Source organism: Bombina bombina, chromosome 1 (genome assembly GCF_027579735.1).
Source record: "Bombina bombina isolate aBomBom1 chromosome 1, aBomBom1.pri, whole genome shotgun sequence".
Taxonomy (NCBI): domain Eukaryota; kingdom Metazoa; phylum Chordata; class Amphibia; order Anura; family Bombinatoridae; genus Bombina; species Bombina bombina.
In genome coordinates, this window is record NC_069499.1 from 759,083,793 (window position 1) to 759,227,971 (window position 144,179).

At 38.2% G+C, this 144,179-nt stretch overlaps 1 protein-coding gene across 1 annotated transcript; it reads left to right on the plus strand.

Annotated features, from left to right (window-relative positions):
• The first annotated feature begins 11,588 nt into the window (after positions 1 to 11,588).
• LHFPL1 (LHFPL tetraspan subfamily member 1) lies at positions 11,589 to 101,992 on the plus strand. The gene is made up of 3 exons (XM_053691917.1): positions 11,589 to 12,000; positions 87,633 to 87,731; positions 101,242 to 101,992. Exons 1-3 carry the CDS (start codon positions 11,619 to 11,621, stop codon positions 101,358 to 101,360), a joined length of 600 nt encoding a protein of 199 aa, XP_053547892.1. The 5' UTR covers positions 11,589 to 11,618; the 3' UTR covers positions 101,361 to 101,992.
• Positions 101,993 to 144,179: the final 42,187 nt, after the last annotated feature.

A 144,179-nucleotide genomic window follows, 5' to 3' on the forward strand; every position in this document is an offset into this window, starting at 1 on the left:
AGCGTGTGTGTCAGGCTCACAGCGTATACTGTGCCCACTTGCCCAGTGCCACCACTCATATCTGGTGTATCAGTAGTGTAGATTTAAAAAAAAAAACACTTTTTTGACTGTGTTAAATAATAGCAGTCAGTTTCCTTCACACGTGTGCGTTTAAGTGCCTGCTTCTGCCAGGGCACAGTGACACCCCAGTGCAACTCATATCTGGTGTAACAGTAGTGTAGATTTAAAAAAAAAAAAAAAAACACTTTTTTGACTGTGTTAAATAATAGCAGTCAGTTTGCTTCACACGTGTGCGTTTCAGTGCCTGCCAGGGCACAGTGTCACCCCAGTGCAACTCATATCTGGTGTAACAGTAGTGTAGATTTAAAAAAAAACAACACTTTTTTGACTGTGTTAAATAATAGCAGTCAGTTTCCTTCACACGTGTGCGTTTCAGTGCCTGCCTGCCAGGGCACAGTGTCACCCCAGTGCAACTCATATCTGGTGTAACAGTAGTGTAGATTTAAAAAAAACAACACTTTTTTGACTGTGTTAAATAATAGCAGTCAGTTTCCTTCACACGTGTGCGTTTCAGTGCCTGCCTGCCAGGGCACAGTGTCACCCCAGTGCAACTCATATCTGGTGTAACAGTAGTGTACATACCTGATGTTTTAAAGCACGTTATTCCAAACAATTTAAGAATGTTAGGTGATTTATGCTCTTTATGGATTAAAACCAGACTCTGCATCAACTATGTAATTTTCCATGGGAGTTTTGCCATGGATCCCCCTCCGGCATGCCACAGTCCAGGTGTTAGTACCCTTGAAACAACTTTTCCATCACTATTGTGGCCAGAAAGAGTCCCTGTGGGTTTTAAAATTCGCCTGCCTATTGAAGTCTATGGCGGTTTGCCCGGTTCGCCCGTTCGCGAACAGTTGTGGAAGTTCGCGTCCGCCGTTCGCGAACGCAAAATTTTAGGTTTGCGACATCACTACTTTTTATTAGATGGTGTTATTATGAGTACATGACTAAGAGCCTATTGTAGGTTCGAAACATTGTTCCTGTAAACTTTTGGACCCAACTAATGAAAATAAAGGTCTTTTAAACAAAGATTTCTTATGGTGGCTGGAGTGCTTTGGATGTATGACTATTTGGATTGACAAGATTTGGCAAATCTTACTCCGTGCCCCACAAACAGGTGTTCTGTTCTCCTTCCCTTTTGATTTTCAGTTATTATTAGTATGAACTGTAACTTTGTAATGTTTTGTGAAACTTTTTTGTTTGCGAAACAGTTATCCAGATATCTGAAAACACGCTATCCCGATGAGTGTTAACTTCAATTGCGCTCAAGTGATCGCGTTTACGTTAAACTTGTAATACGAGCTCAAACACCTGCGATGAACCCCTTTTCTCTCGTGCATAACTGTTTGTGAGCCACTTGTAATCTGGCTATATACCTATATCAACTTTATTTCTATATTTAGTCTTCATTTTCAACTTTGACCTGAGCCTTAAAAATATTGTCCGTGTCAGTAAAATACAGGCTGGGAGGTAACCCTACTCTTTACATGTAATACTGATGGTTATGGAGCGTTGGAATAACGTGAGCTGTGTGAGGAATGTGCATTCCAATTTTAGCTGGAATGTCCCTTTAAACAAGTTATACCATTTCTGGGGAAAGTATTACAAGTAGCTAATGAATACATAAAATTATCTATTTTCTTATAACATTTTAATTTTAAAAATGTCTTTCTTTTACAAGCAACAGGATTAAATACATAGTCAAACTTGTGCATCTGTACCAGATGAGGATATAGCAGACGAGCAAATAAGAAGCAAGCAAACGTGTATATCCTGCCATCACTGACTGGAGCACAAAGTTTCCCAGGAGTTCAGCTTTAACCTCTTAAGGACATATGACAGAATTTTTCTGTCATAAAACAATTGAGCAAACTGAAAGCTGTGTCCTTAAAGGGTTAAAAACATGTTTAATCTGTTTGAATGTGTTAAACACATAGGGCCAGACTACAGTTGTCACACTATTTGGTGCTTTTCGCTCACGTGCAAACACCACCAGAAGTAATACTTTAATGTGCGCAGGTTAGCACGCGTATTACAAGGATTTCGGATATCTCTACTGTACTAACCTATTGTCCCCGTAGACTTCAATTGAGTTAAAAAATTGAAAAAAAACCTAACACATATCGCTTGTGCGCAAACCCAACTGCATTTAACCAAGTGCGCTAAACCAGAAGGTAGTTATGGATATTTTACATTCTGTCCTTCACTTAGAGGAACATTTTCTATTTATTTTCAAATAGATATTTCTGTATATATCTGATGTATTTTTTGTAATATATATATATATGGGAATTAAAGAATATAGGGCTCTATATGTGTTGTGGCATTTGCATGCATGCTTTGTTTTATTGAAAGGAATAAATATCATGGCTTTTTGAGTTAACCGAGGTGTGTCAGTTGTTTTTGTGTCTGGATACAAATGTTTCAGCCTTTAATCTGCATATCAGATCAATCAGGAGTATATTCATGCTGAGTGCTGTATTCCCCTACTTTATACATAGTATACTCATATAGCTCTGCTATGTAAAATATTTTTCTCTTTAAAAATATACTGAATTTATATATATATATATATATATATATATATGTATATATATATCTATATACAAAACACGGAAGGGGACTGCACTCCTAGACCAGACCGGGGAGTGCAGTCCCCTTCCATGTTTTGTATATTACTGGGGTGATTACATAAGCCTATGCACCCTTCCCTTTTTCTCAGTTTGTTTTGATTTGAGAGTTGCATTGTGTGGCTGTTTTAGGGTACGAGGTATTGGAAAGGACCTTGACGTGGTACCTGGGCTTGTCCCATTTGGTCAGATGCGGTAACTAACCTTTCCATTTTTGCTTTTAAATCTTAGCTGTGAGCTTATATATATATATGTAGGAATATCTATTTAAATATACAAAGAGCATTTCCCCCTATGTGAAAAACATTGGAATGTAAAATATTTACAGTACACATTATTAAATCTTAAAATTGAATAAATATTATTTCTCATGTTTTCAGGTATGTGAGTGGAAAGGTTTTTGAAGTATATATATATATATATATATATATATATATATATATATATATATATATGTGTGTATTCATGTGTATATATGTGTTCATATGTGTATATATGTATTTATATACATTTATAAATACACATATACATATGTATTTATACATATACAATACATACACATATTTAGACATGTATATGTATGTATATATACATTACATAGCCCTTTACGTTTAAATACCGTGTTATATACCATATAACTTTTAACACATTTAAAAAAAATAAAAAATATTTATGATTGGGTTTTTTTATTAGATAGTGTAGATATGAAATGTAACACTTTATTTTAATGTATTTATATTTAGCCCTAACCCTTTACGCAAGGACTTCAGACTCGCTAACCCAACAAATACAACTTAAAGGGACATGAAACCCAAATTTTTTCTTTCATGATTTAGAACGAGCATGCCATTTTAAACAACTTTCTAATTTACATCTATTATTTATTTTGCTTAATTCTCTTGATATCCTTTACTGAAAAGAATATCTAGATAGGCTTAGTAGTTGCTGATTGGTGGCTGCACATAGATGCCTTGTGTGATTGGCTCACCTATGTGCATGGCTATTTCTTCAGCAAAGGATATCTAAAGAATGAAGCATATTAGATAATAGAAGTAAATTGGAATGTTGTTTAAAATTGTATTCTCTACCTGAATCATGAAGGGAAATTTTTGGGTTTAGTTTCCCTTTAATACAGGCGCAATATTTCAATATCACTCACTAATGTTAGCACACCGCTTGTAATCTAACACAGAGTAATATAAGGGCGTTATTACTTAGAAAATGAATGCTCGACCAGAATATATTTAATTTTACATTAAAATGTCCTATTACAATGCTTGTGACACAATTTTAAGTGCTATATAAATAACGAAAACTGTAATCATACTCATGACTAAAGAAACTGTGTGCAAGATTTAGCAAAATGATTTTTTGCTAAACTTCTTCCTAATGATGCTGTCATATAACAAATCTTCTCATTTTCCTGCCCTAGATGAACTAATCTACATACTTTTGGCTTAGTACAGTGCCATATACACAAACCTAATCCTTGCTATGAAAATCTTTTCAGTGCTGCTGATAGAGTCGTTTCACTCAGAGTAAGGGGTAGATTTATCAAAGTGTGAGCGGACATGGTACGATGTAGCGTATAATGTCCGCTGCACATCGATAAATGCCGGCAGCATACGCTGTCAGCATTTATCATTGCACCAGCAGTTCTTGTGAACTGCTGGTGCAATGCCGCCCAGTGCAGATTCGCTAGCAGGGAGTGTCAACCAACCCGATCGTATTCGATCGGGTTGATTTCTGTCCGCGGCCTCAGAGAATGCGGACCTCTTAAGACCGCTGCTTCATAACTTCTGTTTCCGGCAAGCCTGAAGGCTCGCACGGAAAAAGGGGCATCAAGCCCCTTAGTGTAGTTTTTTTTAGATCTGTAATGTTCAAACGTGTTGTATTCCTTTTTCTGTATACACAGCCTCATAGTTTTAATACTCACACTCTTTATGATCAGCCTTACAAATCAGGCTCCCAATTTATTAAAGGGATATGAAACCCAAACAAATATTTTGTAATTCAGACAGAGCATACAACTTTTAAAAAGTTTTCAATTTGCTTCTATTATTAAATTTGATTTGTTTTCATTATATTCTTTGTTGAAGAGATATCTAGGTAGGCATCTGGAGCATTAGATGACAGGAATTAGTGCTGCCATTTAGTGCTCTTGCAAATGGATAACATTCTTGCAAAACTGCTGCCATATAGTGTTCCAGACACGTGCACACTCCTGAGTTTACCTCTCCAAGAGAAATTTGATAATAAAAGTAAATTAAGGTTGTTTAAAATTTCATGCTCTATCTGAATCATCAAAGATTTTTTGGGGGTTTCATATCCCTTTAAATATTGTGCACCTAAATCATGTTTATTTATTTATGCTCATGAAATTGAAAAAAAAAAGACAAAAAAAAGGCAAGATTAGTTGGCAACAGATCAATAATTCTTTTATGCAGAATTAAACATTTAAATTAAACAGAATAAGAGATTTCTTTTTATTCTTATTATACAGCAGATACTGTTTTCCTCCTATTCTTATCTGTAGCTTCTTTGTTCACCATCACTGTGTAAATTCCCCGGAGTGAACTCTGTGCTCTCGGTAGCATCTTCCAGACTTCCCCTCCTTGTTTTTTATTGGATTCCATCACCATCAAGCCCCGCCTCTTTCTGCTCTAGGTAAGAGCGGCTCTGCCTAATATCACTCAGTCAGATCCTGAAGTGGATGTATAGGAAGTTTCTTTCATCACTTTTTATAGAACATCCTGCCGGTCTGGTAAGAACATTTTACTATGATTTTGAAATACACATTTGTCAACAAGATATATATTTTTAATTATACATTTAATTGGTGTGAATTTGAGATAGAGCAAATAAACATAATGCATTTGCTTATTTCCTCGTATCAGTCATTATACATACAAAGCTGTTCATCTGCATTGTTTCTTTTATGTTGATTTATAGCTTAAAGGGACATTATGCACTAGATTTTTCTTTGCATAAATGGTTTGTAGATGATCCATTTATATAGCCCATACAGAGTGTTTTTGTAACAATGTATAGTTATGCTTATTTTTTAATAACATTGTGCTGATTTTCAGACTCCTAACCAAGCCCCAAACTTTTAGAAGTAAACTGTTGTCTACCTACTCCAGCTTGCTCCTGTTCGTGTAATGGGTCTTTTCATATGCAGGGGAGGGGGAAGTGTCTGCTCTTTTTGCTTTCCAGCCCATTTCAGTGGGTGCCCCAGCCTAACTTCATCAACAGTGCTAAATTGGAAGCTTCTAAGTAAGTTTTTAAAAGGTTTCATACTGGATTTTTATATAAGTATAAGTGCATCTTCTTTAAAGTAGTGTCTATTACATGCAGTTATATAAAAAATGGTGTATAATGTCCCTTTAAAATAGACATTCTAATCTGTTTAAGATGTGCTAATGCACACATTATGTTTAATGAATCAAGGGGTGTCCAACCTTTTTGAATGAAGAGCCACATTTCCCCCCTCAAAGGACTAATGAACAAATATTTAAAAACCTTTTAAATGAAAGAAAAAAATCTATGTATAAAAATATAAGAAAAAGATTGACTGCACATATATGCAAACAACGTACTTGCTATTGATTTGCCTTGCATAAATGATATGCTTAGTAATATTATACACTGAGGTGTCTGATCTTGTACACACCCAGGCAGTCTCTTTTGTAATTTTCTAATTCCGGCAATTTCATTGTTACACATTTGCTGCTAGAAGCAGAATATTGTTATTATATATATACTTAAACTGTCCCCTCTGGTTCAGGCACACTGCATTAAACTTGAGATCTAGATAAAAAGCATCCAGGCTTTAGTATGTGTGGGGATAGTGTAATACTGTGCAATATTATATATTTTTCTATTTATAAATGTTATTTTAGCTATTCAAAGCACAACTTAATTGCACAATTTAACTAAGTGGTTAACAATAATTTGTGCAACATTGAAAGAAAATTAATATTGGCTAATGTTAGCTTAATATTGTCTTACATTCTAGTAGTCAGTAAAATCAGCTGGTGATGTGCCTATTACACACACTGTTTATATTTGTGTGTTTATATATATATATATATATATATATATATATATATATATATATATATATAGTCTGTGTGTATATATATATCTATATATATATATATATATATATATATATATATATATATATATATATATATATATATATATATATTATACAGTGTACATATATATATATATATATATTTGCCACGAAATGGTTTAATGGATCCCATAGTGTTGAGTTTATTCCCCATCTCCCTCTAGTCATGGGTGCAGCCATGTTGAAACCTAGCTTTCAGTGCATTCCAGTTAGGGTTGCCACCCGTCCCTTAAAATACAGAACACTTATAAGTTACACACGCTGCTGGGTGTTCAGGGAGGAATATGAATAGTACTGTCCAGAAACACAATACATGTTCCACCCTGCAGCATGTGTAACTTATAAGTGTGCAGGAAAAAATGGCTGAGGTGGAAACCCTAGTTTGCACCTGTGCAGCAAGTCTCCTTCAGATCCTTGCAGTGTAACCTAGTTTCTAAAATGGCAACACCAGTTGGGGCATGAAATTAAAATTATTGTTTAATGTCCCTTTAAAGGGACATGAAACCCATATTTTTTCTTTCGTGATTTAGAAAGAGCATGTCATTTTAAACAACTTTCTAATTTACTTCTATTATCTAATTTGCTTCAGTCTCTTGAAATCACTTGATGAAAAGCATATCTAGATATGCTCAATAGCTGCTTATTGGTTGCTGCACATAGAGGCCTCATGTGATTGGCTCACACATGAGCATTGCTATTTCTTCAACAAAGGATATCTAAAGAATTTAGCAAATTAGATAATAGAAGTAAATTGGAAAGTTGTTTAAAATTACATGCCCTATCTGAATCATGAAAGTTTAATTTTGACTAGACTGTTCCTTTAAATCATCATAGTGCTGTAAAAGTATATATATTGGGTAGGGCAAGTTAATATATAATTTACATGTAATTATTAGTATTATGTTCTATTACTTTAATGAACTAATCAGGAAGTAAATGCTGAGGAGAATAATTTTGTTTTGGGAATCAAATAAATGTCATGTTTAGATAATAATAAGGGTTTATAGGAACTTGTTAACAAGCATAATTTTTAATAAGGAATTTTATATACTTTACTTTATAGAAAAGTAATTAATAGTGCGGCATAAAGTAGATTTATATGTTGGTGTGACACTTTAAATGGGATATTACTAAGACATGCAGGTTTAAATCTCGTGGTTTGAATTTAGGGACATAATTAGCCAGTTGTGTAGTTTAAGTGAAGGCCCTGGGTGTGTGTAGCTTACTCTAATGTATTGTTTGGTGCTGCCACCACACCTATGCTGATTAGGGTCCCTGCACAGTTTGTCCAGGTGTGGTTTTAGTAACTTCTGTATAATTCTCATACCTTGTTTTTGGGCCAACAAAAAAATTCTAATTTTAATTCTAATTGCAAACATGTTACATCTTGTTTAGTGGCACCAATAAAAAACAAAAACCTACAAATACTGAAAATGGGCAAATTTGTATTAATTTGAAACAAATTATTCAGAATATCCTTAAATGGATATTATTTCATGATTCAGATAGAGTGTACAATTTTAAACAACTTTTATCTAATATGCTTAATTCTCTTGGTATCCTTTGTTTAAAAGCATACCTAGGTAGGCACAAGAGCTAGGAAACTAGCTGCTGATTGGTTGCTGCACATATATACCTCTTATCATTGGCTTACTGACGTGTTGTGCGTTGCTGCTCCTTCAACAAAGGATAACAAGAGAGTTAAGCAAAATTGATAATAGAAGTCAATTTGTACAATCTATCTGAATCATAACAGAAAAAAATGTGGGTTTCAAGTCCCTTTAAAAATAACTAGATTGTTTTCTGATTATTTAAAAAAAAAAAAAAAAATTAATTATTTTTAAAGGTATTTGTTATAAACAACTCAAAGTAAGCTTAAAATGACTCATAGATGCTAATGCAAGATAATGTTTAATTTTGATTTGTCTATCCCTTTAATAGCATTAAACTCTAAGCTGTATGAAAAAGGCCTATAGTATAATGTTATGCAATGTATTGCAGCCCCCTCTGGTAAACAAGGGGTTAACATGCACAGTCACATTCATTGTTTGTACTTTGTAAACTATGGGTAGGTGCATTTGCAGCAGTACAATGTTCATACCTCTTAGCACTATAGGTCATATGTTGCTGGAACTTCATCTTGCAGAAATAACTCTGCTTTTATTAATTTGCAACATATATGGTTATATGTAGGGTGACCATATTGCCACTTTAAAAAGAGACACATGAAAAATGCATATGTCAGGTCTTTTTCAGGGCTTTTTAAAGAAATGTTTTGTATAAGAACCCTGACATGTATTTTTCATATGTTCATTTTTAAAGCTGCAATATACAGTGGATATAAAAAGTCTACACACCCCTGTTAAAATGTCAGGTTTCTGTGATGTAAAAAAATGAGACAAAGATAAATCATTTCAGAACTTTTTCCACCTTTAATGTGACCTATAAACTGTACAACTCAATTGAAAAACAAACTGAAATCTTTTAGGTAAAGGAAAATAAAAATAAAAAAATAAAATAATATGGTTGCATAAGTGTGAACATCCTTTTATAACTGGGGATGTAGCTATGTGAGCAAGAACTATTGTTTTTAGGATTCAGCCAATCAATATTAAAATCTCCAAAGACCAAAATTCCACTTTTTGGGTTTTGAGCTATAGTTTTACTAAGGAGATGGGCTATTTCCGAAAGGGAATGCACAGGGGAGCTAGGTGGGCGGTAGATTCCTGCAACAATGATTGGTTTACTGCACGGGATCTCAATTGTGTCAGAAAGGAAATCAAAGGTGGCAGGAGAGCTAAATTGGTGTAAGGGGGTGTACTTTTATGGATTTGTCAACATAAATTACAATGCCGCCTCCTCTTTTTGCTCTGTCATTTCTATGGCATGTATTGCAATGGCAGAGTGCAAATTCAGGTATTTTTGCGGTTAGCCACTATTCAGAGATAACAATGATTTTGGGCTTGTAATGTGAATACCATGCTTACAGTGCATCAATTTTTAGTAGTAAGCTGCAGATATTACAGTGCACAAAGGAGAGACCTTTTTTAGCTGGAAGGCTAGGAATGGAATTTGTTGGGGGGCCAGGGTTAGACTCTACATCATTTGCAAGAGCAAGTAACATAAGTAATAGGAATTTGGTCATAATTTTTGTTTGGCCATAAAGTGAATGGGATACTTTATAATTTTGTGAGGTGGGGTTAGGGGGATTATTTTTTATAACTCTCCACCAGCACTCAGCAGATAAGTTATGGCAATAGAGCAGGCCATTTTGTATGATAATTTGTTTTCCAGTTTGAGGTGTGTGCTTATGGCGGTAGTGATGTGAGCGAAATTGGAGTGAGAAAAGGGTTATCACAAATAACAGTATGGTCATATTTGGATTCATGATAGTGGTATGAGGTGTGTAGATGAAAATAAAACACAAATAGTAAAAATTAAAAAAGAAATAAAAAGTATATAATATTGATGTGTGATATATAGCTACTTGTAGGGAGAGAGGGTATGTATTCTATAGAGTTAAGTGAATGGAAGGATGTGCTGATCAGTGTTTGCAGCTGTCATTTCAGGAGAATGTAAGGTGTGTGGAAGACTATATATAAATGAGGAAATGATCCTGGGGTGGGTGGGAAGGAAACTGTCTTCCAGAAGGCTACCTGTTAGTTTGCAGAGGGCAGATTGAACAGCTGAGTGTAAAATCTTTGTATGTAGTTTGTATGTAGTTCTGGGGCAGGAATATATTTCAAATCAAGCAGAAGGAGAGAGATATATTAGGGTCATGATGGGCCTGCAAAAAGAGTTTTAAAGGAATGGGGAGGGTGTATTTATGGACATTTGAGCTAAGGGTAGTTCAAGCAAAAACAAAAGATTAAAATATTACAGCGATAAGACTGAAGTATACAAGGGTGTGTGTGTGTGTGTGTGTATATATATATATATATATATATATATATATATATATATATATATATATATATAGATAGATAGATAGATAGATCCAAGTTGTATAGTATATGCACTCTCACCAGCCAAATTCAACTTGCCAGGGTGCTCTAATCAGGTATATAGAATATGCAGAAAAAATAAGCACTCTCTGGACTTCGGACATCAGTGACAAACCAAATGTTTATTGTGACGTTTCGGGACAGCAAACGTCCCTTCCTTCAGAGGAAAGGACGTTTGCTGTCCCGAAACATCACAATAAACATTTGGTTTGTCATTGATGTCCCCGAAGTCCAGAGAGTGCTTATTTTTTTCTGCATATTCTATATATATATATATATATATAAATATATATAAATACAGAAAGCAAGGTTTTACTGATAAGAGAGAAGTATCATTATCGACATTTTTGGAATTTAAATTTTTTTGGAATGAAACCTACATGTACCACTAAAGAGCAATCTAACCAGCATCCTTGTTTTCTTCCCAGGCAGGAAACATCTTTACTTTTAGTGGCTGCAATAAACAAGTTTTATAGAACATTGCCCAGGAGATGAGATAATGGGATCTACAGATCATGAGTCTCTGATACTATGAATTTGGCAGCTTGTGGAAAAGAAAGAGGATTTTAGAAAAGTCTATTTTGTTAAGAATTTGGTGTGTCCTAATGTCAAAAATACTGTTTAAAGAGGGGAAAAAGAAGAAAATAGATCATAAGAGAATATTGTTGGATTATTGTATTCACACTTTTCTTAATTGCAAGTTCTATGACGGTATGGTTTCATATTGCTCTGTGCGCTTGTAAAACACAAAGATTTATTACTGGCAAACGGCTGGCATGAACAATGGCAAGCAGTCTAACAGTATCTGGTGCCCTCTGGGCACTGCTGTCTTTTCTCTCAGCGGCTGTAAGCTGCACCAGCTTCTTCATGCCATATTGGCTTTTTGGCACCCAGATGGGTAAACCTGTTTCCTTCAGCACCTTTCGTAGATGTACCTATCCTGCTCACACTGAGGAGAGGAGTGTGGTGATGGTGGAGCAATGTGGTCGGTATGCCAACTTCACTGCTATCCCCAGTCTATCTTGGCAAATTTGTACTGTGGTGACAGGCACTGGTTGTGCTTTGCTTCTGCTGGTGTCACTAACTGCAGTTCTGGGCTGTTGTATTGAAGACCTCATCTCCAGAATGACTGGTCGGTTGCTAGGGGCAATGCAGTTTGTTGGAGGTAAGTACATCATTGTCTTAGATGTTGATAAGAAACTACTTCTAAAAATACTAATAAGCCATAAATATTTCCATAATACATTTCATAATATGAATCACTTTAAGAGAAAGGTTGTCACTAGGGGCCTGAGAGTCAAAAGCTTTCAGACATGAAGAGAGGGACATGGAGAGACCATGTAAAATTGTTGTGGTCTTCCCTGAAGTGAAGCAATCGTCTCTCAAGGGAAGAGTTTTATCTTTATTAAATTGTTTGAGGATTTGGAACTTAACAGTAAGACTTCTTAGATAATCTCACCAGAGGGGAGAGTTTTAGATCATCATGCCCTTGGTCCTATGTTGTTTTGTATAACTGATTTACTAAAGCTCTCCCATCTATCCATTCTTGAAATTGCAGACACTTATGAAATTGGTGCATGGCACCTTCTAGTGAATATTGCCCAAACAAGTTTCGCAGTAAGGCCCCTAAATCTTCAAATGGGCATAAGATGTTCTAGTCTAAGTTCTGCTCTGCTGCAGTGGGACTGTTAAAGGGACACTCAAGTCAAAATAAACTTTACAGATAGAGTATGCAGTTTTAAGACACTTTCCAATTGACTTACATGATCAAATTCTGCACAGTTTTTTTTTTTTATATACACACTCTGGCCTCTGGCAAGTTGAAGTCCACTGCTGGAATTCAGCATTGCACACGAGCGCTATTTTACGCTCACGTGCAATCCCACCCCTGCCCACACACAGCCAATCACGCGCGGGCAAGAGCTGTCAATCTCTCCGGTCAGACCTAAGAGATGGCGAAAGGTTAGGGAAGCAGCGTTCTGATAACTGCTGCTTCATAAATACGGACTGCAGGTTCTCTTGTGAGAACCTGCACTCGTAGGCAGGTGAAGGGGTTGATAAATCGACCCAATAAAAGAAGCATATATTTGTTATGGATCTGATCAGAGCTATGAGTTAATAGTGACTGGCAAACAGAGTGTAGATCTGCAATAGGATTTTAAAGACTGGTAAATAGGACATAGGCCTGTTCAAAGTCTCATGGTGGCTGTAAATGTTTAGCTGTTTAATACATTCTTATGCTAATAATATTTTATTATACTTAAAAAGAGGAACATGCCAGGGACATAACTAAACCTCACTTGACCCCATGGTAAAGGCTGTGGCAGGGCCCACAATTTTAACAGGACCTTTTCTGGCTGTTTACAATACCCAGATGCTAAGCTTGCAGCCATATTGAAGAAACAGAAACTGCTTTTCTGTGGCTGAGAGTCATCTTGCCTCCCTCCCTAGTTAACCTGTGCAACATGATATTCGCTTATGAAGTCTTTCTGTGCACGTATTGTGACATTTTTTGTGTGTGAAACATCACTATGTTGGCCATCTTGGAAACATTGCCACCATATTGTTAAGGTATGTCCATAGACTTTCCTTTAAGTATAAGTATTACTACTTGGAAAAAAGGTTAACACAATAGAGTGTAAATAGGGGCGCTATCACTTTAAAGTAGATACTCAGGTGCTTGGTGTGAATAGATACTCAAAGTGTCTATTAAACACAAAGTGTGAAAAGGGGCACTATCACTTTAAGATTAACCAATCTGCAATGACTGGGGAAACAAATATTTGGTATAAATTGTTACTCAGAATTGCAATAAGTGATATGTAGATATGTAATGTGTAAATACAAATTGCAATAATGCATATATAAAATATAACCTATATAGATATACTACTTCAAGGTGCAAAAAATAGAAAAAAAGAATATATATTTGTTAAGTAGAAAGTCCAATTAAAATGTGTGTTTTAGGAAACACACACAGAGTTTAACAGGCTGCTCTCCTCACGGTAATGGCCATCCACTTCAAAACAGATCTATAGAAAAGGGAGAAGGCGCCAACATAGTGTGATTCTGCAAATATATGCTAGATATACAATTTTGAATCAAATACACTCACATGTATTCAAGCACTGTAATGTAGTGCAAACTAAGCAGACCGGATCCTTTGAGTTGTCTGGTGAACTCTCTCCAGGTATATATGACAGGAACAACTGCAAAGGAGTGTGTTTCACTCTGATGTGTGCTCTATAAATATAAGAGACAATCCCCACATAGCATAATACTGTATGAATAAAAATATTTTGCTAATAGGTGGATAAATTACACTCACTTGTGGTCACTAGATTACAGTGCTAGACCACAAGTGAGTGTAATTTATCCACCTATTAGCAAAATATTTTTATTCATACAGTATTATGCTATGTGGGGATTGTCTCTTATATTTATAGAGCACTGTATATATACCTGGAGAGAGTACACCGGACAACTCAGAGGATCCGGTCTGCTTAGTTTGCACTACATTGCAGTGCTTGAATACATGTGAGTGTATGTGATTCAAAATTGTATATCGAGCATATTTTTGCAGAATCATGCTATGTTGGCGCCTTCTCCCTTTTCTATAGATAAGTATTACTACTGATTGCAGGACTTCCCAACTGTCCCTATTTGAGAGGGACAGTCCACGATTTTAAGCTCTGTCCCTCTGAGACAACCATATCTCCCTCTTTACAGAATTTCCCTTAACCCCACCCACAGAACACCCACAACCCAGCCCACTAACCATTCATAATCACACCCCTCCCAACAGGGTTCCACCCACAAAATGGTGATGGCTCCTATCAACCTCCTGTGTCCCTCATTCTCAACCACAAATGTTAGGAGGTATACAGATGACCACCTCGAGGTGCAGGCCTAGTCTCAATTAAGACTTCTTAGGCCCTCATAGTTACACTCCTGGAACATGCTCTGACTTCACTTGGCCCCACCTATAACACTCTCCAATGTTATCCATGATGCACCCACAGCCCCACCCCTCCTGTCATGGCCCCAAGCACAAAACACTAATGGGTCTCTGCAAACAAGTTCCCTCACCTCCCTATTCACAAAAGATTCCAAGAAATGTTGTTAGGTATGGGGAAGCCATCTAAGCTCATGCTACCATCTAACAGAAAGAGGTGAAGAACAGGTAACACATTCTTTAACAGAAAGCAGATGTGGCCAGGAATCTGTAGGCATAGGCAACACCTTTTAAATTAAATAAGAAAGGAGTAGGACATCTCCCTACTAAAGGCAACACTGTCTCCATTCACGCATACAGGAAAACTACACATAATACTTCCCATCTCGTACCAGGCATTAACACTTAAAGTGATTGTAAACTTAAGTATACTAAATAAAGTAGGAGATGCGGGCGAATGAATGGCCCAATGTTTACCATCTCTAAATGGTAAATATTTTAGAAATAAAGTGTCTTAAAAAAAATTAATCAAATGAAAGTGCCCCTATTTTTTATAGTAATTTTATGTACTAGCCAGCAAATACTTAACGTTTACAATCACTTTCAGGGCAATCTAAGCCCATACAGGTCTCTATACTAACACATTTGCATGTGCCTGTGGCCATGTAAAAGTGCTGATTTTAAAGTTAAAATAAAACTTTATACTGGAGTGTTTGTTAAGTTAAATACCAGGGTTCTGTATCATAGTTTGCTGCTAATGTTTCTGTGTCCTTTAACCCCTTAATGACCACAGCACTTTTCCATTTTCTGTCCGTTTGGGACCAAGGCTATTTTTACATTTCTGCGGTGTTTGTGTTTAGCTGTAATTTTCCTCTTACTCATTTACTGTACCCACACATATTATATACTGTTTTTCTCGCCATTAAATGGACATTTTAAAGATATCATTATTTTCATCATATCTTATAATTTACTATAAAAAAAAAAATATGAGGAAAAAATTGAAAAAAACACACTTTTTCTAACTTTGACCTCCAAAATCTGTTACACATCTACAACCACCAAAAAAGACCCATGCTAAATAGTTTCTACATTTTATCCTGAGTTTAGAAATACCAAATGTTTACATGTTCTTTGCTTTTTTTGTAACTTATAGGGCCATAAATACAAGTAGCACTTTGCTATTTCCAAACCATTTTTTTTCAAAATTAGTGCTAGTTACATTAGAACACTAATATCTTTCAGGAATCTCTGAATATCCATTGACATGTATATATTTTTTTTTAGTAGACAACCCAAAGTATTGATCTAGGCCCATTTTGGTATATTTCATGCCACCATTTTACCGCCAAATGCGATCAAATACAAAAAATCATTCACTTTTTTACAAATTTTTTACAAACTTTTGGTTTCTCACTGAAATTATTTGCAAACCGCTTGTGCAATTATGGCATAAATGGTTGTAAATTCTTCTCTGGGATCCCCTTTGTTCAGAAATAGCAGACATATATGGCTTTAGCATTGCTTTTTGGTAATTAGAAGGCCGCTAAATGCCACTGCGCACCACACGTGTATTATGCCCAGCAATGAAGGGGTTAATTAGGGAGCATGTAGGGAGCATTTTGGGGTAATTTTAGCTTTAGTGTAGTGTAGTAGACAACCCCAACTATTGTTCTAGGCCCATTTTGGTATATTTCATGCCACCATTTCACCGCCAAATGCAATCAAATAAAAAAATTTTAGGTTTCTCACTGAAATCATTTACAAACAGCTTATGCAATTATGGCACAAATGGTTGTAAATGTTTCTCTGGGATCCCCTTTGTTCAGAAATAGCAGACATATATGGCTTTGGCGATGCTTTTTGGTAATTAGAAGGCCGCTAAATGCTGCTGCGCATCACGCGTGTATTATGTCTAGCAGTGAAGGGGTTAATTATGTAGCTTGTAGGGAACTTGCAGGGTTAATTTTAGCTTTAGTGTAGAGCTCAGCCTCCCACCTGAAACATCAGACCCCCTGATGCCTCCCAAATAGCTCTCTTCCCTCCCCCACCCCACAATTGTCCCCGCCATCTTAAGTACTGGCAGAAACTCTGCCAGTACTAAAATAAAAGGTATATTTGGGCTTTTTTGAGTTTTTTTTTAAGCATATTTACATATGCTGCTGTGTAGGATCCCCCCTTAGCCCCCAACCTCACAGATCCCCCACCAAACAGCTCTCTAACCCTCCCCCTCTGCCTTAATGGGCGCCATCTTGGGTACTGGCAGCTGTCTGCCAGTACCCAGTTTAGAAAAAAAATGTGCTTTTTTTTAAGAAAAAATCCCTTTTTCTGTAGTGTAGCTCCCCCCACACCCAAGAACAACCCCCCACCCCTCCAAGATCCCTTTGACTGAAGTTTATTTTTTTTTAATTTTTCCCTTTTCCCCCACAGTTACAATCTCATTTTCTGTAGTATAGCGGTTCCCACCCGCTCCCGCCCCGTGCACGCGCCCGCCCGCCACCCTCTGTGCATGCGCGCGCGCCCGTGCGCGCCCCCGTCAGCTCCGGCCCCGATCCCGCCCCCCTCCACCTTATACGGCCCATCGATGGCCGCCCACCCGCCTCCCAAGTCAGCTCCCACCCACCAACGATACCGGCCATCGATGTCCGGTGCAGAGAGGGCCACAGAGTGGCTCTCTCTGCATCGGATGGCCATGCAGGGTTATTGCAGGATGCCTCCATATCGAGGCATCACTGCAATAACCGGAAAGCAGCTGGAAGCGAGCAGGATCGCTTCCAGCTGCTTTCCACACCGAGGACGTGCAGGGTACGTTCTCAGGCATTAACTGCCTTTTTTTTGAGGACGTACCCTGCACGTCCTTGGTCGTTAAGGGGTTAACTAGATTCTTTGGGGCCGAATTATCAAGCTCCAAATGGAGCTTGATGCACCTGCTTCCGCGTGAGCCTTCAGGCTCGCTGGAAACAGTAGTTATGAAGCAGCGCTCCATAACTTGTCCGCTGCCTCTGAGGCTGCGGTCTTCAATACGCCTGATCCTATATGATCGGGCTGATTGACACCCCCTGATCTGCAGGGTGCGGCATTGCACAAGCAGTTCACAAGAACTGCTTGTGCAATGATAAATGCCGACAATGTATACTGTCGGCATTTATCAATGTGCATAGGACATGTCCGTCCGCACTTTAGTAAATCGGCCCCTTTAAGGATGATTTAATACAACAGAATTGCATAATCAACAAATACATAATAAACAGAGAATGCAATTACAATTTCAAATGACTAGTAGATTTTTATCTGACAGATTTCAATGTTACTTTCATTTTCCCTGGCTCCTATATCATGTGACGGCCCTCAGCCAATCACAACATGCATATGATGTATATACTGTGAACTTATGCACAAGCTCAGTAGGTCCTGATGTCTTGAAAAGAGTGCAAATAAAAAGATTGTTTCCAATTTTATAATGGAAGTAAATTGGACCTTTTTTAATTGCATGTTTTATCTATGTTAAGAAAGGTTACTTTTTAAGTCCCTTTAAGCGCCCCTTTAAGGCATGTGTATTTCCCCCTTTAACAATACTAAGTGATGTCAGACAGGATGCTTTTCTCCATCAGAAAACTATTATTGGTAATGACTTTTTCCATCATCACTACCTTCCTGTGGATCAATATGTTTATAAATACAGGATAAATCTCAGGCAAATGTCTAGTAGATATCTGCATATGGGCCCATCCCGTCCTTATCTGGGTCACGCAGTAAACAGATCCTGTATCCTTTATTTTGAACATGCCTTGACCTGTTCTTTGTGTTCCTACCTCTGCACCTGTCTGCATATTTTCATTGTTAGGGTATCTGTATATTAGATTCATTCCTATAGCTAATCATAACAGTAAGCCGACAGTAAGTACACACCTTGATATATAAATATGTAATCATGCATAGTAAAATAACTGTGCAATATACTTTATGACCCCATTTTCATGTAAAGTAACTGAAAATTGTGAATTTTCTATTTCTTAGAATAGGAAAAGAACACTGCCATCTTCTCAAGGCAAACCCTGCATGTAATCGTACCTAACTGACCTCAGCTGCAATAGTGTGTTTTTTTCTAACATAATGACTTTGTTTTGTGCTACTCAAGATTGGCTCATTCGTATAAGGCAAATGGCTATAGAAAAAGAATTGAAGCAAACAAGTTATTTTGATTTTTAACATGTACAAACATGACTGATATGTTGTTCTATAGCAAGTCAAAAATGTCTTCTAATTACAAGGTGCAGTTTAGTGTGTGTTAAGTCCTTTTAAAGGGACACTCACGTCAAAATTAAACTTTAATGATTCAGATAGAGCAGCAATTTAAACAACTTTCTAATCTACTTCAATTAACAAAATGTGCACAGTCTTTTTATATTTAAACTTTTTGAGTCACCAGCTCCTACTGAGCATGTGCAAGAATTGACAGAATATACCTATATGCATTTGTGATTGGCTGATGGCTTTCAAATGATGCAGGAGGAGTGAAAATATACATAACTTTGAAATTTCTCAGAAAAAAAATCTATTACTCATTTGAAGTTCAGACTAAGAGGCCGATTTATCAAGCTACATATGGAGCTTGTGGGCCCGTGTTTCTGGCGAGTCTTCAGACTCGCCAGAAACAACAGTTATGAAGCAGCGGTCTAAAGACTGCTGCTTCATAGCCCTGCCCGCCTGCTCTGAGCAGGCGGACAGGTATCACCACAATTCAACCCGATCGAGTACGATCGGGTTGATTGACACCTCCCTGCTGGTGCCCATTGGCCGCGAATCTGCAGGGGGCGGCGTTGCACCAGCAGCTCTTGTGAGCTGCTGGTGCAATGCTGAATACGGAGAGCGTATTGCTCTCCACATTCAGCGAGGTCTTGCGGACATGATCCGCACTGTCGGATCAGGTCCGCAAGACCTTTGATAATTCGGCCTCTTAGTGCTATTGCATTGTATTTTATTTTGCATTTGTTGACTATGCAAATCTACTGTATTTATTGGTCCTTTAAGTCAATCAAGGGTTGCACATAGAAAATCCTATACTCAGGGAATAGTCACAAAATAATATGAATTGTATACCTGTGACGACCAGGGTTATCCAACCCTGTGCTAGTCACTTGTTTGGCACAGAAAGGGCTATCAGACCCCTTCTACTGTCACTAATATGTCACAATCTAGCCACACCAGGCAAGCTTGTGATTTAGTTCAGTGGGTGCAAGGGTTAACAATACTCTTTAGTCTGTACTAGACGTACAAGAAATGCCCGAAACTCCCCTTTAATGCCACCCACACTAAACTAACTATAATATCTAGGAGGTGGTGTTGGTATTTTACTTTCCTCTCGTTGCACCTTTCAACAAATACAGCCCTTCTCTTCCCTCACAGTTTCTTAATTCGAAACACACATGATTCGCTTATTCTCTCCCCTCTCTATACGCATTGCAGTCATATACCGCCCCCTGGCTCCGCAGCTCTATTTCTAGATCACTTTGCGGCCTGACTACCTTACTTCCTTTCCTGTGATACCCCTGCCCTCATTCTCGGTGACTTCAACCTCCCTGTTGATAATCCCTCTGCCTCCTCTGCAAAACAACTTCTGCAACTCACTTCCTCTCTCGGCCTATCACAATGGACTGAATCTCCCACTCACAAAGATGGTCACTCCCTTGATCTGATTTTCAGTTATCGATGCTCAAACTCAAACTTCACAAACTCACCTTTTCCTCTTTCTGATCACCACCTCCTCACTTGTACCATCAACTTCCTCCCTACAACTCTCCCTCCCTACAACTCTCCCTCAAGGCATTAGATCAGCAGCAGTTCGCTAGATCTCTCGAACCTCTTCTCTCTTCCATCCCCTCCTTTTCCTGTCCTGATGAATTCATCTGCCACTATAACTCCACCCTTACATCGGTCCTTTGATTACCTGGCCCCACCGAAAAACATACACTCATCCTCAGCCCTGGCATACTCCTCTGACACGGTACCTACGCAGATGTTCCCGTACTGCTAAGCGACACTGGAGGAAATTCTGCTGACTTTCTTAACTATAAGTTCATCTTGAACTCCTACTATTATGCCCTTAATCTATATAAGCAACATTACTTCTCTACTCTTATCTCTACTCTTTCTTCAAACCCAAAACATCTGTTCCCACATTCAATACTCTTCTCCGCCCACCCCCACCTCCCACCACAACTTTTCTCTCAGCCCAACATTTTGTCCCCACATAGCCATAAATTTAGCTCTTTTGCCCCTGTTACAGAGGATGAAGTTTCTGCCCTTATACTATCCTCTCACCTCACTACCTGTCCCCTCGACCCCATACCCTCACAACTACTCCTCTCTTCTACCCTTACCCCTATACTCACACACATATTCAACCTCTCCCTCAGCACTGGTATAGTTCCCACATCTCTTAAATATGCATTAGTCACACCTATCCTCAAAAAAACTTCTCTCGATCCAACCTCCCCATCCAACTACCGCCCTATTTCCCTACTACCTCTTGCCTTAAAAAGCTAGTATATGCTTGTCTATCCTGTTTCCTTACATTAAACTCCCTCCTTGACCCATTGCAATCTGGATTTCGCCCCCTTCACTCAACAGAGACAGCAATTGTTAAGGTTACCAACGACCTACTTACAGCAAAATCAAAAGGCCACTTCTCTCTACTTATCCTTCTTCATCTGTCTGCAGCCTTTGATACTGTCGACCACCCTCTTTTGCTCCATACCCTTTAATCCTTTGGTATCTGTGACACAGCTCTCTCTTGGTTCTCTTCCTATCTGTCTAACCGTACCTTTAGTGTAGCCTTCTCTGGGGTATCCTCTGCCCCGTTTCCTCTTTCTGTTGGGGTACTGCAAAGCTCTGTCCTCTGCCCCCTTCTCTCCTCAATCTACATGTCCTCACTAGGTTCCTCATAAAGTCCCACAGGTTTCATATTCATTTGATTGCTGACGATACCCAAATCTACCTCTCTGCACCAGAATTATCTCCTTCCTTGCTAACCCGTGTCACTAACTGTCTCTCTCATATCTCATATTGGATGTCCTCTCACTACCTCAAGCTGAATCTCTCCAAAACTGAGCTCCTTATTTTCCCCCCTTCTTCCAAAATCTCCATCCCCCATGTCTCTATAACTGATGACAAATCCATCATTACCCCAACCTCACATCCCCGATGTCTTGGGGTCACACTTGACTCAGATCTTTCTTTCACTCCTCACATTCAGTCCTTGGCTAAAGCCGACTGCTTCCACCTTAAAAACATCGCTAAAATTAGACATTTACTTACACAAGACACAACAAAGATTTTAATTCACTCTCTCATCCTTTTCCGCCTCGACTACTGCAACTCTATCCTCTCTGGTCTCCCTAGCTGCTGCCTAGCTCCTTTACAATCCATAATGAATGCCTCTGCCAGGCTCATCTTCCTTGCACGTTGCTCTTCATCTGCCGCACCTCTCTGCTAATCCCTTTACTGGCTTCCTTTTGCCTCCAGGATTAAACACAAAATTCTCACTCTGACACACAAAGCCCTCAATTACACTGCTCCCGCTACATCTCAGACCTTGTCTCCAGATACTCTCCCTCCCGTCACCCTTTGCTCCACTCATGATCTCCTACTCTCCTGCTCTCTTGTTACCTCCTCACATTCCCGTCTACAAGATTTCTCAAGACTGGCTCCCATCTTATGGAACTCTCTGCCTTGCTCCACAAGAATCTCCCCTAGTTTTAAAAGCTTCAAGTGCTCCCTGAAGACTCTACTATTCAGGGACGTTTACAACCTACACTAACCTTCTTATCTCCACTGCTATCCCCTAAAACCCCATAGCATGTAAGCCTATGAGCCCAGCTGTTTGTAGCTCACCTTCATAAGAGCCGACTACAACAGTGCAACTCTCGGCAGGACCCTCTCTCCCCATTTGATCCCTGTAATCATTTTTTATATACCACCCATGTTCATAGTGCTGGGGAACCTGTTGGTGCTCTACAAATACCTGATGATGATGATGATGATAATAATAACTGCCACCACTTAAGATTATATGATATGATATGGGAAATCTTAAGGAAACCCCAGATTTAGACATTAACTCTCAGAATAGAATTTAGCAGAAAATAACCTAAAATATACAGTTCTAATACTCCAGTCTTTGGTTCAAATATTAGACAAAGGCCAAAGCTTAATAAATGAATTATTTATTATGCCAAAATGTATTATGCACAATGCATTATTAATGAAAGGTTGTTACAAGTAAAATTATACTCAAGCAAACAGATAAAAACAGATAAAAAGAAGAAAATAGAAACCGTATACTGTACTAATCTTTGGAATCTTGTGCCAGGGAGATGGCATGAAGCAATGGGTCCTTACTCCATTTGTCACAGCTTCCCTTGTAAGAATGACAATTTTACATGTTAAAACACAAAACTTTATACAATTTTTAGGAGATCAGGTTGCTTGCCCAACCCTCTTTGCAGGGGCTGAGAAGCCCCTTATCTTTTACGACCGTCAATAAACTCTAAGTCTTTGCCTGAAATTATAGCACACATTATCATTTCTGCTAGATACATCCATTTTCATATAGACAGAAAGGCAATCTCTTATTTACATTGTGAGAATCAATTTGATACCAAATATGACATGGTTGCCATATTTCCCTTCATTTAATGTCATAACCTGTTTTAAACACATATCTTACATTGTACCAATGTCCTTTTATTGACCTCATCAGGATCTGGGGAGAGGGCACTGCTTATTGTCTCTGGAACCAACACTTTTATGGGCTTGCTGCCTTAAAGGGACTATAAATGTTAACCCGCAATAACAATAATTCTGTTTATAAATATCTTTATTATATGTTTACCTCAGTTAGCAGAGTATAAGCGCTACGGAAGCGTTTTAAAATAATTAAAAATAATTACTGTTTTTTAAATCCACTATCCGCCCATGCAGCTCGAGATTTTCTTTTCATGGACAGTGCTGCAGGGTGGTTATGTCAATAATTCACTTTTAAACGCCAATTTTCGGATCCGGAGCGCGCATTTACACATCCTTTGCGAATGCGCAGTTGAACCACTCAGCTTGACAATATAAGCAGTGAATCCCGATGCTAACCACATTGTGATTCACTGCTTATATGCTACTAAGTACAACTAAGTAATCAAGTCACTTATTACCCCCTAGACTATAACGAGCAGATAAATAGACATGTGCGTTTCGATTCGTTCCAAATCCAAAATTCGTAAGAATTTGTTAAATTCGGAGATTCAGATCAATTCGAATTTCCGAATTATGGTAGTACCGAATAAATCCGAATTAGTTCGGATTTATTCGGTAAATTTGGATGGCCATGGATTACACTAGTATTGTACAGTATATTAGGTTATATCACTCTGCTATGGGTTACACCTAATATACAGTACATAATACTAGTCTAATACACAGCACATCCCACCTAACACATACCGAATTTCCGAATTACCGAACCGAATCCAGCCGAATTTATTCGACTCCAAAACGAATCCGAAATGAATTTATTCAAATTTTTCCGAATTCGAATAGATCCAAACCGAAATTCGAAAAATTCCGAATCGAATCGAACCGAAACAAATTTTTCGACCATGCACAAGTCTACAGATAAACATAAAATACTGTAATTGGTAAGTCAATTTTTTGAAACATATAATAAGACATCATTTGCTTTTTAATTAAAATATTTGATATGCTCATTCGTCAATAGGAGTGACTCACCGCTCATTCAGAAACACAGAATCTCAATGCACGATGAATCTTTGAGATTCCGTGTATATGACTGTTGACTGCATGAAATGCGCATGCGCACGTGGATAGGGAACGCGCGGTGTCAAAATTGCGAAAGACGGACGTTCGCTCCACTGTTGGCTACAGGAGCGATGACGGTAAGTATTAAAAAAAAAAGTTGGTATTCGTAGGCAGACAGAAGATGCGTTTTTAGGTAAGTATAAAATACATTTTTAAACGCTTCCACTGCGTTTTTGCTTTGCAAAGTTGGACTAATCAATTTACCAGAAGCTATAATTTAAGTGATTTGAAAATAGATTTTAAGGTTTACTGTCCCTTTAATGACTATACAATAACCGTTATTCAAGTGGAACTCTGAAACCATTTATAATGGGGTCTGGTTTTATCACAAAAACCAAACAACATAAACACAGGACATAGTTCTTCTTGAAAAAACAAATGTTTTTTAGCTCACAGGCTAACGAGAATTAACCCCTTGGCAGCTTAATCATGAGGTATTCTTGACAATACCTGTTTCATGCTGAAGCACGCCAGACAGTATTAACAGAATATATATATATATATATATATATATATATATATATATATATATATACTAGTCTTAAAGCCTGTGTATACAGACCAAAATCACCTTTCCCACCAAGAACCTTTCCCTACCCTGTGATCCCCATTCCCTCATCCGCCTCCCTGCTGCTCTCAACATTTTTTTTTCTGTAGCATAGCGGTCCCACCTGCTCCCACCCCCCTCCATCAATGGGCGGCCAACCCACCGACCCACCCACCCACCTCCCTCCTAACCCTCCCACGCCACCAACGATCAGCACCACGAATGAAGGTTCCTTTAAGTGATGTCATCCAAGATGGCGTCCCTTAGATTCTGATTGGCTGATAGAATTCTATCAGCCAATCGGAATTAAGGTTGAAAAAATCCTATTGGCTGATGCAATCAGTCAATAGGATTGAACTTCAATCCTATTGGCTGATGCAATCAGCCAATAGGATTGAGCTTGCATTCTATTGGCTGATTGTAATTTGTTTTTTATTTTGTGTAATTTAGTGTTTGTTTTGTTTTTTTTAATTTAGGTAATTGTATTTAATTTATTTAATTTAATTTAATTTAGGTAATTTATTTAATTGTAGTGTAAGGTTAGGTGTTAGTGTAAGGCAGGTTAGGTTATATTTTACAGGTAAATTTGTACTTATTTTAGGTAGTTAGTAAATAGTTAATAACTATTTAATAACTATTCTACCTAGTTAAAATTAATACAAATTTGCCTGTAAAATAAAAATAAACCCTAAGCTAGACACAATGTAACTATCAGTTATATTGTAGCTAGCTTAGGGTTTATTTTACAGGTAAGTATTTATTTTTAAATATGAATTATTTAGTTATTAATAGTAGGTTTGATTTAGATTTAATTTTATTATATTTAAGTTAGGAGGTGTTAGGGTTAGACTTAGATTTAGGGGTTAATAAATTTAGTATAGTGGCAGCGACGTTGGGGGCGGCAGATTAGGTGTTAGTAAATGTAGGTAGGTGGCGGCGATGTTAGGGATGGCAGATTAGGGGGTTAATACTATTTAACTAGTGTTTGCGATACAGGAGGGCGGCGGCTTAGGGGTTAATATGTTTATTATAGTGGCGGCGATATCCGGAGCAGCAGATTAGGGTTTAATCAGTATAATGTAGTTGTCGGCGATGTCGGGGGCAGCAGATTAGGGGTTAATAAGTGTAAGATTAGGGGTGTTTAGACTCGAGGTTTATGTTAGGGTGTTAGGTGTAAACATAAATTTAGTTTCCCCATAGGAATCAATGGGTCTGCGTTACTGAGCTTTTCGCTGCTTTTTTGCAGGTGTTAGACTTTTTCTCAGCCGGCTCTCTCCATTGATGTCTATGGGGAAATCGTACACAAGCACGTACAACGCTGGCCCCTCTAATAAAAATATCTATGCATCTCTACATTGTATTTCTTTGAATTTCAATAAAATTAAAAAAAAAAAATCTTTGTTTTTTTTTGGTGGTGTCACCCCCTGGAGGGTGTCACCCTGGTGCGGCCCGCACCCCCCTAGTGATGCCACTGGAGTGCGGTATGGAGCACAAGTTTGCTCTATGCTCACTTCTTGCATAATAACGCCAGGTTTAGGAAAACGTATAATACCAGCGCTGTAGGTAAGTGAGCGGTGACAATAATGTGCAAGTTAGCAACGCACCCCTCTTACCGCAAAACTCATAATCTGGCCGTATGTCTTTTATAATATAATTGAGAAAAATGTGATCACTGCTTTCTTTTACTTTACCTACAGCATAATGCTTTATTATCAGACTAAACGAAGTAGAAACCATATTATTGAGATAAATTCAGCATATTAAAATGTAAGAGGGTAACTTATCTATGTTTCTGTGAACATTTAAATGAACATTTTAGTATCATTACATTTCCGCATTCATTAGAGCATGTTGTATTGACCCAGCTTTTCTATGTGTTTATTAACCTCCACAAATGAAAACATGCAATAATCTTACTAGAATGACCCTTTAAAGGGAAGATATAATTATTGAGTATCTATACAACGTTTCATGAAGTATCAAAATTACCAGTAGGTCTCTATCAAGCTGTTTTTTTAAGCATATTAAAGGAAAATAAATTATGCAACATTTCATCTATTTCAAACTATGAGCAGATTTTTCCTTAGCTGTATTCTATTACATTTTAAACTCCAATTCATGGATAGAATGTTATATTTTTGTTTGTAAATGTGGCTTAATGTGATTGGTGTATTTTTACTACTAATATGAAAATATCAGAGGTTGAAACATAAACATACTGAATGCAATGCACACGTTGTCTATATTTTTGTACACGGTTGGAACTGTACTGTAAGCTTCATGAAGGGTCAGATTAAGTTGAACTAGTTTTTATTGAACACCCGTCATATTACATAATAAAACCAAAGCAGTTACAGTATCTATACAATAATCAGGTTTCATAACATCTTTTTGTTTTCTCATAAGTAAACAATTATTAGAAGTGATTAAAAAAAAAAAGAATTTTATAAACAAGAGAACTGGATCATTTCAGGTGAAGCTCCAAAACGTTCGTATGAATCGTCCTTTTGCCAGTTAAAGTCAATAACTTCCATACATATGTTGAGTATTCATATCCCATTACTCCACGGTCCTCTTCTAAAGTTACTCATGAATATTATACATTGTGTTTATTTAGTCCTGGTATTTGGGAAATGTGTATTTGTATATAACAAGTGTTCTAACTTTCAAAATATTTATAACTTAATTTAGATGAGATAAAAACTAATGGTGCAAAGGATATGCCTGAAATTATGTTATTGTATCTTCATTGCATATGTCAGCTTTACGATCAAGTACCATGATATAAAGTTGTTAAAAGCCATGATCTATGGAGATGCTGGAGATTGAACCCGGGCTTCATACATGTTAAGCACGCACTCTACCACTGAGCATTTTGACTAGACTGTCCCTTTAAGTGTAACTACCCAATTTAAAATTGTATTTAAATTTTAAACGACCTACAGAAAAATTATCACTAAAAAAATCTTATTGCAGAAAGTGAAAAAAAGTTATGCCTCTGGGCATTTGATTAGATTTTATAAACGATTGTGATCAACCCCAGAGTTATAAAAAAAACACTAATGGAAAATCTTCATGCTATAAAAATGAGAACACTTTATTTTAGCATTAGAATGTGCGTTGAATTGGCCACCAGCGCTTGCTGCTAAATTCCCTATCCGATCTGTGTTTTATCTGGATTAAAGGTTTAGCTGATTTTTATGCTAATTATTAAGTGATAGTTATAGCCTTTCAAACGTGGTTAAGTTGTCAGCACTTATAAGTCCCTTGTGGTGAAAACAACAGTGTTTATTCTGACATCCCTCAAATGGTTACCTGCTGGAGTGGCTCAGACCTTTTAGGTGCGGTTATAATAGAAATGATCCTACATTACAAGTAAAAGCTTTAACATTAAGACACCAATCATGACAAATGAACTCTGGGCAGACAACAAGCATTTGTAAAGCTCTGCATCTAATAGGATTCCTGGAACAAACCCAAGCATGCTTACTGCAATGCCAATAGTAAAGATCAGACCTCTCTAATTCTATTTAAGGAATAGTGTTTTATTTTGTTTTGCCCCAAAAATGAGCTATGATTGTACACATTTATTAGACACAAAAGTTAAAATTAAAGGGACAGTCTAGTCAAAATTAATCATTCATAATTCAAATAGGGGATGCAATTTTAAACAACTTTTAAACTTACTTTTATTATCAAATATGCTTTGTTCTCTTGGTATTGTTTGTTGAAAGCTAAACCTAGGTACGGTCATATGCTTATTATAGCTGTACTAGAGCACAGGGGAAATAATCAGCTGATGGGTGAGAGCAGGTTAGTTGCCATGGTTACTGATCAGCTGATTATTTCACCTGTGCTCTAGTTCAGTTATAATCAAAACCTGGCCTGTTGGGGGTACTTGAGGACCACATTTGAGAAACACTGATAAGAGGGCAGTCTGCAGAGGCTTAGATACAAGGTAATTACAGAGGTAAAAAGTGTATATATATATATATAACAGTGTTTGTGTATACAAAAAAGGGATAATCTATCCTTTTTAACAATAAACATTTAAGTAGAGTGTCCCTTTAAACTTTCATGCACAATTTAAAAAAAAAAACAACTCTTCCTCTTGGTATATTTAAATGCGGCTACTTTCAATGAGTGCACACCTTGGGCAAGAGTACATACGTGGCGTCTGGCGCAAAAGCCGGCGTCGCCTATTTTTAGTCGGATCTAGTGATCACATATACGGTGCTGCATACAAGTTACTTGTATATTTTAACCTTTGTCTGCAATTTTTACTCTCATAAACTAACATAAGACCGGCGTTGCAAGTTGGTATCACATATTCAACACAAGGACTTACGTGCCGAGAATGGAGAAATTTGACTCCATTTTCACCTCGCCACTTATAGGCAGGCGCAGCAAGCCTTGCACTGAGTATATAAGTACTGTAACTCCCTAGAAGCCTTAACAAACACCTAAAACATGTGCCTCTAAATCACCATCCCCCACCGCAATAACTAATAAAATTATTAACCAACCCCCACATCGCAAACTACCTAATAAAAGTATTAACCACTACTCCGCCATTCAACCACAACGCAAAGTACCTAAATACACTATTGACCCCTAATCCGACCAACACCCCACAACACAAACTACCTAATTTACCTATTAACCCCTAATCCGCCAACCCGTCACAACGCAAATTACCTAATTAACCTATTATCCCCTAAACCACCCCCACCACGCTAAGTATTAATATCATAACTAAGCCCCCTAACCTAATACCCCCTAAGTTAACCACAATTACAATACACTAACATAAAAAATAAACTGGCTACATTAAAAAATTATTACAAGTTAACAAAAATAAAAAATAAATTACTTAAAGGGACATAATACTCATATGCTAAATCACTTGAAACTGATGCAGTATAACTGTTAAAAGCTGTCAGGAAAATATCACCTGAGCATCTCTATATAAAAAAGGAAGATATTTTACCTCACAATTTCCTCAGCTCAGCAGAGTAAGTTCTGTGTAAAAAGTTATACTCAGCTGCTGCTCAGCTGCAGGTAAAAAAAAATAAAAAATGAAGAAATGAGCAGCAGCCAATCAGCATCAATAGTGCTGAGGTCATGAACTCTTTTACTGTAATCTCATGAGATTTCACTTAACTCTTATGAGATTTCATAGTAAACTTCCTTTACCTGATTGGTGAAATAAGATGTGCACGAAAGCTCGCTCCTTCCGCTGTCCCGGGACAGACATACTGGTTTGCTGCTTCGAAGTCCTTTACAATGGAATATGGCTACTGAGGAATTTTTGAGGTAAAATAGGTTCAGGTGATATTTTCTAGTCAGCTTTTTACAGCTACACTGCATCACTTTCAAGTGTTTAAACATTTGGGTATTATGGCCCTTTAATAATAAAAAAAAACCTTAACATTATCCAAAATTAAAAAACCTAAGATTACATAAAAATAAAAAACTCTAATATTAAATTAAAATAACAACCCCCCACCCACCCAACCCCCCAAAATAAAAAAAGACCTAACTAAAAAAACCTCTAATCTACCCATTGCCCCTACAGAAGCATTTGTATATGCATTGCCCTTAAAAGGACAATCACCTCTTTTAGTACCCATGAAAATAAAGAAAAGCCCTAATCTAAACCCCCCCCCAAAAAATAAAGAAAACACTAACCCCAAAATAGCTATTCACCATTTCCGAAGTCTGGGGGTAAAGGTCTTCTTCCAGGCAGCTCCATCTTCATCCAGCTCGGGATCATCTTCAATCTTCATCCCTATAGCACAGGCAGCATGGAGCAGAGGCGTATCGGCCGTGACGTGGACATCCGAAGTGTAGGGTCCTCTTCATGTGATCGTCCACCGCACACTAAAGATTGAATGCGAGGTACCCATTTTATATTGGTGTACCTTGCATTCCTATTGGCTGAAAATTTCAAATCAGCCAATAGGATGAGAGCTGCTTACATCCTATTGGCTGATTTGAACTAGATTTAAAAGTAAGTTACAGCGTGTCTTCATTAGAAGTGGTCAATTAAGTCCATCGAAAATATTGCTTAGATTCCGGACCTGATTTAAAAATATGTAAAGTTTGCCACTACTTTAAGATGTGCACTTTCCTGAACCTATCTAGATATGGTCTTGTGGAAAAGATGCCTAGATAGAAAAGGTAAACATTTGATAATACAAGAAAATTATAAAGATTTTTAAAATTGTATATTGTCTCAGAACCATGAAACTTTACTTTTGGCTTTCACTAGGGATGGTTGAATGTTATTATAGAAATTCGATTTACATAATTGAATGTTAATAAGAATGAATATTCTTAAAAATTCTAAAAAATCTAATATTATTTACAGTTTTTGAATGTCACTTTCGATTTTGAATGCTTATAATTAGATTGAATGTCCACATTCTAAATTTCAAATGTAACATTCAATTTAGCAAATACTATTTAGAAGTTGAATAGTTCATGTGATAGGGAATTTAGTAAATTGAAACATAATAGATACAAATATATCATTTCGAATGTTTCTATTTCGAATATTGCATAATTCAAATATTACATTTAAAGAGAGCATTAGAAATACTATTACATTAAATGGATGTTAGAATGTTGTACAAAAATTCGATTCGATTAAACAAATGTGTTAAAATTCATTTAATTTTTTAAATGTTGCGAAACATTCGCCCATTTCAGTTTCAGATTTATACAACTACTTCTAAGCAATAAAAAACAAAAATAGTCCTCTCTTTTTTTATATTCAAAGTCAAATATTTCCACTTTCAGTTGTCTTAGTCCAATCTCGTCACATAAAAATTTACCAAAAGCAGCAGTTAAAGAGACAGTAAACATTAAAGGGATAGGAAACCCAAACATTTTATTTTGTGATCCAGAACATACAGTTTTAAGTTTCCAATTTAATTATATTATCAAGAAGTTCCCAAGGTATTCTTTATTGAACAGATACCTAGGGTAGGTGTCTTGGAGCACTACGTAGCAGGGAATAGTGCTGCCATAAAAATATTTTGCATATATATATATATAAAATCCAATAATATGCACTCCCTGGGTTTACACACAGAGGGTTAGAGAGAGAGAGAAAGAGAGAGAGAGACACAATCACACACAGAGGGTTAGAGAGAGAGAGAGAGAGAGAGAGAAAGAGAGAGAGAGAGAGAGAGACACAATCACACACAGAGGGTTATAGAGAAAGAGACACAATCACACACAGAGGGTTAGAGAGAGAGAGACACAATCATACACAGAGGGTTAGAGAGAGAGAAAGAGAGAGACACAATCACACACAGAGGGTTATAGCGAGAGAGACACAATCACACACAGAGGGTTAGAGAGAGAGACACACAATCATACACAGAGGGTTAGAGAGAGAGAGAGAGAGAGAGAGAGAGACACAATCACACACAGAGGGTTAGAGAGAGAGAAAGAGAGAGAGAGAGAGAGACAATCATACACAGAGGGTTAGAGAGAGAGAAAGAGAGAGAAACACAATCACACACAGAGGGTTAGAGAGAGAGACACAATCACACACCAAGGGTTAGAGAGAGAGAAAGAGAGAGAGACACAATCACACACAGACGGTTAGAGAAAGAGAGAGAGACACAATCACACACAGAGCGTTAGAGAAAGAGAGTGAGACACAATCACACACAGAGGGTTAGAGAGAAAGAGATAGAGACACAATCATACACAGAGGGTTAGAGAGAGAGAGACACAATCACACACAGAGGGTTAGAGAGAGAGAAAGAGAGAGAGAGAGACACAATCATACACAGAGAGTGAGAGAGAGAGAGAGAGAGAGAGAGAGAAAGAGAGACACAATCATACACAGAGGGTTAGAGAGAGAAAGAGAGAGAGACACAATCACACTCAGAGGGTTAGAGGGAGAGACACAATCACACACAGAGGGTTAGAGAGAGAGAGAAAGAGAGAGAGACACAATCACACAGAGAGAGAGAGAAAGAGAGAGAGACACAATCACACACAGAGGGTTAGAGAGACACATAAGGGATGAGAGAGTCAGAGGGGGAGGAAGAGAGACAGAGAGAGAAAGAGACCATGGGGGAGAACAACACATAAGGAGAGAGATGGATGGATAGATAGATAGAGAGAGAGAGAGAGACACACACACAAGGGGGGGGGAGAGGGACCACTGCATTTTTAAGTAATAAAACAGCAGAGCTACAGAGAGTTCATAAAGTGAGACTTTAAATTAGTGTGAAGTACAGAGGCAAGCTGCTAAGTTAGTGGGTGTAAATTTTGAGTAAACAAAATACAAAAACAATCCTTAAACTGCTGTAAAAGAGTAAAAAAAACACTAAACCACATTCATTAAATTATAATTTTCACTAACAGAATCCCTTTCAGTAAAATCTTACTTTAATAAGATGTGGCTAAAACACTGCTCTCTCTGCCTCTTTTACTGCTCTGTAAGGATTCAGGAAGTGACAGTGGCACATTCCACTGCACTTAGAGGGGAAGAACAGAACTCTCTTTTTCACTTTAGCAAAGCTTGTAGGTTCACAGGACAGCAACAAAATATATGAAAGTTGTTTTTTTCCGTTTTTGTTTTGTTTTATATGATTTAACATCCAGCCCCAACCCTAAGTTCCACTTACTAATGCCTCTCACTGGATTGGTTCAGCCCAAATAGGACTGCCTCAAATAAGCAGTTAATGGGCCATGCAATGATCTTAACCACTTTCATCCAGTAGGTGGCGCAGAATGTTGTGTAATGGTGGGCATACCTGCTTGTGCCTCTCCATTGGACAACATGTAGCTGTGAAAAAAAAAATGCTGGGGAAAAAAATTTCAATTTTTTTTTTAAAGCCAATAAAAAAATATATATTTTTGCCCATATGAGAGGTGAAGCACTGCCTCACCTGCCTCTAGTGACTGTACATCACTGATATATATATATATATATAAAACATTGTACCAAAGCTGCTGCCATATAGGGCTCTTGGCACATGCATATTCCTGAGCTTACATCCCTGCTTTTTAACAAAAGATAGCAAGAGAACAAAGACAATTTGATAATAGAAGTAAATTAGAAAGGTGTTTAAAAATCACATGCTCTATCTGAATCATGAAAGAACATTTTGAGGTTGCATGTCCCTTTAAACACATTTTAAAAGCACATAATTGACGATATCCTCCACCTCCATCAAGTCATGGGAGCTGCCATGTTAAAATCTAGTATTCATTACATTCTAATGATCACATGTGTTTGTAAATATCAAGCAGCCCTTCTTCAGGTACTTGCGGTGAAACCAAGTTCCAATATGGCGGCACCCATAGCTAAAGGAAGGAGCATGAAATGTATTAGTGTTTTATGTCTCTTTTAAAAGTTAGATTCAAAAAGATCTGCCGTGTGAAAGCACATGTATTTCCCTATAACTAGCAACCATATGGATCAACACATGCAGGTATTTTCCTGCTTATTCAAAAAGAAATACACCGAACCTCAAACATCAGGTAAAATCTTGTTATTTGTGTGAAAGCTATACAAATGCTTGTATTATTGGAGATAAACCACATGAACGTTTGTAATGTATGATATATTTATATTTTTAGGAAAAATAGGGCTAGATTACAAGTTTTGCATTATGAGGAGTGCGGTGCTAACTTGCACGTTATTGCTACCGCTCACTTCCCTACAGCGCTGGTATTACAGGTTTTTAAAAACCTGGCGTTAACAGGCAAGAAGTGAGCGTAGAGCAAAATTGAGCTCCATACCGCACTCCAATACCAGCGCTGCTGAAAGCTGTGGTGAGCTGGTGTAACGTGCTTGTGCATGATTTCCCCATAGACATCAATGGGGAGAGCCGGCTGAAATAAAGTCTAACACCTGCAATAAAGCGGCGTAAAGCTTCGTAACGCAGCCCCATTGATTCCGATGGGGAAACTAAATTTATGTTTACACCTAACACCCTAACATGAACCCCGAGTCTAAACACCCCTAATCTTAATTTATTAACTCCTAATCTGCCGCCCCCAACATCGCTGACACCTACATTATACTTATTAACCCCTAATCTGCTGCTCCGGACATCGCCGCCACTATAATAAACATATTAACCCCTAAATTGCCACACTCCCGCCTAGCAAACACTAGTTTAAATATTATTAACCCATAATCTGCTGCCCCTAAGATCGCCGCCACCGACATACATTTATTAACCCCTAATCTGCCACCCCCAACGTCACCACCACTATACTAAATTTATTAACCCCTAAAGCTAATCCTAACCCCCCCATTTTAAATATAATTAAAGTAAATCTAAATAAAACATACTATTAGTAACTAAATAATTCCGATTTAAAACTAAATACTTACCTGCAAAATAAACCCTAAGGCCTAGATTTGGAGTTCGGCGGTAGCCGTCAAAACCAGCGTTAGAGGCTCCTAACGCTGGTTTTGGGCGCCCGCTGGTATTTGGAGTCAGTGATTAAAGGGTCTAACGCTCACTTTTCAGCCGCGACTTTTCCATACCGCAGATCCCCCTACGCCATTTGCGTAGCCTATCTTTTCAATGGGATCTTTCTAACGCTGGTATTTAGAGTCGTTTCTGAAGTGAGCGTTAGAGCTCTAACGACAAGATTCCAGCCGCCTGAAAATAGCAGGAGTTAAGAGCTTTCTGGCTAACGCCGGTTTATAAAGCTCTTAACTACTGTACCCTAAAGTACACTAACACCCATAAACTACCTATGTACCCCTAAACCGAGGTCCCCCCACACCGCCGCCACTCGATTAAAATTTTTAACCCCTAATCTGCCGACCGCCACCTACGTTATACTTATGTAACCCTAATCTGCTGCCCCTAACCCCGCCGACCCCTGTATTATATTTATTAACCCCTAACTTGCCCCCCACAACGTCGCCGCCAGCTACTTAAAATAATTAACCCCTAATCTTCCGACCGCAAATCGCCGCCACCTACGTTATCCCTATGTACCCCTAATCTGCTGCCCCTAACATCGCCGACCCCTATATTATATTTTTTAACCCCTAATCTGCCCCCCTCAACGTCGCCGACACCTGCCTACACTTATTAACCCCTAATCTGCCGAGCGGGCCTGAGCGCTACTATAATAAAGTTATTAACCCCTAACCCGCCTCACTAACCCTATCATAAATAGTATTAACCCCTAATCTGCCCTCCCTAACATTGCCGACACCTAACTTCAATTATTAACCCCTAATCTGCCGACCGGAGCTCACCGCTATTCTAATAAATGTATTAACCCCTAAAGCTAAGTCTAACCCTAACACTAACACCCCCCTAAGTTAAATATAATTTTTATCTAACGAAATAAATTAACTCTTATTAAATAAATTATTCCTATTTAAAGCTAAATACTTACCTGTAAAATAAATCCTAATATAGCTACAATATAAATTATAATAATATTATAGCTATTTTAGGATTAATATTTATTTTACAGGCAACTTTGTAATTATTTTAACCAGGTACAATAGCTATTAAATAGTTAAGAACTATTTAATAGTTACCTAGTTAAAATAATAACAAATTTACCTGTAAAATAAATCCTAACCTAAGATATAATTAAACCTAACACTACCCTATCAATAAAATAATTAAATAAACTACCTACAATTACCTACAATTAACCTAAAGCTAAGTCTAACCCTAACACTAACACCCCCCTAAGTTAAATATAATTTTTATCTAACGAAATAAATTAACTCTTATTAAATAAATTATTCCTATTTAAAGCTAAATACTTACCTGTAAAAGAAATCCTAATATAGCTACAATATAAATTATAATGATATTATAGCTATTTTAGGATTAATATTTATTTTACAGGCAACTTTGTAATTATTTTAACCAGGTACAATAGCTATTAAATAGTTAAGAACTATTTAATAGTTACCTAGTTAAAATAATAACAAATTTACCTGTAAAATAAATCCTAACCTAAGATATAATTAAACCTAACACTACCCTATCAATAAAATAATTAAATAAACTACCTACAATTACCTACAATTAACCTAACACTACACTATCAATAAATTAATTAAACACAATTCCTACAAATAAATACAATTAAATAAACTAGCTAAAGTACAAAAAATAAAAAAGAACTAAGTTACAGAAAATAAAAAAATATTTACAAACATAAGAAAAATATTACAACAATTTTAAACTAATTACACCTACTCTAAGCCCCCTACTAAAATAACAAAGCCCCCCAAAATAAAAAATTCCCTACCCTATTCTAAATTAAAAAAGTTACAAGCTCTTTTACCTTACCAGCCCTGAACAGGGCCCTTTGCGGGGCATGCCCCAAGAAGTTCAGCTCTTTTGCCTGTAAAAAAAAACATACAATACCCCCCCCCCCCAACATTACAACCCACCACCCACATACCCCTAATCTAACCCAAACCCCCCTTAAATAAACCTAACACTAAGCCCCTGAAGATCTTCCTACCTTGTCTTCACCATCCAGGTATCACCGATCCGTCCTGGCTCCAAGATCTTCATCCAACCCAAGCGGGGGTTGGCGATCCATAATCCGGTGCTCCAAAATCTTCCTCCTATCTGGCAAGAAGAGGACATCCGGACCGGCAAACATCTTCTCCAAGCGGCATCTTCGATCTTCTTCCATCCGGAGCGAAGCGGCAGGATCCTGAAGACCTCCAGCGCGGAACATCCATCCGGACCGACGACTGAACGACGAATGACTGTTCCTTTAAGGGACGTCATCCAAGATGGCGTCCCTCGAATTCCGATTGGCTGATAGGATTCTATCAGCCAATCGGAATTAAGGTAGGAATTTTCTGATTGGCTGATGGAATCAGCCAATCAGAATCTAGTTCAATCCGATTGGCCGATCCAATCAGCCAATCAGATTGAGCTCGCATTCTATTGGCTGATCGGAACAGCCAATAGAATGCGAGCTCAATCTGATTGGCTGATTGGATCGGCCAATCGGATTGAACTAGATTCTGATTGGCTGATTCCATCAGCCAATCAGAAAATTCCTACCTTAATTCCGATTGGCTGATAGAATCCTATCAGCCAATCGGAATTCGAGGGACGCCATCTTGGATGACGTCCCTTAAAGGAACAGTCATTCGTCGTTCAGTCGTCGGTCCGGATGGATGTTCCGCGCTGGAGGTCTTCAGGATCCTGCCGCTTCGCTCCGGATGGAAGAAGATCGAAGATGCCGCTTGGAGAAGATGTTTGCCGGTCCGGATGTCCTCTTCTTGCCGGATAGGAGGAAGACTTTGGAGCACCGGATTATGGATCGCCAACCCCCGCTTGGGTTGGATGAAGATCTTGGAGCCAGGACGGATCGGTGATACCTGGATGGTGAAGACAAGGTAGGAAGATCTTCAGGGGCTTAGTGTTAGGTTTATTTAAGGGGGGTTTGGGTTAGATTAGGGGTATGTGGGTGGTGGGTTGTAATGTTGGGGGGGGGTATTGTATGTTTTTTTTTACAGGCAAAAGAGCTGAACTTCTTGGGGTATGCCCCGCAAAGGGCCCTGTTCAGGGCTGGTAAGGTAAAAGAGCTTGTAACTTTTTTAATTTAGAATAGGGTAGGGAATTTTTTATTTTGGGGGGCTTTGTTATTTTATTAGGGGGCTTAGAGTAGGTGTAATTAGTTTAAAATTGTTGTAATATTTTTCTTATGTTTGTAAATATTTTTTTATTTTTTGTAACTTAGTTCTTTTTTATTTTTTGTACTTTAGATAGTTTATTTAATTGTATTTATTTGTAGCAATTGTGTTTAATTTATTTATTGATAGTGTAGTGTTAGGTTAATTGTAGGTAATTGTAGGTAGTTTATTTAATTATTTTATTGATAGAGTAGTGTTAAGTTTAATTATATCTTAGGTTAGGATTTATTTTACATGTAATTTTGTAATTATTTTAACTAGGTAACTATTAAATAGTTCTTAACTATTTAATAGCTATTGTACCTGGTTAAAATAATTACAAAGTTGCCTGTAAAATAAATATTAATCCTAAAATAGCTATAATATAATTATAATTTATATTGTAGCTATATTAGGATTTCTTTTACAGGTAAGTATTTAGCTTTAAATAGGAATAATTTATTTAATAAGAGTTAATTTATTTCGTTAGATGTAAATTATATTTAAGTTAGGGGGGTGTTAGTGTTAGGGTTAGACTTAGCTTTAGGGGTTAATACATTTATTAGAATAGCGGTGTGGTCCGCTCGGCAGATTAGGGGTTAATAAGTGTAGGCAGGTGTCGACGACGTTGAGGGGGGCAGATTAGGGGTTAATAAATATAATATAGGGGTCGGCGATGTTAGGGCAGCAGATTAGGGGTACATAGGGAGAACGTAGGTTGCGGCGGTTTACGGAGCGGCAGATTAGGGGTTAAAAAAAATATGCAGGGGTCAGCGATAGCGGGGGCGGCAGATTAGGGGTTAATAAGTGTAAGGTTAGGGGTGTTTAGACTCGGGGTACATGTTAGGGTGTTAGGTGCAGACGTAGGAAGTGTTTCCCCATAGGAAACAATGGGGCTGCATTAGGAGCTGAACGCTGCTTTTTTGCAGGTGTTAGGTTTTTTTTCAGCTCAAACAGTCCCGTTGTTTCCTATGGGGGAATCGTGCACGAGCACGTTTTTGAGGCCGGCCGCGTCCGTAAGCAACTCTGGTATCGAGAGTTGCATTTGCGGTAAAAATGCTCTACGCTCCTTTTTTGGAGCCTAACGCAGCATTTGTTTGAACTCTCGATACCAGAGTTAAATTTATGGTGCGGCCAGAAAAAAGCCCGCGGAGCGTTAACAGCCCTTTTACCGCCGAACTCCAAATCTAGGCCTAAGCTAGCTACAATATAACTAATAGTTACATTGTATCTAGCTTAGGTCTTATTTTTATTTCACAGGCAAGTTTGTATTTATTTTAACAAGGTAGACTAGTTAGTAAATAGTTATTAACTATTTACTAACTACCTAGCTAAAATAAATACAAATTTATCTGTAAAATAAAACCGAACCTGTCTTACAATAAAACCTAACCTTACACTACAATTAAATACAATCAGCCAATAGGAATTTTTCAATTAAAGGTCAATAGGATTGAGCTTGCATTCTATTGGCTGATCCAATCACCTTTAATTCTGATTAGCTGATAGAATTCTATCAGCCAATCGGAATTCAAGGGACGCCATCTTGGATGACATCACTTAAAGGAACCTTCATTCGTCGTTGTTCGTCGGAAGAAGAGAATGCTCTGCACCGGATGTCTTGAAGATGGACCCGCTCCGCGCTAGATGGATGAAGATAGAAGATGCCGTCTGGATGAAGACTTCTGCCCGTTTGGAGGACCACTTCTGCCGGATTGGATAGAGACTTCTCCCGGCTTCGTTGAGGACTTCTTGCGGCTTGGATGAAGACTTCTCCCGGCTTTGTTGAGGATGGATGTCCGGTCTTCAAAACTGTAAGTGGTATCTTCGGGGGTTAGTGTTAGTTTTTTTTTAAGGGCTTATTGGGTGGGTTTTATTTATAGATTAGGGGTTTGGGCAATTGAAAAAGAGCAAAATTACCTTTTAAGGGCAATGCCCATCCAAATGCCCCTTTCAGGGCAATGGGGAGCTTAGTTTTTTTTAGATTAGGTTTTTATTTGGGGGTGTTGGTTGTGTGGGTGGTGGGATTTACTGTTGGGGGTTGTTTGTATTTTTTTTTACAGGTAAAAGAGCTGATTTATTTGGGGCAATGCTCCGCAAAAACGCCCTTTTAAGGGCTATTGGTAGTTTAGGCTAGGGTTTTTTTTTATTTTGGTTTTTTTTTTTTTTTTTGATAGGGCTTAATTAGTTTAAATATGTGATCATTTCTTTTTTTATTTTGTGTAATTTAGTGTTTTATTTTGTAATTTAGGTAATTGTATTTAATTTAGGTAATGTATTTAATTGTAGTGTAAGGTTAGGTTTTATTGTAAGACAGGTTAGGTTTTATTTTACTGTTAAATTTGTATTTATTTTAGCTAGGTAGTTAGTAAATAGTTAATAACTATTTAGTAACTATTCTACCTAGTTAAAATAAATTCAAACTTGCCTGTAAAATAAAAATAAATCCTAAGATAGCTACAATGTAACTATTAGTTATATTGTAGCTAGCTTAGGGTTTATTTTACAGGTAAGTATTTAGTTTTAAATAGGATTTTTTTAGTTATTAATAGTATGTTTTATTTAGATTTATTTTAATTATATTTAAGTTAGGGGGCGTTAGGGTTAGATTTAGGTTTAGGGGTTAATAAATTTAGTTTAGTGGCAGCGATGTTGGGGCGGCAGATTAGGGGTTAATAAATGTAGGTAGGTGGCGGCGATGTTAGGGGCGGCAGATTAGAGGTTAATAATATTTAACTAGTGTTTGCGAGGCGGGAGTGCGGGGGTTTAGGGGTTAATATGTTTATTCTAGTGGCGGAGATGTCCGGAGAGGCAGATTAGGGGTTAATAATTGTATTTTAGTGTTTGCAATGCGGGAGGGCCTCGGTTTAGGGGTTAATAGGTAATTAGGTGTTAGTGTACTTTTTAGCACTTTAGTTATGAGTTTTATGTTACGGCATTGTAGCATAAAACTCATAACTACTGATTTTAGATTGCGTTACGAATCTTGGCGGTATAGAGAGTACCGCTCACTTTTTGGCCTCCCAGGCAGACTCGTAATACCGACGCAAAGGAAGTCCCATTGAAAAAAGACTTTACGGAAATTGCGTAAGTTAATTTGCGTTAAGGCCAAAAAAGTGTGCAGTGCCCCTAAACCCGCAAGACTCGTAATACCAGCGGTAGTGAAAAAGCAGCGTTATGAGCCTTAACGCTGCTTTTTTACTCATACCACAAAACTCATAATCTAGCCAATAGTTATTTATATATTTAGGGAAAAATATATGTGAAATTGCTTTCTTTTATACATTAGTTATATGTAATTACTTTTACAGGGTACTTAGATAAATAGATTGTGCCATAACACACACGTAGATACTTTTTGTGTGTGACACTTTCCTGACTCTTTTTGCCCTAATACTTCAAGGAACAGTAAAGTCATAATTAGACATTCATGATTTAGACAGAGCATACAATTTTGAACAAATTTCTAATATACTTCTATTATTTAATTTGCTTCCTTCTCTTGTTATCCTTTTCTGAAAAGTTTATCTAGATATGCTCAGGAGCAGCAAAGAACATAGGTTCTACCTGCTGATTGGTGGCTGCATATATAAATACCGATTGTCATTGGCTCACTATATGTGTTCAGTTAGAAACTAGTAGTGCATTGCTGCTCATTCAACAAATGATACCAGGAGAATTAAGCAAATTTTATAATAGAAGTAAACTGGAAAGTTGTTTATAATTGTATGTTCTGTCTAAATCATGAAAGAAAATGTTGGGTTTTGTGTCGCTTTAAAATGGAGGTTGCCAGCACCAAGATGGAGAACTTAAACTGCTATTGGTTTTCCACCTGTACCTGCACCTATCTTTAAAATTCTCTAAATCAGAAGCCAGTTGGTAAAGCTCTGCATCTTTATACTGGGCCCTGCCATCTTAGTATGGACCTATTGTTGCATTCTGTGACAGAAGCAGTGCACTTTCAGAGATCGGCTTTTTGACATCTGTACATTGCACTTTGGATTAGCTCTCACAATAGAAAGGAGACTTGTTTAACCCTTTGGCTGCTGAGCCATTTCCCACCTGGGTGCTAATATATTCTTTTCTTTTTTTCTTTTTGAATTTTTTTTTTAACTTTTTTTTTACAGACTCCCAAGACACACTGTTACACTGTTGGAAAGGTTAGGCGATTACCTTTCCAACAGTGGGTCTTGGGGGTCTGTAGCTGCTTAGATGCCTGAGATACAGGCTTCTAAGCAGCATGCCCCCTCCTCCTATACTTAACATTGTTAAGTATAAATTAAGTTGCGCGGTGACGTCATCACGTAATTGCGCGTGACGTCACCGCACATCACGTGAAGCCCCGGCGATGCCTGTCACTCTACAGGCAAGATCGCTGGGGTAGGAGCAGTAAGGAGCCCCCAGATCTCCCTCAAGGTGGGAGAGTGCTCATGACGGCTCTGAGCCGTCATTAGCACCAGAGTGAGAAACTCTGTGACGGCTCAGAGCCATCATTAGCACTGAAAGGGTTAAAGTTTTTACATATAGAATTTATAACAAATATCAAAAGCCCTCAGAAATATTATAGAGTAATACAGCACTGTAAAAATGCATAGCTCCTGCTCTGTATTGTGCACATTAAACTGAAGTGCACACAATGGCAAGCAGACAACATTGCCACTGATCTATGAATGTGCACCACTTCTGTCATACTGTACAAGCTAACTTAAATTCCAAGATAGCAGCACTTAGTATGAAGATGCAGATTATCACTAACGAGCACTTTTGAAGGATTAAAATAAGAGAATAGGGGGTAATGGACAGGCAGCGGCCTTGATAAGACGCAAAGTCAGAAGCTCTGCGTGAAATCCTAATAAACCGCAGAATATCTCTGGACAGACACAGCATCTTGGCCCGAAACTTACAGATGAGATAACATAGGCATGTTTGGATCAAAATGATACCCTATTCACTGTCTGATTGACCCCTGAGTGCTGACCTAGACTTCAGAGCCTGAGGCAGCTACCTCGCTATAAGGTTTCGGCACCCCCCCATGAAACTCAGATTATACAGTCTTAGCCTGTTACATCAGTCATTTGACTCACATATGCATCCAACAATGTTCTACTATGGCTGTGTTTCCAGAAAATGAGATTAGGGTTCTGACTTTTCCAACAAATGTATCCTTTCTGGACAGATGGGAATCGCAGATTATACAACTATTAGATGTTCACTTCCAAAGTCTTGAACAACAGCTTTGTAAAGCATTGTCTGTCACACCACAATAAGCTCAATTAACACCATGACAGCTGAACTTCACAGCAATACTCATCTATTTCAAGGTGACTCTGAAGGTCTTGATCGCTGTCACAAGGAAGTGCACAGTTCTGCTGAAATGGTGTTACTGCCGATTCCTGGGCCAGAGATATGCTCCTAATAGGCACAAAAGAGAAGTCTCACAGCTTTGCATATATGTAAATCTATCTGGAGAGTGGCAGTGTTACCCTGAAAGGCAACTGACAGAAGCAATTGCCACTGATTTCTCATTTCCTTCAGAGACAAAATCACTGATAATGTCTTCTGGACTTTACTATTCAAACATCTGTGGGAAATTCTTCTTGGTAAGGCCCTTACCAGTAGAGACGTGATTCTCATATATATAATGATGAGCCCACATCACTTTGAGTCACCAATTAGAGCCAGCGTAGGTTAAGCACAGAGCCAGATAATGTTAATTTATGTTTTGGCATGTTATATCGTTTCTCTTTGTTGATAACATGCTTTACTGATCATATTTAATACCTAGACAATAGCCCCTTGTTTGGTATGCTTTTGCACTTCTCTTCTACTATTCCGTTTGGGTGTAGCATTTACTTGAAAAAAAAAACCTCTATTGCACAAAAAAAAAAAAAAAACCTCTATTGCACAAAATAATAAAAAAAAACCTCTATTGCACAAAATAAAAAAAACATCTATTGCACAAAATAAAAAAAAACCCTCTATTGCTCAAAAAAAAAACCTCTATTGCACAAAATAAAAAAAACCCTCTATTGCACAAAATAAAAAAAAAACCTCTATTGCACAAAATAAAAAAAACCTCTATTGCACAAAATAAAAAAAACCTCTATTGCACAAAATAAAAAAAACCCCTCTATTGCACAAAATGAAGCTAATCCAGTGAGGGGACATAGGGGCCGAATTATCAAGCTCTGTATGAAGCTTGATGCCCCTTGTTTCGGCTCACCAGAAACAGAAGTTATGAAGCAGCGGTCTAAAGACCGCTGCTCCATAACTTGTCCACCTGCTCTGAGGCGGTGGACAGAAATCAACCCAATTGAATACAATCGGGTTGATTGATACCCCCTGCTAGCGGACGGTTGGCCGCGAATCTGCAGGGGGCGGTATTGCACAAGCAGTTCTGTTGAACTGCTTGTGCAATGATAAATGACGACAGCGTATGCTGTCGGCATTTATCGATGTGCAGCGGACATGATACGCTACATCGTATCAGGTCCGCACGCACTTTGATAATTATGCCCCATAGTTTGCTAGAGAGTTGCTAGCGGGCAGGACATTTCAGCAGATCCATACATCTGTATCTATATATAGATGTGTATCTATGTGTCCCTATATAAATATAAAAACAGAAATAAAATCCCTTGGATCACGTACATTACAGTATACATTAGATTCACAGTGACATCTAAATACTTGAATTAACATTAGTTACATACTCTATCAGAGCTATGTCACAGATTTCCAAATCTTATATTTTTTTATAAATATGCAGGTACTATTTTATGTACATTTCACTCAAGGGTCCAAAAGCAGCTTTAAGACCTCCACTACTTTAAAGTGATATGAAACCCAAAATCTTTATTTCATGATTCAGATGGAGGATGCAATTTTAATCAACTTTCCAATTTAATTTTATTATCAGTTTTCTTTATTCTCTTGGTATCCTTTGTTGAAAAGTAGGGACAAAAGCTTAGGAGCCTGACCATTTCTGGAGCACTACAATATATGGAAGCACTATTTTCTGCCATGCAGTGCTCTAGATGCCTACCTAGGTATTTCTTCAACACAGAATATCATGTGAACTAAGTACATTTGATAATAGAAATATATTAAAAACTCATTTTTAAAATGGTATGCTCTGTCTGAATCACATAAATGTGTGGCTTTCATATCCCTTTAAGTCTATGTATCATCTCCTAGATCCAAGAGTGGCCTATTCTTCCATAGTAGGTACATTTATGGTTATCTTTACCATTTGATTGTGTATTTTACAGTTTATGCTTGTCAGATTCTTGGATTTTTTATGTATGCTTACATTATACCTAGATAAAAAGAATAATAACAAAACATTAGAGAATAGCTTTGAAGAGAGCTTGTGCACAGGAATAAAAATAACACATTAATAGTAGTAACCCAGCTATTGTAGTTGTTCCCAGAAGTTTAATATCTCTTTAAAGAGACAGTAAACATAAAAAATAATGTTACATAATTCTGCACATAGTGCAGAATTACAGGTGTAATCAAAATTATTCAACCTCCATTCCAAATCATGTTTAGTGTTAAAACTTACAGACTTTCAGCTGTTTGCAATGAACAAATCAAACAAAAGCAATTGAAATAGCTCAACACAACACATGTGTCAAGTGGTTTCCCCAAATTCAACTGAAAATGCAACTTTTAATGAATTCTACAGTCTCAGAATTATTTAACCCCCTGAGTTGAATCCCTCACAACAACATAAATATGCAAAAACAGGTGTTGTCTCAAGCACACCTGATGCAACTAATCAAGGGCTTCATTAGTTCCACCAGGTGTGCTTGAGCTAGAACACATGAAATACCTGAACTGGCTAGGGGTTTGTTTAGTGTCACATTTGATTGCATGTTAGAAATATGGCTAAGTCAAAGAATGGTCCAAAAAGTTAAAGGGACACTGAATCCACATTTTTTTCTTTCATAATTCAGATAGAGCATGCAATTTTAAGCAACTTTCTAATTTACCCCTATTATAAAATTTTCTTCATTTTCTTGGTATCTTCATTTGAAAAGCAAGAATGTAAGTTTAGATGCTGGCCCATTTTTGGTGAACAACCTAGGTTGTTCGTGCTAATTGGTGGATAAATTCACCCACTAATAAACAAGTGCTGTCCATGGTTTCTGAACCAAAAATTGTCTGGCTCCTTAGCTTAGATGCCTTCATTTTCAAATAAAGATAGCAAGAGAACAAAGAAAAATTGATAATAGGAGTAAATTAGAAAGTTGCTTAAAATTGCATGCTCTGTCTGAATCACGAAAGTGGGTTCAGTGTCCCTTTGAGAGAAGAGATCATCACCCTTCATAAACAAGGAACATGATACAAAAAGATAGTGAAGGCACTGAATGTTCCTAGAGACACCTTTGGAAGCATAGTTTGCAAGTTCAAAGTTAAAGGAACAGTGGTTACACTACCTGGACGGGGCAGAAAAAGGAAGCTATCAATGGCTGCAACCAGATGTCTGAGAAGGCAGGTTGAGAAAAACCCTTGAGTGACTGCAAAAGACCTGCCACAAGACTTGGTGGCAAAAGGCACTGCGGTTTTAGTTTGCACAGTAAGGCGAGTATTAAACGCAGAAGGTTTCCATGCCAGTACTCCAAGACGTACACCACTAGTGACCCAAAAGCACAATATGCTCAAAATCATATAAATAACCTGCAGAAGTTTTGGGATTCTATTCTGGGGAGCAATGGAACAAAACTGGAACTTTTCTGCCCAATGGATCAGCGGTATGTCTTGAGGAAGAAGAATGAAGCATACGCTAAAAAGAACACTCTGCATACAGTTAAGCATGGTGGTGGCTCTGTGATGTTCTGGCACTGCTTTGCATTCTCTGGCACTGGAAACCTGCAGTGTGTGGAAGGCAAGATGGATTCATTCAAGTATCAGGAAATCCTAGGAGAATATGTCATGCCGTCTGTGAGGAAGCTGAAGCTTGGGCGTTATTGGACCTTCAAACAGGACAATAATCGCAAGAAAACCTCAAATTCCACCAAGGCTTGGTTGTAGAAGAAGTCCTGGATATTCTACAGTGGTCATCACAGTCACCTGACTTGAACCCAATGCTTGCGTGCCATGAAGGGGTTGAATAATTTTGAGACTGCAGAATTCATTAAAAGTTGCATTTTCAGTTGAATTTGGGGAAACAACTTGAAGAATTTGTTGTGTTGAGCTATTTCAATTGCTTTTTTTTTTGTTCATTGCAAACAGCTGAAAGTTTATAAATGTTGACAATAAACCTAATTTGCAATGGGTGTTAAATAGTTTTGATTACAACTGTATGCAACATTAACTTAGTGACAGCTTTAAAAATCAAAAGATTTTGTAATGGGGGCAGATTGTGCCCCCCTACTGTTAATGTATGTATCTGTATTGATGACAACTTCAATAAAGCTTTTTTTAAAATATATATATATAAAAAAAAAAAAAAATTCAAAAGATTTTAGAAATGTTAGCCCCCAAAGTTACAATTACCTCCTTTTTCTTTCCATGCTCTTCTCATCAGGTCCTCCTTTCAAAAGCGGTCGCAGTTGTGCCCTTCTAATCACATCGCTTCCGATCGCGCTATTGAACTAAATGTAGCTCGCTCCTGCTCTGGTCTGGAAGCAGGAATGAGCTAAATTTAGTTCAATAGCGCGATCGGGCACCCTGTGATTAGACAGCGCGCCATCGAACCGCTAAGACCTGATCAGAAGAGCCTGGAGAGAAAAGGAAGTGTAACTTTGGGGACTAAAATCTCTAAAATCTTTTGATTTTTAAAGCTGTCGCTAAGATAATGGTACATAATTCTGCACTATGTGCAGAATTATGTAACATTATTTTTTAAGCTACTTTCTCTTTAAATAAAGCTTGAGTACGTGTGGTTTTGTGTAGCTCAGGCAAGTTTTTTGAATAGCAATTTCACACAATATGTCTGACGTAATTTCAAAGGCAGTTATTGTACTTTATTGCTACTTGCACTAATAACAATTACACATCTGTAAGTGATAGTGATGTTTAAACAAAATAACCATAAAGAGTGGAAGTCAGAAATAATAACTAAACTTCTTCCAAAATTAGCTTGGTACATTTAAATAATTTACACACATTTTAATAACCATAAATTATCATTCAATCATACATATGTAATCCCTTATGTATATATCATAGCCATTAGTAAGTACAATTTTATTCTAATAGGAACTGACACTTTAAACAAGTCATTTCCTCTCTTCTAGGTAATGCTTTTCAGGGAACTCCTAGTTAAAAAATAAAATGCTCTGATTTGAGTGCTTGTTTCTAATTATGGTTTTGATCACAATTTTGCACTTGTTTTTGATAGATACTTTTTTTTAACAGTAATGTCAGTTTGCTTTTCCAGTGTTCACAATCTTTTCCTGACATTGGTACCCCCAAAGATGGAAATTGTTACCTCTCGAAAACAATACAAAAGTCATTACCTCCCTCATTAAACTCCTGATTTTTATATTTTTGTGCAGGATTAAAGGGACACTAAATCCAATTTTTTTATTTCATGATTCAGATAGAGCATGCAATTTTAAGCAACGTTCTAATTTACTCCTATTATCAATTTTTCTTCATTCTCTTGCTAACTTTAAAGGGACACTGAACCCAATTTTTTTCTTTTGTGATTCAGATAGAGCATGCAATTTTAAGCAGCTTTCTAATTTACTCCTTTTATCAATTTTTCTTTGTTCTCTTGCTATCTTTATTTGAAAAAGAAGGCATCTAAGCTTTTTGTTTGGTTCAGTACTCTGGACAGCACTTTTTTATTGGTGGATGAATTTATCCACCAATCAGCAAGAACAACCCAGGTTGTTCACCAAAAATGGGCCGGCATCTAAACTTATATTCTTGCATTTCAAATAAAGATACTAACGGCTAGATTTAGAGTTTTGTCGGTAACGACCCGCGTAGCTAACGCTGGCTTTTTTCTGGCCGCACCTTTTAAATACCTCTGGTATTGAGAGTCCACAGAATGGCTGCGTTAGGCTCCAAAAAGGAGTGTAGAGCATATTTAACGCCACTGCAACTCTCGATACCAGAGTTGCTTACGGAAGCGGCCAGCTTCAAAAACGTGCTCGTGCACGATTCCCCCATAGGAAACAATGGGGCTGTTTGAGCTGAAAAAAAACTAACACCTGCAAAAAAGCAGCGTTCAGCTCCTAACGCAGCCCCATTGTTTGCTATGGGGAAACACTTCCTGCGTCTGCACCTAACACTATAACATGTACCCCGAGTCTAAACACCCCTAACCTTACACTTATTAACCCCTAATCTGCCGCCCCCGCTATCGCTGACCCATGCATATTATTATTAACCCCTAATCTGCCGCTCCGTAAACCGCCGCTACTTACATTATCCCTATGTACCCCTAATCTGCTGCCCCTAACATCGCCGACCCCTATATTATATTTATTAACCCCTAATCTGCCCCCCATAATGTCGCCTCCACCTGCCTACACTTATTAACCCCTAATCTGCCGACCGGACTGCACCGCTATTATAATAAAGTTATTAACCCCTAATCCGCCTCACTAACCCTATAATAAATAGTATTAACCCCTAATCTGCCCTCCCTAACATCGCCGACACCTAACTTCAAACATTAACCCCTAATCTGCCGACTAGAGCTCACCGCTATTCTAATAAATGTATTAACCCCTAAAGCTAAGTCTAACCCTAACACTAACACCCCCCTAAATTAAATATAATTTACATCTAACAAATTTAATTAACTCTTATTAAATAAATTATTCCTATTTAAAGCTAAATACTTACCTGTAAAATAAATCCTAATATAGCTACAATATAAATTATATTTATATTATAGCTATTTTAGGATTTATATTTATTTTACAGGTAACTTTGTATTTATTGTAACCAGGTACAATAGCTATTAAATAGTTAAGAACTATTTAATAGCTAAAATAGTTAAAATAATTACAAATTTACCTGTAAAATAAATCCTAACCTAAGTTACAATTAAACCTAACACTACACTATCAATAAATTAATTAAATAAAATACCTATAATTATCTACAATTAAACCTAACACTACACTATCAATAAATAAATTAAATACAATTCCTACAAATAAATACAATGAAATAAACTAACTAAAGTACAAAAAATAAAAAAGAACTAAGTTACAAAAAATAAAAAAATATTTACAAACATTAGAAAAATATTACAACAATTTTAAACTAATTACACCTACTCTAAGCCCCCTAATAAAATAACAAAGACTCCCAAAATAAAAAAATGCCCTACCCTATTCTAAATTACTAAAGTTCAAAGCTCTTTTACCTTACCAGCCCTGAACAGGGCCCTTTGCGGGGCATGCCCCAAGAAGTTCAGCTCTTTTGCCTGTAAAAAAAAACATACAATACCCCCCCCCAACATTACAACCCACCACCCACATACCCCTAATCTAACCCAAACCCCCCTTAAATAAACCTAACACTAAGCCCCTGAAGATCTTCCTACCTTGAGTCGTCTTCACCCAGCCGAGCCAAATTCTTCATCCAAGCGGAGCAAGAAGAGGTCCTCCATCCGGTAGAAGTCTTCATCCAAGCGGGGCGAGAAGAGGTCCTCCATCCGGTAGAAGTCTTCATCCAAGCGGGGCAGAAGAGGTCTTCCATCCGATTGAAGTCTTCATCCAAGCGGCATCTTCTATCGTCATCCATCCGAAGCGGAGCGGCAGCATCCTGAAGACCTCCGACGCGGAACATCCATCCTGGCCGACGACTGAACGACGAATGACGGTTCCTTTAAATGACGTCATCCAAGATGGCGTCCCTCGAATTCCGATTGGCTGATAGGATTCTATCAGCCAATCGGAATTAAGGTAGGAATATTCTGATTGGCTGATGGAGTCAGCCAATCAGAATCAAGTTCAATCCGATTGGCTGATCCAATCAGCCAATCAGATTGAGCTTGCATTCTATTGGCTGATCGGAACAGCCAATAGAATGCGAGCTCAATCTGATTGGCTGATTGGATCAGCCAATCGGATTGAACTTGATTCTGATTGGCTGATTCCATCAGCCAATCAGAATATTCCTACCTTAATTCCGATTGGCTGATAGAATCCTATCAACCAATCGGAATTCGAGGGACGCCATCTTGGATGACGTCATTTAAAGGAACCGTCATTCATCGTTCAGTCGTCGGCCAGGATGGATGTTCCGTGTCGGAGGTCTTCAGGATGCTGCCGCTCCGCTCCGGATGGATGACGATAGAAGATGCCGCTTGGATGAAGACTTCAATCGGATGGAAGACCTCTTCTGCCCCGCTTGGATGAAGACTTCTACCGGATGGAGGACCTCTTCTTGCCCCGCTTGGATGAAGACTTCTACCGGATGGAGGACCTCTTCTTGCTCCGCTTGGATGAAGAAATTGGCTCGGCTGGGTGAAGACGACTCAAGGTAGGAAGATCTTCAGGGGCTAAGGGGGGTTTGGGTTAGATTAGGGGTATGTGGGTGGTGGGTTGTAATGTTGGGGGGGGGTATTGTATGTTTTTTTTACAGGCAAAAGAGCTGAACTTCTTGGGGCATGCCCCGCAAAGGGCCCTGTTCAGGGCTGGTAAGGTAAAAGAGCTTTGAACTTTAGTAATTTAGAATAGGGTAGGGCATTTTTTTTATTTTGGGGGTCTTTGTTATTTTATTAGGGGGCTTAGAGTAGGTGTAATTAGTTTAAAATTGTTGTAATATTTTTCTAATGTTTGTAAATATTTTTTTATTTTTTGTAACTTAGTTCTTTTTTATTTTTTGTACTTTAGTTAGTTTATTTCATTGTATTTATTTGTAGGAATTCTATTTAATTTATTTATTGATAGTGTAGTGTTAGGTTTAATTGTAGATAATTATAGGTATTTTATTTAATTAATTTATTGATAGTGTAGTGTTAGGTTTAATTGTAACTTAGGTTAGGATTTATTTTACAGGTAAATTTGTAATTATTTTAACTATTTTAGCTATTAAATAGTTCTTAACTATTTAATAGCTATTGTACCCAGTTAAAATAAATACAAAGTTACCTATAAAATAAATATAAATCCTAAAATAGCTATAATATAAATATAATTTATATTGTAGCTATATTAGGATTTATTTTACAGGTAAGTATTTAGTTTTAAATAGGAATAATTTATTTAAGAAGAGTTAATTTAATTTCGTTAGATTAAAATTATATTTAATTTAGGGGGGTGTTAGTGTTAGGGTTAGACTTAGCTTTAGGGGTTAATACATTTATTAGAATAGAGGTGAGCTCCAGTCGGCAGATTAGGGGTTAATAATTGAAGTTAGGTGTCGGCGATGTTAGGGAGGGCAGATTAGGGGTTAATACTATTTATTATAGGGTTATTGAGGCGGGAGTGAGGCGGATTAGGGGTTAATAACTTTATTATAGTAGCGGTGCGGTCCGCTCGGCAGATTAGGGGTTAATAAGTGTAGGCAGGTGGAGGCGACGTTGAGGTGGGCAGATTAGGGGTTAATAAATATAATATAGGGGTCGGCGGTGTTAGGGGCAGCAGATTAGGGGTACATAAATATAACGTAGGTGGCGGTCGGCAGATTAGGGGTTAATTATTGTAGGTAGCTGGCGGCGACGTTGTGGGGGGCAGATTAGGGGTTAATAAATATAATATAGGGGTCGGCGGTGTTAGGGGCAGCAGATTAGGGGTACATAAGGATAACGTAGGTGGCGGTCGGCAGATTAGGGGTTAATTATTGTAGGTAGCTGGCGGCGACGTTGTGGGGGGCAGATTAGGGGTTAATAAATATAATATAGGGGTCGGCGGTGTTAGGGGCAGCAGATTAGGGGTACATAAGGTTAACGTAGGTGGCGGTCGGCAGATTATGGGTTAAAAAAATGTAATCGAGTGGCGGCGATGTGGGGGGACCTCGGTTTAGGGGTACATAGGTAGTTTATGGGTGTTAGTGTACTTTAGAGCACAGTAGTTAAGAGCTTTATAAACCGGCGTTAGCCCAGAAAGCTCTTAACTACTGACTTTTTTCTTCGGCTGGAGTTTTGTCGTTAGAATTCTAACGCTCACTTCAGACACGACTCTAAATACCGGAGTTAGAAAGATCCCATTGAAAAGATAGGATACGCAATTGACGTAAGGGGATCTGCAGTATGGAAAAGTCGCGGCTGTAAAGTGAGCGTTAGACCCTTTAATGACTGACTCCAAATACCAGAGGGCGGTAAAAGCCAGCGTTAGGAGCCTCTAACGCTGGTTTTGACGGCTACAGCCAAACTCTAAATCTAGGCCTTAGAGAATGAAGAAAATTTGATAATAGGAGTAAATGAGAAAGTTGCTTAAAATGTCATACTCTATCTGAATCATGAAAGAAAAAAAATTGGTTTCAGTGTCCCTTTAACATCAATCAATTAAATCACAGGTTGAAGTGAGGTTAGTGATTACATCACAGGTTGAAGGGCTTGTTGATTGATCCCCTTAAATAGTTTGTATTGAATGATGCTAAGAGGAGGCTTGTGTGATTTTAACCTTTTGTGCCCCAAAACCAGAGATATGTGTGTAAAGGGATTTGAACAAGGGCATTATATGTATAGGTCCATTCAAAAAGTTTTTTTGGGTACTCTTTAATAATTTAAAAAAAATGTTTTCTGGGGTTTATCAAATTCTTTCAAGGGATATGGAACCCCAACATTTTTCTTTTGTGATTCAAACACAGCATACCATTCTAAAAAAGTTTCCATATTACTTCTATTATCAAATTTGCTTTGTTCCCATGATATTTTTTGTTGAAGAGATACCTAGTAGGTAGGCATCTTGAGCACTACATGGCAGGAAATAGTGCTGCCCTCTAGTGCTCTTGCAAACAGATAACATTCTTGTACAACTGCTGCAATCTAGTGCTCTTGCAAACAGATAACATTCTTGTACAACTGCTGCCATCTAGTGCTCTTGCAAACAGATAACATTCTTGTACAACTGCTGCCATCTAGTGCTCTTGCATATGGATAACATTCTTGTACAACTGCTGCCATCTAGTGCTCTTGCAAACAGATAACATTCTTGTACAACTGCTGCCATCTAGTGCTCTTGCAAACAGATAACTTTCTTGTACAACTGCTGCCATCTAGTGCTCTTGAAAACAAATAACTTTCTTGTACAACTGCTGCCATCTAGTGCTCTTGAAAACAGATAACATTCTTGTACAACTGCTGCCATCTAGTGCTCTTGCACACAGATAACATTCTTGTATAACTGCTGCCATCTAGTGCTCTTGCAAACAGATAACATTCTTGTACAACTGCTGCCATCTAGTGCTCTTGCAAACAGATAACATTCTTGTATAACTGCTGCCATCTAGTGCTCTTGCAAACAGATAACATTCTTCTACAACTGCTGCCATCTAGTGCTCTTGCAAACAGATAACATTCTTGTACAACTGCTGCCATCTAGTGCTCTTGCAAACAGATAACATTCTTGTATAACTCCTGCCATCTAGTGCTCTTGCATATGGATACCATTCTTGTACAACTGCTGCCATCTAGTGCTCTTGCAAACAGATAACATTCTTGTATAACTGCTGCCATCTAGTGCTCTTGCAAACAGATAACATTCTTGTACAACTGCTGCCATCTAGTGCTCTTGCAAACAGATAACATTCTTGTACAACTGCTGCCATCTAGTGCTCTTGCAAACAGATAACATTCTTGTACAACTGCTGCCATTTAGTGCTCTTGCATATGGATAACATTCTTGTACAACTGCTGCCATTTAGTGCTCTTGTAAACAGATAACATTCTTGTACAACTGCTGCCATCTAGTGCTCTTGCAAACAGATAACATTCTTGTACAACTGCTGCCATCTAGTGCTCTTGCAAACAGATAACATTCTTGTATAACTGCTGCCATCTAGTGCTCTTGCAAACAGATAACATTCTTGTACAACTGCTGTCATCTAGTGCTCTTGCAAACAGATAACATTCTTGTATAACTGCTGTCATCTAGTGCTCTTGTATATGGATAACATTCTTGTACAACTGCTGCCATCTAGTGCTCTTGCAAACAGATAACATTCTGGTATAACTGCTGCCATCTAGTGCTCTTGCAAACAGATAACATTCTTGTACAACTGCTGCCATCTAGTGCTCTTGCAAACAGATAACATTATTGTACAACTGCTGCCATCTAGTGCTCTTGCAAACAGATAACATTCTTGTATAACTGCTGCCATCTAGTGCTCTTGCATATGGATAACATTCTTGTACAACTGCTGCCATCTAGTGCTCTTGTAAACAGATAACATTCTTGTATAACTGCTGCCATCTAGTGCTCTTGCAAACAGATAACATTCTTGTACAACTGCTGCCATCTAGTGCTCTTGCAAACAGATAACATTCTTGTACCACTGCTGCCATCTAGTGCTCTTGCAAACAGATAACATTCTTGTACAACTGCTGCCATCTAGTGCTCTTGCAAACAGATAACATTCTTGTACAACTGCTGCCATCTAGTGCTCTTGCAAACAGATAACATTCTTGTATAACTGCTGCCATTTAGTGCTCTTGCATATGGATAACATTCTTGTACAACTGCTGCCATTTAGTGCTCTTGTAAACAGATAAAATTCTTGTACAACTGCTGCCATCTAATGCTCTTGCAAACAGATAACATTCTTGTACAACTGCTGCCATCTAGTGCTCTTGCAAACAGATAACATTCTTGTACAACTGCTGCCATCTAGTGCTCTTGCAAACAGATAACATTCTTGTACAACTGCTGCCATCTAGTGCTCTTGCAAACAGATAACATTCTTGTACAACTGCTGCCATCTAGTGCTCTTGCAAACAGATAACATTCTTGTATAACTGCTGCCATCTAGTGCTCTTGCAAACAGATAACATTCTTGTACAACTGCTGCCATCTAGTGCTCTTGCAAACAGATAACATTCTTGTATAACTGCTGTCATCTAGTGCTCTTGTATATGGATAACATTCTTGTACAACTGCTGCCATCTAGTGCTCTTGCATATGGATATCATTTTTGTACAACTGCTGCCATCTAGTGCTCTTGCAAACAGATAACATTCTTGTACAACTGCTGCCATCTAGTGCTCTTGCAAACAGATAACATTCTTGTACAACTGCTGCCATCTAGTGCTCTTGCATATGGATAACATTCTTGTAAAACTGCTGCCATCTAGTGCTCTTGCATATGGATAACATTCTTGTAAAACTGCTGCCATCTAGTGCTCTTGCATATGGATAACATTCTTGTAAAACTGCTGCCATCTAGTGCTCTTGCATATGGATAACATTCTTGTAAAACTGCTGCCATCTAGTGCTCTTGCATATGGATAACATTCTTGTAAAACTGCTGCCATCTAGTGCTCTTGCATATGGATAACATTCTTGTAAAACAGCTGCTATCTAGTGCTCCTGCATATGGATAACATTCTTGTAAAACTGCTGCCATCTAGTGCTCTTGCAAACAGATAACATTCTTGTACAACTGCTGCCATCTAGTGCTCTTGCAAACAGATAACATTCTTGTACAACTGCTGCCCTCTAGTGCTCTTGCAAACAGATAACATTCTTGTACAACTGCTGCCTTATAGTGCTCCAGACATGGGTCATCTCCTAAGCAAAAGAAACCAAGAGAATGAAACAAAATTATAATAGAAGTAACTTAGTGTAATACTCCTGACCAATATAAAATTGGTTTTGTTGCTCTTGTGTTTTAAGTCTCAGCAAAATGGTTATATTTACTAAGATCATAAACTGTGAGCTAATTAGTAACAAATACAGTAATGAATGACACTGGAAAAGAAACAACGTGTGTTTATTATAACACAGGTTTCCTATGAGCAGTGTTAGAATAGCAGTCTCCAGTTTCTGCTTAATGACTTGGTTAGAGGTATAATGTTCAGCAGGAATAATCACTTCAACAAGTTGTAACAGGTGTTTCAATAGTATCGCAAACAATCTTCACACACTCTCACTGGAATAAAATATTTACAAGTCCCACACATTCATTCACATCCTTTTGGAAGCATATATGAATAACTGGTTGTTCAGTCACAGGTTAGTACGAATAGTGCTTACGAGTTCTTAGAGGATTTATCGGCATATAATCTTACCACTTCAGTCTCTAAGTAAGCGATCACAGTACCTTTGTCTTGGGAGGAATATACCTGATGTGAGAAAAGATCCGGAGGTTTGTTTGTCCCACAGCGTGTGGAGAAGTGAGAAGCCGGTGAGAGTGTGACTTACTTCCGGTTGCGGTTAGGATGATCCGATACACAGCTGATGCTGGAATCTCACACAGAGCTAAATATTGCGGCTGCAAAAAATGCTGAATAGCTGAATGTGATAAAGGTTTGATTTGAATAAACCTCAAGGTGTAAAACCTAGTAAAGGTTATAACAAGCTGAATAATTCAAAGGTTAAATAAACAGAGACCTGGTCTTAAGAACTATGAATATAAAGCTAAACTCTTAACAGAGCAGGCTTAAACAAAGTACATCAATTAACAGGCAGTTTGAATATGGCAATGTGAGGTTTAAATAGGGTTTGGCTGTTGGTAGGAGGGATCAGTCCTTAAAGGTATATTACATCTCCCCCCCGTTAAGGAATCACCCCCGGTGATTCAGGGTGAGGTTTAGATGGGTAACGGAGATGAAAACGCCTAAGGAGTCTTGGAGCGTTAATCTCCGAGTGATGTTGCCAAGAATTCTCTTCTGGTCCATAACCCTTCCATTGAATCAGATATTCCAATCTCCTTCTCCTAATGCGAGAATCTAGGATTCTTTCTACCTCAAACTCTTCTTGATTGTTTAGGAGTATGGGAGGAGGAACTGTCAAATCTAATCTGTTTCGGTCTGAAGTATACGGTTTTAATAATGAGACATGAAATGTATTATGTATTTTGTAATGTTGTGGTAGCTTTAATCTCACTGCATTAAGATTGATGATTTTGTCAATTGAAAAAGGTCCTATATACTGATTAGCTAATTTTTTACTTGGTATCTGTAACCTTAGATATTTAGTAGAAAGAAGTACCTGATCACCTAACTTATAGTCTGGTGAGGGTCTGTGTCTTTGGTCATAATAATGTTTTTGTCTGTCTTTAGCTTGAACGAGGTGTGCCTTTATTTGTTCTAATCGATCTTGTAAGGTATTGAGATAAGTTGTAGCACCTGGAGAATTGACTGGAGTATTTGAAAGAGTGATTGATGTGGGGTGATAACCATATGTGGCAAAAAATGGGGACATCTTTGTTGAAGAGGATATAGAGTTATTGTATGAAAATTCTGCCAAAGGGAGGTATGTTACCCAATCATCTTGTAAATGTGTAATATAACACCTGAGGTACTGTTCTAATGTTTGATTTAATCGTTCGGTTAACCCATTGGTTTGTGGGTGGAATGCTGTGGAGTATCGTGTGTCAATCTTGAGTGACTTACAGAGTGATCTCCAGAAAGCGGAGGTGAATTGAGTACCCCTGTCAGTTATAATGGTGGATGGTAAACCATGTAGGCGAACAATAGCTCTAATGAATGCTTTTGCTGTTATAAAGGCACTAGGAAGAGCCTTTAAAGGTGTGAAGTGAGCTAATTTGGTTAATTGATCCACTACAACAAATATTGTATTATAATGTTGTGAATCTGGTAAATCAACAATGAAGTCCATGGATATGGTACTCCATGGTCTATCAGGAATCGGCAGTGACGTCAGGTAACCTATAGGTTTCCTATGCTCAGCCTTGTTTCTGGCACAGACATCACAGCCTATGACGTAGTCAGAAATAGTCTTTTCCATATGAGGCCACCAAAAGTTCCTTTTAGTTAACTCAATGGTCTTTTGGATTCCTGTATGTCCAGATAATACATTGTCATGGGTATTGTTCAATATGAGTTGTCGTTGAGACTCAGGAATGAATAATCTTCCATTATGGTAAAATAATCCTGTTGTTGAATCCTTAACGCACTCTGGTGGTATTGAAGTCTCATCTTTCAGAGCTGATAATATTTCAGTCTCTAAACCAGTGAGTGCTCCCAAAAATTTTTCTTCTGGTATAATTGGTGTTGAGATGTGTTGTGGCAAACTGGAATCAAACTGTCTTGATAAAGCGTCAGCTTTCGCATTTGCACTTCCTGGTCGGTATGTTATTAAAAAATTGAACCGATCCATAAAAAGTGCCCATCTTACTTGACGGGAAGAAAGTGTCTTGTTAGTCCTTAAGTATTCTAGGTTCTTATGATCGGTATAAATCAGAAAGGGTTCTTTAGTTCCTTCTAAGAGGTGTCGCCAATGTTCTAGTGAACGTTTTATAGCTAGTAACTCTTTGTCACCAATAGAATAATTACTTTCTGCTGGTAAGAAAGTCTTTGAATAGAAAGCAATGGGATGAATCAGTTTGGTGTCCCTGTTCTGTTGTGATAATACTGCTCCAATTCCAGAATTGGAAGCATCTACTTCCAATATGAATGCTTGATTGTAGTCTGGTAAAGTTAAAACTGGTGCTGAGGTGAAAAGCTCTTTTAGCTTAGTAAAAGCTTCTTGGGACTCTTTTGTCCAACAGAATTTATGATTGCTACTAGTTAGTTGAGATAGTGGTTTTACAACTGAGGAAAACCCTTTGATAAATTTCCTGTAAAAATTTGCAAACCCCAGAAACCTCTGGAGTGAGCGTGTGGTAGTGGGTTTTGGCCATTCTATAATAGCCTGAATCTTTTGTTGATCCATCTCAATCTTGTTGGGTTTTAGAATATAACCCAGGAATTTTATTTCTGATGTATGAAAGATACATTTTTCTAACTTAGCGTATAACTTATTTTGTCTAAGTCTAGTTAAAACCCAATGAACGTGTTTCTCATGTTCAGCCATATTTTTTGAATATATTAAGATATCATCCAAATAGATTATGACGCAAACATCTGTGAGATCGTGGAATATCTCATTTATGAAATGCTGGAAGGTTGCCGGAGCATTGCATAATCCGAAGGGCATAACGTTATATTGGAACAATCCGTATCTGGTGCGGAAAGCAGTCTTCCACTCATCACCCTTCTTGATACGGATTAGATTATAAGCTCCTTTTAAATCCAGTTTTGAAAATACAGTGGCCCCCGTAAGTCTTTCTAGTAACTCAGGGATTAAAGGGAGTGGATATCGGTTCTTTACTGTGATCTTATTTAGAGCTCTGTAGTCGATAATTGGACGTAAAGTTCCATCTTTGTTTTTTACAAAGAATATCCCAGCCGCTGCTGGAGAGGTTGAATGAGTAATGAAACCCTTTCTCAGATTATCATCCAAATAGGTACGTAAATCTTGGAGCTCATTTTGGTTCATTGGATAAATTTTGCCATGAGGTATTTGTGATCCTGGAATAATGTCAATGGGGCAGTCAAATGCTCTATGTGGAGGCAAATTTTCAGCTTCTTTCAAATCGAATACGTCTGCCAGATCCTGATATACACATGGAATACCCTGCTCCATAGTAGCTATTGAACAGTGAGGATAACAAGTCTTAGTACAATAGGTTGAGTTTAGGTTTACTGTGTTTTGTGTCCAATCTATTTCAGGATTATGAATAACTAACCATGTATAACCTAAGATGACTGAGTGCTGTGCTATAGGTATAATATCAAAAGTTACATATTCAGTGTGTGCCTTGGATGTGGTTATTAAAAGTGGTATGGTGTGATGAGTGATTGGTCCATTCTGAATGAATGTACCATCAATTAACTTCACAAAAACTGGGTTTGTTTTGCACACAGTGGGTATTTTATTCTTTTTTACATAATCAGTGTCAATATAATTTCCAGTCGCCCCAGAATCTATTAGTCCTTCAGTCTGTAGGTTGTCTTGATCCCACTGTAAGGAAAGGGGAATAGTTAGATGTTGTGTCTTATAGGTGTTATATATTTGTTTGATAGATTCTGTCTTACCCTTTCTTTGTTTTGATAGTAATGGACATTCACTAACAGAGTGCTCCTTATGTGCACAATATAAACAGAGATTTGACAATCTTCGTCTTATCTTTTCTTCTGAGGTAAGTGGACCCCTTATAGTTCCTATTTCCATAGGTATAGGGTTAGATAAAGTCTTTTCTTGTGATGTAGGTGAGGGATAAGTGCGTCTAGAGAGTGTCTCATAAACTGATTTTTCTACTTTGCGCTCTCTTAGACGTCTGTCCAGAGTAATGCAGACTTTTATGAGAGCTGATAATGTCTCAGGCATTTCTATTCGTGAGAGCTCATCTTTTAAGCTCTCAGATAATCCCAGCCTGAACTGATTTCTGAGGCTGACCTCATTCCATTTGGAGTCTGAAGCCCACATCTGAAAGTCAGTGATAAACTCTTCCACGGTTCTTTTGCCCTGTTTAAGAGCTCGCAGTTTTTGTCTCTGCGTTAATCTGTGTGTTAGTGTCCTCATATAAGATAGACATAGCAGAGAAAAAATCCTGCAATGAATCCATTACAGGATTGTTTGTTTCATACAGCCTATTGGCCCATGTTCTAGGTTCCCCCAGTAAGTAAGATATAGTAGTGCAAACTTTTATTCTCTCACTATGGTAAGTCCTAGGTCTCAAAGTAAATAACAAATTGCATGCATTTTTGAAATCTCTGAAAACTGATCGTTTACCTGAAAAAGGAGTAGGAGGCTGAATTTGAGGTTCAGGAGTAGCCTGCTCCTTAGGGGTTAAACATTCCTTTAGTAAGGCTTTTAAAGCTGTATTCTCTGCTTGCACCTCTGTTAAGCCACGTGCAAGGTAATCCAACTTTTGATGTATGTTAGAGAATTCATTCTGAATCTCTTGTGGTTCCATGGCTTAAAGAGTAAACAAACAGATATTTTAGGCCTGTTAATACTGTAATACTCCTGACCAATATAAAATTGGTTTTGTTGCTCTTGTGTTTTAAGTCTCAGCAAAATGGTTATATTTACTAAGATCATAAACTGTGAGCTAATTAGTAACAAATACAGTAATGAATGACACTGGAAAAGAAACAACGTGTGTTTATTATAACACAGGTTTCCTATGAGCAGTGTTAGAATAGCAGTCTCCAGTTTCTGCTTAATGACTTGGTTAGAGGTATAATGTTCAGCAGGAATAATCACTTCAACAAGTTGTAACAGGTGTTTCAATAGTATCGCAAACAAACTTCACACACTCTCACTGGAATAAAATATTTACAAGTCCCACACATTCATTCACATCCTTTTGGAAGCATATATGAATAACTGGTTGTTCAGTCACAGGTTAGTACGAATAGTGCTTACGAGTTCTTAGAGGATTTATCGGGATATAATCTTACCACTTCAGTCTCTAAGTAAGCGATCACAGTACCTTTGTCTTGGGAGGAATATACCTGATGAGAAAAGATCCGGAGGTTTGTTTGTCCCACAGCGTGTGGAGAAGTGAGAAGCCGGTGAGAGTGTGACTTACTTCCGGTTGCGGTTAGGATGATCCGATACACAGCTGATGCTGGAAACTCACACAGAGCTAAATATTGCGGCTGAAAAAAAGGCTGAATAGCTGAATGTGATAAAGGTTTGATTTGAATAAACCTCAAGGTGTAAAACCTAGTAAAGGTTATAACAAGCTGAATAATTCAAAGGTTAAATAAACAGAGACCTGGTCTTAAGAACTATGAATATAAAGCTAAACTCTTAACAGAGCAGGCTTAAACAAAGTACATCAATTAACAGGCAGTTTGAATATGGCAATGTGAGGTTTAAATAGGGTTTGGCTGTTGGTAGGAGGGATCAGTCCTTAAAGGTATATTACACTTAGGTGTTTAAAATCACATGATCTATCTGAATCATGAACCAAAAAATGATCAAACGATAGGCTGTGATCGACCGCCAAGTGTTTAACCACTACAAAGGATTTAATGTGTGCACCTGGCATGCTTATTTGCTGTGTCATATGGCAGATGATTGGTAAATGTGTGTATGCTGTGTTCTACTCAGGAATGGCAATGCATTGAGCTGGAAGCACACGCTTAGCTATATGTTTAACTTCTTTGTAGGAGTTAAAATATAGTGAGATTTAAACAATTGTTTAAAGGACCATTATAGTCGAAAAATGGTCACTAGTCTTAAAACAACATGCTCTAACACATCTCTATGTATTTAACTCAGTACTTCTACTATGTGTTTAACTACTTTGCCTAATTGGGACCCGCAGAGCAATGCTTACCTAGTTATCAGTGCTAGTCGCACGACCAACTTGTGTAACTAGTGCTGCTGTCGGTTTCCTCTCAGAACCTGCATTGCACTGCAGTTCCTGAGCAGTACTTCTACTATGTGTTTAATCCCTTTGCGAGAGATAAAAACAAAGAAATGCAGGGTCACTAGTCCTAAAAATTACATGTGCTTATTAATTAGAGCTTGTCATTTGGCCCTTTAATAAAAAATGGAAATAACACAAGCGATCAAAGAGCCACAGATAATCTACTCCCTATATTTATATGTTTTCCTTTTAACTTCTTAAGCGAAGGAAATAAAATCAGTTCGATAAAATAACATAGGTGTCCCCATCACAATCCTTTACAAAAGCTAATGAAATGATTTCTCTACAATAATCTGCATAGATTTTAATGTGGATTTTCTGTAGAAAATCGTTAGATACGTTTTTGCAAAGTATTGTGATCAACCACATAGTTGGAAATCGACATGGATTCCACAATGCTAAGTTTTTTGGAAGTTAGAGGCAAGAGTGACTGCTCTGCACTGCAGTACATGTAATGATGATAGCCTCAATGTATTTAATTAATATTTAATCATAAATAAACTACATTATGTGAAAAAAAAAAAATGTTTCCTGATGAACTTTTATCATATACCTCCCAACAGGATTGCATACATTTTGGCCATCCAGGGCAGGTAGGCCAGGGGACCTGGGGGCTTTGGCCCATCAGTGTTTTGTGGGTGGGGCAGAGAGGAGGAGGTTCAATACTGCAGTCATGTCATGGGTGGTAGCAGTTAGAGGGGTGTCCTCGGCAGAGCTGGCACAGGCCCTTAAAGGGACAGTCTACACTTAAATTGTTATTGTTTATAAAGATAAATAAGCCCTTTACTACGCATTCCTCAGTTTTGCACAACCAACATTGTTATAATTATATACTTTATAATGTTTAAACCTCTAAATGTCTAAGCCACTACAGACAGCATCTTATCACATGCTTTTTTATTAGCTTTTCACTGGAACACACTGCTAATCCATGTGTGTCACATAGATAACATTGTGCTCACGCCCATGGATTGTGGATTACACTGCACTTATTGGCTTAAATGCAAGTCTTTAAATAGCCATGTGATCAGGGGGCTGTCAGAAGAAGCTTAGATATAGGGTAATCACAGAAGTAAAAAGTATATTAATATAACCATGTTGGCTGTGCAAAGCTGAGAAATGGATAATAAAGGGATTATCTATTTTTTTTAAACCATAAAACATTTGGAGTAGACTGTCTCTTTAAACCCGACATGCTGCAGTTACAATACTGTGCAGTTAGCCAAACCCATGACAATTCTGCAGGATCTCAGACCGTTGTAAAGGGTGGAGCTACATGTGATGAACTGGCACTCAGAGGCGGATTATACTAAGTTTATAGCCTAGAGCAGATTTAGGGCAGTCCTAGTTTTTTTTTTTAAAAGGACATTAAACTAAAAGGTTAATAGTCCAAAACTAAATTAATTGAAGTAATGAAAATAAAACAACAATGTAAAATACATTTGTCATTTATTTGACTGATTGTGCTCTAAATCAGTGTTGTTTCTCAATTCCAATCCTCGAGGCACACTAACACCCCAGATTTTAGGATACCCGAACTAGCACAGGATAAATAATCAGATCACTTTCAGTAACTATGCTCTCACACAAGGTAATCCTTAAAATCTGGCCATTTATTGGGGCTGGAATTGAGAAAAACTGCTGTAAAAAAACCTGATAACGCTGCTTTTTCACTATAACGCAAAACTCGTAATCTAGCCGAGTGATACTACTTGCAGTGTACTGTTTTATTGTACTGACAGTTATTCTAATTTCTTGCTTTATTAGTGCATAGTTTAAACATAGGAAGCTCAATATTTTTAAAATTCTTAATACAGCTAATTTGTCCAGTCTTAAAATTACATTAAACAGAGAAATCTCCATAAAATGTTTATCTATAAGTAGTTAAAAAATACAGACCTAGATAACAAGTTATGCAGTATAGCCATAGCATACACACCATGCAAAATTGGTCCGTACTGCTCAATCTATACCACCGGTATTACAAATCACCCTAAAACATTATTTTGTTGTGCAATATGGTGCTGTAAGCCTCATACCGCACAATAACAAAGTTCAGACTTTGCATGCTCGTGCACGTTTTCCCCCATAGAGTTCAATAGAGAAAAAATGTTTGAAAAAAACTTAACACCTGTTATTGCGAAATGGTTACCGCATTTTCTCACTCCCCATTCAAGTCTATGAAGAAAAGAAAGTTTTGTAAAAAACCTAACACCCTAACATAAACCTCTAGTCTAATAACCCCTACATTGCCAACACTAAATAAAGCTATTAACCCCTAAACCCCTGCCACCCCCACATTGTGGCTCCCTAAAGCTATTAACCCCTAAACCGCCAGCCCCCACATCACGATTTCCTAAATAGACCTATTAACCTCTAATCCGCCGTCCTCCCATATTGCAACAAACTTAATTAAACTATTAACCCCTAAACCTAACACCCCCTAACTTTAAATTAAAGTTACAATATAACTACCTTAAAATAAATAAAAACTTACCTGTGAAATAAAATTAAAAAAAACTAACTTAAAAACTATAAATAAAGCTAACATTACTATTTAAAAAAATAAGATACCAAAAATAAAAATAAATAAATTCCAAACATTTAAAAATCCTAACACTACGGAAAAAAATAGCATAAATTAAACAAAATATTAAAATCTAACATTACAGAATTTTTTTTTTTTTTTATCCAAAATAAAAAATTAATCCTAATATAATACCCTGTTTAAATTAAAAAAGTAACCCCAAAATACCCCCCCCGATCTAACAATAAACTACCAATATCCCTTAAAAGGGCCTTTTGCGGGGCATTGCCCTAAAGAAATCAGCTCTTTTACACAAAAAATAAAAAGGCCCCCCTAACAGTACAACACCCAAGCCCCCAAAATAAAAAAGACCTAACTTACAAAAAAGACTGATCTACCCACTGCCCATAAAGGGGCATTTGTATGGGCGTGGAGCAAAGGTGGATTGGCGACGGCAGGGAGGTCATCCGACTAGGCGGATCCTCTTTATGCGATTGTCCACCGCACACTGAAGATTCAATGTAAGGTACCCCCTTTATAATGGGGTACGTTACATTCCTATTGGCTGAAATATTTGAATCAGCCAATAGGACGAGAGCTGCTTGAATCCTATTGGCTGATTTGAAGTATTTTCTATGCAGGGGGGGTGGCGTTTTAGGGGTTAATAGGTATTTTATGGTGGTTAGTTTACTTTGTAACATATTTTTTATGAGTTTTGTGAACCATTTTTGTTTCGCAATATCCATAACTACTGGTCTTTGATTGCGGAATGGATGATATCATTGCGGTATAGGCCATAACGATCATGGTAAAGCTTGTAATACCGATGAGCTGACCATTCTCTCTCAAAGACCATTTTTTAAGCGGTTGAGCCTTACCGCACAACTCACAATCTGGGTCATAGTGTACTCTAGTTATTCTTTTTTTTTTTTGTTTTGTCCGACTTTCATGTCAATGTTAATTTAACTTTTCAATTTGTATTTTGTTTTCTACCTTCCTTATAAAAGTCTTGAGTACATCTGGAAAATTCCATATTACTGACCCTGCAACTTGCTATGTATACACTGTTTGTTTGATAAGTTTAGGAGCTAGTTTATAGTATATCTGCCTCTAACTGGCTACAGCAAAAGAGTAGCTGCACTCAAAAACCATACTAGCTGGTGATTGGTGGCTGCATATAAATGCCTCTTGTCATTGGCTCACCAGATGTTTTCAGCTAGCTCTGAGTCGTGCATTGCTGCTCATGAGTCTACTCTTCAACAACGGATACTGACAGAACCAAGCAATTTTGATAATAAGTAAATTAGATAACTTAAATCTTATAACCAATAGACAGCACATTTTCCTTTAGAACTTAAGTTTCATTTAGAACTTAAGAATTCATAAACATAATAAAAAGGTTTATCAAATTTTAACCTCTTTGCGCTGGCATCAAAGCTTTAACATTGGAACGTGATTTCAAGGCCGGGATCGGATCATGGGAGACTACCTATGCTTCCTAGGCACCCCCCCCAGTCCGATTCCAGCTTGTGTCAAAGGGGGAGGCTGCAGGACGCCTATACTAAGGTAGGATGTTCCATGCCGTCCTATGGCGTTTAGGTCTAGCGCTGTTAGTAAAGCATGGAACTTCCTAAAGGCGTGAAGGGGTTAATTCATATGAAACAATTTAACTTTACATACAGTATAATAAATGGTAATAAAAGTAAAATATATCACAATACAATATCTCAAAAGTTTCAGTTACAAAAATGATTTATTTCCTTCAAGAAACGTTAATCCAACTAATCCAATTACAGTCGTTTTCGCCTCTGCTGCTTGACTGCAATCACTCAGCACTGGACACGTATTCTAAAGCAAACAAACACAATGCAGAAGTACAGAGATCTGTGTAGTACAGATGTGCACTAAAGTTAGTACAGGTCCTGGGAACCGAGAGCGTTAAAGGGGCATGAAACTCAAATGTTTTCTTTTGTGGTTTAGCAAGAGCATGCAATTTTAAACAACTTTCTAATTTACTTCTATTATCTATTTTGCTTCATTCTCTTGATATCATTTGCTGGAAAACATATCTAGATAGGCTTAGTAGCTGCTGATTGGTGGCTGAACATATATACCTTGTGTGATTGGCTCACCCATGTGGATTGCTATTTCTTCAGCAAAGGATATCTAAAGAATGAAGCGAATTAGATAATAGAAGTAAACTGGAATTTTGTTTAAAATTGTATTATCTACCTGATTAACCTGAATCATGAAAGAAATATTTTGGGTTTAGTGTTCCTTTAAGCTTGCTGTTAGCGCGGCTGGGGCTCTGGCAAGAAGAGAATCGGGTTAGCGGGCTCTCAAGAGCATATTAAGGTAAGCATTTGTAGCAGGGGCGTATTATGGCCTAGGCAAACAAGGCCCGTGCCTAGGGCAGCAGATTTGGGAGGGGCAGCACATCTGTCCTATCCTCTCTCTAAAAGCCAGCATACAGTACAGTGAGTAATAAAGTGCAGGCTTTTACAGAGAAGACAAGGCACATGCGCTGATTAAGGTCACTCTTTACAGGCAGTGCTCCTTTAAACCATTGTTTTATTTACAGGGGAAGCATTCTTGGTGAGAAACTTGACCGGGATATGCTTATAAGGTGAGGCTGGAGAAGAAGACCTTGTGCTGATATACTGCCTCCCCTTGTAGCTGTGGTCTGTGAGCGCAGTGCTTATTGCAGGTCTTAGCAGCTAACAGACTGGATGCATCTGTGCACTGCTTAGATCAGGGGCCCGATCCGATATGCAGCGTCGCCCGCAAAAGCCGGCGACGCCAGATTTTGCGCAATTTTGGTATCACATATACAGTGTAGCATACAAGTTATGCGCATATATTTCACCCTTCGGCTGTATTTTTTTTTTACCCATAGGCTAACATAGAACTACGCGCAATTTGGTATCCAATATACAGCGTAAGGACTTACGCGCGTAGATTTCAGAAAATCTACTCCATTCTCATCTCGCCACAAATTTCAGGCGCAGGAACCCTTGCACGGACTAAAAAAGCAACGTAACTCCCTGGAAGCCTTAACAAACACATACATTTAAGCAGCATCTCAAGGTTAAAGGGACAGTATACTATGATATTGCTTTTTTAAGGTTTATTTGTGTATTTGAAATAGTTTGAAGCCACAACAAAATCAAATGGATTGAGCTTGTAGGTACTTTATCACATTGTGGACATATACTTATTATTTACTTGGATTACCTTCATCTCCTTAGAACCCACTGGAGTGTAATTTATTCTAATGCTAATACAGCTTGGCACTGATGCCAAAATATATAAAGGGACAGTCAAGTCCAAAGAAAACCTTCTTCTTTTAAATAGGGCATGTTATTTCAAACTACTTTCAGATTTAATTAGAACACTTGCTTTGTTCTTTTGGTATTCTTAGTTGAAAGCAAAACCTAGGATGGCTCATATGATCATTTCTAACACCTTCTTGAAGGCTGCCTCTTTGCAATTGTGTCAAACCAATCACAGACACCACAACCTCTCACCTGCAGACTTAAAACACCTGATAATGCCCACCCTATCAGTAACATCACTACTATGTATACCAATGTGTAAATTTATATTGGATGTGAGATACATTGATTTACATCTTACAAGTGAATATTACTATATGTACCCTTCAGAAACAACTATTGTGGATGTGAGTTATAGTACAAGAATATGTCATAAACAGGATAATATTACCTTTTTTGGGCCATTTTCCACACAGGCCTTATTATATGTTTTAACAATATTAGTGTACTAAAACACACCTCACATGGATGTTGATGACAATTATATGGTAAATAACAGAGGACAGGATTTATGGTGAACTATAAGAATATTTATTTATTTTTTGGCTTCTTAGATCAGGGAGCTGAGGTGACTGTAGTGGATTGCCTTGTTCTCCTGGTTTGAGAAGATTCTTCTGTTTCTGCTGGTGTGCTGGCCACAGATGATACTCTGGAGGCAGTGTCCTGCTGGTGTGTAAAGTGCTCAACCAACACACCCAAGAGTTGATTTTGTTCCCGCCATCTATTGTCCATCGGCATCTGCATATCAGACAGAATTCTCATCATCTGCGACTGGTTTTGAACAATTCCATTTAATGATGCTGCCATGTCCCTCTGCAGCTCTATGCTACGCTTGAGTAACCTCTCTTGGCTCCTGTGAAACCTCTGTTGGCTTCTTTGTCTGCTCTCGCAGTTTGTTATGAGCCTCCTCTGGAGTGAAATGTATTCCTCACCCAGGGGAGAATACAGTGCATCCAGAGGCTCTTGAACAGCAGGGCTTCTAGGTGCTTGAGGTGCAGGTTCAGCTGCATCTGCTGGTGCTTGTGGGACATCTTCAGAAGCATCTGCTGGTGCTTGTGGGACATCCTCAGCTGCATCTGCTGGTGCTTGAGTAATTCCAGCTATATGCTCATCTGCAGATGCTGGAGCTCTCCCAAGGGAAGAGGATGGTGGAGCTCTCCCAAGGGAAGAGGATGGTGGAGCTCTCCCAAGGGAAGAGGATGGTGGAGCTCTCAGGGTGGATTGGTAGTCCCATTGATGACCAGTGTGTGACCACTCACCCTGTCCAGTTTGCACTTCTTGTGACATACCCTGTGTGTAAAAGCCATGACTGCCCTGATATTGTGTTGGGGGGGTAAAGACATGGACCCTTTGTTGCTGATTTGGCTCCCCCTCAAAGCCAAAAGAAGAATATTCCTCTGTCCAGGAATCTTGCCAGGAGTTATATGTCAATGGTGGTGGCATCACTTCCGGGTCCTCTACTGAAGCCATTCAACCCTGCTTATGCCTGGGAGCATAATGTTCACGTGGTTGCCTGAAGACTGGTGGTGGTGGCTGCATGCCTGTGACTGGTGGTGGTGGTGGAGGTGGCTGCATGCCTGTTTGCCTCCTGGTGACAGGAGGTTCTGTGGAGGAGTCAAATGACGAGAGGGATTAGTACAGTCATATATATGTCCATGTGGGCAAACAATGTACATTGAAACATGCTAGGGCCTATACTCATTCTCATGTCAAACTCTATAACATGCATGTGCACAATGTGATTTGTGATATGAGGGATTTTAATCTGCACAGTATACAACAGGTATGTGTTTCATACAATAGTTATGTGTACATGTCAATGATGGACAAAATGTGTTCTTTAAGTGACACTATGGTCACACAATTTACTTTAGCCTGATGTAGGCACAGAACCTGCTTTCTGAGCTAAAAGTATTGTGATGGCTATAGTGTCCATTTACTGAAAACTCTACATGTGGCTTTTGGCCTATGTTACTCTGAGACATTTTAGTATTTCACTATTCCCCCTCATATCATGAATTGCATTGTGTTAAGTAGCATTAATGTGAAATATAATTGTAGATGTTTTTGTTAGTAGGCCAAATACCATTCTCCTCATTGTGTACATGAATGTGTGACATTAAAGGATGTTATATCTCAAATACATATCATACTGGTGTGTGGGATGTTGCTCACCAGCATGATGTGCTGTGGTTGCAGCCTCTGAGTCACGAGCCCCTGGAAGTCCACGGACTGCTGTGATACTCAGGGACCTGCGTATCATCTCCTGCCAGGTGTTGTATTCTGTGTCCAGCGGTGGACCACTGCCTGTTTCCCTCTGGTGCATGGCTTCCTGCCCCACCTTCTCTTTCACCCGCCTCTTACAGTCATTCCACCTTTTTTAAGTCCCTCGACAGTCCTCCTCTGCGGGGCCACACTGTTTACAGCATCCTCTACCGCCAACCATGCTGCCTTACGCCTTCGGGCAACGCCTTTGCCCTTCTCCTAGCCAAAGAGGGCACTGTGGTTGTCCATGATGACCTGGACTAGGGCAACATTCTCATCGAATGAGAAGTTTGGACATCTCATCCTCTCATCCTCTGTGGACACCTGGTTTGCTCCCTGCGATGTCCCTGGTGTGGGTTCCTCCCTATCCTCTCCCTCCTCCCCCCTTCTGTCCCCATGTGCACCCTCTGTCCCTCTCCTTGATGTGCCTGGTCTCTGGGGCTCTCGGGCATCTCACCTCCCATCCTCCCTTCTAGCTCTCCCTCTCCCCACTCCACTTACTCCCTGACGGGGACCCCACTGCTCCTCCTGTCTTCTACAATACTCCTCTCCATGCCACTCCTCTCCCCTCCTCCCCTCCGCCCTACCTCTCCCTGCCATCCTCACACTACACACACTCACACTCACTCCCAGTTTAATCACACACAATCACAATTAAACACTCAGCCTATCACACTGTAAAATTGAAATAAAATGTATGAGGTGTTAGAAAACAAAAGTGTTGTGTATTTTGTATATGTGTGTATGCAATATGTGTGCAATATGTAAAAAAGTATACAAGCTTACCCAACCAACAATGCGACCTAACTAACTCCTCTGTTTGCGCCTCTCTCTCTCTACTCTGACTAATCCTCCACTCCACTGTAGTGTGCTGTAGCTCAACGAACCATCCAAACACACTGAAGAAAATTGCGGCTGCGCATGGGTTTATATATGACTTTTGAATAGCGTAATTACGTGGCGCATTTTTAGATGTAGTCGCTGGTGATTTTTACGAGTGTTAGCCTAATTTGCATAAAACTACTCTTTGTTGAGACTTTACGTGGACAAAATACAGGCGTAAGTTACTTGCGACGAGTAAAATGTGTATTTGCGCACTTTTCGGAAGAATGCCAGTTTGTCCTACTTACACCGGTTTAGCATCTAACGGCGCAGTATATGTAATACCCCGATGTTACGGGCGGCACGGGTTCCCTCGCTTGCGCCGAAAACTACAACGTACATCGCATTGCGCCCCAGCTTGTGATGTCTAATCATAAACTCTCAGTACTAATGTATGTTAGCTACTAATAGCTAGCTTCCTCTGCATTCATGTGATGTCTAATCATAAACTCTCAGTACTAATGTATGTTAGCTACTAATAGCTAGCTTCCTCTGCGGAGTAAATAGGAAACGGACACTTAAAAAGTTTCATTACTTGAATAATTATACTTAATGTATGTTGTTGCATGTGAAGGGCAGTGATTGCTTCAAAGTGTATTATTCTTTCCCTCCATTCCTCTCTCCCTTCTTTCCCTTTATCCCTCCCTTTATCCCTCCCTTGTTTCACTCCTTTCTTTCCCTCACCACTTTTCTCTTCTCTCTCTCTCTCTCTCCCCCCCTTCCTGCTTTCCTTTCCCCCCTTCTTTTCTCTCCCTTCTCTCAGGGAGAAATTGGTATGAGATGCATGCAATTCAACCCACCTGTATGCAAGTGTTTTGTTAGCCCATTTTCTTTTGAATTGTTATGAAAAAACAAACAAAACAAAAACATTTCACACTCTGACCCAAAAAAATATTAAGTGTAAAAAAGGCCTAAAACCTTTGAGGGGGGCAGCAGAATTTTGAGTGCCTAGGGCAGCACAAAACATAAATATGCCACTGATTTGTAGCTACAGGGGAACTTTTCACCTGTAGCTTTGAAACATTTACATTCGTTTTTAGCCACAGACTATTTGGGGAAGCAATTTTCTCTAAATATTAAAAAAAATTGATCTGAAATGTTATTTTCTGGCCTGCACATCTCTACTTTTATAGTAAAAATATACATCACTTTAATAATCTTCAAAAACCACATACATACTTAAAGGCATAGGAAAGTCAAAATGAAACTTGCATGATTCAGATAGAGCATGGCATTTTAAGACACTTTTAAATTCACTTCTATTTTCAAATGTGTTTCATTCTCTTGGTATCCCTTGTTAAAAAAGAATACGCACATATCCTACATTAGTGGGAGCTAGCTGATGATTGGTGCTTGCAAACATTTGTCTCTTGTGATTGGCTAACTAGATGTGCTCAGCTGGCTGACAGTAGTGCAATACTATTCCTTCAGCAAATAATAACCAGATAATAAAGCAAAATTCTTAATAGAAGTAAATTGGAAACTGTTTAAAATGGTATGTTCTATTCAAATAATGAGAGAACATTTGGGGGGTTTACTGTCCCTTTAAAAACTTCAGTGATTAGTATGAGCTATGTTTACAGTGAAAGTAAGTGGCTTCCTCATAATACTATCTGAGATCAAGAAACTGTCTCTTTCCCCACCTGTGGGTAAGACTCCACCCACTTCACGTTTATCACTGTTCCTCATATACTTTTTCTCCTTGTGAGTGCCAACCCGGTAGTCTCTTTCTGCTTCCAGTGGTGTAAAAGTCTGCCGCAACACCTATGCCACTCGTCCGGTATCCCCGCACAGCGCCGGCTCTAAGGGACGTCAAACACAGTTTGTGCTGCTGTAAAAACTGTGCACAGTCTGACACATTTCATATGGGAACTACCTACATCATTAGAGACTGCTGTTTAAAATTGCATGCTGTATATTTAAATCATAAAAGCTGAATTTAGAAGTTACTGTCTCTTTAACGTTGTTTTGGAAATAAACTAATTTATGTACTTGTTATTTACTTTTCTTCAATTTTAATGTATTTAAACATAAATTAATTATCACAGAACCAAATCCTGCAGAATACTCAGATTGCACCCAGGAATATCCAATTCCTCCCCAACACTCAGATACTTGAGGAACACCCTATAGGAATGCTTAAAGGGACAGTCTAGTCCAAAATAAACTTTCATGATTCAGATAGAGAATGTTATTTTAAACAATTTTCCAATTCACCAATTTTGCTCTGTTCTCTTGGAATTCTTAGTTGAAAGTTAAACCTAGGAGGTTCATATGCTAATTTCTAAGCCCTTGGAGGCTGCCTTTTCTCTCAGGGCATTTTGACAGTTTTTCACCACTAGAGGGTGTTAGTTCATGTGTGTCATATAGATAACACTGTGCTCACGCATGTGGTGTTCCAGGGAGCCAGCATGGATTGGCTAAAATGGATGTCTGTCAAAAGAACTGATATAAGGGTCAGTTTGCAGAGGCTTAGATACAAGGTAATCAAAGAGGTAAAAAGTGTTTTAATTCTGGTGTAGACTGTCCCTTTAAACCTTAATCACCGAATTGTATTTTCAAGAAATGTGTCAATACTAATCATCTAGTACAGTAATGCGTGGTGGCCCTAAGGCTGCTATTAAAATGTGTATATTTCAGCTTTAATCAGTGGGAGGCGCTAACAATTACAATTTTGGTGTCATTGGGTGTCCTATTTGATTTGCTTTAATCTATGACCGAGCAATCATCAACATGTTGCTACAGCTAGAACACACGTTACTTTGAAGTGGGGAATAAATTAATTATTGTCATCAGTGAATATTCTCAATATATATTGAGGTCAAGTCCCTGATCCTCAAATCACTTAGAGTCACAGAGGCAGCAGCACCACTGTAAAATTTCAAGTTTATTGCAAGTGAAGCAAAACAAAAAACAAGCAACGTCTCTGACCAATCAGTCCTTAATCATGCATAAACTATTATAGATGCAGCAACCCTAAATACCTCCCACAGACCCCACCTCCTTTGACATCACAAAGTTACCTTATACATAACCCTCATTCTTACAGTTAAAGTGACCGTACATTAAATATTTTATAAACACATGGTTGAATCCCACATGTTTTTTAAAGAAAGTGCTAATATAATATTTATACAAATTTCATAAGAACATAGTTAAGTCCCACTCCTTATTCATCCCCATGGGAACCCTAGTCTCCAAATGGTAGATCCAAATGCCTCTCTTTGTTATAGTTTTTTGTCCCTATCACCCCCTTGTCTATCCACTGGTATATATTCAATTTTTTGGTATCTCAGTTGACTCACTGAATGTCTATAAGTAAAAGTAATTTCCCACTACCTGTCTCAAAGCAAACCTGCTGCTCTTGGTAAAACTTTTGGCTATATAACCATAAGTAGGCAAATGTCCATCTACAACCATCATATAGTGTGCAATACTTAAATAGGATCTCTCACCTCATCCAGTCGGATGATATCCTTTGTCTGAGCTTGTCTCTCTGGTTGCGGTAAATGCTATTTCTCATTTCGGCTTGTGGAACCTCCACTCTCACCTCACCCAAACACAGTCTTGTTAGTTGAAGCCGTTCCGGCGTCCCACCTGTTCACCTATGTCACGTGCACTGCGACCACCAATGAGAGTCCTACATCCACGATCGCCAATGTTACCGGTCTTGGCAGCACTAGTCCCAGAGCTCCCGCGGGCAAGTTAGGATTGCGCTCTCGGTCAGCATACTCCTATGCCGTTGCAACATATGAAAGTTAAGGAATCCGGAGCTGCTAAAAAATCTCAATATTTATTGAATCCTTTAGAATATGGGTCACATGTAAAAACAAAAAAAACATAATGATACATACGTCAGACACTTCTAACACGTTTCAGCTCAAGCTTCCTTATTCATAGGCTGATCAGCGCTGCGGAATCTGTTGGCGCTCTACAAATACCTGATAATAATAATAATAATTGCCACTTACACCTGATGTCTGTATCTATCCTACTTGTCTATGAGACATAGTAGCACTGATTTTGCTTAGTGTATGACATTACAAAGCATCTTAGTAAAATGCCTATATGACCCTTAACCTCTGATTTACATATTATGCTGATATCTATCTTAAATTGGATAAAATCACTGCTATTAATAAGCCTATTTTCCCTTGTGATTAGAAACGTCTTACTCCATTTGGATACTATTGACCAGGTAAATCGGCTCTATTTTCATACACTGGTATCAATGGAAACAAATATTCGTTACACTAGTGGACCATTAGAGTTACATTGTATCAATCATTATATTATTGAGTTCATTAAACCTTGAAGGAGCGTTATTGTTGGCTACTCCACTAAGTATACATATGTGATTAACATTGTGTTCTCCTAGCAGTCATGCACCAGAAGTGATACTGTGGTGCTTACTATAGTGTCATAGTTTGATTAGATACTGTCTATGCTCTCTATCTATTAACACCAAAAATAGCCATCTTCCACTATCCTCTTTAAACGGTCATCTGCCATTAAAATAGGGAGGTTCTGACTTATAATGTTACACATATCTCTATACTGGTTCGTATATGTGGTCACAAAGGTAATTTCGTTCCTGTCGCATTCTTTTGATTTAGATTTACCAGATCTTAACAAGTCCTCTCTTGGGATATTTGTTACTTCCAAATAGGCTTTTCTAATTGGGACCTCTGGGTATCCTCGTGCCCGTAACTTAGACAGTAATGCCCTGCTCTCTGCTTGAAATGTTCCCTCCTTCGTGCAATTACGTTTTATTCTTATAAATTGTCCTTTTGCCACTCAATAATTCATATGGTGAGGATGGCAGCTCTTGGCATGGAGCAGGGCATTGGCAGAAATAGGTTTAGTATAAAGAGAACTTACTATTCGATTACGCTCAGTGTCCCCTTCCAGCATTACATCTAAGTATGATATTTTGGTCCTATGATGAACCACTCTAAATTGTAGGCCCACTTCATTATTATTGAGGAAATCAACAAATTGTACACTTTCTTTCTCTTTTCCAGACCATATGAACAGCAGGTCATCAATAATCCTCTTATATCCAACCAAAAGGGACGATATTTGTTTCTATCTGCATAATCGTGGGATAGCGCCCACCATCCCATAAAGAGATTGGAGTAAGAGGGGGCAAATTTAGCCCCCATCACTAACCCACATCTCTGCAGGTAGAAAACATTGTCAAATTGAAAATAATTAAGTGTGAGTAGTAGTCTTAATACCCTCAGTATATATGATTTCAACACATAGTTATAATCACTTAATAAATCCATCATATGTTCCATTGCTTTCAATCCCTCAGTGTGCAGTATAGCTGAATATAGACCGACCACATCAACTGTGAGCCAATTATATTGATCTTTCCAGTCAAGGTCCTCAGTCAAACTGAGCAGGTGTTTAGTATCTCTGAGAAAAGTGGGTAATTTCCAAACCAATGTTTGGAGTAAGGATTCAACCCAGTTGGATAGGTTCTCAAAAAGTGAACCAATTCCTGACACTATTGGTCTCCCCTTAACATCAGTGATAGACTTGTGAACTTTAGGTAAGTGGTGGAAAATAGGTATTATTGGTTCCACCACATATAAATAATCAAAAGTTGACAAGACGTTTACCCCCAGCTCTAGGTCATCATCCATCATCTTTAAGCTCCTGTTAGATTATCTGGTAAAAGCTCATACACTTCCCTATCATTAAATTGCCTAAGTGCTTCCTGGATATAACTACCTTTGTCCATGACTACAATTGAGCCACCTTTGTCAGACTGTTTGATCACTATATCCTCTCTCTCTTTGAGCTTACTCAAACACTTTTGCTCTCCTGGTGTAAGATTACTCTTATGTTTATTGATGTTATTTTTGAGCTCTACTAGTTCTTCCTCTAATCTCTTATGAAAGGATTCTAATATGTTCCCCCTAGTCTGGATGAGATAGAATATAGATTTAGGCCTGAAACCTGTATGTGCACTTTTACTTATCCCCATGTGATCACTATCTTTTTCTAGATGGTATAAATCTAAAAATCCAACTGCGTCCCCAAATCTAAAATTATCATGTACCACCGTTCTCTTCACATCATTCCAATGCTCTCTCTGATATAACAGAATCATCTTGCAAGTAATATTTCTTCAAAGTTAGTGATCAAATAAACCGATTCATGTCCACTAAGGTGTCGAAAACATTGAAATCCGTGGAGGGAAGAAAATTCAAACCTAGTTTTAGGACTGCCTGCTCATCCTCACTGATTTCTGTTAGATTAATGACCCTTAGTTCTGGTACCTGTTTGTTTTCCCTTTACTCAATTGGTAAACTTTTTTCTGTGTGTATTTCTTGTCTCCCTGACCTGCCTGGATAGCATTGCTTCCTATTCCTCCTTCTCCCCATCCTCTTGTCCTGCCCTTTGCGAAAAATCTGAATCTCTGTGTCATGTCTCCCTATGTTCAAATTGGTTTCTGCTTCTAGGGCTCTACTATATCTATTCCTTCTCTTTTGTCTGTTTCTAGGTTTTAAGATACCGTAGTGGTCAAGGGCAGGGAGGCCATAAAATTGTTACTAACTTAGAGACTTTAGAAGTTACAGGTGATTTTTTGAGTAAATTGCATAATATGGATTTACCAACAGGGAAGTTTATTTTATACAGCCTGGATGTTTCAAGTCTGTATACTTCCATTCCACATTCCAGTGGTGTAAGGGTGGTGAAAGCAATATTATCTGATTCTAAAATGTAAAATCAACAGGAAACTGATTTTATAATTGAACGGTTGGAGATTGTTTTGCATTGTAACTTCTTTCCGTTCCAGGACCAAATTCTACTTGCAATTGCAAGGAACTGCAATGGATTCCAACGTCATCCCTACATATGCCAATTTATATATAAATGCATTTGAAGAACATTTTGTTTATGAAAATTCACTTTTTATTCAATATGGCGCCACTTGGTGGCACTATATTGACAATATTTTTGGTGCATGGCTGGGCGACGTTGGAACCCTTTTGGAGTTTGTGTCAACATTAAATAGTGCTACAAGATGTATCAAATTCACTATAGAATATAGTGAGGACACTATTCATTTTTTGGTTTAGAGTGTACAGGGGACACAATTACCTAGAAATAGATTTTTACAGAAAAGAGATTGATCGAAATAATCTATTGCACTATGAGAGTTTACATCCAGAGGCCTTAAAAAATTTGTTGCCCAAAAAAGCCAATTTCTAATAGTACGTAAAATTGTTACTAACTTACAGCTAGATTACAAGTTTTGCGTTGTGGCTTGTAACTCTGAAAATATGGCATTTTCAGCGTTAAAAAAGCCCCGCCGCTATTACAAGTCTTGTCGGTATAGGTGTTCCATACACCTTTTAGCCTGTACCGCAACGTCAGTCCCGCACACGTGCAAATTACGTATTTTCATGGGATTCCCATAGCGCTGGTATTACGACTTTACGAGTTTTGCGGTGAGGCTAAAAAGTGATCGTTACAGCCTAAAACTACAAGATCTGTACCGCCATCTAAAGTCAGTAGTTATGAGTTTTACGTTACAAAGCTGTAGCATAAAACTCATAACTAAACTGCTACAAAGTACACTAAATACCCATAATCTACCTATTAACCCCTAAACCGAGGCCCTCCCGCATCGCAAACACTATATTAAATTTATTAACCACTATTCTGCCGCTCCCCGACATTGTCACCACTATACTAAAGTAATTAACCCCTAACTGCCGCCCTCCTGCATCGCAAACACTATTTAAATATTATTAACCCCTAATCTGCCATCCACCCACACCGCAGCTATAATAAACCTATTAACCCCTAAACCGCAAGCCCCCACAACGAAATATACTAAAATAAACTATTAAGCCCTAAACCGAAAGGCCCCCACAATGAAAAATACGAAAATAAACTATTAACCCCTAAACCAAACGACTGCCTAACTTTATATTAAAATTACAATTTCCCTATCTTAAATTAAAATTTACCTGTCAAATTAAAATTAAACTATTATAATTATTAAACTAAAATTAAACTAACTACCAATTAAATAAAACTTAACTACCAATAAAAAATCCTAACACTACTCTAAAAATTACAAAAAGTATCTACCTACAATAAATAAAAACTAACTAAATTACAAAAAAACAAACACTAAATTACGAAAATAAAAACATAAAACACCTAATCTAATAGCCCTATCAAAATAAAAAAAACACCAAAATAAAAAAAGCCTAGCCTACAATAAACTACCAATGACCCTTAAAAGGGCCTTTTGTGGGGCATTGCCCCAAAGATATCAGCTCTTTTACCTGTAAAAAAAATACAAACACATTCCCGCAACAGTAAAACCCACCACCCCCACAACCATTTTAAAAGGGCATTTAGCTCTTTTACTGCCCAGACCCTAAACTAAAAAAAAAACCCCACCCAAAAAACCCTTAAAAAAACCTAACACTAACACCAAGACGATCCACTTACAGTTGTTGAAGTCCCGCTTGAAGGATCCACCCAGCCGGCGAAGTCCTCATTCTTGCGGCAAGAAGTCTTTATCCAGGTGGCCTCTTCTATCTTCATCCAGGCGGCGCGGAGCGGGTCCATCCTGAAGACATCTGACGCGGAGCTCCTCTTCTTACGGTTGCCGCCGTAAACTGAATCTTCAATGCAAGTGACATCATCCAAGATGGCGTCCCTTGCATTCCTATTGGCTGAAGGATTTGAATCAGCCAGTAGGAATTAGGGCTGCTAAATCCTATTGGCTATTCAAATCAGCCAATAGGATTTAAGCAGCTCTCATTGTATTGGCTAATTCAAATTATGGGACAGCCATGCAGACCAATTTGATGCAGTGTGCGGCGTCAGGCACTGACAGGCTGAACCCCCCCCCCCCCCACCCATTCAACCTCTGCAGCAATGCTGGCAGCACTCATACGTCTATTTCCCAAAAAAACCTCTGGATATGACGCTGAGCATGTGCACTCAACTTCTTTGGTCGACCTTGGAGAAACCTGTTCTGAATGGAACCTGTCCTGTGAAACCACCGTATGGTTTTCCCACCGTGCTGCAGCTCAGTTTCAGGGTCTAAGCAATCTTCTTATAGCCTAGGCCATCTTTGTGTAGAGCAACAATTCTTTTTTTCAGATCCTCAGAGAGTTCTTTGCTATGAGGTGCCATGTTGAACTTCCAGTAACCAGTATGAGAGAGTGTGAGAGTGATAACACCAAATTTAACAAACCTGCTCCCCATTCACACCTGAGACCTTGTAACACTAACTAATCACATGACACCGGGGAAGGAACATGGCTAATTGGGTCCAATTTGGACATTTCCACTTTTGTTGCCAATGGTTTAGACATTAATGGCTGTGTGTTGAGTTATTTTGAGGGGACAGCAAATTTACACTGTTATACAGGCTGTACAATCACTACTGTACATTACAGCAAAGTATCAATTCTTTAGTGTTGACACTTAAAAAGATATAATAAATATTTACAAAAATGTGAGGGGTGTACACACTTTTGTGGGATACTTAAATGTCAGTGCTCTCAGCTCTATGTAGGAAAGACGACCAGAAGGTTCAGAGATCGTATTACAGAGCATAAGTCAAACATCAGAAATGGATATGAGAATTCACTAGTAGCATGCCACTTTAAGGAGGCTAGACAATCAGTGAGTCAACTGAGATACCAAATAATTGAATATATACCAGTGGGTAGACGAGGGGGAGATAGGGACAAAAACTATAACAAAGAGAGGCATTTTGGATCTACCATTTGGAGACTAGGGTTCCCATGGGGATGAATAAGGAGTGGGACTTAACTATGTTCTTATGACATTTTTATACATATTCTCGGCCAGATTACGAGTTTTGAGTTAGAGGCTATGCGGTGCTAACGAGCAGTTTTCTCTCACCGCTCACTTACCTGCAGCGCTGGTATTACAGGTTTTTACAAACCCGGCGTTAAAAGGCAAGAAGTGAGCGTTGAGCAAAATTGTGCTCCTTATTGCACTCCAATACCAGCGCTGCTTAAGTCAGCGGTGGGCAGTTCGTACGTGCTCGTGCACGATTTCCCCATAAGAATCAACGGGGAGAGCCTTAACATTGCCACCACCTACCTACATCTGCCGCCCCCAACGTCGCCGCCACTATACTAAATGTATTAACCCCTAAACCTAAGTCTAAACCTAACCCTAACACCCCCTAACTTAAATATAATTACAATAAATCTAAATAAAAAATAATATTATTACATAAATAAATACTTACCTTTAAAATACACCCTAAGCTAGCTACAATGTAACTAATAGTTACATTGTAGCTATCTTAGGGTTTATTTTTATTTTACAGGCAAGTTTGTATTTATTTTAACTAGGTACAATAGTTATTAAATAGTTATTAACTATTTAATAACTGCCTAGCTAAAATAAATACAAAAGTACACGTAAAATAAAACCTAACCTAAGTTACAATAACAACTATAATTAAATATAATATAATTACACTATAATTAAATACATTTACTAAATTAAAAACAAATAAATTAAATTAAATTAGCTAAAGTACAAAAACAAACAAACACTAAATTAAAGAAAATAATAAACAAATTACAAGATATTTAAACTAATTACACCTAATCTAATAGCCCTATCAAAATAAAAAACCCTAGCCTAAACTAAACTATCAATAGCCCTTAAAAGGGCCTTTTGCGGGACATTGACCCAAAGTAATCAGCTCTTTTACCTGTAAAAAAAAATACAAACACCCCCAACAGTAAAACCCACCACCCACACAACCTACCCCCCAAATAAAATACTAGCTAAAAAAACTAAGCTCCCCATTGCCCTGAAAAGGGCATTTGGATGGGCATTGCCCTTAAAAGGGCAGTTAGCTCTATTGCAGGCCCAAACCCTAACCTAAAAATAAAACCCACCCAATACACCCTTAAAAAAACCTAACACTAACCCCCTGAAGATCGACTTACTGTTCTGAAGACCGGACATCCATCCTCAAGGAAGTGACAGAAGTCTTCATCTAACCGGGCCGAAGTCCTCAACGAAGCCGGAGAAGTCTTCATCCAAGCCGGGCGAAGTGGTCCTCCAGACGTTCCAATCAGCCAATAGAATGCGAGCTCAATCCTATTGGCTGATTGCATCAACCAATAGAATTTTTTCTACCTTAGTTCCGATTGGCTGATAGAATTCTATCAGCCAATCAGAATCTAAGGGACGCCATCTTGGATGACGTCACTTAAAGGAACCTTCATTCGTCGGGTAGTCGTCGGAAGAAGAGGATGCTCCGCGTCAGATGTTTTGAAGATTGAGCCGCTCCGCGTCGGATGGATGAAGATAGAAGATGCCGTCTGGATGAAGACTTCTGCCCGTCTGGAGGACCACTTCACCCAGCTTGGATGAAAACTTCTCCCGGCTTCGTTGAGGACTTCGGCCCGGTTGGATGAAGACTTCTGCCGCTTTCTTGAGGATGGATCTTCAGGGGTTTAGTGTTGTTTTTTAAGGGTGTATTGGATGGGTTTTATTTTTAGATTAGGGGTTTGGGCCGCAAAAGAGCTAACTGCCCTTTTAAGGGCAATGCCCATCCAAATGCCCTTTTCAGGGCAATGGGGAGCTTAGGTTTTTTTAGTTAGCTTTTTATTTGGGGGGTTTGTTGTGTGGATGGTGGGTTTTACTGTTGGGGGGGTTGTTTGTATTTTTTTTACAGGTAAAAGAGCTGATTATTTGGGGCAATGCCCTGCAAAAGGCCCTTTTAAGGGCTATTGATAGTTTAGTTTAGGCTAGGGTTTTTTTTATTTTGGGGGGCTATTTTTTATTTTGATAGGGCTATTAGATTAGGTGTAAATAGTTTAAAGATCTGTAATTTGTTTTTTATTTTCTGTAATCTAGTGTTTTTTATTTTGTAATTTAGCTAATTTAATTTATTTAATTGTTTTTAATTTAGTTAATTTATTTAATTGTAGTGTAGTGTTAGCTGTTATTGTAACTTAGGTTACGTTTTATTTTACAGGTCAATTTGTATTTATTTTAGCTAGGTAGTTATTAAATAGTTAATAACTATTTAGTAACTATTCTACCTAGTTAAAATAAATAGAAACTTGCCTGTAAAATAAAAATAAACCCTTAGCTAGCTACAATGTAACTATTAGTTATATTGTAGCTAGCTTAGAGTTTATTTTACAGGTACGTATTTAGTTTTAAATAGGAATTAGTTAGGTAATGATAGTAATTTTATTTAGATTTATTTAAATTATATTTAAGTTAGGGGGTGTTAGGGTTAAGGTTAGACTTAGGTGTAGGGGTTAATAAATTTAGAATAGTGGCGGCGACGTTGGGTGCGGCAGATTAGGGGTTAATACGTGTAGGTAGGTTGCGGCGACATTGGGGGCGGCAGATTAGGGGTTAATAAAAATAATGTAGGTGTCGGCGATGTTGGGGGCAGCAGATTAGGGGTTTATAAGTATAATGTAGGTGGCGGCAATGTCCGGAGCGGCAGATTAGGGGTTAATAATATTTAACTAGTGTATGCGAGGCAGGAGTGCAGCGGTTTAGGGGTTATTATGTTTATTCTAGTGGCGGCGATGCCCGGAGCGGCATATTAGGGGTTAAAAATTTAATTTTAGTGTTTGCGATACGGGAGGGCCTCGGTTTAGGGGTTAATAGGTAGTTTATGGGTATTAGTGTACTTTTTAGCACTTTAGTTATGAGTTTTATGTTACGGCATTGTACCATAAAACTCTTAACTACTGACTTTAAAATGTGTTAGGGATCTTGGAGGTGTACCGCTCACTTTTTGGCCTCCCAGGACAAACTCGTAATACCAGCGCTATGGAAGTACCATAGAAAAAAGACTTTACGAAGTTTACGTAAGTCGTTTTGCAGTAAGTCAAAGAGGTGTGCGGTGCCCCTAAACCTGCAAGACTCGTAATAGCAGTGGTAGTGAAAAAGCAGCGTTAGGACCTGTTAACGCTGCTTTTTCAGCCTAACGCCCAACTCGTAATCTAGCCGTCTATTAGCACTTTATTTAAAAAACGTGGGATTCAACTATGAATTTGTTAAATATTTAGTGTACTGTCACTTTAACTGTAAGATTGAGGGTTATGTATAAGGTAACTTTGTGATGTCAGAGGAGGTGGGGTCTGTGGGAGGTATTTAGGTTTGCTGCATCTATAATAGTTTATGCATGATTAAGGACAGATTGGTCCGAAATGTTGCTTGTTTTGTGTTGTGCTGCACTTGCAATACATTTGAAATTTTCCAGTGGTGCTGCTGCCTCTGTGACTTTATGTATATGAAGGCTGTTGGTGTGAGGCCTGGCAGCAAGCACACTGACACTGGTTCTGAATTACATCTGTCTATCTCAAATCACTTATGCAAATTACCTAAAAGGTATTCCTTGTGACCTCATCCTCCAAATGTGCCCCATACAGGACACCACCTTTCCTGATATGGCCCCACCCACAAAATGCTGTTGGACCAATGCCCACTTGCTGGAGAGCCTCCTGCACATTTTGGAAGAGATGAAGACATATGCAAACTAGAAGAAAATTAAAGTATCCTAAAAACACTGCATTTGTAAAAAAAAAAAAAAAAAACCATTAAAAAAATGTTATTAGTGTTGGGTACTCCCATGTTAATCTCAGTCCACTCTGTGAGATTCTGCATTCCAGAGAGCTTCATTACTTTCTATTGCAGACAGCTTCTATTCTCTACAAGAATTCCATGAGGTTTGTCCCTGTGCAGTTTCACTCCATGCTGATTACTTATTGACAATCAGGCCCTAAGTGACCTCTATCTGAATGTATACAAGTTCCTAAGTTATATCACATCCTCATTAATTTTAAGACCTTAAAAGGTACCAAAACAGTTCAATATTTTCTATCACTAATTTTAAAAATGTTCAAAAATGTTTAATAGAATTACATAAAGAGCATAAGAGCTCTAATAAATGTTTACATTGTGTAATGCAGCACATTTATCTTTTTGGTATCTCTGTCCAAACTGTTCCTGGACAAAATAACCCATTTGCGCTGGTTGTATGCAATGCAAGATACATTTGAGTTTTTCTAGAATTGGTCACTATTTGATGCTACTAATGTATTTTGTAGATTAGTGTAAATTAAAAATAATACGTACAGTAGTAAATCTTTTTATCTTTGGGTCCATAATTTCTGCCTTAGGATAAAGACCTCTCCCTAAGGAACAGATTGTTTATACTTTAGATAGGAACTGATAACAAATTAGCTCGATAGAATACCTAATGAATTAGTATCTTTTTCTCACTAGACAGATGTCTTAATCTGTGGTGAATCTAGAAAACTGTGTGTAACTCACAAACCGGCTGTAATTTATAATGCACCTTTTGGCTCATGCAGAGTAAACAAACGTCTTTTTCCTTCTCCTTGTGCTTCTCTGCAGGACTTCTCATTAGCTCCGGATGTGCTCTGTATCCATTGGGGTGGAACAGCCCTGAGATCCAGCAAGCATGTGGAAATGTATCCAGTCAGTTCCAATTAGGTAACAAGTGACTAAGAGCCGTTTAGCACAGCCTGTGGGACTAGGGCTCAGTAGTGTTAACTGTGCAGCCACATCAATCTCATTAACAAATCCATGCAGCGCTCTTTTGGAAAATCTTTTACCTGCATATTGTGTTCATGATAGGTCTGAATATACATTTTGGTCTAAAACTTGTATGTACAGTATGTGAGCATTTGTCTAAGTGAATAAATTAACCACATTGGCAGACAGAATTAAAAAAAGTATATCTGATAAGTTCTGTTTAGGTCAGTGATACCTATTACAGAATCTCTGATTAAGATAATGGGTTAGATGTAATAAGCAGCGGATGCTGCTTTCTACCCCCGTAGTTTCTGGCTCGCCAGAAAAATAAGTTAAGAAGAAGCTGTCATAAGACTTTTAGGTGGGCGGACTTCAATCATCCCAATCGATACGATCGGGATGATTGACACCCCCTGCTAGTGGTCAATTGGCTGCAAATGTGTAGGGGACGGCATTGCGCAAGCATTTCACAAGAGATGCTTGTGCAATTTTAAATGCCGACAGTATATGCTGTCGGCATTTAGCGATTTCGGGCGGACATAGTTCACTACAGCGAATCATGTCCGCTCGACATATAGTAAATTGACCCCAATGTTAATACTGATAAATCAGAACACTCTTTAAATAATTGTTGTATTATAGTTAAAGGGACAGTCAACACCAACATTGTTATTGTTTAAAAAGATAGAGAACGCCTTTACTACCCATTCCCCAGATTTGCACAACCAACATTTGGCTAGATTACGAGTTTTACGGTACAGCTATACCGCTGAAAAATTGGCCATTGCGCATGGAATGGCCAGGAACGCGTATTACAAGTTGCGGCGGTATAGCTTTACCGCAAGCATTTTAGCCTGAAACTCAACGTCCATTCCGCACTCAAAAAAATGACGTTTGAGTGTGGGATTTTCATAGCGCCGGTATTACAGGTTGTGCGTTCAGGCTAAAATGCTTGCGTTACAGCTTATACCGACACTATCCATACCGCGATCTGAGAGCAGTAGTTATGGATTTTGTGTGACAAAAAATGTTTCACAAAACTCAGAACTAAACTGTTACAAAGTACACTAACACCAATAAACTGCCTATTAACCCCTAAACCGCTATCCCCAGATTCGCAAATACTGACACTAAATAAACCTATTAACCCCTAAACCACCAGACCCCACATTGTAACTACTAAACGAAACCTATTAACCCCTAAACTGCCGGCCCCCCACATCGCAAAACACTAAATTAAACTATTAAGCCCTAAACCTAACACACCCCTAACTTTAAATTAAAATTACAATATAACTATCTTAAAATAAATAAAAACTTACCTGCGAAATAAAAAAAATAATAAGTTTAAACTATAAATTAACCTAACATTACTATTCTAATAAAATAAAAAAAAACTACCAATTAAAAAATCTAAATGACAAATTTAAAAAAACCTAACACTACTAAAAAATTTTAAAAAAATCTAAAATTACAAAAAAATAAACACTAAATTACGAAAAATAAAAAACACTAAGAACACAAAAAATAATAAACAAAATGATCAAAAATAAAAACAATAGCCCTATAAAAATAAAAAAGCCCCCCCCAAAATAAAAACACCCCTAACCTACAATAAACTACCAATAGCCCTTAAAAGGACCTTTTGTAGGGCATTGCCCTAAGTTAAACAGCTGTTTTACCTTAAAAAATTACTAATTCTCACCCAACGATAAAAAACAGCCAATAGGATGAGAGCTTCTGAAATCCTATTGACTGTTCAAATCACCTAATAGGATTTTAGAAGCTCTCATCCTGTTGGCTGATTTGAATTTGAAGAATCAAATCAGCCAATAGGAATGCAAGGTACGCTATTTTGAAACGGGTACCTTGCATTCAACTTCAGTGTACGGTGGTGACCGTATGAAGAGGACGCTCCACGCAGGATGTCATCATCGGTCCAGGATAGCTCCGCTCCGTGCCGCAAGGATGAAGATAGAAGGCGCCTCCGCAATGGATGGAGATGTCGCTGCCTGGATGAAGACTTCTCGCCGCTTGGATGAAGACTTCTTGCCGCTTGGATGAAGACTTCTCGCCGCCTGGATGAAGATGGATGTCCAGACTTCAGGAACCATCAGTAGATATTCTGGGGTTAGTGTTAGCTATTTTTTTTATTTTTTGGGGTGTTAGGTTTAGGGGTTAATAGTTTAATTTAGTGTTTTGCGCTGTGGGGGGCAGCGGTTTAGGGGTTAATAATAGGTTTATTTAGGTGTCGGCGATGTCGGGGAGCGGCCGATTAGGGGTTAATAACTTTATTTAGTGGCGGTGATGTCGGAGAGCGGAGTATTAGGGATTAATAACTTTATTTAGTGGCGGCGATGTCGGGGAGTGGTGAAATAGGGTTTAATAGCTTTTATTTCGTGTCGGCAATGTTGGGGAGCGGCAGAATAGGGGTTAATAACTTTATTTAGTGTCATCGATGTTGGGGAGCAGATGATTAGGGGTTATTAACTTTATTTAGAGTCAACGATGCCGGGGAGCAAAGGATTAGGGGTTAATAGCTTTTATTAGTGTCAGTGATGTCGGGGAGTGGCGGATTAGGGGTTAATAATTTTATTTAGTGTCATCGATGTCGGGGATCAGAGGATTAGGGGTTAATAATTTTATTTAGTGTCAGCGATGTCGGGGATCAGAGGATTAGGGGTTAATAACTTTACTTAGTGTCAGCGATGTCGGGGAGCAGAGGATTAGGGGTTAATAGCTTTTATTAGTGTCAGCGATGTCAGGGAGCAGCGGAATAGGGGTGTTTAGACTAGGATCTTGTGTTAGGGTGTTTTCCCCATAGACATCAATGGGGTTGTGTTATGGCGATTTTCCATTCCGCACCTCAGGTGTTTTTTTCTAACATTTTCTCCCAATTGATGTCTATAAGGGAAAGCGTGCACAAAACTCAGCCCTTGGCTTTTGTGCGGTATGGAGATTAATGCACCAAAACGCACAGAACAAGGAGACTTTTCAGTAACTCGTAATGGCAGCGCTATGGAGAGTGCAATAACGCAATTTTTGGTGTGTTATTTTTGCACCCTGTTTAGCGCAAAACTCGTAATCTAGGTGATTGTTTCTAAGCCACTACAGACAGCCTTTTCTCACATGTTTTTTCATTTGCTTTTCACAAGACACACAAATCCATGGACGTGTAAAAGGGACATTCTAGTGCATAAAACATATGTTCTAATTCTTTGCTGACCCTAGATAACTGAAAAGGGGTATAATATAGCTTTACCATTTTGTTCAACACATACAATAGATATCTTGGTTCAATAATGGAAAACCCCATAATGTAATGAATTACAGCATGCTTTCTTTGCCTTAGAATGTTCCTTTTATTAAAAGGGCACTCAATCAAAATTAAACTTTCATTATTCAGATAGAGCATGCCATTTTAAACAACTTTCCAATGTACTTCCATTAACAAAATGTGCACAGTCTTTTTATATTTAAACTTTTTGAGTCACCAGCTCCTACTGAGCATGTCCAAGAATAAGTGTGTATGCATTTGTGATTGGCTGATGGCTGTCACATGGTACATGTATGCATTTGCGATTAGCTGATGGCTGTCACATGGTACAGGGGGAGTGGAAAAATACATAACTTTTAAAATCATCAGAAAAAAAATCTACTACTTATTTAAAGTTCAGACTAAGTGCTATTGCATTGTCTTGTTAGCTTGCATTTGTTGATTATGCAAATCTACTGTGTTGACTGGTCCTTTAACTGGACCTGACTTGAGTTTTGAGGTAGGCATATACCTGACAGGGGTTTTAACCATGAGTTTGATCTTAGTGCTGTATTAGGCATATATCTGACGGGGGTTTCAACCACGAGTCTGATCTGAGAGCTGAGGTAGGTATATACCTGAGAGGGGTTTCAGTTATGAGTCTGATCTGAGGGCTGCGTTAAGCATATACCTGGCAGGCCAGGGGTTTCAACCATGAGTTTGATCTGAGGGCTGAGGTAGGCATGAGTCTGATCTAAAGGCTGAGGTAAGCATATGCTTCAGAGGTTTCAGTCATAAGTTTGATCTGAGGACTGAGGTAAGCATATATCTCACATGGGGTGTCAATATTATGTGTCTGATCTCAGGTTTCATGTAGATATACAGACACGCCCACTGTTCACCTGGGTTCCTGACCTTCTAAACATGGACCCACCCAAAAAAATGCCAGTGGGACACTGCCTACAAGCTCTTTAACCTTCTGAATCCCAGAAAACCTTTGGGAAATGTTTGGAGGTACGTAACTGATGAACTTAACGGCCATGAGTCTAATCTGATATTGACATATGGCTTACAGGACATAGGCTACTGTAGAGGCACCTCCTGATGTTCCATTGTATTTGTGGAAGGCAGCTGAGAACTCTAATTAAACATGTACGATGAGAAAACAAATTATTCTGCTATGCTTACATGGCAATTGTATGCTCATAAATTTATTCCCACTCAAATAAAAAAAATAGTGTATACAAGTTCAGATTAATTGATTGGACTCTGCTACCCCGAAAAGTGTAGGAAACAAATAAAGGCAATTTTTTAGTGTTTCCAGACATATTCCTTTATAGGTGTCAGATGAAGCTAGCTAATGTTGAGCGTCTGACCACTAGAGGGAGCCATATGCATAATGTGTCAGATACACAAAAATGTATGTGAATAAATGAACGCCGGTTCTGTTGGTGTTAACACTGGAAAAAAAATAGCCAAACCTACAGCAAAAAAAAAAAAAAAAACATCTTTAGGAAATGTGTCATGCAGTTAAACAAATTATTAGCAACTTAAATCTAGGCATTAAAGACAGTAAAGTCAAAATTAAACTTAATTTTTAGCTAGACAATACAATTTTGCTTTATTCTCTTGGTATCCTTAGTTGAAGAGTAAATTTAGGTAGGCTGATAGAATGTATAACATTGCTATAAACAATGTTGCAAACACTGCTGCCAAATTGCTAAAGACACATGTATGGTCCTGAATTCACCTAGGATTACTCTTTAAAAAAGGATACAAAGCGATCTAAGAAAAATTGGTAATATGTTCCTGATCAACTTCATGATCTATCCCAGTGATTTTTAACCTTTTTTTTGCCGTGGCACACTTTTTTACATTAAAAAATCCTGTGGCACACCACCATCCCAAAATTTTAAAAAAATCACACATTGTAGCCTAATATAGCATATATATATACACATACACACAAACACACACATACTGTATGTATTGTGCTGTTATGCCATGCCTCCTACAAACTACCCCTGCACTGGGAGTAAAAAACAAGCAAAGTTTAAAAAATATGTCACACTGTTGTCAGTCTGCCGTGGCACACCTGAGGATCTCTCACGGCACACTAGTGTGCCACGGCACACTGGTTGAAAAACACTGATCTATCCAATCCATTTGAGTTAACTGTCCCTTTAATATACTTTTTTTTGTCATTGATTTAGTTTTTATTGTAAAAAAATGTATACAGGTGTGCATGCATAATGTGTGTATTGGTTGTGTAGTACATGTATTAACCGTTAATCTGCCATTCACCCACATCGCAATCTACCTAATAAAACTATTAACCCCAAATCCGCCATTCACCCACATCGCAATAAACCTAATTAATCTATTAACCCCTAATCCACCATTCACCCACATCGCAATAAACCTAATTAATCTAATTCAAATCAGACAATAGGATTTCAGTAGCTCTCATCCTATTGGCTGATTTGAATTTGAAGATTCAAATCAGCCAATAGCAATGCAAGTGACGCCATATTTAAATGCGTAACTTGCATTTAATATTCAGTGTATGGCGATGATCGTACGAAGAGGATCCTCCATGCTCCATGGTCGCCGGTCTTCAGTTCAGGAGGTTTGGTGGGTGGGGAGTTTTACTCTTAGAGGGGGGACTTAGTCATTTTTTTTAATGCAAAAGAGTTGTTTAACTCTTTTAAAGTGACACTGAACACAATTTTTTTCTTTCATGATTCAGATAGAGCATGCAATTTTAAACAACTTTCTAATTTACTCCTATTATCAATTTTTCTTCGTTCTCTTGCTATCTTTATTTGAAATATCTTGAATGTAAATCTTAGCAGCCAGCCCATTTTAGGTTCAGCACAGTGGACAGCGCTTGCTTATTGGAGGCTGACATTTACCCACCAATAAGCAAGCATAACCCAGGTTCTTAACCAAAAATGGCCCTGCTCCTATGCATCACATTCCTGCTTTTTAAATAAAGATAGCAAGAGAACAAATAAAAATTGATAATAGGAGTAAATTAGAAAGTTGCTTAAAATTGCATGCTCTATCTGAATCATTAAAGAAAGAATTTGCGTTTAGTGTCCCTTAAAGGGCTATTGGTAGTTTAGTATTAGATTAGGGATTTTTATTTTGGGGGTCTTTTTATTTTCATAGGGATTAGGTTTAATTTTTTTATTTTTGATAATTTAGTTTATTATTTTCTGTAGACTTTTTTTATTTTTTGTAATTTTAGATTATTTTAATTTAATCTTAGGTTCTTTTTTTTAAGTACTGTGAGGATTGTCAGGTTAGGGGTTAATACATATATTAAGGAGATCGCAATGTGGGTGAATGGCGGGTTTGGGGCTAATACATATATTAGGGAGATTGCAATGTGTGGGGAATGGCTGGTTAGGGGTTAATACATATATTAAGGAGATCATGATATAGGTGAATGGCAGATTGATGGTTAATAGTTTAATTAGGCATATTGCGTTGTGGGGGGTTGTCGGTTTAGGGGTTAATACTTTTATTATTGCGAGGTGGAGGGGATTGCTGATATAGGGGTTTTTACGTGTCAGTTTTATTTTTGGGAGGCGTGTTAGACTTTTACGGGCGATTTAACATTTTTTTTATTTTCTTAGGCGCCGGCAGTTTCAAACTTTCCGTAAGTCACTGACGACTCCAGAAATTTGTATTTATGCACATTTCTGGACATCGCTAGTTTATCTGACTTATGGCACTTTATGAACTGCGGGCGGGGTTTATGTGATTCCGCGATGTGCGAGGGGAAATTATGGGTGACGCGGGTTTCAGCAGTTATGCTGAAGCCTGCGCCGTATATGTAATCTCGCCTGTGGTGCGTGGCTGAAGTTAGCGGCCTTCTAATTTCCAAATAACAAAGCCATGCATGCCTGCTATTGCTAAACAAGGGGATCCCAGAGAAACTTTTACAACCATTTGTCATATGACTGCAGTAGTTGTGTGTAAATAGTTTCAGTGAGTAACCCAAAGGTATTTTTTTTATATGATCGTATTTTGTGGGCCAAATAGTGGCATCAAATATACCACAATGGGCCTAGATCAATACGTTGGGTTGTCTACTTTAAAAATATATATAGTTTTCATAGGTAAATACAAAAACAAGGCTCTATTTCTGTTTAAACTGAGTGATAGCAAAAATGCTAAAAATTCTCCGGTTTTATGGGCAAGTTTTTTTCTGAAATTTTCGGTTGCGTAGGGGTTAAAACTGCAAGAAGAAAAAGCCGAATACCAGAACCAGGATGCCAAGCAGGTAACAGTAGGACAAGGAAGCTCCCACTAATTAACACGTTTCACGCATGAGCACATGCGCTTCATCAGAGTTAAACTGTTCAGGTTTGTAAAGAATATCTCCCTTCCTTAGCAGTTAATTAAAAATTAAAGTGGTGTTTAATTTTCCGTTAATTGTTTTTAATACTTTAAATCAATATAAAAAAGTTTTTTAAAAAAAGGGCATGGTGGTAATGACACTGAATACATTAGTGTTAACAATGATACCACTAGCTACTGAGAAGTGAATATAAATCTATCCCAGTGACAGAGTGCAGCTGCAGTAAACACGAGCAGGCTATTATAATACATTAAAAATATATTGTGCTGTTTACCATTGAAGACATTATCTTGCTCTCTGCAAGACATTAAACTTCATCTGCATAATTTGCCTGGAGCCGGGAATTCTCTGGACCTTGTCAATGATCCCCTCAGGACCGGTTCAGTTTCTGCCACATTAACAAAACTATGGCCCCTCAGCCTATTAATGTTACAAATGTACTTGTGGTGTTAACCCCTTAGCTCTCTTACTTACTAATTATTGCAAGATATTACTGATTAATATATACATACTAGCCCCTATAATTTAAGAGGGGAAATTATTAATTTCTCCTATTACTCTCCATTCAAAATACAAAATAAAAGTTATATATTACATTTCAATATCCTATAAAGGGCTGCCATATTTGTAGATTTGTTAAAGGGCTGCCATATTTGTAGATTTGTTTTCAGCACCAGAGAAAAACATTTAAAGAGATATTAAAATTAAAGGGACAGTCTAGTCAAAATTAAACTTTCATGATTCAGATAGGGCACTGAACCCAAATTTTTTTCGTTTGTGATTCAGATAGAGCATGCAATTTTAAGCAACTTTCTAATTCACTCCTATTATCACATTTTCTTCATTCTCTTGGTATCTTTATTTGAAATGCAAGAATGTAATGAAATGTCGGCCCATATTTGGTAAACAACTTGGGTTGTTCTTGCTGATTGGTGGATAATTTTATCCACCAATAAAAAAGTGCTGTCCAGAGTACAGAACCAAAAAAGCTTAGATGCTTTCTTTTTCAAATAAAGATAGCAAGAGAATGAAGAAAAATTGATAATAGGAGTAAATTAGAAAGTTGCTTAACATTGCATGCTCTATCCGAATCACGAAATAAATAATTTGGGTTCAGTGTCCCTTTAAACAACTTTCCAATTTACTTTTATCATCAAATTTGCTTTTTTTTCTCTTGTTATTCTTTGTTGAAATTTAAACCTAAGTAGGTTCATATGATAATTTCTAAACCCTTGAAGGCTGCCTCTTATCTCAGTGCATTTTGACTAGCTAGCTAGCAAGCGCCAATTCATGTGTGCTATATAGATAACATTGTGCTCACTCCCATGGAGTTTTTTTTAGCAATAACCAGCAACTTGTAATGGCTGATTAATTATCGCGGACCCTGAGTGAGCCAATAACAAGAGGCATATTTGTGCAGTCACCAATTGGCAGCTACCTGAGCCTACCTAGTTATGCTTTTTAACAAATGATATCAAGAGAAAGAAGCATATTGAATGATAGATGTAAACTGGACAATTGTTTAAAACTGCATGCTCTAGGTGAATCATGAAAGTTATTATTATTATTATTATTATTATTATTATTATCGTATATTTGTAGAGCGCCAACAGATTCTGCAGCGCTATAAACAAAGGGGAGTACAACAAAACAATTAAAGGGATCAAATGGGTAGAGGGCCCTGCCAAGAGTTGCACTGTTGTAATCCATTCTTAGGAAGGTGATCTACAAACAGCTGGACTTTTAGGCTTACATGCTAAGGGGGTTCAGGAGATAGCAATGGAGGAGTGGAACTGGTATAAAGTAAGGTTAGCATAGGTTGTATGCATCCTTGAACAGTAGAGTCTTTAGGGAGCGCTTGAAGCTTTCAAAACTAGGGGAGAGTCTTGTGGGGTGAGACAGAGAGTTCCACAAGATGGGAGCCAGTCTGGAGAAGTCCTGTAAACGGGAGTGCAATGAGGTAACCAGAGAGGAGGAGAGTAGGAGGTCATGAGCAGAGCGAAGGGGACGGGAGGGAGAGTATCTGGAGACAAGGTCTGAGATGTAGGGGGGAGCAGTGCAGTTGAGGGCTTTGTATGTCAGAGTGAGAATTTTGTGTTTGATCCTAGAGGCAAGAGGAAGCCAGTGAAGGGATTGGCAGAGAGGAGCAGCGGATGAAGAGCGATGTGTAAGGAAGATGAGTCTGGCAGAGGCATTCATTATGGATTGTAAGGGAGCTAGGCGGCAGGTGGGGAGACCAGAGAGGACAGAGTTGCAATAATCAAGGCGGGAAATAATGAGAGAGTGGATTAAAATCTTAGTTGTATCTTGTGTAAGGAAGTGTTTTGGAATTTTGGAGATGTTTTTAAGGTGGAAGCGGCAGGCTTTAGCCAAAGACTGAATGTGAAGAGTGAAGGAAAGATCGGAGTCAAATGTGACCCTGAGACATCGGGCATGCGGGGTAGGGGTAATGATGGAGTTGTCGACAGTTATAGAGATATTGGGGGTGGAGATTTTGGAAGAAGGGGGGAAAATGAGGAGCTCAGTTTTGGAGAGATTTAGCTTGAGGTAGTGGGAGGACATCCAGGAAGAGATGTGAGAAAGACAGTTAGTGACACGGTTAGCAAGGAAGGAGATATGTCTGGTGCAGAGAAGTAGATTTGGGTGTCATCGGCATACAAATGATATTGGAAACCGTGGGACTTAATTAGGGAGCTTAGTGATGAAGTATAGATTGAGAAGAGAAGGGGACCGAGGACAGGCGCCAGAGAAGGCTACACTGAAGGTACGGTTTGATAAGTAGGAAGAGAGCCACGAAAGGGCTGTGTCACAGATGCAGAAGGATTGGAGGGTTTGGAGCAAGAGAGGGTGGTCGACAGTGTCAAAGGCTGCGGACAGATCAAGGAGGATAAGCAGAGAGAGGTGGCCTTTTGATTTTGCTGTAAGTAGGTCATTGGTTACCTTAACAATAGCTGTCTCTGTGGAGTGATAGGGATGAAATCCAGATTGCAGTGGGTCAAGAAGGGAGTTTAACGTAAGGAAATGAGATAGGCATGCATATACTAGTTTTTCGAAAAAGCTTTGAAGCAAGAGGGAGGAGAGAAATTGGGCGGTAGTTGGATGGGGAGTTAGGATCAAGGGAAGGTTTTTTGAGGATTGGTGTGACCAGTGCATGTTTCATCGATGAGGGAAATGTGCCAGTGCTGAGGGAGAGGTTGAAAATGTGTGTTAGTATAGGGGTAAGGGTAGCAGAGAGGGAGGGGAGTAGCTGTGAAGGGATAGGGTCAAGGGGACAGGTAGTGAGGTGAGAGCGCAGTATAAGTGCCGAAACTTCTTCCTCAGTAACAGGGGAGAATGAACTAAGTTTCAGGTTATGAGGGTTGTGGTTGAGTGAGAGTATTTGAGGGGGGGGGAGAGAATGGAATTATGTTGAGAGCTGATTTCATGTCTGATGGAGTCAGTTTTGTTAATGAAGTGACTGGCAAAGTCTTGAGCTGACAGAGAAGTTGTATTAGGAAGTGGGGGAGGGCGGGGGAGAGTATTGAAAGTGGAGAACAGACGTTTTGGGTTTGAAGAAAGATTATAGATAAGAGTAGAGAAGTAGTGTTGTTTGTGGAGATTAAGGGCAGAATAGTAGGAGTTCAAGATGAATTTGTAATGAAGAAAATCAGCTGAACTCCGTGATTTTCTCCAATGCCGTTCAGCAGTACGGGAACATTTGCGTAGGTATGAGTTGGGGATGAGTGTGTGATTTCCGAGCAATGGTAAGAGGGGCGAGATTGTAAAGGACGGATATAAGGGTGGAATTATAGTGGCAGATAGATTGTTCAGGGCAGGAAAAGGAGGAGAAGGATGAGAGGAGCGCTTTAAGGGAATTAGCAAGTTGTTGCTGATCTAAAGACATAATGCTTCTGTGAAGTTTGGTGTGAGGAGTAGAAGGAGGGAGAGTTGTAGGAAGGGATGATATGTTGCAAGTAAGGAGATGGTGGTCAGAAAGAGGAAAAGGGGAGTTTGAGAAGTTTGAGAGAGTGCATCAATAGCTAAAGATCAAGTCAAGAGAGTGACCGTCTTTGTGAGTGGGAGAATCAGTCCATTGTGACAGACCGAAAGAGGAAGTGAGTTGCAGAAGTTGTTTAGCAGATGAGGCAGTCGGATTGTTCAGGGGGATGTTGAAGTCGCCAAGAATGAGGGCAGGGGTGTCTGAGGAAAGGAAATAGGGTAGCCAGGCAGCCAAGTGATCTAGAAATTGAGTTGAGGAGCCAGGGGGTCGGTATATGACTGCAACACGTACAGAGAGAGGGGAGAATAAGCGAATCATGTGGGTTTCGAATGAGGGAAAAGTGAGGGAAGAGATAGGATGTATTTGTTGAAAGGTGCAACGGGAGGAAAGTAAAATACCTACACCACCTCCTTGTCTGTTACCAGACCTAGGAGTGTGGCTGAAGTGGAGACCCCCATGTGACAGAGCAGCAGTGGATGCTGTGTCTAGGGGAGAGAGCCAGAAGGTTGAGGGAGCGGGAGATGAAGAGGTCATATATAGAAGTGAGTTTGTTGCAAACAGAGCAAGAGTTCCAGAGTGCACAAGTGAAAGGGGTAGTGGCTTTAGATGCAAGAGGAATGTGAGTAAGGTGTGCAGAGTTTTGTTTTCTAAGTCTATGGTATACATGGATGTGCGTGGCTTGTCAGTGGTTGGGGACCAGGATTAGGGGAGATGTCACCAGCAGTAAGTAGAAGCAAGAGGGAGAGTGACATGAGATGAGGTACAGATTTGCAGTAGTGAGACTGCTTTTGAGATGAGCTGCAGGGGGGAGAGAGAGTGTTTAGGAAAAGGTAAAGTTCATGAGTAGAAAAGTAAGGTAAGTTTAAGAGAGATGGGCTAATGAACAGTGCAGGTGGAGAGGGGGAAGGAGTAATTGAATAGTGTAGTTTGTTATAGAGGGTAGCAAAAAGGAATATGAATATCAAAGTTTGACTTTACTGTTCCTTTAACATTTTCTATGCAGATTTTTAACATATTTAATTGCTACTCTTTTACATAGTTTATTGTTCCTTTAAAGGGACAGTTTACCCAAAAAAATTCTCCCCTTTATATTGTTATTTCGGCATTTGAAATAGCTGATTTAGCCTGTGGAATCCCCACCTACACTGAATGTTTCTATACTGAAGTCTAGGATATTGAAAAGCCTAAGTAAACACATCCAGCAGAAGAAATTATACTCCCAGTTAGGTAATGGATAGTTAAGTAATAAAATGTTAATTTTCCATTGTTCTCTCTAAGTATTGAGCTTTGATTTACAGACAAATATAAGATAAGGAAGCAAGTGTGTGTACATAAAGTGATAACATAATGAGATATGATATTACCTGAAACTCACCCCATTGTATTAGACTGTGATTTAAAAGCACAAAATCAGCTAATTCAAATACACAAATAAACCTGAAAATGCAATTTCTCATACATTTCATACTCTGCAGCTAGTATAACAAGTCATTGAAAATAAATTAAGGGAAAAACTATTTCACAGTGTACTGTCCCTTTAAGTGGGACTGAGATCTACAAAAAAATGCATATTACAGGGTTGTACCAAATTTGATAAATATAATAAATTACAAAAAAAGCAGCCCTGCAATATGCATTTTAATATACAATCTTTGTAATATTATTCCTTAATCATTAGGGGAATTGCAACAAAGTGTTGTCCTTGGTTGGTTAAATGTATTTATTTTGCTGGTCTAGTGTTGAGATGTATTTATTGCAAGCTTATTGAGTTGGAAAATGGTTTATTTCTTATACAGTGCCTGAACAGACAGATTCCAGTAATTGAAAACTAACAGCCTTTTTTTGTCTTCTCTGTTTCTAGGAACGTGCAAGCTGGGCTGGGCCTATTACTGCACGGGAGGTGGCGCAGCGGTTGCCATGCTCATCTGTACGTGGCTGTCTTGTTTCGCTGGCAAGAAGAACAAACCATCTCTTTACTGACTCCGGCAGCAACGGGTTGAGAAAGGACATTATGAGCAATTACAAATGATGCATCAACCTTACCTAGCTGCAGTTCACTGTGGAGTTAAATGCAATCACTGAACTCAGATGCAAACATTTGTATCTTACAGAAGAAAAAAAAAATCTCTTTACAAAAAATCTATAAAATGGAGATTTTCGGCTTAAAAATACTAAAACCTAGTAATGTTAATACATTTACCCATCACTGTAAGGAGGACTGATATGCTTTGATACAGAAACAAGGACCAGGAATCAATACGGTACAGCCCTTCAGGATAAATATTGGACAACCCTGGTTTAGTCTAAAAATATATTGTATGTATGGTTTGTGCAAGATGATAGCAAAGTGAGTTGAAATATAATGGCATTGGCTGATAATAAATGATCCTGTCAAGTAAATGATAAAAAAGCAGGCAGTATACAGTAAATAGCAAGCTTTGGTGATGACATGCTTTAAGGGAATCTACAAAACATCCCTGGTTGTTGGCAGGTTGTGTTATGTGTTTGTCCCGGCTGTTCTTGACAATACATTGCATGGCTGCAGTATGTTATCTCCAGTACCTAATGGGTGCTATAAGATAAATTACATGCCTACCTTCAGTGTCCTTCAAATCCAGATCACCCTTAAAAATATATTGAAAATCCTCTTCAGTATGAACTGGAAAACAGCAATGTTGTGCAAAGGTCGACATAAAAATTTCATGATGCAGATAGAGCATGCCATTTTAAACAACTTTTCAATTTACTTACGTTAACAAAATGTCTTTTTATAGTTACACTTTTTGAGTCACCAGCTCCTATTGAGAATGTGCAAGAGTTCACAGAATATACGTGTGCATTTGTGATTGGCTGATAGCTGTCACATGATGCAGGAGGGGAAATAAACATAACTCATTTGAAGTTCAGACTAAGGCCATGATATTCAAAGATTTTCTAGCTTGGAGAGAAATTGTAGTGCAGACTTCACAAAGGCTTTTCAAAAGAAAAAGGTTGGAACTCTCCACCACAGCGAGAGCTCTCTCATTTATGTATGTGAAGCAGACACAAGCCCAGTGCAATATAGCACTGCATGATATGAGAGTTTTGTTCAACTTCTGTGTTACTTTAACAAATAAGGATCATACTTTGTATATTTATGTTGTTGCTCAAAGCAATCACATGTTTGTTTTATCTGTTTTGCTTTATCAACTCTGCTATTATCTGTATATTCTTCTTGATTGCATTTGCACAATATTTTTACTCTTTGTAAATGGATATAATAATAAGGTTCTTCAACTGAGCCTGTTAACATCATTTATTGAAGATTCTTAGTCTGTGAATCAAGAAAAATCAAAATCAAACTGATAGCCACTGTGACTGAGCAGCCATTTTCTTGCTTATGTGAACATGTCCCTTTTTTGTACAATATTTTATTTTAAAGGGACACTCAAGTCAAAATTAAACTTTCATGATTCAGATAGAGTATGCAATTTTAAACAACTTTCCAATTTACTTCCATTAACAAAATGTGCACAGCCTCTTCATATTTACACTTTTTGAGTCACCAGCTCCTACTGAGCATGTGCAAGAATCCATTGAATGTACGTATATGCATTTGTGATTGGCTGATGGCTGTCACATGATACAGGGTGTGTGAAAAAAGACATAACTTTGAAATTTGTCAGAAAAAAATCTACTACTCATTTGAAGTTCAAACTCAGGGCTCGATGATCTAAACTTTGCCTGCTCAAAGCCATTTTTTCTTGGCGACTCTCGCAGGGCTGCCCCGGTTGAATGATCGAAAAAAAGGGGCAGTCCCTGTGAGCGGCGAGATGGCTCCTATTAAAAGTATTGGAGCTCGCTGGATAGGGACACTTCACTCCTTAGAGCGAAGTTAGCAGGGAGCAGGGGGAGCACATTAAAATTAAAGGGACAGTAAACCCACATATTTTTTTTCATGATTCAGAACATACAATTTTAAACAACTTTCCAACTTACTTCTGTTATCTAATTTGGTTCATTCTCTTTGTATCCTTTGCTGAGAAGCATATCAAGGTAGGCTCTGTAGCTGCTGATTGGTGGCAGCACATAGATGCCTCATGTGATTGGCTTACCCTTGAGCATTGCTATTTCTTCAAAAAAGGGGTATCTAAAGAAAGAAGCAAATTAGATAATAGAAGTAAATTAGAATGTTGTTTAAAATTGTATGTACTATTTAATCATGAAAGAAAATGTTGGGGTTTAATGTCCCTTTAAAATCCTGCAGCCAATATAACTCACATTATGCTGCTTTCTGCATAGAGCATCTTACATTCGCCTATATTTTTGTATATATGTGTTTTTCTATTAGGGTTATAATTATTTTGAGTGTTCTGAGAAAAGCTTGCCACCTTTTAGTTGGCGAGAAAAAACTGTGATATCTGCAGTGCGAAAATCTTTATAGAATTGCGCTGGGATTAGAGAGACATTGTCATATACACCCATGGAACGCCCATGTTCAGCCCATTTTATGGAGAAAAAAAAAAACAATTACACTTTGTATTTTGTATAAATAAGTACACATTTCTGTGTGATTTTTGCATATCCAGTGTACTACAATTACGATTTACGCTGTGCATATTTAATTTGATTTATTCCTGTGTAAATTACATACAAATTTTACGCTTTTTGTTAACATACGATTTTTGGTGAAGAATTTTGTTACACCTTAACAGTACAATTATTCCCTGCTTATTTTTGTGTGATTGGTTCAAATATTTGTTTTGTATGATGTTTACAATACAAATTTATTTGTGCATTTTTCATATGAAAATGCAATATACGTCCCTTAGTGAGATACCCTGTTTTCAGGGTAAAAAGTGGCTTTAGATTATTCCACCAGGGAAATAGAAGGACTGGCGAGCATTCTTCAATAATGTCGCCCGCCCAGAAAGCTTTCAATCATCGAGCCCTAAGTGCTATTGCATTGTCTTGTTGTCATGCATTTGTTGCATTTACTGGTCCTTTAAATTTAACTTGCAAAAAAGATGATCCATAAAAGATTTGTGAAACAGTATTTAAAAATGTAAGCAATATACAGATGGCCCTCGGTTTAAGCCGGTTCAATTTGCGCCGTTTCAGAATAACAACCTTTTTTTCAGTCATGTGACTGCTTTTGAAAAGCATTGAGAAGCATTGCATTGATTAAAATAGCCAGTAGGTGGAGCTGTTCGCTTGTGTTGCAGCAAAGATATGCAAAGCCAAGCACACACACAGGCTGGAATTAATTAGTCTAGCTAGACATGAGCTATCGAGCAGCTTTCATAGGAACAAGATCTTCCTGTCTATAAATCAGTCCAGATTGGAATGCATAGAAAGAACTGTTTGCAGAAAAATGCAAGTAAAGTCTGTGTTGTGTGATTATTTTATAAGGTTTATAATGCCGTTTAGCAAATGTTTTTGTTCATTTAACTTAGTTTAATTATATATTCTGTGTTGTGTGATTATTTGATACTGTTTATAATGCTGTTTAGTATTTAAAGTTTTCATTTCAAAGCTATAAAAATAATGTATTAGGTGTTACTTATGACAATTTTGAGAGGGGCCTGGAACCTAACTCCCTCGCTTCCCATTGACTTACATTATAAATTGGGTTTTAATACACAATGGTTTCGATTTACAACCATTCCTTCTGGAACCTGACCCCGGCGTAAACTGAGGGCTACCTGTATATTCAAAATACGATATTCAAGATCTCAAAATTCTAAGCTTCATGCAAGGCTGGAATCACATCTCAAAATATCCAATAACACATAATTCACCAGCACTGCAAGTCTTTAAATAAATGTAAATCTTTATTATAGACCAATTAAAATAAGTGACGTTCGGGGTTAACCCCTTAGTCATGCTATCTGTTACATACAAACATTTTCTGTCTTTTAAACACAATCTTTTTCGCGCCAAACTTTCCTTGCTTGAACCTTGGCTCCATCTAGGGGCCACTTATTTGTATTACACTTTCAAAAAACATATGTAACAAATTTAAAACAATGTACCACCCTTAAAGTCAGTGAAGCAGCTAGACAAAATTGCAATAAAAACAAAAAACAAAATTACAAATAGAAATGTACATTGTATACTTTTTTGACTACAGCAACATTTTTCTTATTAGAGTACACTTTTATATGTTTTGGGAAATACATTTTGTGGATCCACCACATCTCTCTTTGCTTCAAAAGCCTTTCTCTGTCTACACCATTTGCTCAATAATCTGCCATCTTAGCTGACTTATGCCATGTCCTTGTTCAATAAAATGCTTAGATAGTGGGGCATCAAGATGACTTCTCCTAATATTGGCGCGATGTTGGCTCATTCGCTCTCTAGCCTTTTGCGTTGTTTCCCCCAAATAGAACAAAGAACACAGACATTTAATAAGATATACCAGATATGTGCTGTCACAAGTAAAGAAGCCTTCTATATTATTCCTCTTCCCACTATGTGGATGGAAGAAGTGTGGACCTTTAATAATGGAGCTACAGCTCATACATCCCAGACAGGGATAGCTCCCCTTTCTTTTACTTCCCATATATGTTTGTTTAATACCCTTACACGGGCCTATGTCTGTCTAAATTAAATGGTCACGTATCTCAAAATATCCAACACTACCCTGACACCCCACAGAATCTGTTGTACCTCTTTTCTACTCTCAGATTATAAAATGTATACAGTAATAACCCAGTACATATGGACAATAGGGTTACCACCTTTAGTTTAGGCCAAACCAAAATACTCTTGTGCCTGCACGGCACATTTTATTTTGCAGAGTATGCAATAACGTACATAACACATACACACAAACTTGCACATAGATATTCACACTCTCTATCTCACACACACACACTCTCTCACACACAAAGACACTCACACACACACACCTCACACACACTCAAATACACTTTCACACATGGAAAGACACTTACACACACTAGCACACATTCTCGCTCACACACACTCAAATACACTCACTCTTTCACTCACAGACTCACACACAGAAAGACATGCACTCTCTCACTCACAAAGGCACTTACCTAATGTGATTTTTTGGCTGTGACTGATTCCCACCAAACCCATACATTTGCATGTCTGGACCTAACACACAAATGGAAACCTGAACTGTCCTGGCCATTCTCGGAATGGGTGGCAACCTTAATGGAGAATAAATGTTCTGCCATAAAGAAGTAGCAATATTCTTAATTTGTAAAAAAAACTTTACAATTTACTTCTGTTATGTAATTCATCTCATTTTTTTATTTTTTTTATTTTGCTCTTTTCAATGAGAGCGCACTAAGGCAGGCTCAGTACATCTAAGGCAAATTAATTTCACTTTTGATACAATCCAAAGTTTAGAAATCAACAGTATACGCAGAAGCCAAAAATACTGAATATCTGCTAAGGTAGTGATGCACACCCTTTAGATAAACAGGAAGTTTGTTGGTATGATCTACTTGTGCATAGGAAATAATGGTCTTGCGTTAATTTTTTTTATCATCAAATTTGCTTTGTTCTCTTAGTATTCTTAGTTGAAAGCTAAACCTAAATAGGCTCATATGCTAATTGTTAGTCCTTGAGATGGCACTGATTGGCTAAAATTCATGTATGTCAAAAGAACTGAAATAAGGGGGCAGTCTGCAGAGGCTTAGATACAAGGTAATCACAGAGGTAATATGTGTATTAATATAACAGTGTTGGTTATGCCAAACTGGGGAATGGGTAATAAAGGGATTATCTATTTTATTAAACACTTAAAATTCTGGAGTAGACTGTCCCTTTAAGCTCCAAGATGGTGTCACTCAATGTGAAGATGATCATGTGGTGCTTCACTAAACAGCACTTGTAAAGGCTTAAAATAGGAGAGTGGTTTTAAAAAGAGAGATAAAGGTCAGGGAGCAAATTAAATATTAGAATGAAGTCACGCTATTGTAGCTCTACCTAGCTGTTTAATGTCCCTACCAGCTGCTGATTGGTGGCTGTACTCAATGTGTTCAGCTAGATCACAGTAGTACATTGCTGCTCTTTCAACAAAGGATACCAAGAGAGTAATGTCAATTTGATATTAGAAGTAAATTGGGAAGTTGTTTAAAATGTTATGTTCTATCTAAATTGTGAAATAAGAATGTTGGGCTTCACTTCATGTCCCTTTTAGATATTTCAATAGAGTAAATCTAGTTTTATAAAATTATTAGAAATACACAGAATGGGCTCCATTTATCAAGTGTCAAGTGAACATGGTATACTATAGCGGATCATGGCCGCTGGACATTGCTAAATGCGGACAGCATCAGAAATGATTGAGAAATTGCTCCCCCCCCCCCCTGCTCGCTTGCCGCCACTATCAGGGGCTGTCAATAATCCCAATCGTATCGGAGAGGGATGATTTCAATCCGCAACCATTTAGGTGATGAAGAGGTAAAAGAGCAGTGGTCTTACGACCGCTGATACTTAACTTTAGTTTCAGGTGAGACTGAAACCATGGTCCTCTGAAGCAGCCTCCGCTACATCTTCAGACAGTTTTAACTCTTTTAGTAAAATACATTTTTTATTGTGTGCAAACATTTTCACCTATCTGCAAATACGTTTTCGTTGTCAATTTACCAGTTAATGGGATTTTCAAGAACAAAAGACACTGGTTAGATACAACAGTAATATTCCATATAGTTATTTGATTAGCTAGCTACTTTACAAACAGCCTTTTAACAAATTAGTAGCATAGAAACATAGGTTGAAAAAAGACAGAAGTCTATCGAGTTCAACCTATACATATCTAATATACTTACAAAAAAGTTCCAGTTAATCTTAAATTAATTCCATTAAAAATGTGACCCATTTAACACAACTAATCATGTCCCTGAATTCTGTTTCTAGCCAGAAATGTGTCTAAACCATTGTTTAATGTATCTAACAAATAAAAAATGAAAACTAAATACGAGTCATAATGTTTTGCCTAGTGTAACATTCTTTAATAAATATTGTTTTTTTATTATACTGGAAAATGACTTGATCAGTTTTCAGCAAGGAGCCATATACTGTATAAGGAAGCAACACTGACCTCTAGTGGCATTCATTAAGTACATTTACTATTTTTTTGTGTCACATCATTCTCAAATTGGATGTGTGGAAGTTATCAAACCATTTAGTTTTCTACTTTATTTAAAATGCCAATAAATGAAAAATTCAGATAGAACATGCATTTAAAAACAAACAAACAAAACTTCAATTTACTTTCATCATCAAATTGTCCAGATCCCTTTTATACCTATTTAACAAAGGTCTTGTGGACCTGATCCGACAGTGCGGATCAGGTCTGCAAGGCCTCGCTGAATGCGGAGAGCAATACGCTCTCCGTATTCAGCATTGCACCAGCAGCTCACAAGAGCTGCTGGTGCAACACCACCCCTGCAATCGGCCGCCAGCAGGGAGGTGTCAATCAACCCGATCGTACTTGATCGGGTTGAATTGTGGCGATTCCTGTCCATCTCATCAGAACAGGCAGACAGGGTTATGGAGCAGCGGTCTTTAGACTCGCCAGAAACACGGGCCCTCAAGCTCCAATCGGAGCTTGATAAATGGGCCTCTTAGTTTCTGAGGTACCAACTCCTACTGAGTTCAAAGTTTTATATATATACATATACAGTATATGAGACTGTGATTTGCTGATGGCTTTCACATGATACAGCGGACTGGGAAATGGAGGCATTTGTCAGAAAAAAAAAACTACTGTTCATTTGGAATTCTAAAGGGACATAAACTCAAAATATACTACGGTCATAGCTTTTTATGTGCAGGAAACATATGTGCATATACCCTGTCCACTTGCATTGAAAATCCAAGGCTGTTCAGTATAGTACATAAGACTGATAAGTAAATGCAATTGCCAGCTCTCTAAGCAGGAACAGAGTTTGAATAAGGGTGCACAGGGAATATGCACATATGCTATAGAACAATAAAACTATCTGAAACAGTCATAGGGGCCGTAATATCAAGCTCCGAATGGAGCTTGATGCCCCTGTTTCCGTGCGAGCCTTAAGGCTCGCCGGAAACAGCAGTTATGAAGCTGCAGTCTTAAGACCACTGCTCCATAACTTGTCCGCCTGCTCTGGAGCCGCGGACATCAATTCGCCCGATCCTATATGATCGGGCTGATTGACACCCCCTGCTAGCGGCCGCAAATCTGCAGGGGGCGGCATTGCACAAGCAGTTCACAAGAACTGCTTGTGCAATGATAAATGCCGACAGCGTATGCTGTCGGCATTTATCGATGTGCAGCGGACATTATACGCTACATCATATCATGTCCACTCGCACTTTCATAAATCGGTCCCATACAGTTTATTTAAAGCATTTTTCTAAAATGTGTTTATTGGAAAAAATGCTTCTTTTCCCATGAAAAAGATAGGCAATGTTGTCCCTATCAGCCAGAGAACATACACTATATTTTGAGGTATACACTATTCATATCTGGTTAGTTTATTTTTAAATAGTTTTTAATCTATGCAAAAATATAACATTTTACAAGCCGAGCTTCCATATGCATGCTACATTTTTTGGGGTATAAAGTTCCTTTAAAGCTGTTTAAATTGCTATTGAAACTGCTAGGAAATACATGTTTGTGCACAAATCACATTGAGGGATGAGTTATTCACTGGCTAATAAGGAGAACTGCCAGAGATCCATTGGTGGACAGGGACACACCTCTACAAGCATAAAGACAATATATTGGTTTATTAAGCACAGGGAAATTCATTAAAAACCTGTAATGCATCTAAAATATCCTCTCCTCAATGCCACAAGGAGTATTATGACTGTCTCATGAAGGCCCCAATATTTAAAACATGGAAAGACCGACTAGAAACTGCATGCTTGGGTTCCCCAGGCTCGCAGTCCATCAGTCTTTAGATATATTTAAAAAAATGGGGTTGACCAGCGAAGTGCCGATGAGTGGTGATACGTCGCCCATATGATATATTAGCATAGTTACCAACATTTAAAAATAAAATCCAGGGACATTTTTCAGCAGTGCAAGCAAGCAAGTTACTGAACTATTGTTCAACTGCTCCGCAAACTTAGTTCTGCAATCAAACACACCCATTTGATAGTAATTAGTATAATTTAGACTTATCCATATCTATATATACAGATTATAGCATTACACTCTTACACCTACCCCATAATATTGACAATACAAGTCTCTGGAACACAATTCTGGGCATATGGTTATTGTTTACAACACACCATCAAAATTAGGCAGACAAATATGTGAACCCGTTCAATAATAATAACAATATTCCAGTAGGAGTTTGTTATATTTAAATAATACACTATATATAAAACAGTCATTTGAAATTTAAATTCACCCTGTACTTTACTTTGTGAATTTAATGTATTTTTGAATATTAAGTGTTTGGGCACTGAAGACACCAGTTGGTTAAGTTTAGCAAACTACATTTTGTCCTTTTCACCTATTATGCATTTCTTCAGCTGCGCAACTGTACGGAGCCTTCGTTGCCTTATTTCGTGCTTCATAATGCGCCACACATTTTCAATCGGAGACAGATCAGGACTACAGGCAGTTAACTAACAAAGGTTTACCAAAGTATTCCCAAGCCCATGTCAGGATATCCATTACAGACTCATGACGGTTTTTGAGACAGTGAGATCTGAGGAATCAGAGTTCACTCAAATTCAGAAGTGGTTTTCTGCCTTGCCCTTTACGCACGAGATTTACCCGGATTGCTTAAATCTTTTAATTATATAGTGCCCTGTAGAAGGTGAAATGCCCAAAATCCTACTGATTTATCTTTGGAGAATGTTGTTCTCAAAGCGTTGGATTATTCGCTAACGCATCTGTTGGCAGATTGGTGAGCCGCGGCTCATCCTTGCTGTTGAAGGTCTAGGACTTTTTTGGAGGCTCCTTATATACTATGATTACACGATTGCCTCATCTGTTTCAAATCACCTTCTTATTTCAACTTGTCACACTGCTATTAGTCATAAATTGCCCCTGTCCCAACTTTTTTGGAATGTGTTACAGTCATCAGATTTGAAATAAGTGTATATTTTCAAAAATACATTAACATCACAAAGTAAAATATCAAATATGTGTTAATTAGTCCTAAAACCCGTGTACATGGGCATTTTCTGCAGTGCAGCGGTCCCGCATGGTCCCGCCCACCCTTTCTGCTGTCTGATCCTCATGGCCGTCACTGCTGATACTTCCTTAGGGCCAGGCATGTTTGTTTCGCACTGCAGTCTCTACTGCGCATGACTGCACCAGACAAATATAATGTGGTAATGTATTTTCAATTAAATACAGGGTGAAAAGAATTTTCAAATTACAGGAAGCCCTCAGTTTACGCCGGGGTTAGGTTCCAGAAGGAATGGTTGTAAATCAAAACCGTTGTAAATTGAAACCCAGTTTATAATGTAAGTCAATGGGAAGTGAGGGAGATAGGTTCCAGGCCCCTCTCAATATTGTCATAAGTAACATCTAATACATTATTTTTAAAGCTTTGAAATGAAGACTTTAAATGCTAAACAGCATTATAAACCTAATAAAATAATCACACAACACAGACTATATAATTAAACTAAGTTAAATGAACAAAATCATTTGCTAAACAGCATTATAAACCTAATAAAATAATCACACAACACAGACTTCACTTGCATTTTTCTGCAAACAGTTCTTTCTATGCATTCCAATCTGGACTGATTTATAGACAGGAAGTTCTTGTTCCTTTGAAATCTGCTTAATAGCTCAGGTCTGGTTAAACTGATTAATTTCAGCTTGCTTGGCTTTGCTGCAACACAAGCGGACAGCTCCACCTACTGGCTATTTTAATAAATGCACTGCTTCTCAATGCTTTTCAATAGCAGTCACATGACTGGAAAAAAAGGTTGTGTAAATTGATCCGTTGTAAAACGAGGGCCACCTGTACTTTTTGTTTTTTTGCATTTTCCATACTGTCCCAACGTTTTTGGAATTGGGTTGTGTGTATATATACGTGTGTGTATATATATATATATATATATATATATATACATATACCCACACAGACATACACACACAGACACACGCACACACACCAAATGTCGGGCACAAGATGTAGCATTTTATATGGCTGTCTAGCCAGTAGAGGGTTAATACAACAAATATGTTTGTATACACTTTAGTTAGAGGTAAATCTTCCTAAACAGAACAGTATTGCAAATACAGACATCTCCCAACAATAGAAAGCAAAATCCTGCCAATTTGCAGTATTTTTTTTATATTCAGTGACATCACAGTAAGAGTCGTCATAGGAAGAGATGCCACATGAAGTAACGCAATATGCAAAAACAGATTTTTTAAAATATTAAAGAATAAAAAGAATTCCTTTACTTTAGAATTTGTAACAGTAAACATTAAACAGTCTGCATCATTAGTTAAAATGTATTAAAGTTTAAACAAATAATACACGTGCACATATATTTACAACATTTTTACTATTAACAGTCATTAACATTTCCAGCGACAAAGATACAACATTTCCAGGACATACAACAAAATCCAGGGACTGTCCCTGGAAATCAGTGACTGTTGGCAACTATGTATTAGGGATCACGGTTTCTGCAAAACTCTCCCCACATCGCCACTAGTCGGCACTATCTACGGAGGGGGGCTGTATTTGAAGAGTTCCTACACAGCACAGACAGTACATTCACTGAAAAACTTGGTTTCTGTGTAGGAACACTTCAAATAATACATACCTAACCTAACTGTAGCTAAACCTACACTACCAGCCCTACACTGGAAAGTCTTGCCACTGAAAAGTTGCCAAGACAAATATTTCTTAAAACCTGTACTTAACCTGCAGGGCTGCCTTTGGAATATATCACACTACTGGTGATGTATCCCAATTAAAATGCAGGTTTGCTGGAAGGTCCACCAAACTCCTGCAGAACGGCAACATCTATGTCATGTCTTCGCTATACCTGCCTAATAAAGAAAAAAGAAAAAACGTCCTTTTATAACTATTGGAGTTATGTTAATATATTCATATACAATGTTTAAATTATATGCATTTTCTTGAATAATGCATTTTAATGTAAAGGGACAGTCTACTCCAGAATTGTTATTGCTTAAAAAGATAGACAATCCCTTTATTACCCATTCCCCAGTTTTGCATAACCAACATGGTTATATTAATATAATTTTACCTCTGTGATTACCTTGTATATAAGCCTCTGTAGACTGCCCCCCTTATTTTAGTTCTTTTGACAGACTTGCATTTTAGCCAATTAGTGCTGACTCCTAGGTAACTCCATATGCGTGAGCACAATGTTCTCTATATGGCACACATTAACTAATGTCCTCTAGCTTTGAAAAACTGTCAAAATGCCCTGAGATAAGAGGCCGGCCTTCAAGGGCTTAAAAATTAGCATATGAGCCTACCTAGGTTAAAGGGACAGTCTACCATAGAATTGTTATTGTTTTAAAAGATAGATAATCCCTTTATTACCCATTCCCCAGTTTTGCATAACCAACACAGTTATATTAATATACTTTTTACCTCTGTGATTACCTTGTATCTAGGAACCTTCTTCCAGCCCCTGATCACATGACTGTGACTGTTTATTATCTATTGTCTTAAATTTAGCATTGTTTTGTGCTAAATCTTAAATAACCCCCTGTGCCTGAACACAGTGTTATCTATATGACCCACGTGTACTTTCTGTCTCTTTGTGTTGAAAAGAGATTTAAAAAGCATGTGATAAGAGGCAGCCCTCAAAGACTTAGAAATTAGCATATGAACCTACCTAGGTTTATTTTAAACTAAGAATATCAAGAGCAAAAAGCAAATTTGATGATAAAAGTAAATTGGAAAGTTGATTAAAATTAAAAGCCCTATCTGAATAATGAAAGTTTAGTTTATACTAGACTGTCCCTTTAAGCTTTCAACAAAGAATAGAGAACAATGAAAATGTGATGATAAAAGTAAATTGGAAAGTTGTTTAAAACTGCATGCCCTATCTGAATCATGAAAGTTTAATTTTGACTAGACTGTCCCTTTAAGTATTGTATAGAATTTAAACATCTTTTTAAAAGACATTGACTTTGATAACATTATTATATATTTTAAATTATATGATTATGTTTAAAATAATAAAGAGAACATGAAAATAAGCAGTTGAAATTCTATACAATAATGAAAACCATATGCATTATACAGCAAAATGTATATAATTTAAACATTGTATATAAATGTAATGCTACTGTAAACTATTACCAATCCTCGCAGGGCTGCCCTGGTTGAATTATCGTAACAAACGGGACAGTCCCTGCCAGTGGCAAAAAGTCTCCTATAGAAAGTAATAGAGCCCACTGGAAAGGGACACTTTGTTCCATAGAGCAAAGTTAGCAGTCAGCGGGGAATAGAAGTACTGGCGAGCATTCTTTAATAATATCGCCAGCCCAGAGACCTATAGATCATTGGGCCCTCCTGTCCCTTTGAGTGGCTGATGATTTTCACATAATACAGAGGGGTGACATTGAAATTTGTCAGAAAAAATCCAATGCTCATTTAGAACTCAGAGTAAGTAAATGCCCTCACCCCTAGCACAACCTAACCCCTGATTTACCATAACTTATTAACCTAACCACCCCTAAACTATTAACCCCTTATCCGCCAATACCCCCATCGCAAACTACCCCTATACTACTTAACCCCCTAACAGCTAACCCACAAGACCCATAGCCTAGCACCCTGTAAGTTACAAAAATAAAAAAAAAACTACAGAAAATAAAAAAACATATTACAAAAAAAACACCAAACAGTAAGGCCTATCTTAAAACTAAAGTCCCCTTAAAAAAAAAAAAAAAGCCCACCCAAAAATAATAAACTCTATACTACCGCTAATAGCTACTCTAAAAATGGCCCTGATAAGGACATTTCATATGGGATTGCCCTAAAGTGATGTAGCTTTTTTACTTGTAAAAAAAAATAAATCCCTATTTTAAAACCCAAATAACCCCCATTCCCCAAATAAAAAGCCTATCTTAAAAAAACCTGAACTAAAAATTGCCCTCATAAGGGCATTTGGTAGGGCATTGCCATTAGAAGGGCATTTAGTAGGGTATTGCCCTAAAGTTTTACAGCTCTTTTTGCCCTGAAAGAAAAAAAAGCCCTATTCTAAAAAGAAACAGCGTAAAAAAATGCTATCCTAAAAAAAGATTGGCCAAAAAGATTGGCCTGATAAGGGCATCTTCAGATCTTTTGTAACCAACGTCCTCTTCATGTGGTCACTGCCGCACACTGAAATTTAAATGCAAGGTACCCCCTTATATAGGGGTGCCCTTGCCTTCCTATTGGCTGATTTTAGCAAAATACCTAAATCACTGGGCAATACTCTACAAAATGCCTTTCTAAGGGCAATTTCTACTGTAGGTTTTACTGTTAGTATAGGGCTTTTTTATTTTGGGGTGAGCTTTTTTTTTAAAGGAGACTTTAGTTTTAGTATTGGCATAACTGCATGAGTTTTCTGTAGTGTTTTTTTAATTTTGTAATGTGTTTGTTATTTTTTGTAATGTTAGTATTTTTTTTATTTTGTGTATCTTAGGGAGTGTTAGGTTAGGGGTCTTAGGGGGTTAGCTGTTAGGGGGTTAAGTAGTGTAGGGGTAGTTTGCAGTGGGGTTGTAGTGGTTGAGGGGTTAAGTAGAGTATGTAGGTTAATTGGTTGAAAAAGTCCAGCAGCACAGCAGTGAAATTAAAAGAAGAGATGTTTATTCAACAAATAGGTAACAGTACAAACATGGACAAATCGCCTGACGCATTTTGCGCCCCCTAGTAGCGCTTCCTCATAGACTCATGTAGGTTATTGCAATGGGGTATTGGCAGTTTTGGAGTTACGTAGTGTAGAGGTTATTGCGGTGGGGATGTGGTGGTTTAGTGGTCAGGTAGGTTAGGGGAATAATGAAGTGGGCAGTGACGTGCAGTGACGTCAGAGGCTGGTGAGGCAGTGGCTAGGATACGCCTTCATTCTTTAGATATCCTTTGTTGAAGAAATAGCAATGCACATGGGTGAGCCAATCACATGTGGTATCTATGTGCAGCCACCAATCAGCAGCTACTGAGCATATTTAGATATAATTTTCAACAAAGGATATCAAAAGAATGAAGAAAATTAGATAATAGATGTAAATTGGAAAGTATATGGGTTTCATATGGGTTTCATGTCCCTTTAAATGGTGTCTTGGAAAACTGGTCAACTTAGTAAACATCTGATTTTAGTCTAAAAGGATTGTAACAGAAACTCTTGCCAGATAACCCAAGGCTTGCTCTGATTATGAGATCTAGAAATCCATGCCTATTAAAATATGTTTAAAACATACTTTTTACTTTAATGCTGCAAATTATTCTTATAGATTCTTTCATTATTCAGTAAATATAAAAATGTCTTGATCCAGTGGCGGCTGATGAAATTTAAAGATGGTGGGGCGCTTGACCCCACCCCTTTAAATAAAGCCACACCATCAGATGGCACTACCAATTCATTAATTAAATAAATAAAAGGTTGACAGAAACACAGAAAAGCACTCGGGGGGAAAGGGAGAGAGAGACGGGGGAGAGAGAAACAGAGGGTTAGAGAGAAAGAGAGAGAGAGACACACAATCACACACAGAGGGTTAGAGAGAGAGAAAGAGAGAGAGACACACAATCACACACAGAGGCTTAGAGAGAGAGAGAGAAAGAGAGACACAATCACACACAGAGGGTTAGAGAGAAAGAAAGAGTGAGAGACACAATCACACAGAGGGTTAGAGAGAGAGAAATAAAGAGAGAGAGAGACACACACAATCACACACAGAGGGTTAGAGAGAGAGAAAGAGAGAGAGACACAATCACATACAGAGGGTTAGAGAAAGAGAGACACAATCACACACAGAGGGTTAGAGAGAGAGAAAGAGAGACACAATCACACACAGAGGGTTAGAGAGAGAGAGAGAAATAGAGAGAGACACAATCATACACAGAGGGTTAGAGAGAGAGAGAAAAAGAGAGAGACACAATCACACACAGAGGGTTAGAGAGAGAGAAAGAGAGAGAGACACAATCATACACAGAGGGTTAGAGAGAGAGTGAGACAATCACACACAGAGGGTTAGAGAGAGAGAGACACAATCACACACAGAGGGTTAGAGAGAGAGAGGAAGAGAGAGACACAATCACACACAGAGGGTTAGAGAGAGAAAGAGAGAGAGAGACACAATCACAGACAGAGGGTTAGAGAGAGAGAGAGAAAGAGAGACACAATCACACACAGAGGGTTAGAGAGAGAGAGAAAGAGAGAGAGACACAATCACATACAGAGGGTTAGAGAGAGACACACAATCACACACAGGGGGTTAGAGAGAGAGAGAAAGAGAGACAATCATATACAGAGGGTTAGAGAGAGAGAGAGAGAGAGACACACACAATCACACACAGAGGGTTAGAGAGAGAGAAAGAGAGAGAGAGAGACAATCACACGCAGAGGGTTAGAGAGAGAGAGAAAGAGAGAGACACAATCACACACAGAGTGTTAGAAAAAGTGAGAGAGACACAATCACACACAGAGGGTGAGAGAGAGAGAGACAATCACACACAGAGGGTTAGAGAGAGAAAGAGAGAGAGACACAATCACACACAGAGGGTTAGAGAGAGAGAAAGAGAGAAACACAATCACACACAGAGGGTTAGAGAGAGAAAGAGAGAGAGAAATACACAATCACACACAGAGGGTTAGAGAGAGAGACACAATCACACACAGAGAGTTAGAGAGAGAGACACAATCACACACAGAGGGTTAGAGAGAGAGAGAGAGAGACAATCATACACAGAGGGTTAGAGAGAGAGAGAGAAAGAGAGAGACACAATCACACACAGAGGGTTAGAGAGAGAGAGAGAGAGAGACAATGGCACACAGAGGGTTAGAGAGAGAAAGAGAGAGAGAGACTCAATCACACACAGAGGGTTAGAGAGAGAAAGAGAGAGAGACACAATCACACACAGAGGGTTAGAGAGAGAGAGAAAGAGAGACACAATCATACACAGAGGGTTAGAAAGAGAGAGAGACACAAACACACACATAGGGTTAGAGAGAGAAAGAGAGAGAGAGACACAATCACACACAGAGGATTAGAGAGAGAGAGAGAAAGAGAGAGAGAGAGACACAATCACACACAGAGGGTTAGAGAGAGAGAGAAAGAGAGAGACACAATCACACACAGAGGGTTAGAGAGAGAGACACAATCACACACAGAGGGTTAGAGAGAGAGAAAGAGAGAGACACAATCATACACCAAGGGCTAGAGAGAGAGAGAAAGAGAGAGACACAATCACACACAGAGGGCTAGAGAGAGAGAGAAAGAGAGACAATCATATACAGAGGGTTAGAGAGAGAGACACAATCACACACAGAGGGTTAGAGAGAGAGACACAATCACACACAGAGGGTGAGAGAGAGAGAGACAATCACACACAGAGGGTTAGAGAGAGAGGGAAAGAGAGAAACACAATCACACACAGAGGGTTAGAGAGAGAAAGAGAGAGAGAGAGAGAGAGAGAGAGAGAGAGACACAATCACACACAGAGGGTTAGAGAGAGAGAAAGAGAGAAACACAATCACACACAGAGGGTTAGAGAGAGAAAGAGAGAGAGAAATACACAATCACACACAGAGGGTTAGAGAGAGAGACACAATCACACACAGAGGGTTAGAGAGAGAGACACAATCACACACAGAGGGTTAGAGAGAGAGAAAGAGAGAGAGAGACACAATCATACACAGAGGGTTAGAGAGAGAGAGAAAGAGAGAGACACAATCACACACAGAGGGTTAGAGAGAGAGAGAGAGAGACAATCACACACAGAGGGTTAGAGAGAGAAAGAGAGAGAGAGAGACTCAATCACACACAGAGGGTTAGAGAGAGAAAGAGAGAGAGACACAATCACACACAGAGGGTTAGAGAGAGAGAGAAAGAGAGACACAATCATACACAGAGGGTTAGAAAGAGAGAGAGACACAAACACACACATAGGGTTAGAGAGAGAGAGAGACACAATCACACACAGAGGATTAGAGAGAGAGAGAAAGAGAGAGACACAATCACACACAGAGGGTTAGAGAGAGAGACACAATCACACACAGAGGGTTAGAGAGAGAGAAAGAGAGAGACACAATCATACACCAAGGGCTAGAGAGAGAGAGAAGAGAGAGACACAATCACACACAGAGGGCTAGAGAGAGAGAGAGAAAGAGAGAGACATAATCACACACAGAGGGTTAGAGAGAGAGAGAGAAACAATCACACACAAAGGGTTAGAGAGAGAAAGAGAGAGAGAGAGACTCAATCACACACAGAGGGTTGGAGAGAGAAAGAGAGAGAGACACAATCACACACAGAGGGTTAGAGAGAGAGAGAAAGAGAGACACAATCACACACAGAGGGTTAGAAAGAGAGAGAGACACAAACACACACAGAGGGTTAGAGAGAGAAAGAGAGAGAGAGAGACAATCACACACAGCGGATTAGAGAAAGAGAGAAAGAGAGAGAGAGAGACACAATCACACACAGAGGGTTAGAGAGAGAGAAAGAGAGAGACACAATCACACACAGAGGGTTAGAGAGAGAGACACAATCACACACAGAGGGTTAGAGAGAGAGAAAGAGAGAGACACAATCATACACCAAGGGCTAGAGAGAGAGAGAAAGAGAGAGACACAATCACACACAGAGGGTTAGAGAGAGAGAGAAAGAGAGAGACACAATCACACACAGGGTTAGAAAGAGAGAGAGACACAATCATACACAGAGGGTTAGAGAGAGAGAGAGAGAGAGAGACACAATCACACACAGAGGGTTAGAGAGAGAGAGATAGACACAATCACACACAGAGGGTTAGAGAGAGAGAAAGAGAGAGACACAATAACACACAGAGGGTTAGAGAGACACATAAGGGATGAGAGAGTCAGAGGGGGAGGAAGAGAGAAAGAGACCATGGGGGAGAACAACACATAAGGAGAGAGATGGATAGAGAGAGAGAGACACACACACACAAACAAGGGGGGGGGGGGGGAGAGGGACCACTGCATTTTTAAGTAATAAAACAGCAGAGCTACAGAGAGTTCATAAAGTGAGACTATACATTAGTTTTGTTTTATATTATTTAACATCCAGCCCCAACCCTAAGTTCCACTTACTAATGCTTCTCACTGGATTGGTTCAGCCCAAATAGGACTGCCTCAAATAAGCAGTTAATGGGCCATGCAATGATCTTAACCACTTTTATCCAGTTGTGTAATGGTGGGCAGACCTGCTTGTGCCTCTCCATTGCACAACATGTAGCTGTAAAAAAAAAATGCTGGGGAAAAAAAAATACAATTTTTTTTTATTTATTTTTTAAAGCCAATAAAAAAATATATATTTTTGCCCATATGAGAGGTGAAGCACTGCCTCACCTGCCTCTAGTGACTGCACATCACTGGAAGTGGGGTATTGGTAGTGTAGGGGTTCAGTAGGTTAGGGGTATAATGTGGTGGCGTATTGGTGGTGTAGGGGTTAAGTAGGTTAGGGGGATAATCCAGTGGGGTATTGGTGATTTAGGGTTTAAGTAGGTTAGGGGGATAATGTGGTGGGGTATTGGCAGTTTAAGTGTTAATTAGGTTAGGAGCATAATGCGGTGGGATATTGGCAGTTTAAGGGTTAAGTAGGTTAGGGGGATAATGCCGTGGGTTATTGGTGGGGTAGGGGTTAAGTAGGTTAGGGGGATAATGCGGTGGGACATTGGCAGTTTAGGGGTTAGGTAGATTAGGGGTATAATGCAGTGGGGTATGCAGTTTAGGGGTTTATAGTTATTTTTATCAGGTTTGGTGATCTATTTTAAAAGGACCCTTTATTTTACATCACCAATGTCGGTGCCGATGTAGCTTGGAATATTTTGCCAGCATCAACACCCATTGAGATGTATAGAAAACCGCCTGTCAGTGATGCAGCCTTTAAACAATGACATCAGCCACTTGGAATATACACACCGGCTTTTTTTACATTGTGTTGGATCCCTTTTGAAAAATATCACCACATCACAGCACTTTGAATCAACAGAGCCTAAGAATTACTGTAACAGCTTGAACTATGTCTAATGTCTTTTTATATTACCAAAGTTTAGGGAAAACATGATTAATTATCTATAACTATGATATATATTATTGAAATTACAAGGTCTAATTTCTTTTATAAAATTCATGTTACACTTGGAAGGTATAAAATCATTACATTTTATTTATTAAAGGAATTAAAAAAATATTGTTAAGAACAAAGAAATCACCAATGAAGGTTAATTTAACAAAATAACGCCTAGTTTACGAGTTTTGCGTTATGAGGGGTGCAGTGCTAACTTGCACGTTATTGTCACCGCTTACTTCCCTGCAGCGCTGGTATTACGAGTTTTTACAAACCCGGCATTAAAAGGCAAGAAGTGAGCGTAGAGCAAAATTGAGCTCCACGCTGCACTCAAATACGGTGAGCTGGTCGTACGTGCTCGTGCACGATTTCCCCATAGACATCAATGGGGAGAGCCGGCTGAGAAAAAGCCTAACACCTGCAAAAAAAGCAGCGTAAAGCTCAGTAACGCAGCCCCATAGATTCCTATGGGAAAACAAAATATATGTTTACACCTAACACCCTAACATGAACCCCGAGTCTAAACACCCCTAATCTTACACTTATTATCCCCTAATCTGCCGCCCCCAGCATCGCCGACACCTGCATTATATTTATTAACCCCTAATCTGCCGCTCTGGACATCGCAGCCACCTACATTATACTTATTAACCCCTAATCATTGCTGACACCTACATTATATTTATTAACCCCTAATCTCCTGCCCCCAATGTCGCCGCAAACTACCTACATTTATTAACCCCTAATCTGCCGTCCCAAACGTCGCCGCCACTATTCTAAATTTATTAACCCTTTAAACCTAACCCTAACAACCCTAACACCCCCTAACTTAAATATAATTTAAATAAATCTAAATAAAATTAATATCATTAACTAAATTATTCCTATTTAAAACTAAATACTTAGGGTTTATTTTTATTTTACAGGCAAGTTTGTATTTATTTTAACTAGGTAGAATAGTTACTAAATAGTTATTCATAATTTAATAACTACTTAGCTAAAATAAATACAAATTGACCTGTAAAATAAAACCTAACCTATGTTACAATAACACCTAACACTACAATTAAATCAATTCCCTACATTAAATACAATTAACTAAATTAAATTAAATAAGATAAATCACAAAAATCCCCCCACTAAATTACAGAAAATAAAAAACAAATTACAGATCTTTAAACTAATTACACCTAATCTAAGAGCCCTATCAAAATAAAAAAGCCCACCCAAAATAAAAAAAACCCTAGCCTAAACTAAACTACCAATAGCCCTTAAAAGTGCCTTTTGCTGGGAATTGCCCCAAAGAAATCAGCTCTTTTATTTGTAAAAAAAAAAAAAATACCCCCCAACAGTAAAACCCACCACCCACACAACCAACCCCCAAAATAAAAGCCTAATTCAAAAAACCTAAGCTCCCCATTGCCCTGAAAAGGGCATTTGGATGGGCATTGCCCTTAAAAGGGCGTTTAGCTCTATTGCTGCCCAAAGCCCTAACCTAAAAAATAAACCCACCCAATACACCCTTAAAAAATCCTAACACTAACCCCCAAAGATTCACTTACTGGGAGAAGTCTTCATTCAAGTGGCAAGAGGTCCTCAACGAAGCCAGCAGAAGTGGTCCTCCAGATGGGCAGAAGTGGTCCTCCAGACAGGCAGAAGTCTTCATCCAGATGGCATCTTCTATCTTCATCCTTCCGACGTGGAGCGGCTCCATCTTCAAGACATCCGCCGCCGAGCATCCTCCTCAAACGACGGCTTCTTCGGAATGAATATCTCTTTAAGTGACGTCATCCAAGATTTAAGGTATTTAAGAATTAAGGTAGAAAAAAATCATATTGGCTGATGCAATTCCAATCTGTTCCAATCAGCCAATAGAATGCAAGCTCAATCCTATTGACTGATTGGATCAGCCAATAGGATGGAAGTTCAATCCTATTGGCTGATTGCATCAGCCAATCGGATTTTTTCTACCTTAATTCCGATTGGCTAATAGAATTCTATCAGCCAATCGGAATCTAAGGGACGCCATCTTGGATGACGTCACTTAAAGAGATATTCATTCTGAAGAAGACGTCGTTTGAAGAGGATGCTCCGCGCCGGATGTCTTTAAGATGGAGCCGCTCTGCGTCGGAAAGGATGAAGATAGAAGATGCCGTCTGGATGAAGACTTCTGCCCGTCTGGAGGACCACTTCTGCCCGTCTGGAGGACCACTTCTGCCGGCTTCGTTGAGGACCTCTTGCCGCTTTGATGAAGACTTCTCCCGGTAAGTGAATCTACGGGGGTTAGTGTTAGGATTTTTTAAGGGTGTATTGGGTGGGTTTATTTTTTAGGTTAGGGCTTTGGGCAGTAATAGAGCTAAATGCCCTTTTCAGGGCAATGCCCATCCAAATGCCCTTTTCAGGGCAATGGGGAGCTTAGGTTTTTTGAGTTAGGCTTTTATTTGGGGGGTCGGTTGTGTGGGTGGTGGGTTTAACTGTTGGTGGGGTTGTTTCTATTTTTTTACAGGTAAAAGAGCTGATTTCTTTGGGGCAATGCCCGGCAAAAGGCCCTTTTAAGGACTATTGGTAGTTTAGTTTAGCCTAGGGTTTTTTTTTTATTTTGGGTGGGCTTTTTTATTTCGATAGGGCTCTTAGATTAGGTGTAATTAGTTTAAAGATCTGTAATTTGTTTTTTATTTTCTGCAATTTAGTGGTTTTCTTTTGTGATTTATCTAAATTAATTTAATTTAGTTATTTGTATTTAATGTAGGGAATTGATTTAATTGTAGTGTTAGGTGTTATTGTAACATAGGTTAGGTTTTATTTTACAGGTCAATTTGTATTTATTTTAGCTAGGTAGTTATTAAATAGTTAATAACTATTTAGTAACTATTCTACCTAGTTAAAATAAATACAAACTTGCCTGTAAAATAAAAATAAACCCTAAGATAGCTACAATGTAACTATTAGTTAAATTGTAGCTAGCTTAGGGTTTATTTTACAGGTAAGCATTTAGTTTTAAATAGGAATAATTTAGTTAATGATAGTAATTTTATTTAGATTTATTTAAATTATATTTAAGTTATGGGGTGTTAGGGTTAGACTTAGGTTTAAAGGGTTAATAAATTTAGAATAGTGGCGGCGACATTGGGGATGTCAGATTAGGGGTTAATAAATGTAGGTAGGTGGCGGCGATGTTGGGGGCAGCAGATTAGGGGTTAATAAATATAATGTAGGTTGCAGCGATGTCCGGAGCTGAAGATTAGGGGTTAATAAATGTAGGTAGGTGGCGGAGATGTTAGGGACAGCAGATTAGGGGTTAATAATATTTAACTAGTGTTTGCGAGGCGGGAGTGTGGAGGTTTAGGGGTTAATATGTTTATTCTAGTGGCAGCGATGTCCGGAGCGGCAGATTAGGGGTTAATCATTTTATAATACTGTTTGCGATGCGGGAGGGCCTCGGTTTAGGGGTGAATAGGTAGTTTATGGGTGTTAGTGTACTTTTTAGCACTTTAGTTATGAGTTTTATGCTACGGCTTTGTAGTGTTAAACTCATCACTACTGACTTTAAAATGTGTTAGGAATCTTGACAGGATAGGGTGTACCGCTCACTTTTTGGCCTTCCAGGACAAACTCGTAATACCAGCGCTATGGAAGTCCTATAGAAAAAGGGTTTACGAACTTTACGTAAGTCGGTTTGCGGTAAGGCCAAACAAGTGTGCAGTACACTTATACCTGCAAGACTCGTAATACCAGCGGGCGTAAAAAAGCAGCGTTAGGACCTGTTAACGCTGCTTTTTTTACCTTAATGCACAACTCGTATTCTAGCCGTAAGTAAATATTAGTAAAACCAAACAATTTGCTTTGTAAATGTAATAACATCCCTCTGTCACTAAATTTCTCCAAAATGATTTCCCTTTGCTATGAAACATATTCAAATAAGTGTTTAAAATTAACATATTTCAGTGTGGTTGGTTATATGTCTTCTTAGTTCTTTTATTAACAATTGTTAGGAGTTACAAACATTTAGGGTGATTTTTGTTAAAAATTAATTTTACATTTTTTACAAGAACCACATTCTTCGCCTAATAATGTAATCTAACACTTGCGCATTTTAATGTTTTAATTTTTAGTTTGTTTTTTTGTGCTATTTATAATATTATTTTAGTGTTTTGAATTAAAAGGGGCCGATTTATCATTGGCCTGTCTGACATGACCGACATGTCCGAAAGACATCGACGAATGCCGACAGCATATTCTGTCGGCATTAATCATTGCACAAGCAGTTCTTGTGAACTGCTTGTGCAATGCCACCCCCTGCAGGATCGGATGGATTGATTTCCGCAGCCTCAGAGCAGGCGGACCAGTTAAAGGGACACTGAACCCAATTTTTTTCTTTCATGATTCAGATAGAGCATGAAATTTAAAGCAACTTTCTAATTTACTGCTATTATCAAATTTTCTTCATTCTCTTGCTATCTTTATTTTAAAAGCAGGAATATAAATCTTAGCAGCCAGACCATTTTAAGTTTAGCACCATGGATAGCGCTTGCTTATTGGAGGCTTTCATTTACCCACCAATAAGCAAGCATAACCCAGGTTCTCAACCAAAAATGGTCCGGCTCCTATCCATCACATTCCTGCTTTTTAATTAAAGATAGCAAGAGAACAAAGAAACATTGATAATAGGAGTAAATTAGAAAGTTGCTTAAAATTGTCGGCTCTATCTGAATCATGAAAGAAAAAATGTGGGTTTAGTGTCCCTTTAAGGAGAAACGGTCTTAAAACCGCTGCTTCATAACTGCTGTTTCCGGCCAGCCTGAAAACTCGCGCGAAAACTGGAGCATCAGGGGCCATTCGGCCCTTGATAATTCGGCCCCTAAGTATGACAGCTGCTTTTTTGTCATATTAAAGGTACATGAAAACCAAAAATTTTCTTTCATGATTCAGATAGAGAATACAATTTTAAACAACATTCTAATTTACTTCTATTATCTAATGTGCTCCAATCTTTAGATAGCCTTTGTTAAAGAATTAGCAATGCACGTGGGTGAGCTAATCACACGAGGTATCTATGTGCAACCACCAATCAGCAGCTACTAATCTTATCTAGATATGCTTTTCAACAAAGGATACCAAAAGAATAAAGCAAATTAGATAAAAGAAGTAAATTAGAAAATTGTTTAAAATTGCTCTTTCTAAATGATGAAAGAAAGAAATGTGGGTTTCATGTCCCTTTAATGACCCTTTAAACTTAGGGGCAGCCATATCTGGGGCACTAGCAAAAATGTAACATTTCCTATTTGAACAACTGCAGTGACGACTGACTTCCTTCTACCTGGTGCGTCAGATTCTCAATGGAACTAAACCACATCTAAATACAGGGCAATGCACAGAGATACAACCCCAATTACCAAAAAGTTGAGACAGTATGGAAAATGCAAAAAAAATTAAAAAATATTCATTTGAAAAATCAATTCACCTTGTACTATATTGAAAACACATTATTACCACATTATTTTATGTTTTACTTTTTGAATGCAATGTATTTTTCAAACTAAACACTCATTTCAAATCTGATGACTCCAAACCATTCCCAAAAAGCTGGTACAGGGGCAATTTTGAACAAATAGCAATGTGACAAGTTTAAATAAGAAGGTGATTTGAAACAGGTGAGGCAATCATGTAATCATAATATATAAGGAGTCTCCAAAAAAGGCCTAGTCCTTCAAGAGCAAGGATGGGTCGAGGCTCGCCAATCTTCTAACAGATGCATCAGCGAATAATCCAACACGTTGATATCAACATTCCCCAAAGAAAAATCAGTAGGTATTTGGGCATTTCACCTTCTACAGGGCACAATATAATTAAAAGATTCAAGGATTCCGGTCAAATCTCGGTGCATAAAGGGCAAGGCTCAGATCCATCAGATGTCACTGTCTAAAAAAACGTCATGAATCTGTAATGGATATCCTAAAAAAAAGGGAATAGGAGATCCAAAGTTGGCTAAAGTATATATAAAACAGGATAAATCAGGAACAAAGCTAACTGAAAAGGAGGGTGATATTGACAATGGTATATCTAATAATGTATAAGGCTAATAAGTATAGAAACTGGTAGTTTCAAAAATGCTTAAAACAATTTATTCATATTAAAAACTTATATAAAAAATTTGACTCAGGATTGGTCGCTCTCACATATATATTAAGTCAAGTCAAAAACTGTTCAGATAAAATACAATACAATGTATGTTATAGAAATACATATAATACAATTGGTATACAATGTAATAGATATAAAGTGCAAAAAATGAATACACTAATAGAAGAGACAATCTCAGAAGATCAAAATAGTGCAATGTCTGGATAGATCTCCGATAAGGATACCGTTTGGTTACCTATGCGAACGTGTACACGTGCAATACAAGGTGGTAAACTGTGGAAAATACAGTCAAAATGGCAATATATATATATATATAAAAATCAAAAATTTAAATTTAAAAATCATATTGTGAAAAAATATATGTGGAAAAATATGTGAAAAATGTATATATTATATTAAAGTGTCCAAATCAAAATTAAGAAAAAATCCAATGATAATATGTATATAATACCTCAAAAATATATAAATAAGCATATGTGTCCAGTGGTATAGTACTGATGAAATAATCCAAGTGTCCAAATAAGTGTGATTCCTGTCCTATTAGTAGTGAATTCTGTGTCCAAACTCGATATCCAAGAAGTCCCGCTGCTGGGATAATAACTAGTAATAAACTATACAATCCTAAAAAAATTTCTAAAAAAACTAAATACATATTATCATTGGAATTATACCTTTGGAATTTTTCTTAATTTTGATTTGGACACTTTAATATAATATATACATTTCTTTCATGTAATTAGCAAGAGTCCATGAGCTAGTGACGTATGGGATATACATTCCTACCAGGAGGGGCAAAGTTTCCCAAACCTCAAAATGCCTATAAATACACCCCTCACCACATCCACAAATCAATTTTACAAACTTTGCCTCCTGTGGAGGTGGTGAAGTAAGTTTGTGCTAGATTCTACGTTGATATGCGCTCTGCAACAGGTTGGAGCCCGGTTTTCCTCTCAGCGTGCAGTGAATGTCAGAGGGATGTGAAGAGAGTAATTGCCTATTTGAATTCAATGATCTCCTTCTACGGGGTCTATTTCATAGGTTCTCTGTTATCGGTCGTAGAGATTCATCTCTTACCTCCCTTTTCAGATCGACGATATACTCTTATATATACCATTACCTCTACTGATTCTCGTTTCAGTACTGGTTTGGCTTTCTACAACATGTAGATGAGTGTCCTGGGGTAAGTAAGTCTTATTTTCTGTGACACTCTAAGCTATGGTTGGGCACTTTTATATAAAGTTCTAAATATATGTGTTTAAACATTTATTTGCCTTGATTCAGGATGTTCAACGTTCCTTATTTCAGACAGTCAGTTTCATATTTGGGATAATGCATATGAATAAATCAATTTTTTCTTACCTTAAAATTTGACTTTTTTCCTGTGGGCTGTTAGGCTCGCGGGAGCTGAAAATGCTTCATTTTATTGCGTCATTCTTGGCGCAAAAATTTTCTTGTCATTTCCGGCGTCATACGTGTCGCCGGAAGTTGCGTCATTTTTTTGACGTTTTTGCGCCAAAAAATGTTGGCGTTACCGGATGTGGCGCCATTTTTGGCGGCAAAAGCATTTAGGCGCCAAATAATGTGGGCGTCTTTTTTGGCGCTAAAAAATTTGAGCGTCATTGTTGTCTCCACAATATTTAAGTCTCATTATTTATTGCTTCTGGTTGCTAGAAGCTTGTTCATTGGCATTTTTTTCCCATTCCTGAAACTGTCATTTAAGGAATTTGATCATTTTTGCTTTATATGTTGTTTTTTCTATTATATATTGCAAGATGTCTCAGATTGACCTTGAATCAGAAGCCACTTCTGGAAAAACGCTTAACTGAGTTTCAGTTCTACCAAAGCAAAGCTCATTTATTTTAAATGTTATAAATGTTTATCTTTAGCTATGGTTTGTAATAAGTTATTATGATATACTTTTACATGCAAAATCCATTAGTATTTATGCTTTATATATTTCCATTCTTACATCTTATGTACAAGAAATATTTAGAAGATTTATAAGAAATATTTTTCTGATTCTATTTTAAAGGCTTTGTCTGACTTCGTGCCTTCTAATAAAATTCTTAGGTCTTTTTCACTTCTTTTTTAATTTTTGAAGTTTCAAATGACCAACAATATACCGATTTATCCTTCTCTGATGATGTTTTTTCTCTTTCAGAAATTTTCTTCATCAGATGTTGACACTAACAAATCTACTTTTTTATTATTTTCTATTATTAAAGTACATTTGTTCTTTGTTGAAAAGGTGTTTATTATTTTGGATATTAAGGTAACTAGTTCTTTAAGACTAGCTGACACTATTTCTGCCTATTTATTTCTTCTGTGTTTTCAGAGGTTTTCTTTCCAATTCCCCATTCTAGGGAATGGAATAGGCTGAGAATTTTCTTTTATTCCTTCTTCAAAGGTTTTAAACTATATTCTTTGCCAGCAGTTAAATTCAATTTGGAGGGTTCTCCAATTTATTGGGGCTATCTCTACTTCTACTAATTATGCTATTGTTTCTATAGCAAAATAGTATTTATTTTCCTTTAGATAGTTGTATCTTATGTATGGAAAATTATTTAGTTTCAGGTACTTTTCTTTGTCCTGTGATTTATTTGGATATTGCAATTGCTTCATTTTTTTCTGTTTACTTTAAGATCAAGTATCAGATTATGATTTATTTTAGCATTGTTAAGGGACAACATTTACTAGACTAGGTGCTGTTGCATTTGTCTTGCTGTTTTGCATTTATTGATTATGCAAGTCCACTGTATTGACTGGTCCTTTAAACTGGACTATCATGCTAATAATTTCATTTTATTGAATATCTTCGCAAATGAGGGTTAATCTATGTCTTTAGCTATTTTAGCTAGAAGAATTTTGTGATTTAAAAAAAAATAAAAAAATCCATATTTCTTTTGTTCTAAGATAATCAATTATTTGTTTTATAATTGGACTCAATTCTTAACTGTTACTCTGGGCTTCAAGATTGAGTTCTAAGACTAAACTTTAAGCTTATACTAGTTTGGTTGTTCTTATTAAGGAACAAATTCCTGAGTTCTTTCCCAAGTAACATGTTTATAATTGGGGTTCGAAATCAACTCCCTAATATTGCGATGTACGTGCCGTATTCCAGCTTGGCTGGTAAGGGGCAGGTTAAGACTTCTTTTAAATTTATTTGGTTCTATTTTGTCCAAATTTCTTTGATTTTATTCCAGTAAGGCTAACACTTTCTTTAAGTGTGTTTCTGTCCTATATATTTTGGGTACTGTTGAAGCATGGCTGGGCACCCATGGGGTTCAAGCGCTGCTCAGACCTGGAATCTTCTGGGGTATTTCTTCCAGTTCCTTTTTTAGGAACCGGGTTTGGAGTTTTATACAAATTATTTTGCCTTTTTATGGTCATTGATAGCATTATTTGTTTTCATTAGATACAATAAATGCATATTTTCATTTTTCTGTTGTCATTCAGATTATTTTCTGAGGATGCGGAATCTCATATGATTCACTTGCTCTTCAGGACATAGTTAGAGGATCTTTTTTTCGAAAGCTCTTGATTCCTCACACAAGGGTCACCTTTTTTAGGTTTCCAGATAGTTTGTGTCACTGTCTTTGTCTCTATCAGACAAGGGATAATTCTATTGGGTTTCGTCTGTCGGTACCTTTAGTCTCTATTATTTCCTTCAGTTGCTATATATGCATAGAAGTTTTAGGTCTTATGGCCACAGCATTGGATTCAATTCCCTTTGCTCATTTTCACTAGAAAGAACCTTTCCAGTCTTTTATGAGTGTTGTTTCTTCTAGAACATGGTTGGAGGATCAATTTAACAAAAAGTTTGTTGATTCCTCAGACAAGGGTAACCTTTTTAGGTTTCCTGATAGATTCAGTGTCCTTGACTCTGTCTCTGACGGACAAGAGACATCTGAAATTGGTTTCAGCTTGTCGAAACCTTCAGTCTCAATCTTTCCCTTCGGTAGCCTTATGCATGGAAATTCTAGGTCTTATGACTGCTGCATTGGACGCGGTCCCCTTTGCTCGTTTTCACATGCGACCTCCTCAGCTCTGTATGCTGAATCAGTGGTGCAGGGATTATACAAAGATATCTCAATTAATATCTTTAAAACTGATTGTACGACACTCTCTGACGTGGTGGACAGACCACCATTGTTTAGTTCAGGGGGCTTCTTTTGTTCTTCCAACCTGGACTGTGATTTCAACAAATGCAAGTCTGACAGGTTGGGGAGCTGTTTGAGGGTCTCTGACAGCACAAGGGGTTTGGGAATCTCAGGAGGTGAGATTACCAATCAATATTTTGGAACTCCGTGCAATTTTCAGAGCTCTTCAGTCATGGCCTCTTCTAAAGAGAGAGTCGTTCATTTGTTTTCAGACGGACAATGTCACAATTGTGGCATATGTCAATCATCAAGGAGGGACTCACAGTCCTCTGGCTATGAAAGAAGTATCTCGAATTCTGGTATGGGCGGAATCCAGCTCCTGTCTAATTTCTGTGGTTCATATCCCAGGTATAGACAATTGGGAAGCGGATTATCTCAGTCGCCAAACGTTACATCCGGGCGAATGGTCTCTTCACCCAGAGGTATTTCTTCAGATTGTTCAAATGTGGGACTTCCAGAAATAGATCTGATGGCTTCTCATCTAAACAAGAAGCTTCCCAGGTATCTGTCCAGATCCAGGGATCCTCAGGCGGAGGCAGTGGATGCATTGTCACTTCCTTGGAAGTATCATCCTGCTTATATCTTTCCACCTCTAGTTCTTCTTCCAAGAGTAATTTCCAAGATTCTAAGGAGTGCTCGTTTGTTCTGCTGGTGGCTCCAGCATGGCCTCACAGGTTTTGGTATGCGGATCTTGTCCTGATGGCCACTTGCCAACCGTGGACTCTTCCGTTAAGACCAGACCTTCTGTCATATTATTAGCTTCTTACATCTCTTTGTTATTCAAATTATTAATCATCCTCCTGTATTGGATCATTGCTTCTGCTATAAAGCTCACCTTACAGCTTCCTTCATTGCTTGGTATTTTGTCTCCTATGAGAGCCGTATCAAGCCCCTCCCTTTGGAGTAATCCTGAAGTGAATCTTCGCTCTCTCAGACTGTTATGGCCACAGCATTGGATTCAATTCCCTTTGCTCATTTTCACTAGAAAGAACCTTTCCAGTCTTTTATGAGTGTTGTTTCTTCTAGAACATGGTTGGAGGATCAATTTAACAAAAGGTTCGTTGATTCCTCAGACAAGGGTAACCTTTTTAGGTTTCCTGATAGATTCAGTGTCCTTGACTCTGTCTCTGACGGACAAGAGACATCTGAAATTGGTTTCAGCTTGTCGAAACCTTCAGTCTCAATCTTTCCCTTCGGTAGCCTTATGCATGGAAATTCTAGGTCTTATGACTGCTGCTTTGGACGCGGTCCCCTTTGCTCGTTTTCACATGCGACCTCCTCAGCTCTGTATGCTGAATCAGTGGTGCAGGGATTATACAAAGATATCTCAATTAATATCTTTAAAACTGATTGTACGACACTCTCTGACGTGGTGGACAGACCACCATTGTTTAGTTCAGGGGGCTTCTTTTGTTCTTCCAACCTGGACTGTGATTTCAACAAATGCAAGTCTGACAGGTTGGGGAGCTGTTTGAGGGTCTCTGACAGCACAAGGGGTTTGGGAATCTCAGGAGGTGAGATTACCAATCAATATTTTGGAACTCCGTGCAATTTTCAGAGCTCTTCAGTCATGGCCTCTTCTAAAGAGAGAGTCGTTCATTTGTTTTCAGACGGACAATGTCACAATTGTGGCATATGTCAATCATCAAGGAGGGACTCACAGTCCTCTGGCTATGAAAGAAGTATCTCGAATTCTGGTATGGGCGGAATCCAGCTCCTGTCTAATTTCTGTGGTTCATATCCCAGGTATAGACAATTGGGAAGCGGATTATCTCAGTCGCCAAACGTTACATCCGGGCGAATGGTCTCTTCACCCAGAGGTATTTCTTCAGATTGTTCAAATGTGGGACTTCCAGAAATAGATCTGATGGCTTCTCATCTAAACAAGAAGCTTCCCAGGTATCTGTCCAGATCCAGGGATCCTCAGGCGGAGGCAGTGGATGCATTGTCACTTCCTTGGAAGTATCATCCTGCTTATATCTTTCCACCTCTAGTTCTTCTTCCAAGAGTAATTTCCAAGATTCTAAGGAGTGCTCGTTTGTTCTGCTGGTGGCTCCAGCATGGCCTCACAGGTTTTGGTATGCGGATCTTGTCCGGATGGCCACTTGCCAACCGTGGACTCTTCCGTTAAGACCAGACCTTCTGTCATATTATTAGCTTCTTACATCTCTTTGTTATTCAAATTATTAATCATCCTCCTGTATTGGATCATTGCTTCTGCTATAAAGCTCACCTTACAGCTTCCTTCATTGCTTGGTATTTTGTCTCCTATGAGAGCCATATCAAGCCCCTCCCTTTGGAGTAATCCTGAAGTGAATCTTCGCTCTCTCAGACTGTTACCTTTGCAGCTGCTGCTGCACCTTGGGAGTTTCCGGAATTGTATGCGGTGACGTCACACGCCGACGGACCTACTTCGGCTGCTGCCGCTTCTACCGCTTCTACCGCTCTCGACATTCACAACTTTTACCTGCAGGTTTGAACTTATCATTGAGCTTTATATGCTTCTCCTTAGCTTAATCTTTGGTACCAATTTTGCGCAAGTTGTTATCTGAATCTCACTGAAGTCCGAATTCTCAGCCAGCTTATTCTTTAGATGCATATGCATTACTTCCATTTACCAGATTTTCCCACTTGCTGTTTAGCCGCAAAGTTTAAATCTATATTGATATCCTTACTTATATGTGTTTATCCTAACTTTGAATTACATATATATATATATATATATGTTTATCCCAATTGTCCTCATATGAGTTTTTGGCAAGGTTTATCATTTGTTTATAAGTTTATAAGCAGATGCACACCAACTGCCATAGATAAAATTGTAAATCTTCTGCGATATATAAAGTATCTTATATGATCAGCCTCTACCATCCTGCAGGAGTATTACAAACATACATATCTGTAGTTAGGAAATGAGATCTGCAGTTGTGATCCTTACACTCATTAAATTAATTATTTTCCACAGGGCGTATATGATACCTTCTATCACAAGGTATTTTTTTCCATCAGGATCTCAAATCCTTAAATTTGAAGGTATGGAGATTGAACGCTTGATTCTCAGTCATAGAGGTTTCTCTGACTCTCTGATTAATACTATGTTACAGGCTCGTAAATCTGTATCTAGGAAGATATATTATCGAGTCTGGAAGATTTACATTTCTTGGTGTTTTTCTAATCATTTTTCTTGGCATTCTTTTAGAATTCCTAGAATTTTACAGTTTCTTCAGGATGGTTTGGATAAAGGTTTGTCTGCAAGTTCCTTGAAGGACAAATCTCTGCTCTTTCTGTTCTTTTTCACAGAAAGATTGCTAGTCTTCCTGATATTCTTTATTTTGTACAAGCTTTGGTTTGTATAAAACCTGTTATTAAGTCAATTTCTCCTCCTTGGAGTTTGAATTTGGTTCTGGGGGCTCTTCAAGCTCCTCTGTTTGAACCTATGCATTCGCTGGACATTAAATTACTTTCTTGGAAAGTTTTGTTTCTTTTGGCCATCTCTTCTGCTAGAAGAGTTTTCTGATTTATCTGCTCTTTCTTGTGAGTCTCCTTTTCTGATTTTTCATCAGGATAAGGCGGTGTTGCGAACTTCTTTTAAATTTTTACCTAAGGTTGTGAATTCTAACAACATTAGTAGAGAAATTGTGGTTCCTTCATTGTGTCCTAATCCTAAGAATTCTAAGGAAAGATCGTTGCATTCTTTGGATGTAGTTAGAGCTTTGAAATATTATGTTGAAGCTACTAAAAATTTCCGAAAGACTTCTAGTCTATTTGTTATCTTTTCCGGTTCTAGGAAAGGTCAGAAGGCCTCTGCCATTTCTTTGGCGTCTTGGTTAAAGTCTTTGATTCATCATGCTTATGTCGAGTCGGGTAAAACTCTGCCTCAAAGGATTACAGCTCATTCTTCTAGGTCAGTTTCTACTTCCTGGGCGTTTATGAATGAAGCTTCGGTTGATCAGATTTGCAAAGCAGCAACTTGGTCTTCTTTGCATACTTTTACTAAATTCTACCATTTTGATGTGTTTTCTTCTTCTGAAGCAGTTTTTGGTAGAAAAGTACTTCAGGCAGCTGTTTCAGTTTGATTCTTCTGCTTATATTTTCAGTTTTTTTCATTATAAGATTTAAACTTTATTCTGGGTGTGGATTATTTTCAGCGGAATTGGCTGTCTTTATTTTATCCCTCCCTCTCTAGTGACTCTTGCGTGGAACATCCACATCTTGGGTATTCATTATCCCATACGTCACTAGCTCATAGACTCTTGCTAATTACATGAAAGAAAACATAATTTATGTAAGAACTTACCTGATAAATTCATTTCTTTCATATTAGCAAGAGTCCATGAGGCCCACCCTTTTTTGTGGTGGTTATGATTTTTTTGTATAAAGCACAATTATTCCAATTCCTTATTTTATGCTTTCGCACTTTTGTCTTATCACCCCACTTCTTGGCAATGCATTAAACTGATTTGTGGGTGTGGTGAGGGATGTATTTATAGGCATTTTGAGGTTTGGGAAACTTTGCCCCTCCTGGTAGGAATGTATATCCCATACGTCACTAGCTCATGGACTCTTGCTAATATGAAAGAAATGAATTTATCAGGTAAGTTCTTACATAAATTATGTTTTTTTCACATATTTTTCACTATATGATTTTTAAATTTAAATGTTTTATTTTTTTTATATATATATATATATATATATATATATATATATTGCAATTTTTGGCCATTTTTGACTGTATTTTCCACAGTTTACCACCTTTTATTGCACGTGTACACGTTTGCATAGGTAACCAATTGGTATCCTTACCGGAGATCTATCCAGACATTGCACTATTTTGATCTTCTGAGATTGTCTCTTCTATTAGTGTATTCATTTTTTGCACTTTATATCTATTACATTGTATACCAATTGTAGTATATGTATTATATTGTATTATATGTATTTCTATAACATACACTGTATTATATTTTATCTGAACAGTTTTTGACCTGACTTAATATATATGTGAGAGCGACCAATCCTGAGTCACTCTTTTTTATTATATAATTTTTTTAAACATTTTTTTATATAAGTTTTTAATATGGATAAATTGTTTTAAGCATTTTTGAAACTACCAGTTTCTATACTTATTTGCCTATATAGAAAGACAAACTGTAGGTGTTATATTATATATTATACATTATTAGATATACCATTGTCAATATCACCCTCCTTTTCAGTTAGCTTTGTTCCTGATTTATCCTGTTTTATATATACTTTAGCCAACTTTGGCTCTCCTATTCCCTTTTTTCGGTACTTTGAATCCAAGATCCAGTTAGGGGATCTTTTATAGTGTAGCCTATATATATATATATATATATATATATATATATATAAATCTAGGCGCAGTTCTCTACAACCACTTATCTGTAATGGGTATCCTGACCTGGGCTCGGGAATACTTTGGTAAACCTTTGTCAGTCAACACAATTTGCTACTGAATCCACAGATGCAAGTACAGTATACACCAGTTTTCATATAACTGCATGTAATAGACACTACTATAAAGAATAATATGCACAGATACTGATATAAAAATCCAGTATAAAAAAGTTTAGAAACTTACTTAGCGCTGTTGAAAAGGTTAGCTGGAACACCCACTGAAAGTGGGAAATAGCAGACCCCCTCCCCCTTCTTCTGCATATGAAAAGACCCTTTACACAAACAGGAGCAAGCTGGAGGATGTATACATTAGTATACTTCCTAAAACTTTGGGGCTTGGTTAGGAGTCTGAAAATCAGAGCAATGTATTTTAAAAATAAGCAATGCTGCAAAACAAGCAACCCCCCCCCCCCAAAAAAAGTGTATAATGTCCCTTTAATGCTTTACTATGCAAAGCAGTAGCGATATATCAACACTGTCCTGAAGCGCCACCAACTTCTCTGGGCTCGGTCTCATCTGAGATGGACAGTAGCACAGTGGAATCGTGTTTTGTGGTCAGACGAGCCAACATTTCAAATAGTTTTTGGAAAAAACAGCCATTGTGTTCTCCGGGCCAAAGAGAGTGTCAGGTCCAAAAGCCAGCGCCTGTCATGGTATGGGGGTGTGTCAGTAAATGTAAACATTTTGGAGCAACATATGCTGTCATCCAGATGTTATCTTTTCCAGTCCTGCATTTTCCTGCAGGACAATGCCAAACACATTCTGCCCAGATCACAAGCGAATGGTTGATTAAGCAGAGAGTGCGGTTGCTAGCATGGCCTGCCTGCAATCCTGACCTGTCTCCGATTGAGAATGTGTGGTGCATTTTGAAGCACAAAATAAGACAATGAAGGCTCCGTACAGTTGCGTATCTGAAGACATGCATAATGGATGAATTGGGGAAAATTACGCTTGCTAAACTTAACCAACTGATGTCTTCAGTGCCCAAACACTTAATAAGTGTTATTAAAAGAAAAGGTGATGTTACACAGTGGTAAACAGTCGACTGTCCCAATTTTTTTAAATGTGTTGTAGATTTAAAATGAGTGTATATTTTAAAAAATACATTAAATTTACAAAGTAAAACGTCAAATAATGTGTTAATAATGTGTTTTCAATATACTGTATATGTTGATGTCAGGCTCCAAATTCCTCAAAAACAGCATGAATTAATTGACCCGTCATGTCTGTGGTTGCGGTGTTAGGATGTGGGAAATGTTTTCCTGACACACGTTGGGTCCATTTATACTCCTAGATTCACGTCTGAAAGCCACAGCTTACCTAAACATTATTGTTGACCAAGTGCATCCGTTCATGTTGACAGTTTATCCTCAGGCAGATGGTTACTTCCAGCAGGATAATGCACTGGTGCACAAATCTCGCATCACTATGGGATGGTTCCAGGAACATGACAATGGGGCATATTTAACAATGTGCGAGCGGACATGATACGAAGTAGCATATCATGTCCGTTGCACATTGCTAAATGCCAACAGCACAATGCTGCCCCCTGCAGATTGGCCGCTAGCAGGGGGTGTCAATCAACCCGATCAAATTCGATCGGGTTGATTTCTGTCTGCCGCCTCAGAGCAGTTGGACAAGTTATGGAGCAGCGGTCTTTTGACCGCTTCTTCATAACTTCTTAATAACTTCTGTTATTGATACGGAGCTTGATAAATATGCCCCCAAGACTTTTCTTTGCTGCAGTGGCCCACTTAGTCCCCGGATCTAAATCCTATTAAACATCTTTGGGATGAGCTGGAAAGGACTATTCGCTGCAGGCCTACACCTCCGTTGAATCTCCAGGAGTTGCGTGACACACTCATATCTGCATGGTACACAATACCTCCACACAAATTCCAGCATCTTGTTGAATCCATGCCTAGACATATTCAGGCTTTTTTGAAGGCTAACGGAGGCTCAACACACTACTAGGTAGCTGCACCTAATAAAGTGGCTGCAGAGTGTATATATATATATATATATATATATATATATATATATGGAATGTAATAAAAATTACATTTGGGTATAGTGTACTTGGTTAAATGCGGTGTTGGGTTAGTGTGCGAGTGATAAGTTTTACTTTTTTTTCGTTCAGCACGCTCCATTGAATCTGTGGGGAGAAAAAGTTAACGCGGTTGCTGTATCTAAAGTCAGGAAGTTTGCACTGTGAGGTTCTGCTTGTGCGCAAAAAATGTACTTTCATTTCTTATACGCACGCTAACCAGCAGGATTAGCACTCAAGCAGGAACGCTAAATACTAATAATATACTATAATAATACTAGTAATCTAGCCCTAAATATGCAATATTTTTGATGGTTATTTTCACTATCTTCTGCTACAATTTCCCAACATACCTATTTAACTCTTTACCCCCTTGACTGATTGTCCCTTTTCTTTCATTGTCCTCTTTCTTTAGTGTTTTACCTGTATACCTATCTTTATTTTATCTCAAAATAGCCCAAGATTTATCATCCCCAGCTATTCTGGAAGTCCAGGCTACAGCTGATTAAGAGACATTTTGCTTCAAGAGTGTCTCCATACAGACATCATGATTACAGGTGGGTTGTGACATTAGAACTGGTGTTAAATGGACAGTATACACTAATTTTCATATAACTGCATGTATAAAGGAGAATATGCACAGATACTGATCTAAAAATCAAGTATAAAACCTTTTAAAATCTTACTTAGAAGCTCCCAGTTTAGCACTGTTAATAAGGTTTAGCTGGGACACCCAGTGAAAGGGGCTGGGTAAACAATAACAGCAGACACTCCCCCCTCCTCTGCATATGAAAAGAGTAAGATAGATACAGAACACAGCAGGAGTCTGAAAAACGCATGTATACATCTGACACTGGGGGGCTTGGTTAGGAACCTGAAGATCAGCACAATGTTATTAAAAAATAAGCAAAACTATACATTTTTACAAAAACACTCCCAGATGCGCTTTTTAAATGCATAATCTACAAATCATTAATGCAAAGAAAAATCTAGTGTGTAATGTCCCTTTGAGGTATACAGTCTGTAAGATTAAAAATCAGTGCATCTGTAAGATTAACTTATACCTAACTTTGTTACAGTATGCCACAGCTGGAATTTTGCCATAGCCATGGTATTGAAGCAGAAGTCGAATTGCCATGGGGCAAAAGTACATTAGTAATGTGGATCTTATAGCACCCTTGCTGCCGCCCGCCTCTGTCTATTGGACAAATTAAATAACATCACAGAATTGCATAGTACTGGATGGGAAGGCTGTATAACAATTTGATAAAATATGGTTTCAAAAAAATGTACAGGATTTATGGAAATGCTAATGAGTTATAACAAAGAAATTAAAGAAGACTTGACATGCATATAACACCTGGCGGTACAAATTAAGAAAAAAGACAACTCCTCTAGTCCAGTGTTATATACCTAATGTTTTTTTTTTTAATTTAACCCTAAGACAATAAGACAACCCAGACTCATCCCGAGTGTAGACAAGAGGGCTGAACTATCAAGCAGCAGATGGACATGATTCACTGTGGCGAATCATGTCCTTCCGACATCGCTAAATGCCGACAGCATACGCTGTTTCTGGTGAAATGCTTGTGCAATGCCGCCCCCTGCACATTCGGGGCCAATCAGCCGCTAGCAGGGGGTGTAAATCATCTCGATCGTATCTGATCGGGATGATTGCTGTCCACTACCTCAGAAGTGGCAGAGGAGTGAAGGAGCAGCGGTCTTATGACTGCTGCTTCTTAACAAGTTTCTGGCGAGCCAGAAACTTCGGGTGTAGATTGCAGCATTTGCTGCTTGATAAATCTACTCCAAGGCCTTGACTGACACTGGTGCACATTCTTCCCCCTCAGACCTTCGACACTAGGACAGTCATGCAAATATGCTGCAGGTAATGATTAACAGACCATCGCCTCTGTTGAAACTATGACTACTGTACTTGAGGTTGGAGAGGAGGGATGTACTCATGGAGTCTATTGTTTTAGTATCTTATTTATTTCCTCTGCATACAAGAATATACATGATAAGGTGTTGATATGGAAAATAACCAAAGAACTGAGCGGTTTGTTGGTAAATACTACCATAATTTGGCACTTTTTGGGAGCTGTAAAAGGTCATGTGATCACATAATACTGCTGCCTGGAGCAAACTTAACACACACAGCCATTAACGAAAAATAAGTTAACAGCTCCAGTTTGTGCCGTTGGTATAACCTTGAACTTCATCCTTAATATCTAAATGTGAAAAGAGCGTAAACACGGGCCTGGCTGTTCTATATAAATTATTTGACTTCAAAGTGTCTTTTATTATTGTTGTTACAAAATATCTTCCAAGAGACTGAGCATTATAATTAACCTTTTTATTTCTAGCGCATGGCATAGATAATAAAGGATGAAAACAGAGCCTTGAAATATGACTGTCCTCAGAGTCATGTGCAGATAATATTCATAGTGTCTCGGGCTCGTAGACATTAACTGATTTGTGTGACTTGTAATAACAAATTAACATTTTCCAGAAGTACAAATAGATCAAGATATGGTTAATCTCAGTTACCAGAAGCGCTGCTTTCTATTACATCATCTAATTAAAGGAACATGGAGCTAAAAAATAAAATGAAATAAATATGGCCCCTTGAAACTATATGGTATATTTAAGACCATAGACATTCATTTTAAAGAGATCTAATCTAATGAGAAGCCATGAAAAAATCACTCTGAAATGGTTGGATTTTTAAATCATATAAATGTTTGTGTCTTGATAGCAATTCTACCCATTTAAAGCACACATTTAGAATTGTTATAGGATTTCTAACAAGCTTTTATTCTCTTTTGGGTACGTTTCCTGACAAAGACACATAGGGGATGATTCTATAAAATTTGCCAGTCAAGGCGTGATTTTCCACACCAACACTTATGCAATTCTATAAAAAAGGGGCTGTCTCTGGGAGTGGAGAGATGTCTCCCTTACAAATAATCGCCTAGATTTAGAGTTCTGCGTTGGCCGTCAAAAGAAGCGTTAAGGGGTCCTAACTCTGCTTTTGGCCGCCCGCTGGTATTTAGAGTCAGGCAGGAAAGGGTCTAACGCTCACTTTCAATCCGCGACTTTTCCATACCGCATATCCCCTTACGCCAATTGCGTATCCTATCTTTTCAATGGGATCTTCCTAATGCTGGTATTTAGAGTCTTAGCTGAAGTGAGCAGTAGAGCCTCTACCAACAAGACTCCTACAGCCCATGGAAAGGCTGTAGTTAAGAGCTTTATGGGCTAACGCCGGTTTATAAAGCTCTTAACTACAGTGCTCTAAAGTACACTAACACCCATAAACTACCTATGTACCCCTAAATTGAGGTCCCCCCACATCGCCGCCACTATAATAAATATTTTTAACCCCTAATCTGCCGCTCCGTACACCGCCGCAACCTACATTATCCCTATGAACCCCTAATCTGCTACCCCTAACACCGCCGACCCCTATATTATATTTATTAACCCCTAATCTGCCCCCCCAAAGTCGCCGCTACCTTACCTACACTTATTAACCCCTAATCTGCCGACCAGACCTCGCCGCTACTCTAATAAATGTATTAACCCCTAAAGCTAAGTCTAACCCTAACCCTAACACCCCCCCTAAATTAAATATAATTTTAATCTAACGAAATAAATTAAATCTTATTAACTAAAGTATTCCTATTTAAAACTAAATACTTAATTGAAAAAAAAACATTGTTTCCTATGGGGAAACACTTTCTAAATCTGCACCTAACACCCTAACATGTACCCCGAGTCTAAACACCCCTAACCTTACACTTATTAACCCCTAATCTGCCGCCCCCGCTATCGCTTTTTTTCAGCCCAAACTACCCCATTGTTTCCTATGGGGGAATCGTGCACGAGCACGTTTTGCCAGCTAGCCGCTACCGTAAGCAACGCTGGTATTGAGAGTTGAAGTGGCGGTAAATATGCCTGTACGCTCCCTTTTTGGAGCCTAACGCAGCCCTTCAGAGAACTCTCAATACCAGCGTTGTTTAGAAGCAGCGCTAGAAAAAAAAGACGCGTAGCTAACGCACCCCTTTGGCCGCAAAACTCTAAATCTAGGTGTATGAATTTAAAGGGGCAGTAAAGTCATAATTAAACACTCATGATTTAGACAGAGCATAGAATTTTAGGCAACTTTTCAATTTACTTCTATCATTTAATTTGCTTCCTGCTCTTGCTATCCTTTTCTGAAAGATTTATCTAGGTAAGCCCAGGAGCAGCAAAGCACCTAGGTTCTTGCTGCTAATTGGTGGCTGCATATATATACCGATTGTCATTGGCTCACCCATGCGTTCAGTTAGAAAACAGTAGAGCATTGCTGCTCCTTCAACAAATGATTCCAAGAGAATTAAGCATATTTGATAATAGAAGTATACTGGAAAGTTTTTTAAAATTGTATGTTCTACCTAAATCATTAAATATTTTTGTGGGGTTTTTATGTCCCTTTAATTGGGCACTTTTGTAATGTATGTATTTCCCCTATGAAAATGCAGTATACGTTTTTTAGCGACACACTTTGTTTTCACTGAAAAATTAACCTTTTGTGAAAATGAGCTTCCTCCAGCCTTTGATTAGTTACACAAATTGCCGCCTGGAAAGTAACTTTGGAATATTGTGCCCTTCTAGTTAGCACAAGAGCAAAAACTGTTTACTTTCAACTCATAATACAAGCGCAACCTTACAAACGCACAAATCCTAATTCTAGCTCAATTAACGCTCTAGGCCTCAATGGAGAGTAACCTTTTTTTTTTTTTTAAATTGCTATATATATCTGCTGCTGGGCT

Coding starts and splice junctions, on each gene's coding strand:
- LHFPL1 (XM_053691917.1), top strand. CDS start 11,619: ATGGCAAGCAGTCTAACAGTATCTGGTGCCCTCTGGGCACTGCTGTCT. Junction 12,001..87,632: donor GGCAATGCAGTTTGTTGGAG/GTAAGTACATCA, acceptor GCTTCTCTGCAG/GACTTCTCATTAGCTCCGGA. Junction 87,732..101,241: donor ATCCAGTCAGTTCCAATTAG/GTAACAAGTGAC, acceptor CTCTGTTTCTAG/GAACGTGCAAGCTGGGCTGG.